This window comes from Pinus tabuliformis, chromosome 9, assembly GCF_031772625.1.
Source record: "Pinus tabuliformis cultivar Carrire ecotype Pingquan chromosome 9, CPIR1, whole genome shotgun sequence".
In the NCBI taxonomy this organism is placed as follows: Eukaryota; Viridiplantae; Streptophyta; class Pinopsida; order Pinales; family Pinaceae; genus Pinus; species Pinus tabuliformis.
In genome coordinates this window covers 1,120,850,355-1,120,994,533 of record NC_142307.1, presented here as the reverse complement: position 1 = coordinate 1,120,994,533, position 144,179 = coordinate 1,120,850,355, and positions in this window count along the sequence as shown.

Below are 144,179 nucleotides of genomic sequence, written 5' to 3'. Positions count from 1 at the left end.
GGTAGGTAGGTGTTTTGGCACTTGGAATTGAGTGAGATGGTAGGTATAAGACTGGTGAGGAGCTGAGGAGGGCATGCAAAGCTCATGAGTCCTCTTCAAACAACTGAAAACATCAAAAACTAAATGTATTCCCAAGGCAGAGCATTGTTACCAATGTATTCTACCTATATATCTTGATTTCATTTATTTAAGAAGAATGAAATAGATTTTGGCACATATAACACATGAGAAAAACTGATGACAGAAGGAGAAACAATGCAAAAACACATTAGCACAAGAATCCCACAAAAATAGCTACAAATCCTGGTTTATTTCCTTGCCAAATTGCTGTAGAGATGTACAATGTAGCTCAAAGCATCCACAAGAGAGTCCAACCTTTGCTAATGACTGAAATAATACATAATATAGACAACAAAACCACCTATGCTAGCCATCAGGGGTCGAATCCAAGAGATAAGGGACTGTTACAACCATGTCTAAACTAGGAACAAGAATATAGGCAGTGGAACAGCTTGCCTCTAAAACCATGGAAACTTATTTATTCACCCCCAAACCACCTCAGAATGATGAATCTACCCTTTAAGGTCATTTTAAAATTACATTTACATAGCATAACATCATTTACAATCATAAATTCATCCAATATGAGAGAAAAAGTCATCTTGTAGAAAAACTAGGCGAAATTTGGATTTTTTAGCAAACTGGTTCTATGTGTAGCGCCGCGTGCTAGGTGCATAGTGCCACTTCTCATATGATTTCGGAGGCATTCCCCTTAGCCAAATTGAGTACAAGATATCTCATTGGAAAGGTCTTCCTATCTAGTTTCTGGAAGATCTTGAATTTTTTCATTTGGAGGTCATTTGCCCCCTCAAAAGTGGAATCTCCCAAGGCTGCTTCCTATGTGTTCAAAAAGAGGCAGAGAGGGCATTTGTTGATGGTTTTTTGACCTTTAGGTGACCAAGATTTGCTCCAAAATTGCTGAAACTTTCAAGGATTGATGTTCTCATCATGATGAATCCAAATATGAAAACCATTTCTCCAAAAAGTAATCCAGTCAAAAGCGTAGCGCCGGTGGTGCTACGCACCTTATGAAATTTTTTGTGTTGGAAAATTTCAAAATTTCAAAATGACCAAAAACTCACCAAAACTTGCCCAAATTTGGCACAAGGCACTCTCACTAATTGATTTGATGGGCTAGTGAGGCCTCAGCTAAGATTTTTAGCTTGTCATGCTCCTTTTTGATCCTTAAGGCCTTCCTCAACCTTGCCTTAAGTTTCCTCATTCTTATATTGCATATTTTTTTCCGGGTTATGTAGTGGTAGGCCATGCGACGAAGCATCTTCTTGTCTCTATTGGCCTTCTCAAGTAGCTATTCAAGGTGTATGTTGACCGTTTCAAGCCAAGTTCCTGGTAATTCTCAATCTCTTGCTCAATGGAGGAGATCTTGACCTTTGCCTTCTTTGCCTTTTGCCGGTTCTCCTTGATCATTTGCAACTCCATGAGGACTTGCTTGTCGGTCAATTGTTTGTGTTCTTGCTCTAGATAATTGATGACCCATTTAGCCCTCTCTAAATTGACTAACAAGTCTCGTATCTCAGCCTCTTGTTCCTTAATGATCATGTCTTTAACAGTCCTTGGATTTTGAGCATCCAAGTCATTGACATCCACTCCTTGTGCCTCCTCATGATCAACAAGGACAAAATCTCTCTCTTGCCCATCACTAGGATCCTTCTCATGCATATTTTTCTTGCCTTTACCTTTGCCCTTGCTGTGTTGACCAACCTATACCTGTTTAGTTAAAGATGAAGGAAAAGCCCCTTCCACTCTTTGTGGTGATAGCATTTTCCTGTGGCCTAAAGATGAAGGCGAGACCCCTTCCACACCTTGTGGAGATAATACTCGCCTGGCAGCTGCAAAAATTTTCCTAGTGCCCCTTTCATATGTCACAAACACTGGCACTCCCATAGTTTCAGTCTCTTGGACCTTTTGCTATCCTAAAGGTCCACCTTCTTCTTGAGGCACTGATGAAAAGACTTGAGGGCTTTTGAACATTTCATGAGAAATGAAGGTCTCCCATGGTATGTTAAGTAGGTTCAGCTGATGTAAAACAATGATTTTAATCACAGAGAAGTGGTAGATGCTGGTTAGCTGCTGGGGGTATGATTTCCTCTTTACAATGAGTGCCATGTTCTCAATGTTTCTGAATATGAAGTAGGGGATATTCATCATTCTCACCCTAGTGAATTGCATCAACATTCTAGTGTGGTAGACATACAGTCTGGAGAACCTACCTTCACAAGTAAAGTACTTGATGATGATCTTCATCAATGGAGCAAACCCGTCCTCCAAGAATTTAAAGGGGAATACTCTCCTGAGTTTGTTATGATATTTAGCCTTAATGTAAGGCTCATAGTACTCCCTGTCAATGTACTAACCTTTATTCCACTTTTCTCCCACATTTGGAATACCTGTAGCTTATGAAATGACATCTGGTGACAAAGTGAATGTGACTCCAGCAAGGTGTACCTCATTGTTATCCAAATGTGTCACAAAAAATCTTGCTAATTTATGATGAGATTTAACCCTTTCAACCATGTTATCAGGAAAACTAGTGTCCATTCAGAGCTGCTAGTCCCACTAAGACGGGTAGCTATCTTAGAAACAAACAAACTAAAGTTACTTGTGTTTTCCTTTATGAGAGATAGATGAGAGAGAAGCAGAGAGTACTAACCTCAGTCTTTTGCTAGTATCCTTGCTCGTTTCCTCTCACCCTTGATAGACCTTTCGCCACTCCTTTCTCACTTGTCCTGCTTCAAAGAACATCTGTAGAGTCAAAGAAGCAAAGTACATCAAAGCATATAGATCTATAACCATAAATAATGTAGGATCAGATGTACATTAACCATATAAATGCATACACAAATACAAGATTCAGAGATATACAAGCATATGGAGGAAAACTCAAATAGCTTTATTGATAGAAGTAGTAGAAGAGAGGATTACAGCCAAGCTATCTGATCCAGAATCATCTTCCCAGCATGAAAGCCCTCTTCACCTCATACAAAGAAAGATCACCCAACAATGTCTTCAAAGAGAAACCAACAACACTTCCTTGAAAATTACAAAACTCCAGCATCTGGATCTCTAGGATGAGGGATCCATATATAGATGTTTGCAGGAGAGTGAGTCAGCTTCTAGGATTTTGATTAGTGTCATTTCACTAATAGTTCTTGGTTCCACTTGGATATTTCATGATCTCTTACTCATCCCTGGGCGAAATCAGAGAGGCAAGTGTCATATGAGTAGTTTCTAGAATATTCTTTGAGTTTCCACCTAGCAAACTGCTTCTGCCATTTGTCTGCTCTCGCTCATCACACCCAACAGAAGGGATTTTCAGTATGCATCGCAGCCCCCGTGTGTAACAGGTGAGATGCATCGCACCCTCAGCATGGAGTAGTCTGTATAGCCCAATTTTGACCAGTTCTAAGTAGTTTTTCAGGGATAACTTCTGGGAAATGATGTAATCAGCTGACCTTGTTCCTTTAGGGTATGAAACAAAACTTTTAGGGGTTTAGAAGCCCTTGGTTTATGGACATATGTGATTGGGGTTGCTGCCCAAATATGTCTATAACACACCATTTCACAAAAACTGAAACATGACTGATGTCTAAAATAGGAAAGGGCAAATGGGCAGGCTTGCATCTCCCTCAAACTGGTGGGCTCCTCTCTGATATTTTTTCCTCCCTTATGAGGCCTTCTACCCTAAGTGTCTCTCTCCCTGGAACTGTCACTATGTGTTTCTTCCTCCATTTCATACTCACTGAGATTTTAAATAGGAAAATAGGTGAGGGTGAACAATAATGGGAAAGGGGATGTAGGGAGTAAGTAGGATTAGTGAATGATGTAGAGTTTGGGAGTGTTGTAGGGTTTGGGATGTATGGGTATAGGTTTTGGGAATTAGGGAAAGGTTTTTAGGTAATGATGTCCAGGGAATTATGGATGGGAGGATGGGATTTAAGGAAACTTTAAAAATGATATAGGATAGCAGCGATGAGTGTATTTTTACAACATATGAGATAATTTAGTGACAATTAGGGTTTGATGTTTTGAGAGACAATACCACCCAAAAACTTATGCAACAATTCTTGTCTGCAAGAAAAGTGATGTTACTTACTTGAAAATGGAGAAATTTGGGAGTTTTGATGCGATTTGATGCAATTTGTTTGTAGCTCAAATTCCAGGTACATAGCACACTTCCCATGTGCATAGCTCAGCTCCTGTGTGTAGTGCCAGTTCAAAATAACATAGGAGAAAAAGCCCAGGTGCGTAGCGCCAAACTTTGGTGCATAGTGTCGTTTTTCATACCACTTTTGGAGGCCTTCCTTGTGTCCAAATTAGGTGTGTGATAGCTCGTTGGAAAGCTTATCAAGTCTAATTTCCATAACATCTTGAATGTTTTCATTTGGAGTTCATTTGTCCTGTCAAAAGTCCAATCTCCCAAGACTGGTAAAAATGTGTAGAATGAGGTTTCCTAAATGTAGAGTGTTGTTGCATTCAACTTTTGAAGGCCTTCCTCAACTCCAAATTGAGTTCATGATAGCTTAGGGGAAAGCTCTTTGTGTCTAGTTATCATTTGAATCATCAAGAAAGTCATTTGGTTATTCTACCCAGGAGAAAAATTGATTTTACCGAGGTCACTCTAGAGGTGCAGCAACCCTCTTGAGGCAAATGATGTTTTCGACATTTCTCCCAAACCATGAAACCTGTGTAAAAAATGAAAGAGGTTTTTCTTCTTGGGTAAATTATGGACAAAAAAATCTCTCACTTTTGTCAAATTCATCTTCTATTTCTTAGAAACATCATTTGAGTAAAACCTATCCCGATGTGTGGAACAGGGGATTTGTAGAAATGAAGGGAAATGAATGGGATAAGGGGCTTCTAAATTCTTGAGAAAAATTTGAGAAGTAGGGAGGGATGTTAGGAAGCAGGGGAAAGTGGAATTTCAAATATTGAGTGACGGGAAGGGGTCGAAAAGGGCAAAACATAGGCCTAGACTAGAAAATTGTCAAATTGTAGCAATAAGCTAGGTTTTGTGGGAAAATGATGAATTTTAGGGATATTAGTCATGGGAAGTGCTTAAGAAGGTATATTAAGGACATGGGAAGGTGTATGAGTATCAGGATACAAGTTTTGTTGATGATTTGACTATCCAAGAAAATTACCTTCAAAACCCTAGGAGAGGGAAATGAGCCTTACCTAAGCACAACTGAAGCACAAACAAGGTGTAAAATGACCCATTGGAACATGAAATGATGATGAAAACTCTTTGAATGATGGTACACTCAGCCAAATGGTGACATGGACCAATACTTGGAAGACTTTGGAAGGAGTGAAAACAAATCCTAGACCTAATACCCAGTGACCAAATTTTACTTGAAGACTCACTGAAATGACAAAATTTGACTTTGACACCCTAAGACTACTTTGTAAGAGCATGTTTGATCACTGGTGGAAGGCTTCAAATACTGACACTCATAGGATGTATCCTTGATTCTTCCGGATGCATCATCTTCCATGAATTGTCTCTACAGAACAAAGTACATCTTATTCTCTAATTCTTCGTCTGAGCCAATATAACCAGTTCCATTCAACCCCTCCCCCGCGATTGGTGAGGGAGGAATCCTATCCCCTTATGAGCTTCCCTCTATTACATTCATCTCTATCCATTTCAATGAGTTCTCCTCCATCCTGCCTTCCTCTTCTGTGCTCATCAACACCACTCTTGCTTGGTGTAGTTCCTTCAACTTCCTTCCAATTGTTTGCATGGCCCTTTCCTGTTATTTATCCACTATTCATGCTCTTCTTTGCGCTCTCACTTACCTGGCCCTCTGTGAATCCTTTGTGTCCATTCTTCTAATAACCTCATAATCCCCTGCTAGGTAGCATTCCTCCCCTTGTATCCTCCCCCCATTACTGGAGATTTACATTGCCATGCACGGTCCTTGGAATATAAGCAGGCCTTCTTCCACCATTAAAACTTTAATCCAGAGGGTTACTTCTTTCAACAACTTCCCCTTCAACCTCGCTTAGAACACAATGTTGAATTTTGGAAAGGACTCATGGCTTTCTTTTGCAAACTCAACAACATGCCCTTCTAGCATAGTCTGCACCCAGAAATCTACTGCTCTCATCAGATCCGTGTCAAGATGGTAGAGCATCGCGAGATCCGTTGGAGTCCAGTCATGATGAGATAATGTCTATCCTCCCAACCTACCCTTCACCTGCAATATCTGCAACCAATTATATAGTTATTTTGGAAACTTGCACCAGAATATCTCGTACTGATCGCTCACAGCCTCCGATTACAGAATTTTGTCTTTCAATTTCACAATAGCTTGGCGACGAAGTAGAGCTTGCTAAGAAATAAACTGATCGACTTGTTCATCCCACAAGTTTGGTATTTCCTTCTTAAAAATCCTTGATACCATATTTCTAACCCTCCTTTTGAATTTCAGGTACCGACAATGAAACCATTTGTTGGCATGAAAATGACAGCAGTGTTGAGACCCTGGGTTCGAGCATAAGGGGCCAATAAGGCTCCTTTGTAATCTAGAGCAACACTAGAATTTTCACCTTAGCTAGAGAGGGTAAGGAGTCTCAAGTGAGGCATGCCGCGACAAAAGTTAGATGAGGGTGGAATTAGGTACTAGGGGATTCATATCAAATGGAAGAGACCAAAATATAGTATCCTAGCATACAAACTAACCATATCACAATGATCTGCTCATGCTATATCAGGAAAATATCTAACCATATAAATTCATTAAAAAAATTAAAGAGTTAACTCAATGCTTAAAGACACAAGGTGGTTCTAAATAGTCTTCTCCATTAACATAACATAAAGTGGTACATAAGGCTCAAGGCCTGATCATTAACAACAGGAATAACACAAACAACATAAACTGACACAAATAGGACCATGGAGTCGTTCACACTACTCTGCAACACAGGAAGACTCGAACTACCACAGACTCGCTCTACTGACTAAAAAAAACCCTCCTTCACTCTTTCTTCTTCTTTTTATCCCCTGTCATCTGCCGAACTTCCAGTTATGCTTTCCCTTTGCTCGACTACCTTCATTCTCAGCTGCCTCTACTCTTCCCTCACTCAGTTGTCCCTTCTTCTTCCTGCCACCTTTTCGTGACTACCCGTCATACTTCAGCTTCTAATCTTCCCTTAGTTGTCAACTCCCCAACCCCAATGGTCATCTTCGCCACTTGTCATCAACTCCTTTCTTCGCAAAATCTCAAAACAAAGGCCCCAACACAAAACACATTTGACACATAGTTCTTCATATTTGATATACTGTCGTGTATTTTTGGGCTTATGTTGGATAGTGTTGAAGCTCGAGGCAAGTTTCCTTATTTATTGTTCTAAATAATATTTTGTCCCATGTGTAGTGGTCAATCATTAAATTGACTTTCCATATGATGACTACCCCTCACCTTAGATTTAACTACTAAATGATTTTCCTTCCTTTAAGTAAGAAAGAGACTAAGTCAATGCCTTCCCTGCATTCCTTAAAACCACTCCTTTCTAGTCAAGAAATCTCAATAGACCTTTCTCCAGGTTCTATTATAGATACATATAGGGAACTTCCACCACACACTATAATCACCATCTTGGAGAATCATTCAGTGTATAAGGATATGGTGAAGGAGGAAGCACAAGTAGATATGGAGCTTTACAACTTCTCAGAAGAGTCTTGATTGTAATGTTCTTTTTTAATAACTTTTACAAAGAGAATAGGATTCTCTACTACTTATATGAAGTTGTTCACACTGTCATATTTCAGGTATGTCTTAACATGGGAAACACAAGGACAAACAACACTTTTCATAATGCTTGATTGAGTAAGCGAGTTTCAGAGTATATGTTGCATTTTTGAAGAAGTATTTGTGGGTACTTTGTATTCATCTCGATCATATTTTGAACATGTATTAATTTCCATCCATGCAACTCAATGCACATAAAATATCTCCTTTCTGTTCTTAATTGTTTAATAATATTGATGATAAGTGCTACAAAATGACTTCACTTTCGTTGAGAATATCAATCAGAATTGTTTGCATTGAGATTAAGAAATTTTCAGGATGATTCTCTCATTATCACAAATGAGAACCCCACATTATCACACAATATGAACATATGTTTATGCTGTAGGAATACATCCAATCTTCCTTTCTTTCTCGGTGATTGAAAACTAAAGTCTAATCTATGGATGATGTGAAACATGCTACTCAATTTGTTTTCTCTACAACATTAGGCTTTTCTCCATCTGTGGACTATGGCCTCATCAATATCAACTTTATCTCTTGGTTTCTTTGGAAATATTATGCTCTTAGACTCCTATAGGTAACCATTGATACATATTCAATTGTAGGATGACAGCGACAAAGAAATCATAAAGCATTTATCCAAGCCCTAAACAAAGGATGCACCAATAGATCTAGAACCAAACTTGTACCCTTGATCAATTTCAAATTTCATATTAATACATTGGATATAACCAAGCCCTAGCCAGAGGATGCACCAACATATCTGGAACCAAACTTGTACCCTTGATCTCCACAATTTCAAATATTGAGACCTTGGATAAAATTTCATTGTCTTTTCTTCAAGCCCCGCAATCTGGTCAAGGTAGGGACTTGCTGCGTGGTAGCTTCCCTTGTTTTCCAAGCAGCTGAATGCAAGATAAAGTGGACTTTTCAATGGGCATGGTAAAGATATTTGACTGAGCATATATGCATGACTTTTTAGTGGGATGGTAAAGATATTTGAGAAAGTGTGTAATGTATGGAAATGCATAAATTGAGAAACTTTCAAGATAAATATTTTTTTAATTAATTAATTATTTTTAAATATATATTAATATTAATTTATATATTAAACTACTAAATTATTTAAATGAAATGTTATTATTTAAATAGTTTGAAATTTAATCCAGTTTAAATATTCTTTAGAACAATATATTTTTTTACTTGATTGTTAGTTATTATAAAATTTAAATTTGATTGTTATTCTCAACTACTTATAAAATTTAAATTTGATGAATATTAAACTTCACATAAATTAACTAATTTACATTTTATAAGTTTTTAAATGTTGTGAACTATATCTATATTCTCGTTATTTATTAGTTTAATTTTAATAAATCTTCCTTATCATAATATATGTCTTTAAAAATTCTTTTTATTAAATTAATAAAAAAACAAATTATAAATAAGTAGGGGCACTACTACTATATGCATATGATCATATTGTGGACATTTTTCCATACGGCATTCTATGGAATACATACATAGGTCGCAAGGCTATGATGACGAAGTGGCACTAGAATTTACCATGAATTTTAGAGAAAATAGGTTTCAAGTGGGGGGACAACTGTATAGGTGATAGAAGAGGCTATAGTTGAAGTAAAAGGGTTGGATCAAACAAGAGAGCAATGGTATTGATGAAGGAGGCCAAAGCTTGCGATAATAGTATAGTTCTTCAAGCAAGGAGAAGCCCTATCCAAGAAAAGAATATCGCTTAACAGAGATCACTGTCAACTCCATGGGGAAATTTTTCTCTGGCAGAATAAAGGTACATCACTTATGAAGGTCACAATGGGGTTTTCTACATATAACACCTTTGGTTATTTTATCACCTAAATCATGGAACATTGGTTAAGACGCCATTATTTCTTATGAGTATTCTCTAAACCATGATCGCACTTGTGCACAAATCTGTGGAACCTTAGGAGACCCTTTCACATCAAGGGCTCATAAAACTCCTGGTTTATCACATGTTACAAAAGGAAGTCAGGGTATGGATCAAAGTGGCAAGAGAGATAGTAGAAATAGTAGTTTCTCCAAATCCACCAGGAGAAGCCACAATTGATGCAACTCCACCACGAGATAAAATTTTTGAAACTCCACCATGAGAGAATGTTATTGCAACTCCTAGAGTTTTAGCCATAGAGTATATTGCTGCAAATCACGGAATACCCTAGTGTTCCAATTGAAGAAGAAATCCTTAAGGGTTTTTTCTACAACTATGTAGAGATATGGAGACAACCACGATAGTGAACTGGAGATTATAGGGAGCAAACCTTCAACCAAAACACTAATAAGAATGAGATAAACGTTGGAATATGTGCCTATTCCAAACAAGAAAAGGATCAGGTATACCCCCACTGCTGTAACTCAACAAACACAAGAAGAAACCCCTAATTCTACACAAGGAACAACAAGGGTGGAAAAATAAAAAAGAGTTGTAGCACAAAGATAACCCCTTGATACTCCATAAGAACCAGCAGGGGTAATGGAGGAAAGACACTCTGTTGATACATATGAACTAGCAGAAGTGATGGGTTATGGTCCAAATATTTTTGGGCCTACACTTGATGAAGAAATGGACACAAAGGAATTTTCTCTAACACAATAACTAGCAAGGAAAACTCTAGGAGAAGGCCTTGCTACAATTCTAGAGATATACCAAGAAGAGGAAGAAGTTGTGACTCCTTAAGAAAAAGAAAAAATTGTTTCCGCAAAGTTAGAAAAGACATCCAAGGTTGGGAGATACAAAATATTAATTACTACTCTACTTATTCCTTTGTATGCATATTTTTAAGGAAGAATCATGGTGGCTAAAAATAACAAGAAGAAGCTTCAGACCACTATCAAGTTGTTGAGAGATTAACTCAAGAAGGGGAGATATTTTAAGAAACTAAACTTCCTCGCCTAGATAGTAGGTTCCCTTGTTGCAGAGGAACCTCTCCCTGAAGCATGGGAAGCCTCCCAAACCTACAAAATAAAAACCCAAGAAGTCTTTTTCTAAATAGAAGATAGAAAAACTACCTTGATTGAGATATTTACACAGACATAGGATAAGACACCGGAAGAAAATTCCATACAAGTAGATGTCCCTAATGTTTGGATGAGAGAGAAACAAGACTATGGAATCACCAAATAACATCTTACGAGGAAGGTGCAATGCATGTTGGGTAATTTAATTGTTGGTTAAATTACTTGCATTAAATTATCAAGCTAGGGTTCATGAACTTTCAAAGTATACTTTCAATATATATGCTACGCTATCAAGTTTTAAATGGAGATAAAACTATTCTAATTGCAAGATGAAAATAAAACCTATTTATGAAAATATCTTGGTGAGCACACACACTTGTTCTTTCTCAAAGACTACATCTAAGAAGACATAAAATGAAAGACTTGAAATATAAAGGAATTCAAAGAAAATTATGCTAATTATGAATTATGAAAGCTTTTGAAATTATATGCTATTAAACATACAAGCAAATTATAATCTACAAGACTATGAAATTAAATATAGTCTTAATCTATGAACATCGAAATTAAATTTAATCTATTGTGCTTGAAACCAAATCTAATATATTGAATTCAAAGACAATTTTAATCTATTGATTTTGAAAAGAAAATTTAATCTATGAATTAAAGACAATTTTAATTAACAAGGCTTTGAAAGTAAATCTAGATTATTACACTTGTGAAAGAAAAACTATCCTAGAAAGCAAGGGTGATGAAATTTATACTAAAACAAAAAGCGGGAAAATGGATTGAAATCCTAAGAGATTACTAGTGTGTTCGTACTTGAACCAAAGCTAATCATAACTTATCAAACATAAATATGAGACTAAGCTAGAAAATAAAATAAAAGTAAATCTTTTCTGTTGTTTTCGATCTTTTGTCAAGAAAAGAAAAGGAAAATGAGTTAAAGGAAAGACAAATTCTAACTAAGAACAAAGAATCTAAATGAAACAGAGTTTTAATCTAAACGCAAACCATAAATAAATTAAATGGAAAGAAAGAAAAACATCTACACTGTTGTCACATGTCTTCAGGGGGGCTCTTAAGGAGTGCAAGGTATTAAAAACCCAGATCACATGAATAAAATCACCAACAACAATTACGAGAATTCCATGAACAAAGTTTATATTATTCGCAATGTGAAAACAAAGTCTTCACAACAATAAACTTCAATAATAATAATAATCTATACATTGTGTTTTGCTTACAGTTGAAGCATTTTATAATGTTTCAAAATTAAACAACTTGAGAAGTTGTTGTCTAGAAACTAGATTTGAAATTGATATCTAAGTCTCTGAAATGAAATATGATTTTTTCTTCTCATGATTCGCTACTAAAGGAGTGATTCATGAGAAGACACTTCTTGACACCATCAGGTTCAATTTTGTCTTTATAACTCACTTGTTTGCCAATAATCCTTGCTCGCTTGACTATAGAGACGGTCAATTGATATTTGGCATATTACAGGTGTGTCATAGCCATGTTGACCATCAGTTTGAATAATGAGACACGCCCATCCTGTGAACTTCCATTTGTAACCATTAGGTGGACCTCAATATTGACAACATTTGGTAGCTACTCATATGCTTTGGCTCATCTCTAGCACATGCACACCTATAGAAATTTGGATCCAATTGCAGAATATTAGATTAGCTGCAGAAAATGCACATGTTGGTAGCTATTGTCAATTTAAACCAATTTCACAAAGAAAAATATAGATTTGAGCAAATGATGGAAATTTACCTTTTCAATGTAAATGTATGACGAATGACTCTTAATCCATGGAGAAGATTAAATGAAATGAAAACATATGACAAAATAAGTGTTGAAGGGGACAATAAGCTATCAAAAAGAGGACAAATTGGAGGTTCAACAATTATTATTAACGAACACCAACATATTATTATAGTATTGTGAGAGAATTGGGAAGAGTACTTTGAAACTCACATAAACATATGGGGCAAAGTAATAGCATAAGAAAATAAATTATTTGAGCTAGAGAAACAAGTGAATAAATTGGAGAGTGAAAAAAATCAACTTGGGTTATTGATTGAGTCAACTATTAGTTGTAGGGATATCTCACCTCACTATAATATCTTCTTGCAGGAAAAATAGATAATGTTTCAAATAAAATCCACAATGACTAGGAAACCCTTTGAGGTCACACCCCTTATTACCTTTCCAGAGGAATATTATAAATGTACTAGTGAAGAGAAGAACCTCTAATGTGAGTTGTAACAAGATAACATTTTATTGTTTCATGAACCAGTGTGTAATCCCAACCACTTTATGGGGATTTCCAACTAAGAGAACTTGTGTCTCATATGAACAACCATGTTAGTTGGGCATCTACTCATAAGGTTGTAGAAAACAATTTCAGCAGTAACCTATGGGTTAGAGGAGAGTTTCATAGGTATTTAAAAGACATTAGTATGCACAAACAATGGAATTTCTCTCCACTACAAGCAAATTTCATGACCAAGAATAGGGAAGAAGCCATTATACATTGTAAGGCACAAATTTAAGTATTTGAAAAGTCAAAAATAGAAGGATGCATTGAAAGATGGAAACAAGTCAGGGAGCACATTCAACAAAAGTACCCATGTAATCCAAACAATATGAAGGTAACAGTAGAGAGAGTGAAAATATATATTAATTGCATGGAAATATATGCAGATAGATTGATAGTTCTAAATTTTCACTATCCAAAGATCTAGCTTCCTACAAAGGTGTTGTTGTCGCTACAACACCCTCCAAAACTTCACTATCATTCAAATTTTGGAGCCTGCCAAACTATCGTATCAAGTGTCATTTTGGTCGTCAACGGTCTCTTCAAGTAATTCCACATGTTTGAAGTGTTCTTTATCATTCCTAAGTGTCGCCACCTTATTTAGAACATCTCTAGTGCACTTCGTGGTTATAATATTGTTGTTGTTGTAAAACAACACTTTTGGTCATAGTCACTAAAACTTTGTCTAATGTGCTTGGAGAGTGTTTGTAAACTTGCATCTTCATGTGCATTTCTTATTGTTCGATCATGTATAAGTCTTACTGATGAGATGGTATGTGTCACACTTGATTTTACATCTAAACGCATTTTGTTTTCCCCTTGTTTTATCATTCATACTTAGACAAATTTTAGTTGCACAAGTTAGCACATTAAGGAAAGGAAAGCACATAGGGAACTCTTAAGGCTTAGTCGGGACCCCTTCAACCTTCAACCTTATGCCCTATTCCCTTATTAGCTTCTATTAAGTGTAAAATGCACTTGGGAAGGACCAAGCCTGACCCCTTAATATTTTGGACTTATTCCTTGCACCTTCATTGGCTCCCTTGAGTGCATATCACACTTCCAAGCCTTAGTGGCCTTCCTTAACCCTTTAGAACTATGCCCAGAAATCTCCTTGTTCTTCCCAAGCACACTGATAAGTCAAGAACAAAAGGTTTACGTGAAACATGTTAGAATAGGAGATTTTTCATACTGATGTTTGCTTTCCATGATTGATCTCAGTTACAGGTATTCTAAAACATAATGGAAAAGATGCATGAATATATATGAAAAAGGGGACAATTAAATGAAGAATTCAAGAATGAAGAACATGTGATGTGATAAAATGAAGAACATTGAAATCATGATGATAGAAGTAGCCTAAAAGACTCCATATGATCAAAGACCCTTTGGAGGGTGAAGACATTAACAACATGGAAGCTTGCATGCAAGATCAAAGATACAAGTGGAAGCATTGTCACCTATCAAGAAATTCCATTTCATCAGTCACTATGAGTCAAATTCATCAATATTAGTGACTTTCCATGTTCACATCACATTATGGTGTGGAAATCATGATGTAATTATGTAATTATTTAAAGACAAAGAAATGGAATTCCAAGAGTCATGTATGGAAAAAAGAGCCATGTGAAGAAGTACAAAAGACATGTAAAAACTACCTTCTCTCGTATTCAGGGGTCGAACCCCTAAGTTAAGGAAGAGATCCACAAAAATCCGAACTGATACCTAGAGTATAGGGAGCTCCAAGTGACTCCTCCCTAATTACATTGAAACATATTCATTTGACTTGATGATAACTTTTACCTGATGAATCTACCCCTAGGTAACTTATCCACATCATTATTACATTTAACATCCTCAATTACATAGGTGAAAACATCATTTTCTGATATGAAGTCAAAATTACAGTGAAAATTCAAAAATATCAGCAAATGGTCAAGTGCATCATTTTTCTGCCAAGTGCGCCCTCCCTATTGCAGGCTAATTTTGATTGAATTGTAGGTGTCCAAATTAAGCTCAATATGGCTCGATGGAAAGCCCTTCAAGTATAATTTCTAAATATGCCTCCAGTTTTCAAAATGAAGGTCATTTGACCCCTCAAAACTTAATTCTCCCAAGACTGCTCTTTACGCAGCACCTAGGCCAAAATTGAGGCAGAAACATGATTTTTTGCTTGTTTTTTGCCCTTTTCACCTACTAGTTTTGCAAACTAAGGCTGGAAAAGTGGTTTTATTAGATGTATTTTTCATTTGGCATCCGCTGGTGGTCTCCATTTACTCAAAATGTGCCCCAAAAAAGTGTGCAACCCCTAGGGAACTACACATTTGACCATGTTGTTGATACAACATTGTCCAAGAACACACAAAAAAAGACATAAATTGCAAAAATGAGCCAAAATGATTCAAAATTGGTGAAGTGGTTGATGTTGGTGTGGCTAGGCTTGGAGTGAAGCCTTTGCAAGTATATCAAGTTTCTTTTTCTCTTCTTGGTGAGTTAGGGCTTCAAACTTTCCATTTGTTGCCTTAAGCTTTGCCCTTGCATTTCTTTCTCTTTTGGCATAGTGTTTTGCGATTTTTCTCTGTATGTCATTTTCTTGACTGGCCTTGATGAGGAGCTTCTCTAAATTTTGGTTTACCTTGTCAAGCCAATGCTCCCGGTTTTCATTAATCATGATGGAAAAATGCTCATTCCATGTGAGCTGATTTGCAAGCTCAGCCTCCTTTTGTCTCTCTAGTTCTAGAGATATTTTCAGCCCTCTAGTCCTAGGTCTGCTTTTTGTTTCTTTCTCTTGTTCAAGTTCACCATACCTATCATAGGCCTCATCAAGAAATGCCTTGGCTTTCATTTCTTCTCTTTTTGCCTTGATGAGCTGAATCTCCATGACATCATGTTTGGCTTGAAGCTGCTAGTTTTCTTTCTCATAATATGAAATAATATATTTTGACCTCTCTAGGTTGGTTTGGAGCTCCCTGATGAATGTATATTTTTCCTTGATGACAATGCTAGTGTCATCATTGACATCATGCTCACCTAGGTCAACCAAGTTAAAATCCTACTCTGTCTCATGGAGGTTCTCCTCCTCATGCTGAATCTCTATCTTTGTCATCTTTTCTTTGCCTTTGTCTACATGTTTTGTTGGTGAATAAGGCAGGGTCCCTCCCACAATATGTGGGGAAACACTTGCCTATAACCTCTCTGATAAGTATGTGCCAATGTGCCCAAATCTATCCTTTAGGTTTGATGACCTTAACCTATTTAGTCTGCTCTGACAAACCGATCTCATCTCTACTAGGTGGCTCAATGTGCTCATGAAATGGTGATGGTGGAGGTGATGGTGAAGGAGACTGATCTGATGATGATGCATGATCTGTGGGCTGAGATGGAGGAATGGATGTGGAATGGTAAGATGATGAAGGTACATTTTGAACATTCTGAATAGATGGATTAGTGAAATGGGATTGGATATGAAGGTACTCCATGCAATGTTCAGTTCATTGAGATGATAGAAGACTATGATTTTGATGAGGGAATGATGGAAAAGAATTCTCATTTTATGTTCATAGTTTCTTTTCTGGAAAATAAATTCCATCTTATCAATGCTCTTGGAAAGGTAGTAGGGTATGTTGAGCATCTTTACCCTAGTAAAATACATTAAGAGCCGGATGTGATAGATATAAAGTCTAGAAAATCTACCTTCGCATGAAAAGTATTTCATGATAATCTTCATCATTGGGGCATATTTGTCCAAGAGGTAAGAAAAATGAAAAAACCTATTTTTCTCATTCTTGTACCTTGGTTTTATGAAAGGCTCATAGTAATGTTTCTCCAATTCACTTTGCTTGAACCATTTCTCCCCAACATTTGGGATCCCGGTGGTAGCTGATATAATGGAAGTGGATATAGTAAAAGTGACACCAGCTAGAGTAACTTGGTTGTCATGGAGGTTAGATATGAAAAGTCTGGTCAACATGGCATGGTGTTGGACTTTTTTAATTTGCTCACAGAATTCATAACAACCAACATTTTTGAAACATGTCATAGCCATAGGAGATGCCAAGAGTTCCTTGATATTTATTGGCTCAAATTTGAGTACTCTCCCCCCTTTGTGTGGTCTCTTCACCTCTATTTCTTCTCCTTCCCTGTATGGTCTGTTTTCTTCTTCTGCCATGGTGTTTTAATGTCAAAACCCTAGGGAGGTATGATGTTGGTGGAATGTTGTTTTTAGGAAAAAGGAATGGGAAAGGAAATTGAAGGAGGTGGGGTTATGGATTTATGAAATGGGGGAGGGGCAGGGAGTAATAATATGATGGAATTTAGGATGGGAAAATTATTTACAGGTTGGGGGTTGGGAGCCTAGGTAGTTGTAGCACCTAGGGCTTAGGGTATTGGGATAAAGGGTTTAGGGAAAGGGAATTGTAATGATGGAAGGGTATGCAAGTGTAGGGGAATGCAATTCGGGAATTAAGAGTGCAATGGTGATTTGAGGGAGATAATAGGGTTTGAAATGAGTAAAACACAAAATCTTTAATGAAACCTCAAAATACCATAAGAAATGACTGCAGGAGGAAGAAGAATGCTATATTTATCTGTCACTCACTTGCTGGAGGTTGAAGAAAATGTTGTTGAACCTTTGGAGGCAATTTGGTGAAGTCTGGAAGCGTTTCTGGCTTTTCTGGGCAAGTGAGGAATGCCACAAGGAAGTGCCCCCTCTCTTTGTGTTGGCTTGATGAGGCCTAATCCAAGTTCGTAGTTAATTAGCCAAACAAATCCTTGTACTACTGGCCCTTTTAGCAATAGTCCGCAGAGCGCGGACTGAGGTCTCACCCGAAGTAGTGTGGGGGGGTGCTGGAACCAAGTTTCCGCACCCTTGAGATGTCTGAGGGGTTGATTTGGTCCAACTGCTAGTCCCTCCGCGCAGGTTGCTTCGCGCACTTCCCTGGATTTCGCGCCCTGATAGATTCGCCTTCGTACAACCCTAACTAGGGCCTGTGGGGCTTCTGCGCTGCTAGAGTATCATTCTATACTATTTCCCTAAATCACACCCGAGATCTTACTTACCTTTTTACACCAGTTAGTTATCTTCGTGTAAGTAGAAGCCTTGTGTTATATTTATTTATACAACACATACATATAAGTTCGTGCAACAAATAAACAATAAACTTGCAAATTATACCCAATAATACATAAAGCAGGAAAAGATACACATAAATATGGTAAACTTCTCTTTATTAATTCTTCCCACAATTACAAACTCTACTGCCCTGCGCACTCAGCTACAAGGGTCTCTGCACTCAGTGGAAAGGGTCTATGCACTCAACTGCAGACTACTAGGCCTCTGCGCACTTAGCTGCAGAGCCTTCTCCTACTCTATGACCCAAAGACACACTTTACCCTTTGACTCAATCTCTTAGACTCATCATGATTCTATTCTATTCATTTCTTCGCTATCTTCTACGCTTAGAGCCTCGCTTTATTTATACAATCCCATGGTCTTCAGACCATGGGTAGGTCTATCAAGCAGACATTACATTACAAAAACAAGGGCAGACAACCTTGTGACTCTATTATGACTTTGTGCTCTGCGCCCACAAATCACGGAGCCTTTACAATGGACTTGGTCAAAACTTGGGCTTTAAGCCCCAAAACATGCCTTGGGGGGGATTCCATGCCCAACAGGCTCCCAACACAAACATCATGACTCACACTCGAGTCACTCTGTTGGTGTGGAGATCTTCGTGCGAAGTCCCTCCAATTATGTTTGAATTGCTGCAAGGTCGGTAGCGCACTGAGTGACTGCCTGGTGAATCTCCTGGACCCATTGTTCTGAGACCGCGGTGTCAGAACTACTTCCCTGGACCTGTTCCTATGTCCCCTGCAATTGTGCAAGCTTTCCTTCAATTTTTGATGTGATGGTAAAGGCCTTGTCGATCCAAGGTTGAACATGCGCCTTTAGGACTGCTGCTTTGTCCCATGCTGTGTCCACCTGTTATTTCAACGCTTTGGCCTGTTGCATTTGCACGAGCGTCTGAGTGAGATCCACCGTCTGTGTGGTCCCTTTGATGTTGTCGTACTGCTGTTAGAGTCACATGCCTCATGTCTCTAAGTGCTAGATGTTGGGGTCCTCCTACATATTTGTGAGGACCTCAAATGACTCCTCCAACATTCTGGTGCAGTCCCTTACTACAATGCCGATTTCTTCCAACCTTGATGTAATAGTGCTAGCACTCTGTTCTCTGACTTTCGGGTAGGTGGATGGCTACGCCTTCAACTGCAGCTCTGTGATCCGAAGGTTCAACTCCAGTTGAACCTTAGTCATTTATTCTCACGCCTCGTGCACCCCTGCTACTCGCCTGTGGATGCGCGCTTCTGCTGGTGTGTCTACTGGGATGGCCAACTCAGGGATCATCTGATAGGCTTCTTCCAATACCTGTACCATATTCTTGTTCTGTGACACCACTTCGTCGTGCTGCAAGCTCAAATGCTCCATGTTGATCTTTTGCTCGCTTAGTACTTGCGTACGACTCTCCCTAGCCTGCAGTTCTACAGTAATCCCATCCTATAGAATATATAGTGTCTCCGGTGGGAGTGAAACCATGTTGATCTTGATACCTTTCAGTGCACTAATTGTCTACCTATCGACCTCATTTGTCGTCACCAGTGCTCCTTCTAGCAGCACTATTGTATTTATTGTCCGAGCATGCAAAATCTTCTCTGCTGCAGTTGTCCCTACTTTGAGGCTAGTTGAAAGGGTATCAGCCTAAGGAGTGTGCACCTACAACTCCTGCAGCTATGCTCTGAGGGCCCCCAACACAATCTGATTCTCTTGCGTGAAGTTCTGGAGGTCTCGAAGGTGACATCATGCACCGTCTCACCGATGTTGTGCATATCACCCTCAGTAAGGGTTATCGGCTCAATAGATAACTTTGATGCCTTAACCTTCTTGTGCAGCCCCATCCACTCGCTCAGGTGCTGGTGCTTCAGTTGCGTTGATGCGGTTTATGGGTCCACGTCACCCTCCTCTTCCTCTATTTACTATCCATGTGAAGGCGACTTTTGGTCCTCACACGCCTTCTCAGCTGCCTCCTGTGTTGTGGTTGCTGCTACCTTTTTCTGTTCTGCTATTATCTGCGTAGCATCGCGCACCTCCTGCGCTTTTGCTACCACTGCTTCTTTCCTTCTCTTTTCTGCCAACTGCGCCATGTGCAATTTGGCCTCCTCTTTATTCCTCTGCGCCGTAGACTTCTCCATTGCCATGATGTCTGGGGCGCGCCACGCCGCCGGCCATGTCTCTAGTACATAAAAAATTACGTCATCTGTGGCTACAAGGGGTAGCTCTCTCCATTGCTTGTCCAGGTCCTTACGTGCTCTGATATAGATGTTGTGGAGATCCACTTTAAATTCTAAAAAATTTTGTAGGTTATTGTAGATAGTGGGTGATAACCGTGGCTTGTGGTTAATCCCCATTCCGATGTTCATTTCCATAAACACCAGAATATCTTACTATCGCAGATTTGGTTCATGTCCTTTGTGGCCCAGAGCGAAGCGTACTTCACGGCCTCTGGCAAATCTCTGTCAATTATGGGGAACTGATTGTCCTCCAGAACTTCTCCTGCCACGAGCACTATGGACAACAGAAGCCATGCATAGTGGAACATTTTTCCTTGTTCCTGGGCCTCGCAACAATTTTTCAGGAACTCCTTGCATAGGAACTCAAACCAGTTGAACCGCACTACTCAGCAAGTGCCACCATCGGCGCTGGTACCTTGTTCGTGCGACACTTGCACATAAATTTACTTTCCAGTATCTGGGTCACCACCTTTACTGCTTTGTTGTTGATGTTAGATATGGTGTATCCCCTTTTCTTCTTCTCCAGTTTGTATTTCTACTTCATGGCCTCCGCGATGGCCAAGTCACTGCTTTTCCCCTCCGAGATGTTTGTGGGGTCCTCTGCTTCACATGGGAGCTGACTAATGCAGTGAATCAAGTGGTTTGTGATGGGGATGGGATCCTCTAGCCACAAATACCCACCATGCACCAGGCAGAGTAGTTGCTTAATGAAAAAAATTGTTATTGTGGTGAGGTGGAAATGCAGCACCCAGAGCAGGTTTAGTAACCCTACCTTTTCCAGTCCACGTAACCACTTTCACAGCTCCAACTTAGTAACCCCCGCCATGGTGTTCTGTTTGGGCTTCATGAGCTGCACAGTCTCTAGGTGAGGGAACTTCTCATGGTCAGTGAGATCCTAATCTTAAAATTTGAAGCTAGGCACCCATCCCAGGTGCGTGCCCTCAAAAATGATGTTATCCGGGACGAGCGAGGTTTGGAGAGAGCTCTTGCTCTCGTCGAGATCCTTGGACACTTTTGCCTTCCCCTTCCATGGTTGGATATAGGTGGGCAGCTTTGTTGGAGGGTGCGCAGGCTCAGTTTCTTCCTCCATGCCTTCATCCTCGTCTTCTTCAATGATAAGGTCCTCCAGGTCTTCCTCCTCCTTGGTTTCCAAGTTAACGGATTTCCCTTTCTCCCCCATCGTTAACCTGGTGTGAAACGGGTTTTTTGGGAACATACAACAGGAATCATCGACTATTTGCCTTTCTTCGGCCTCAGTGTGCGCGGTGATTTAGGGATTTTCGCTACAATCCCGGCACCTTCAGGGGCATCCCCCACAGTTAGGGCCTACGCGGCCTCTTCGACAATCATCTCTGCAATTTCCATGACTTCCTCAGATGTTGCCATCGTGTCCGTCTAGAAATCTATCACTCGCATAATCAGGGGCTCAATCAACCCTCTTCATAGGTCAAACAGGGCTCTGCTCAGAATACATAGGGTATACAACAATTCAATTTGAAAATGATCAAGTGTTGTTTGTTAGGCAACCCTTTGTGATTTATAACACCTTTTGAATTTGAATTCGACCATTCCCCCCAAATCCGGTTCATTAATTCTCCCTTAGTGGCAGATTTTCCCAAATCTTACCCATAAATCACATCTTAAATGCCTATTTCCCGCTCCATTTAGTCTCAAGTTGAGCATCACATCGTGAATAGTGACTCCAACAGTCACTTTCCAGCCAACCCACGTGGTAGCGCAACCCCCCGTGCATGGTCGCAGATCTTGTGACACTTTACTTCTGCGCACAACTCCCAGGCAGAGTATTTTATAGTCCCACACCTCCTTTCAACTACCTAGAGCACTAAGACTGTGCTTCCCCCGGCTAGTCAAGTGGTCGCGCCACCTGTATATGGTTTCCTTCAATTATCCATCACTTTTCCTACAAAGTAACCACCTTTTATTGTTACTGGTAGCGTCGCGCACTTTATCATCTACAGCATGCCACCCTGGCTGATTCATTTAGTAATATGCAGTCCAAGCCAAGGCATCAAATTGATCAATTCACGGCGATAGTCCAAAAATTTGTCAACTTTATCGGGCACACCCTGTTTTATCACCCTGGTCTTCTTATCGAGAAAATATTCCTTTATCTCGTCCTCAAGCTTCTTGACTTCCGCTTCCACCAAAGTGCTTTTCTCCCTTAATCTTACCCTATCTTTCATAAGTTCTCGGAGCCTAAGGTCACCCTATCAGATTTCCTCGGCAGGTCCCAAGTATTCTACTTCGTTCAGCTACGCTACCCCTTCTTCCAAGGTTCTGTGAATCGTTGTATCTACTGGTGCTGTGATGCGCGGACTATGCATTTTATGCTCTATGGGGATTATGGCATTGGCTCCATACTCCAGCCTTGGAGGCACCTGCACTATCAATTTCTTACACGTGGTCCTATAAGCCCATAGAACCATTGGTACACGCAGGTCTAATTAGTCTGCTGCACATTGTGGACATTGTTCAGCGCTTCCCATACTTCGTTAAAGGCTTTTGTATGGATAATTGTTTGCGCACTAGGTCTTTCCACACTCCATGGTTCCAATCGGAGGGGTCGTTCGTGCCATTGCCTCGCCCACACATGCTTACTGACTATGTATCCTAACGCAAAGACTGTGTGCATCCACGCAGGTTTCAAACCATATACATGTATCCATCTAGATAGGTGGGCGTGCGGACTGTTTCGTTCGACAATCTTGTCTATTAATTGCATCTGAGGCTTCCCAAATTGTATGCGCATCATTCTCCTACATTCGCGCCAGTCCCCAAAGCTCCCTTGGTGCGTACCCAACCACCTCACGGGCGTATCGCACAATACCCATTTCAAAGCTTCGAAATGTTGCTATTCCGGCACCTCGCTTTCAAATCCATTTAGGAAGTCATCTACCTTCCTTAACCCATCATGTGTAGGAAGATCCCTTACCTCCGTTGATACGCAACACAGCATTCTCGTCATCATGTTACAGTTCAGCGTGGTTACCTCATGTAACTGGTTCTGCCATCATTCTATCTCCTTATCAAAATCCGAGGTGCAAGAGCTTTCACGCTCCCATGAGATTCGTCCATCCGCATTTGGATTCACCTAGTCTTGTTCTCATGTGTTTATCTTGTAGATTCAGTCCAAATTGTCGTCGTTGTCGTAGTCACGCACTGGCTCCGTGTAGTGCAATCCTTCTGCAGGGTCCAAAGGTACAACTACGTGCATAGACTTTTTCTCAAAAATCATCTTGCGCTTCTTCAGATTTATCACCCCAATCATGTCAGTGGCCCAGTCTATTCCTAATAGCATGGGGTAGGGATTGTTTTCATCAACAATCTCTATCACTTCGAAGTCTGCTAGCGTGCTTTCTCCTTCAATTTCCATTGTGATTCCTTGCAATCTCCCCATAGGTAGGATCTTTTTCTAGTTCGCCATTCGTAGTTGGATAGGAGACCATTGCAGCATAGGCCTTCCCATGTGCTCCCATGTTTGCTTCGGCAGAACATTCGTGTCTGATCCTAGGTCCAAAATCACTTGGTCCATCTCATATTCTCCAATCTGCGCGGTCAATCTCATCTCCCTTCCCATCCTTGTCGTGTGTTTTCCGAGCTTTCGGACTATGCGCGATTCTCTCGGCACTGTCCCAATGCATCTATTTATGAGTTCCTGCTACCCCTTTACAACCTTGCTATCACGTAACAGCTTCATGCATGTTTCTAGGAAGATTATGAGCATCGATGGGTCCATTTCCGACTCTGGTCTATCTTTGCTTCATGAAGTTGAGGCATCATTGAAGCTCTTCTTGGCTTCCATGAAGGTTTCCTTAGTGCGCTCCAAATCAAACTCTGGTTCCTTCATTGGAGCCGTGCGAACCCAAATAATTTTTTTGGGCTGCTTGCCTTTGTCATCCCCTGTCGTAATTCCACTTCAGAGCACAATATTCACATTAAGGTCTTCCTCGTGTGGCTCGGACCTCATCATTTGCAGGTTCTGAGTCGGGGGAGGTTGGAGTGCTCCCTTGTCGCGCAGCCTCGCTATTAGTGTGGGACAATCCTCTGTCTCATGATTAAACAATGTACAATACAAGCATGATGGATGCTTCAGATTCGTACAATCACGGGCATAATGTCCTAGCCCTCTATAATTGTAACATATTAGTTGTCTATGACCTCTTCCAAGTCGTCTTCCACCTTAGCCTCGTCGCACCCCTAAAATTTGGTTCACGCCATCCCCGCGTTCTAGTCAAGGGGCCGCACTTCGGCCTAAACTCTGTCGGTAGGAGTATGATCCATCATCATCTCATAACTTCTACAGTTGTGCTCATCATGTCCCACTGATCTATAGAAATTACAGAACAACTGTTGTGAAATCTGTGTGTAATTTTGTAATAAATGCAATTATCTATAGCGTGCTTTCCTCCTATATGACAAATCACGCACCATAATGCAGGCGCCGCACTCGGTCCTGCTTGTGCCTCCAGTCTCAATGGCATTGGTCCTCCTCCCATGAGGTAATTTGTGAACACCGGCTAGTGTTCCTTGTCATGTCCCTGACCCTTGCACTTTACGCACCATACCTCATCGCACGCTTCTGGGTGAGCTGTCCTATCTTGTCTCAAACTTTGCATCTCTAGGCACAAGTTTTTCAACTGCACATGAATCTGCTGAACTCCCAGGTTGGGATCCTGTATTGGGTTCTTGTACAGTCTCATCACGACCTCCAAGTCCTCAGTATGAGTTGTTACCCTTTGTTGTGATAGTGTGGTCCTTAGATGCGACGTTAACAATGCTGCAAACCATTCACGGTGTTGTCCATCTGTCAACGTCATGTTAGCTTTGCATATTGTGCATTTCAGTCTCTGATCCAACTCCCAAGGGGTCTTGCCTAGTAGCATTGTGATTTCCTTGAACCTAATGATCGACTGCACCTCTGAATTCAGCCTGCTAAATTCCTTGTTCAACACAGTTTGAATATCCATGATACCCGCATTCAGATTTTCATTGGAATGCTTAATGTACCAGGTCAGCGCGTGATCCTACAGAGTGCTGACCAACATTTCTTTCTTTATATTATCATTTGTGACTCCCTGCGCTTCCCATATAGCCTTTATCATGAACCAAAACTTGTCTGGATCTTCACTTCCTACTCCCTTGAACACTAGCAACTTTATCGTGCTTATCATATTGACTTGCGGTAGTGGCGGAGGTGGTATGGGCGAAGATGGGGATGAAGACAATGAAACTGGCGGCGGTGTCGGTCAGGGTGGTATGCACGGAATCCTCTGCCTTATCAAATTGATCACACTTCTTGGTGAGACCTTTGCGAGCTCTTATTCGCCCCCTCGTGGAGGTGAAATCAAGGGGCTAGTTTCTAGCTCCGTACTACCTTTGCTTCTATAGTTTCTCCCACTTTGCGTAGCCCCAAACATCAATTTTTTCACATAACCTGCTTTTCACACAATAACATTTTAATCCAAGTGTTCAAAGACTTAACGTACTTACCTCGTGGTCCTTTAAGGAAGCATGGTTCTGCCTCGCTATATCTAACTGAAGTATCTACCGCAAACTCGATGATGGACCCTCCTATAATTTGATCGAACCAGTGATCAACAATGCACACGATCTTATCCTCCGATGCTTCCAATCTGTGCACCAATTCTAGAGTCCACACAATAGGTCTGTCCAGCTTACACCTTCCTTGGCTATCTGCTAGCTTCACGATCCACTTGTATAGCTCAGTAGGGAAAGATGCGAAGAAAATTTCATGGATCTCTATGTATAAGTAGCAGCATAACCACTCTTCCTTTGATAGTCGCGAATTCCTATTTTCCTATGCTGCGAACTCGTGAATATTTCTATCCAACCAATCCTTAATTCCTTTCTTGTTGGATTCTAGTGATATGACATTAGACATCTCTATGCAGATCCATGTCCCGACAACGGAACCATTTGTTGGCTTGTGGGGTCCTGACCCACATTCAGAGTTAATTAGCCAAACAAATCCCTATACTACTGGCCCTTTTGGCAACAGTCAACAGAGCACGGACTGAGGTCTCACCCAAAGTAGTATGGTGGGGGGGTGCTAGAACCAGGTTTCCGCACCCTTGAGATGTCTGAGGGGTTGATTTGGTCCAACTGCTAGTCCCTGTGCGTAGTTTGCTTCATGCACTTCCCTCGCCTTCGTGCCCTGATAGATTCACCTTCACACAGCCCTAACCAAGGGTTGTGGGGCTTCTGTACTGCTGGAGCAGCGTTATACACTATTTACCTAAATCACACCTGAGATTTTACTTACCTTTTTACACCAGTTATTTATCTTCGCGTAAGTGGAAGCCTTGTTTTATATTTATTTATATAGCACATACGTATAAGTTCGCACAACAAATAAATAGTAAACTTGCAAATTATACCCAATAATATATAAAGTAGGAAAAGATACACAAAAATATGGTAAAATTCTCTTTATTAATTCTTCCCATAGTTACAAACTCGACCTGCCCTGCGCACTCAGCTGCAGGGGTCCGCGCACTCAGCTGCAGACTACTAAGCCTCTGTGCACTTAGCTGCAAAGCCTTCTCCTACTCTACAACCCAAAGACACACTTTACCCTTTAACTCCATCTCTTAGACTCATCATGCTTATGTTCTATTCATTTATTCGCTATCTTCTACACTTAGAGCCTCGCTTTATTTATACAATCCCATGGCCCGCGGACCATGGGTAGGTCTATCAAGCTGACATTACGTTACAAAAACAAGGGTGAACAACCCTGTGATTGTATTATGACTTCGCACTCCATGCCCACAAATCGCGGAGCCTTTACAATGCACTTGGTAAAAACTTTGGCTTTAAGCCCCAAAACGTGCCTTGGGGGGGATTCCATGCCCAACACTTTGGCAAGTGCGTAGCGCCTGCTCTGTTTTTGCAATTTCATCCAAGATCTTGAGAAATTCTCTCTTGTGGTTTTCTCAATCGATGGTAGGAGACAAATGAAGTTGAATTTGATATTATGAAGGCTCCTATACTTGAGTGAATTTGATTTTTTATTTTAAAACCCACCTTCTAATGTTTCAATTCACCTTTGAAAACTTTGCTAATTACCATTTGCACTTTGATTTTCTTCTTTTCAGGTTGATGATGTTGGATTTTGGCACTCTTTACATTTGACTATTCTTCGATGAAGTTGGAATATATAGTTTGAGTTGGAAGCTTAGGAACAATACTTATTACATATAGTGAACATAAAATTACATAAAAAATAAAAATAAATTACATCTCTTTTTTGAATGAAATTACACTTTGGTATGAAAATCATATTTTGAAACCAAAATTACAACTTTCGAAAACATGCTTACATGTTTTGAAATACTCTTTAAATGAAAAAGGAATAATAGTGGTGTTCACTCTCATAGTTTTGCTGGCCATATGCTGTGAAATGGTGTTTTATTGGACCTTGGAACAATCAAACCTAGTGACCTAATGGGACCTTGAATGACCAGACTCCATGTTGACTTGACCAACATAAAGACATGATGAAATGAGATTTTATGATTGATGTATGCTTAGTAAGACATGAAGGTGGGCCAGCAAGTATTTATATTTGAAGGAGAGTGAGGTTTTTTGTCTAGGGCTACCATCAGTGAGTAAAGTTTTGAATGAGGACCTAGGTGGAATGACAAAATTTCTGAGTGAGACCCTAATATGAATATGAAAAGAGGAGTTTTGATCACTGATGGTAGTATGAAAATACTAACACTAACATCAGCCTTATTGGGTATGGAAGCTCCTTGGAGGTGTTAAGAACATCGTAGACCAAGTGCCTAACCATGTGGGCCAATATAGTCAAAAACTTAAACTGAAATGCATGACTAAACACTGGCAACTCAAATAACATAAACTAACTCAAAACTGACCTGAAATTGACTAAAACAATGACTCAAGACTTACTTAACTGAAACAAGTACTCAAAAAACTTATTAATGGCAGCAAACCATCAAGATTTGAGCGCTTAAAATCCTTATGACAACCACCTGCCTACTGAATAAATATGTACAGTCATGTGAAGTGATCCTTCCAGTGTAACGAATCTAGCAGATGGCTACCTACTGAAATTATGCTCTCACTTTCCTCGAGCAGGAAAAATGATGTATATGTAGGCAACTGACAATAACAACTGAAACCAAGGTTGTTGCTAACAAACCAGACAACATTCATCTTCTCCAATTCTTGAAAAAGACTGCCGAAGGGATCTTGAAAATCCTAAAGCATTACCTTGTTTTGAGATCCAGTAGCAAAAATACAAGTACTCCCTTCATTCTGATCTGAAAGAACAGTTGGTTTCTAATTGATAGGAAGGCATAGGGAAGTATAACCTTCTGCTATCTAAGTGTTGGCTGTAAATTCCTCAAGCATGAGAAATTTTGACTCACTTTCTGGCATATTGTCTCTCTCAGGCTCACACTCCTCAAGTTGTACTCAGTTGGATGTTGTAGTATGGATCAGAGACACTATTGTATCAAAATTTGGACAGTTTTAATAGACGAGTTGCAGCTATTTATTTGGGATACATGTGGCAGGAATGTTTAGAATTGTTTCTTCTCTGTTATCATTTGTATGAAAGTTTTGTAAGTTCCTAAACCATTTCATGTCTATTATATGATAATTTTCAAGTTGATAGGCAGAATACATGTTTGCTCATGCTCTGTTTTGGGAAACTTATCATAATTATTCCGTTTTTCTTTAGGAAGAATACATCTCCTATGCTCTTCCTAACTCCTCATCAGTCTTAAACCATCTCACCAAATCATCTTTTAAGTGTTAAGCCCTCTGCCTATCTTCCCCCTTTGAATGTTTGCAATCATATCTTATTTTCCCTGACCTAGCTTCGTTGACCTAATCCTCATCCAGCAACCCCATCAAATCAAATCAAAACAACCATTGCACTTTATACCTAGCCTAAAACCCTAATTCATCCTGCCCTCTTGGCTTTTATTCTTTGGAGAGATCCCTCTCTGCTTGGTAGGGCTAGCTACCAAGTCAAAAGGTTGTTCTATGGTTACCTCAGCTAGACTCTTCCTCAGCCTTGGAGATACGGAGGAGTGATAACATACTGTCAGTATTTGCATACTGCCATCAGTGATCAAAACTCCTCTTTTCATATTCATATTAGGGTCCACTCAAAAAAAATTGTCATTCCACCTAGGTCCTCATTCAAAAATTTACTCACTGATGGTAGCCCTAGTCAAAAACCTCACTCTCCCTCAAAAATCTATACTTGCTGGCCCACCTTCATGTCTTACTAAGCATACTTCAATCATGAAAGCTCATTTCATCATGTCTTTATGTCAGTCAAGTCACCATGAAGTCTACTTGCTCAAGGTTTTCATTAGGTCTCTAGGTTTCATTCTTTCAAGGTCCAATAAAACACCATTTCACTGCATAAGGCCAGCAAAAGTATGAGAGTGAACAAAATAATATCCATTTTTCATTTAAAGAGGATTCGGAAACATGTGAAGATGCTTGCCAAAGTTGTAATTTTGGTTTCAAAGTATGATTTTCATACCAAATTGTAATTTCATTTAAAAAAGAGATGTAATTCTATCTTAATTATATTTATGTAATTTTATGTTCACTATATGTAATAAGTATTGTTCCTCAGATTCCAACTCAAAATATATATGCCAACTTCATCAAACCAAAGTCAAATATAAAGAGTGCTAAAATCTAGCATTATCAATCTGCAAAAAAGAAAATCAATGTGTAAAAGGTAATTAGCAAAGTTTTCAAAGGTGAATTGAAACATTAAAAAGTGGGTTTTAAAATCAAAAAATAAAATTCACTCAAGTACAAGAGCCTTCATAGCATCAAATTCAACTTCATTTGTCTCCTACCATCATTGAGCAAACTCCAAGAGTGAATTTTTCAAGTTCTTGGGTGAAAATTCCAAAAAACAGAGCAGGTGCTGCGCGTTTTCCAAAGAGAGGGCACACTTCCTTTTGGCACTGTGCACTTCCTTCTGGCACTACTGACTTCCTTCTAGCACTGTGCACTTTCTTCTGGTGCTACGCTCTTTCCAAAGAGAGGGCACACATCCTTCTGGCGCTGCTCACTTGCCCAGAAAAACTAGAAATGCTTCCAGAGTTCGCCAAATTGCCTCCAAAGCTTCAACAACATTGTCTTCAACCTCCAGCAAGTGAGTGATAGATAAATATTGCATTATCCTTCCTCCTACAGTCATTCCTTAAGGTGTTTTGAAAGTTTCATTAAATATTTGGTGTTTTTCTCATTTCAAAACCCTAGTATCTCCCTCAAACCACCATTGCACTCTCAATTCCCAAATTTCATTCCACTACACTTTCATACCCTTCCCTCATTACAATTCCCTTCCCCCTAAACTATTTATCCCAATACCCTAAGCCCTAGGTGCTATAAATACCTAGGCTCCCAACCCCCAACTTGTAACTAATTTCTTCATCCTAAATTCCATCATATTACTACTCCCTGTCACCTCCCCCATTTCATAAATCCCTAACACCATCTCACTCAATTTCCCTTTCCCATTCCTTATTCCTAAAAACCACATTTCGCCGAGATCATAACTCCCTAGGGTTTTGACATTAAAACACCATGGCAGAAGAAGAAAACATACCGTATATTGAGGGAGAAGAAACAGAGGCGAAGAGACCACACAAATGGGGGAGAGTACTCAGATTTGAACCAATAAATATCAAGGAACTCTTGGCATCTCATATGGATGTGACATGTTTAAAAAATATTTGCTATTATGAATTTTGTGAGAAAATTCAAAATGTCCAACACCATACCATGTTGACTAGACTTTTCATATCTAACCTCCATGACAACCAAGTTACTCTAGTTGGTGTCACTTTTACCATATCCATTGCCATTATATCAGCTACCACCGGGATCCCAAATGTTGGGGAGAAATAGTTCAAGCAAAGTGAAATGGAGAAACATTAATATGAGCCTTTCATAAAACCAAGGTACAAGAATTAGCAAAAGATGTTTTTTCCTTTTTCTTACCTCCTAGACATATATGCCCCAATGATGAAGATTATCATGAAATACTTTTCATGCAAAGGTAGATTTTCTAGACTTTATTCCTATCACATCTGACTCTTAATGCATTTTACAAGGGTAAAGATGCTAAACATACCCTACTACCTTTCCCAAGCATTGATAAGATGCCATTTATTGTCCATAAGAGAGACTATGAACATCAAATGAGAAGTCTTTTCCATCATTCCCTCATCAAAATCATAGTTCTCTATCATCTCAATGAACTGAACATTGCATGGAGTACCGTCCTAGCCAATCCCATATTCACTGATCCATCTATTCATAATGTTCAAAATGTGCCTTCATAATCTTATCCTTCCACATCCATTCCTCCATCTCAGCCCACAGATCATGCATCATCATCATATTAGTCTCCTTCACCATCACCTCCACCATCATCATTTCATGAGCACATTGAGTCACCCAGCAGAGATGAGATCGGTGAGTCGAAGCAGACTAAATAAGTTGAGGTCATCAAACCTAAAAGGACAAATTTGGGCACATTGGCACATACTTATCAGAGAGGTCATAGGCAGGTGTTTGCCCCACTGATTGTGGGAGGGACCCTGCCTTTTTCACCAACAAAGCAGGTACAATGAGGCAAAGAAAAGATGACAGAGACAGAGATTCGGCATGAGGAGGAGGACCTCCATGAAACAAAGCAGGATTTTGACCTGGTTGACCTAGATGAGCATCATGACAATGAGGATACTAGCATCATCATCAAGGAAAAAGATGCACTCATTAGGGAGCTCCGGACCAACTTAGAGAGGTCCAAATATATTATTTCATATTATGAGCAAGAAAACCAGCAACTTCAAGACAAGCATGATGTCATGGAGATTCAGCTCATCAAGGAAAATAGAGAAGAAATGAAAGCCACGTCATTTCTTGATGAGGCCTATGTAATATATGGTGAACCTAAACAAGATCAAGAACCAAAAAGTAGACCTAGGACTAGAGGGATGAAAAGAGCTCTAGAACTAGAGAGACAAAAGGAGGCTGAGCTTGCAAATCAGCTAACATGGAATGAACAGTTTTCCATCATGATTAATGAGAACTAGGAGCATTGGCTTGATAAGGTAAACTGACATTTACAGAAGATCCTGGACAAGGCCAATAAAGAAAATGACATTCATAGAAAAATGGCAAAACATTATGCCAAAATAGAAAGAAATGCAATGGCAAAGCTCAAGGAAATTTGATATACTTGTAGAGGCTTCAATCCAAGTCTATCCACACCATCATCAACCACTTCACCAATTTTGAATCATTTTGGCTCATTTTTGCAATTTTTGTCTTTTTCTTTCTGTTCTTGGACATTGTTATATCAACAACATGGTCAACTAGGGCGCTACACACTTTTTTGAGCCACTTTTTGAGAAAATGAAGACTGCTAGTGGATGCCAAATGACTAATACATCTAAGAAAACCACTTTTCTAACCTTATCATGCAAAAATAACAGGTAAAAAGAGAAAAAAAAAAAAAAAAATCATGTTTCTACCTTTATTTTGGCCTAGGCGCTGCACACAAAGAAGTCTCGGGAGAATGAAGTTTTGAGGGATCAAATCACCTTCATTTTGCAAACTAGGGGCATATTCAGAAAGTAGACTTGAAGGGCTTTCCAAAAATCCATATTGAAGCTGATTTGGACACCTACAACTCAGTCAAAATCAGCCTGCAATAGGGAGGGTGCACTTGACAGAAAAATGGTGCACTTGACCATTTGCTGATATTTTTGAATTTTCACTGTAATTTTGAATTTTATTTCAGAAAATGATGTTTTCACCTATGTAATTAAGGATGGTAAATGTAATAATGATGTGGATAAGTTACCTAGGGGTAGATTCATCAGGTAAAAGTTATCATTAAGTCAAATGAATCAGTTTCAATGTAATTAGGGAGGAGTCACTTAGACCTCCCTACACTCTATGTATCAGTTCAGATTTTTGTGGATCTCTTATAAACTTAGGGATTCGACCCCTGAGGATGAGAGAAGGTTGTTTTGATGTCTATATATTCCCTTTCTTCACGATTTTCAGAGGTGGGACTCAGTTGGATGTTGTAGTATTGATCAGAGACACTATTGTATCAGAATTTGGCCCGTTTTAATAGATGAGTTGCAGCTATTTCTTCGGGATACATGTAGTATGAATGTTTAGCATTGTTTCTTCTTTGTTATCATTTCTATGAAAGTTTTGTAAGTTCATAAACCATTTCATGTATGTTATAAGATAATTTTCAAGTTGATAGGAAGAATACATGTTTGCTCATGCTCGTTTTTGGGAAAGTTATCATAATTTGTCCATTCTTTCTTCAGTTTATGAATAATACATCTCCTATGCTCTTCCTAACTCCTCATCAGTCTTAAACCATCTCACCAAATCACCTTTTAAGTGTTAAGCCTTATGCCTATCTTGCCGCTTTGAATGTCTGCATTCATATCTTATTTGCCCTGAGCTAGCTTCTTTGACCAAATCCTCATCCAACAACCCCATCAAATAAAATCAAAACAACCTCTACACTTTATACCTAGCCTAAAACCCTAATCCATCCAACCCTCTTGGTTGTGATTCTTTAGAGACAGCCCTCTATATCTTGGTAGTGCTAGCTACCAAGTCAAAAGGTTGGTATGTGGTTACCTCAGCTGGACTCTTCCTCGGCCTTGGAGATCCAGAGGAGTGATAATAGTTAGGACCCCTTCAACCTTACGCCTTGTGCCCTTATTAGCTTCCATTAAGTGTAAAATGTACTTGGGAAGGACCAAGCCCGAACCCTTAATATTTTGGACTTATTCCTTGCACCCTCATTGGCTCCCTTGAGTGCATAGCACACCTCCAACCCTTAGTGGCCTTCCTTAACCCTTTATACCTGTGCCCAGAAGCCTCCTTTTTCTTCCCAAGCACACTGATAAGTCAAGAACAAAAGGTTTACATGAAACATGTTAGAATAAGATATTTTTCAGACTGATTTTTGCTTTCCATGAGTGATCTCAGTTACAGGTATTCTAAAACATAATGGAAAAGATGAATGAAGACATCTAACAAAGAGGATAGTAGAGGAAGCATTCAAGAATGAAGAACATGTGATGTGATAAAATGAAGAACATTGAAATCTAGATGATATAAGCAGCCTAAAAGACTCCATATGATCAAAGACCCCTTGGAGGGTGAAGACATTAACAACTTGGAAGCTTGCATGCAAGATCAAATATACAAGTGGAAGAATTGTCACCTATCAAGAAAGTCCATGTTATTAGTCATTATGAGTCCAATTCATCAATATTAGTGACTTTCCATGTTCACATCACATTATGGTGTGGAAATCATGATGTAATTATGTAATTATTTAAAGAAAAAGAAATGGAATTCCAAGAGTCATGCATGGATAAAAGAGCCATGCATGGATAAAAGAGCCATGTGAATAATTCCAAAAGACATGTAATTCTAAAAGTCATATGTAATTCCAAAAATCATTTAGAATTCCAAGAGTTATATAGAAGTCCAAAGGTCATTAGAAGTTGAAAATTCATAAGAGAAACTCAAGAGTGATGGGGATATGAAAGGTCATGCCTCATGTTATAAAAGGAGCCTCATTACTTAAGAAAAATTCTTTTCACCTTGGCTTCTCCCACAAGGAATTAGAGAGATAGAGATAATATGTTTGGGGAGCAAGTAGTGGCTCTAATGCTCCACTATTGGAGCTAGTGATGTTAATTGTACTCATGTATCTTGGAGCTTTTTCTTAATACTGAAGCCATTCGGCTAACACATTTTCATGCATGGAAATTGGATGTTTCAAGACTGTTCTTCTATTGCTTGTAGTTTATGTTGCCTTTCATTTGTACTAAAGTAATTAAACTTTTATAGTGACTTTGGTGCTAAACTTGTTGGAAATGTGTTGTGATGATTTTAATAATAGTTGCATCTATGTGAACTATTTTGTTTGATGTCTAATGATTCTTCCTTGTTTATGTGAGTGTGTCGTTACTAGATTAGTACTATTAATTTTCTTTTAGAGACTCACTTTTCTTCATTGCAGTCAAAGAACCTTGATACATTTTATAATCAAACATTCCACAAGGCACACTCCCTCGCTCATTTAAAAGCACATGTGCGCTACTCTCTCATGCTAATTGCTTAACCTAAGGAAAATCTATAAGTTAATGGTATTTAGGCCATATTAGAAAAAGGAGTAGGAAAAAGGAGACAAAGACATGGTTGATCAAGACCTAGATTGGATGGACAAAGGGCTACTTGCTCTTCTGGATAATCTTCATAGAATGCTTAAACATCCAGAGAAGTTGCTATCAAAGTTTCATCCTAAAATGAAGACTAAGTTAGAGGACCATATTGATGATTTCTACATGTATCTACAAATTCTAGAGGTATGATTTGATGATGTTGCCTGTAGGCTCTTTCCTTTCACTTTAGAAGGTAGAGAAGTAGTATGGTATCATAGTCTTCTTGTTAATTCAATTCATGGTTAGAGGTAATTTAATAAAAAAAATTGAAGTTTTTCAATGATAAAACTCCCACCATGCTATTAAAAGAACTCAAAAATATTAAGATGGGGGAAAATGAGAAAGTCAAATATTTCAATCAAAAGTGTAATCGTATATTGAACAAGTTCCCCCCAAACTTGCAACCTCATGATTATATTACTATAGATTATTATATAGTTGCCTTGCCAATAAACAATTTTGTTTTTGTTAAGAGAGTTGCAAAGGGGACACTGGATTTAAACTTTGCAGAAGAAATTGTCATGGATAAAGACTTTCATTCTATTGGAGCCATTACTGATGATGAAGAATCTAAAGACTTCAAGGAAACTGGTAAGAAGTATCAAGCCTATTCAAATAATGTTAAAGAAAAGGATTGTTTTGATATTTAAAGCTTGACTAAATATTTAAAGTCACTCACTAATTAAGCCTCATAATTAAAGAGAATGTCAAGCGAGGCCTCTACTAGTAGAAAGCCCCCTAAGTATTTCCTATTCAGAAGGAATAAAAATAATCATCCGACTAAATCTGCATAAAGCTCAAATGTTATGTTGAATATTGAAAGTATAGGCATGGACATTTATTGCTCCTTCCATCAGGAATGGAATTTAGAAAAGAAATCCCCATAATGGAACAACAACTTGACTACTCTAATAGCCCACATTGTTGATAATTTACTAGAAAATGAGTAGTCTGAGAAGTAAGAAGAAACAAATGAGCCTGCTACAGCTGAAGAAAGTACATGTATTGGAAATTCAGTTAATACATTTGATTGCATTCTCAATATTGACAAGAAAAGTGTTGAAGTACCACCTGAAAGTGAAGCCACCCAAGAAATAATATAGTCGTTATAATTTAAGGAGAAAAGGACTTGTTTCTGAATAGGAAGTGATGGACGAGAGTTGAAGAAGAAATTGTTAAGAAGGATCTCACCACCAACCAATCCTTCTCGGAATGCACAAAGAAATTCTGGAAATTCTACTTCTTTTAAGAACACTTCCACTAGTATCAAAAGTAATTCTATGACTCTTGAAGTTTCAAACATAGCTACACCTCCAGACACTACAAAAATGCCTTCTAGAAATGAAACTATTGATTATAATATCATTGAGGACTTTAAAAGAGATCATGCCAACATTTCCATCTTTGAGCTTGCAAATATATCAAGCCATCATGAGCTTCTTGTCCAAGCCTTCTCACAACCTTCATCAAGTGACAAAGATTCTACTTCTCAAACGATGTCCAATAAGTCTCTTGGAATCTCAAATATGTGGTTAATGTTGTAACTTCAGATGCTAACACTCTTTTTGCCTCACTTTTGCTAACTTTTGAAATCTTTAATTACAATGTCCATAATTGTTTGGTTGATTTAGGTGCATCTGTGAATGTAATGTCGTTATATGTCGCTAAAACAATTAATGCTAAATGGGATAAAACTGATGCACAAATTATTCAATTGGATAGATCACTTGTCTAGGCCATTGTGAACTCAAGATTGTTATTATCCATTTTTCATCAGACCAAAGGGTACAACAATGCATAAACATTGTAATTATGGACATCCATGAAGCCTATGTCTTACTCTTGAGTAGAGATTGGTCTATTAAGTTACAAGGGTATTTTGCAATAGATTGGTGACATTTATGGCTTCCATACAAGGGATAAAAAATCATATTTAAGTGGAAAGTGAATCATACATAAAATATATCATGACACCACTTGAGGGTCATAATGATCTTGTCAGATTTGTAGACATAATATTTGGAAATTATTTCTTGTAAATTGATCATAAATATTATCAAGCATATCCATCACCCATCCCACCAAATACACAGTTAGATCTCCTTCCTTGTACTCCAACTAGTGCTATAAATCTTATAATATAGATGTACATAATAATAATAGTATAGGAACTAGTTTAATGGATTTAAGAGATCTGTGGTTTGTATCTTTTGACTTAGTTACCGGCGAATCCACAGTATGAACCATTTTTATGTCAACGTTTCAAATCCCAACTGGGATCCATCATCAGGGCTTATGAATGATGATAAAAGAAGAGCTTATTAGAAGGAAATAAATAATAATGAGGATAATAAATTTAAGGATCAGCAGAATGTCGGCTTGAATATTTATTTTTATTAATTAATTAATTTATTTATTAATTTTATTATTTATTTATTTATTTATTTATTTATTTATTTTATTTATTTATTTATTTATTTATTTATCTATCTTTTTGAATAAATTATTTTTATTTTTATTGTTTTACTGATGAGTTAATATATTAATTTAAATTATTAAAATTCATAACCTTAATGGTAAAAATATCATCATTAAATATTTAATATATGTTAATATAATATTATTCTTTATTTTGTATGAGAAATGTTTATTTATTTTTATATATATTAATATTTATAGAATAGAAAAATAAGTATACTGTATTAATATTTAAAATTGTTTAATTTTTTTTTTAATTTTTTTGAAATAATATTAATATTAATAATAATTAATATATTAATTAATTGCTATATGAATTAATTAATATATTAAACTAATTAATATTAATAAATGTTAATAATGTTAATAAATTAATATTAATAATGTTAATAGATATTAATAGAGTTAAAAATATTAATAATACTTAATTAATAATCACTTAATAATTAATTAACAGTAATTAATATTAATAATAATTAATATATTAATTAATTGCTATATAAATTAATTAATATATTAAACTAATTAATATTAATAAATGTTAATAAATCAATATTGATAATGTTAATAGATATTAATAGTGTTAAAAATATTAATAATACTTTATTAATAATGTCAATAAATATTAATAATTCTTAATTAATAGTCATTTAATAATTAATTAACAGTAATTAATATTAATAATAATTAATATATTAATTAATTGCTATATAAATTAATTAATATATTAAACTAATTAATATTAATAAATGTTAATAATGTTAATAAATCAATATTATTAATGTTAATAGATATTAATAGCGATAATAAATATTAATAATACTTAATTAATAATCACTTAATAATTAATAAACAATAGTTAATATTAATACTTGATAATTAATATTAATTAATATTACGACATCATAATTAATAATTAATATTAAAAATTAAAATAGTACCTTTTATTATGATTTATTTATTCATTTATTATGATTTATTTATTTATTATATATTTATTTATTTATTTTATTTATTATTATTATTATTATTATTTATTTTTTTCTAGTTAAGAATAAAAAAATTTAATAGTAGTTAATGATAAAGGTAGTAGATATTACTGTAATTATTGTATTTAAATGTTAATTATTATTATTGTTATTATTATTATTAAAATACGGTTACTAACTCTTAAATATTAGAATAGGAGAGGGATATCTTACCTACTAAATGCTATACCTGGGACGTGTTGGCGATTTCTCTGATCAAGGGAAGCCAGCTCTCGCTAATCTCCATACCATTGTCTCTGTTCAGATTATGAGGATGTTTGATAATTTCAAGTGCTTCTCTGATCTTCCGTCTATGATGCTGCTCTTCCCTTACGACAATTGAGGCGCTTTCCAAGCGGATATGGTGTTTAGTTTTTGAGGAGTGCTCTGCCAAGGCTGAAGTATGAGATCTTCCATTCCTAATATCAACGCCATGTTCCTTGAGCCTTGTCTATAGGGAGCGACCTGTTTCACCAATGTAGCTTTTTACACATGAACAATCTATTTTATAGACTCCTTTAAGCTGATGTTTATCAATATCATCTTTTACAGACCTCATACCTTGCCTAATAGTTCCAGTTGCTGAGGATTGCGTGATTATGTTTTTCTTCCTTAGGATTTTAGCGATTTTGTCTGTAACTCCATGGATATAAGGTAGAAAAACCTTACCACATTGGGGTTGGTCTTGAGCCTTAGGTTCATGAGATAACAACCTTCTTTCAGCTTTCTCTATGGCTCTTTTAATCTCTTGTTCTTTGTAGCCTATAATCTTAAAGGTTGAAACTAAATGCTTCTTTTCTTCATTCAGATGCTCAGAGTCAGAAATTCGAAGGGCTCTGATAGCAAGAGTGTTTAGAACACCAAACTTCTGGGCAGGGTGATGGTGGGAATGAGCATGGAGGTAACTTTCTGTGTGGGTTGACTTCCTGAAAACCTTATGCCCTAAAGAGCCATCCTCTTTTCTTAATATATTAATTATTATTAATATTAATTACTGTTAATTAATTATTAAGTGATTATTAATTAAGTATTATTAATATTTTTAACTCTATTAATATCTATTAACATTATTAACATTTATTAATATTAATTAGTTTAATATATTAATTAATTTATATAGCAATTAATTAATATATTAATTATTATTAATATTAATATTATTTCAAAAAAATTTTAAATAAATAAAATAAATAAATAATTTTAAATATTAATACAATATACTTATTTTTCTATTCTTTAAATACTAATATATATAAAAATAAATAAACATTTCTCATACAAAATAAAGAATAATATTATATTAACATATATTAAATATTTAATGATTATATTTTTACCATTAAGGTTATGAATTTTAATAATTTAAATTAATATATTAACTCATCAGTAAAAATTAATATATAAAACTCAACAGTAAAAATAAAAATAATTTATTCAAAAAGATAAATAAATAAATAATAATATAATTAATTAATTAATTAATAAAAATAAATATTCAAGCCGACATTCTGCTGATCCTTAAATTTATTATCCTCATTATTATTTATTCCCTTCTAATCAGCTCTTCTTTTATCATCATTCATAAGTCTTGATGATGGATCCGAGTTGGGATTTGAAACGTTAACATAAAACTGGTTCATACTGTGGATTCTCCGGTAACTAAGTCAAAAAAAACTAGTTTAATAGTCGACAATATTTATACTTTGTACTTTGATGGTTCAAAAACTCGGGATGGTTCTAGAGTTGGTTACATTCTCATAGACCCACATAACAAGAAGTACATCCTATCATTATGTTTGGAGTCCGAGTGCACAAACAATATTTATGAATACGAAGCACTTGTCCTTGGATTAAAGAAAGCCATTGACCTGAAGGTAGAGATGCTTAAGGTAATTGGTGACTCAGAAGTGGTTACTCGACAGGTATGGAACACTATCCACTATGTTTCACCAAGTTTAAAAAAATACCAACAGGAGGTATGGCGACTTATTACTTATTTTAAAGATTTTAATATTATTTTTGTTCCTAGAATTAGAAATGTCACAACAGACACATTAGCTAATGCAACTGCTAGAATGTCACCTTTGAAAAATGGTTTTTCTATAGAGATTATATATAAACCATTTGTTCTTGATAACATAACTAATTTTCATGTTTTTAATGACGACCAACATATATTGCATTTTATGAATAATGCAGATGTATCCAAAGATGCGACCATAGAAGAAAATGAACATGACAAGGCTTTGCAGGAAGCAACTGATGGAAAGAAAGGAAATAATATGCCTAAAGGTGTAGTGTCTATGGAAAATATATATGACCTGCAAAATCGGTTCAGAGGACCAATTAATGCCAAGACTTATAGCTCAAAGTTGTCATTTGAAAAAGTCAACATAGGAACTCAAGATGATCCAAAATATGTAAACCTCGGTACATGTTGTTCTTCGCAAGAATGAAAAGCATTTCCTTGTCAAGGTTATTAGGACATGATCAAGGTTATTGGAGTATATTTCCTTGTCTTGTGTCAAGCTCCTTATAAAATGAAACAAGGTGTCAGAGAAGAGTTCCTTGTCTTGTGTCAAGCTCCTTAAAAAATGAAAGAAGGTGTCAGAGCAGAGTCCCTTTACTTGTGTCAAGCTCGTTAAAAAATGAAACAAGGTGTTATGATAATGGTTCCTTTCCTCTGTCAAGATCATTAAAAAATGAAAAAAATCCCCTTCCAATTGAGTCTTTGAATAGTTCTCGTAAATTCCCAGTCGATTCTTTCACTTGATCTTGTAAGTGAACCTTCATTCCATTCACCTATTAGTAACCAGTAGTCGACTTAGGTGAATGAATGAAGCTTGGGGGGCATGTTCCTCGAATTGAGTCATTACGCTGGGGGAATGAAAACTTATCTCAATCATAGTTTATCTTTGTTTCAAGATTGTGTAAAAATGAAACCAAAATCAAGCATAGTTTATCTTTGTTTCAAGCTTATGTAAAAATCAAAAGCAAATCCAAGAATATTTTTTTCTCATGTTTCAAGATTTTGAAAAAATGAAGCCATCTTCAAGTATCCTCAAGCAGAGTTTCCCATGTTTCAAGCTTATGTAAAAATGAAACCATTTCCACTTTACCTCTTGTGATTACCATTTTTATCAGCCTGTTTTTGCCATATGAGCCTTAGTTTTTTCATTCCATCGTCACCATCTCCTTGGCCGATCATACACTTTCACTTGGTTGTTCTACCCTCGCTTAAGGAACATTTATGATGAGTGGTCTTATTAGCCAGCCTCTTGAAATTTACATGTTTTGAGCAATTCCATCATGATCAAAACCAATTTCTATCCTTTTATACCACTCGTTCCTTGTTATATACCTAGGGGGGATAATATGGGGTACCAAGGGAGGTACCCAAGGTAATAATGTAATAATGGGATGGGCCATAGTAATAAATAAGGTGGTTAACCCATGTCATGTAAGGGACCACAAGTAGTTAATAATAATGTAATGGGCCCATGGTACTAGTTGATGGTATGAGGGAACCATGGTAATGACCCATGGTATTGTATGTATGAGGCCTATATAGAGGTTAGAGACTCCATGTGGAGATATAGTGAAGTAATATTGTATGAACAAGCATATGGCTTGTGGAGTGTTCTCCTTCCTTAAGGAGTGAATGTATGGTGTTGCCCTACCTTAAGGGTTTTGATCAATAAAGAAGAATTTCATATTATTTCTGGGTTTATTTCTATTCTCATATATTCTTGGATTAGATCTACAAAAGTGGAGATTAGTATCAGAGCTACAACAAACAAAAGCTGAAAAGGTAACAGGTGCTGACACATCTGATGAGGATTCAGTGGTTGAAGTCATATTAGAAACAAAGACACCACAACATGCACCACAGCAGGGTGAATTAAAGAAAAAGGCACTCTGGGTTAAAACTTCAACATATCATCACCCACATCACCCCGCAAGACAACAACCAACAAGATGGCAACCAATTAGCCACAAGGACAACAACCCCCGTATGACGGATAGCGAGGAGAGAAGATCCACCTACTACACATCAACACAGAAGAGCTGCCACGGTCAACTTCCATCTCAAGCGAGCGAGGCACCAGTGAGATCGAGGGTTCACCTTTCTCTTGGATGGCTAGATGCACGTGCATGGTATCAGTGAACTACTCTTTTGAGTAGATCTTATTATTTATGTTCTTCCCATGTTTCGGGGACGAAACATGCTTAGGGGGGTGGAATGTTATATACCTAGGGGGGATAATATGGGGTACCAAGGGAGGTACCCAAGGTAATAATGTAATAATGGGATGGGCCATAGTAATAAATAAAGTGGTTAACCCATGTCATGTAAGGGACCACAAGTAGTTAATAATAATGTAATGGGCCCATGGTATTAGTTGATGGTATGAGGGAACCATGATAATGACCCCTGGTATTGTATGTATGAGGCCTATATAGAGGCTAGAGACTCCATGTGGAGATATAGTGAAGAATTATTGTATGAACAGGCATATGGCTTGTGGAGTGTTCTCCTTCCTTAAGGAGTGAATGTATGGTGTTGCCCTACCTTAAGGATTTGATATCAATAAAGAATAATTTCATATCATTTCTGGGTTTATTTTCATTGTCTTATATTTTTATATCAGATCTATAATATTTCTGGGTTAGATCTATACCAAGTGGTATCAGAGCTCTTTCTGGGGCACAAAAGTGGAGAATTTTATTTTTTTTTTTCATTTTTGCAGGGTTTTTGGGGCGGCGAGTTTGCAGATCAGATCTGGATGTCCTAGCACAAGATCTGAAAAATCCAATTGTAGATCTGTATTCTTTGGTAAAAAACACCCGATTTCAAAAAACAAATCGGTCGAATCGGAGTCCGGATGGAGGAGATATCGCTGATTTAAAAATCAGTGGGGTTGCAGACAATTTTCAGGGCAGCGAGTTTGCGGCGCAGATCTAGAAGTCTTGTTGCAATATCTGCAATATCTAATTGTAGACCTGGAATCTTTGTGAAAAAACACCTAATTTCAAAAAAAAAATCAGTTGAATCAGAGTCCGGATGAGGGAGATATCGCTGATTTAAAATCAGCTCTTTTTGCAGAAATTTTGGATGACGGCGGGAGAGTAGCAGCGCAGATCTGAAATTCCAGTGTCTGAATCAGGAATTCTATCACATGGGCAGATGCAGAATTATTGTTCCATTTCCAAAAACAGGTTATAATAGAGATTCTGAGCAATATTGACGAAACTGTGACATTTTCAAATTTTCGCCAAGTAAGTGTTTTTTTCAAAACTCTCTTCATGGCTCTATTATTTACAGGAAAAGATAATGGTCTTACTATTGAAGAATACATAAAAAGAATGAAGTGGTTATGGGACAACAATTGGAAATGGTGGCTAGTGCAGAACTTTAGAGATGAGGCAACCACATGGTGGGGATTACTTAACCAAAAGAAGTGTTCCAACCTGCCCGATGAAGAATTTGAAAAATTACTTTTAGACAGATGGTCTCATGCTAGAACACAAGATAAGGAGAAACATGTGGGGTTATTTCCTACTGGTATATCCTTATTGCAGGTTCATGGATTGATCAGAAGGAGAAAATCATTGTGTCTATAAATCCGAGTTGCAAGAATAATTTTATCAATGTTAATTTGGCAAAAAAATTGCAAGTCCCAGCAAAACAAATTGAACATACACAGGTTGATGATAAAGATGTTCAAATCTATAAAGATTTGAAGCTTTCTATGGATAAGTATGTGCTTTATGGTGATTTTTATGCTTCAGATATGAATAACATGGATGTCGTTTTGGGATATCCTTGGATGGAATCTATGGGTACTATCAATATTAATGTGCAGAAGAAATTCTTGAAGCTCTGGTATAAAAAGAAGAAAATTACATTACAGGATATTTCCATCAATAAACAGGTAGAGTCCACGGAGGTTGACGCAGAAGATGTTTCAGGGACTGACATATCAGATGATGAGCATATGATGGTCGACAATCAAACACAAACAGAGGCTGAAAAGGTAACAGGTGCTGACACATCTGATGAGGATTCAGTGGTTGAAGTCATATTAGAAACAAAGACACCACAACAGGCACCACAGCAGGGTGAATTAAAGAAAAAGGCATCGTGGGTTAAAACTTCAACATATCATCACCCACATCACCCCGCAAGACAACAACCAACAAGATGGCAACCAATTAGCCACAAGGACAACAACCCCCGTATGACGGATAGTGAGGAGAGAAGATCCACCTACTACACATCAACACAGAAGAGCTGCCACAGTCAACTTCCATCTCAAGCGAGCGAGGCACCAGTGAGATCGAGGGTTCACCTTTCTCTTGGATGGCTAGATGCACGTGCATGGTATCAGTGGACTACTCTTTTGAGTAGATCTTATTATTTATGTTCTTCCCATGTTTCGGGGACGAAACATGCTTAGGGGGGTGGAATGTTATATACCTAAGGGGGATAACATGGGTACCAAGGGAGGTACCCAAGGTAATAATGTAATAATGGGATGGGCCATAGTAATAAATAAGTTGGTTAACCCATGTCATGTAAGGGACCACAAGTAGTTAATAATAATGTAATGGGCCCATGGTATTAGTTGATGGTATGAGGGAACCATGGTAATGACCCATGGTATTGTATGTATGAGGCCTATATAGAGGCTAGAGACTCCACATGGGATAGTGAAGGAATATTGTATGAACAGGCATATGGCTTGTGGAGTGTTCTCCTTCCTTAAGGAGTGAATATATGGTGTTGCCCTACCATAAGGGTTTTGATAATAAAGAAGAATTTCTATCTATTTTGATCTTATTATTCTTGGGTTATTTCTATTCTCATATATCTTTTGGATCAGATCTACAACAATTGGTATCAGAGCTACAACAATCTTGGTGTAGATCTAACCCAGAAATATTATAGATCTGATATAAAAATATAAGACAATGCAAATAAACCCAGAAATGATATGAAATGATTCTTTATTGATATCAAACCCTTAAGGTAGGGCAACACCATACATTCACTCCTTAAGGAAGGAGAACACTCCACAAGCCATATGCCTGTTCATACAATAATTCTTCACTATATCTCCACATGTAGTCTCTAGCCTCTATATAGGCCTCATACATACAAATACCATGGGTCATTACCATGGTTCCCTCATACCATCAACTAATACCATGGGCCCATTACATTATTATTAACTACTTGTGGTCCCTTACATGACATGGGTTAACCACCTTATTTATTAATATGGCCCATCCCATTATTACATTATTACCTTGGGTACCTCCCTTGGTACCCCATATTATCCCCCCTAGGTATATAACATTCCACCCCCCTAAGCATGTTTCGTCCCCGAAACATGGGAAGAACACAAATAATAAGATCTACTCAAAAGAGTAGTCCACTGATACCATGCACGTGCATCTAGCCATCCAAGAGAAAGGTGAACCCTCGATCTCGCTGGTGCCTCGCTCGCTTGAGATGGAAGTCGACTGTGGTAGCGCTTCTGTGTGGATGTGTAGTAGGTGGATCTTCGTTCCTCTCGATCTGTCATGCGGGGGTTGGTGTCCATGTGGCTAATTGGTTGCCATCTTGATGGTTGTCTTGTGGGGTGATGTGGGTGATGATATGTTGAAGTTTTAACTCACGATGGCTTTTTCTTTACTTCACCCTGCTGTGGTGCTTGTTGTGGTGTCTTCTTTTTCAATATGACTTCAACCACTGAGCCCTCCTCTGATGTATCATCACCTGTAATCTTTTCTTCTTCAGCCTCTGTTTGTGTTTGATTATTGATCATCAAAGGCTCATCATCTGATATGTCAGTCCCTGAAACATCTTTCGCTTCAGCCTCCATGTGCTCTACCTGCTTATTGATGGAAATATCCTGTAATGTAATTTTCTTCTTTTTATACCAGAGCTTCAGGAATTTCTTCTGCACATTAATATTGATAGTACCCACGAATTCCATCCAAGGATATCCCAAAACAACATCCATATTGTCCATCTCTGAAGCATAAAAATCACCATGCAACACATATTTATCCATAGAAATCTTCAAATCCTTGTACACGTGAACATCCTCATTATCAACTTGTGCAGTTTCAATGTGTTTTGCTGGAACTTGCAATCTTTTTGCCAAATTAACACTTATAAGATTTTGCTTGCAACTAGGATTTATAGTCACAATGATTTTCTCCTTCTGAATCAATCCATGAACCTGCAATAAGAAAGCATTAGTAGAAAATAACCACTTACGTGGCTCATTCTCCTTTTTTCTAGCACGAGACCATTTGTCTAAAAGGACTTTTTCAAATTCTGCCTCTGAGAGTTTGGTCAACTGTTTGTTATCAAGTGAGAACTTCCATTCTTGAGCCTCACCTCTCATATTACACAGCATTTGAAACTTCCAAAATGTCCCATATGTGGACTTGTATCTTTGTATGCATTCTTCAATAGTAGGACCATCATCTTTTCCTGTAAAATGTAGAGTCGCCAAGAAGAAAAAATTCACTTACTTGGAGAAAATTTGTAATTGTCACAGTTTCACAGTTTCATCAATATTGCTCAGAATCTCTATTATAACCTGTTTTTGGAAATGGAGAAACCATTCTGCATCTGGCCATGTGATAGAAATCTTGATTCAGACATTGGAATTACATATCTGCGCTGCTACTTTCCCGCCGTCACCCAAAAATTCTGCAAAAAAGAGCTGATTTTAAATCAGCGATATCTCCCTCATCCGGACTCTGATTCAACTGATTTTTTTTTTTGAAATTGGATATTTTTTCCCAACGAATCCAGATCTGCAATTAGATTTTGCAGATCTTGTACCAGGACGTCTAGATCTGCGCCGCAAAATCGCTGCCCTGAAAATTGTCTGCAACCCCACTGATTTTTAGATCAGTGATATCTCCTTCATCCGGACTCCGATTCAACCGATTTTTTTTTGAAATCGGCTATTTTTTCACAAGGAATATAGATCTGCAATTAGATTTTTCAAATCTTGCACCAAAATATATAGATCTGATCTGCAAATTCGCCACCCAAAATCCCTGCAGAAAAAAAATAAATAAATAAATAAAATTCTCCACTTTGGTGCCCAAGAAAGTGCTCTGATACCAATTTTTGTAGCTCTGATACCAATTTTTGTAGATCTGATCCAAAAGATATATGAGAATAGAAATAACCCAAGAATAACAAGATCAAAATAGATAGAAATTCTTCTTTATTATCAAAACCCTTATGGTAGGGCAACACCATACATTCACTCCTTAAGGAAGGAGAACACTCCACAAGCCATATGCCTGTTCATACAATATTACTTCACTATATCTCCACATGGAGTCTCTAGCCTCTATATAGGCCTCATACATACAATACCATGGGTCATTACCATGGTTCCCTCATACCATCAACTAATACCATGGGCCCATTACATTATTATTAACTACTTGTGGTCCCTTACATGACATGGGTTAACCACCTTATTTATTACTATGGCCCATCCCATTATTACATTATTACCTTGGGTACCTCCCTTGGTACCCCATATTATCCCCCCTAGGTATATAACATCCTAGGGGGATAATATGGGGTACCAAGGGAGGTACCCAAGGTAATAATATAATAATGGGATGGGCCATAGTAATAAATAAGGTGGTTAACCCATGTCATGTAAGGGACCACAAGTAGTTAATAATAATGTAATGGGCCCATGGTATTAGTTGATGGTATGAGGGAACCATGGTAATGACCCATGGTATTGTATGTATGAGGCCTATATAGAGGCTAGAGACTCTATGTGGAGATATAGTGAAATAATATTGTATGAACAAGCATATGGCTTGTGGAGTGTTCTCCTTCCTTAATGACTGAATGTATGGTGTTGCCCTACCTTAAGGGTTTGATTAATAAAGTGAATCATTTCTATATTTGGATCATATTATTTTTGGGTTTATTTGCATTATCTTATATTTTCGTATCTGATCTATAATATTCTTGGGTTAGATCTACAACAATTGGTATCAGATGGTGTTGCCCTACCTTAAGGGTTTTGATCAATAAAGAAGCATTTCTATCTATTTCTATCTTGTTATTCTTGGGTTATTCTCTATTCTCATATATTTTTGGATTAGATCTACAACAAGTGGTATCAGAGCTCTTTCTTGGGCACAAAAGTGGAGAAATTTTTTTTTTTTTCATTTTTGCAGGGTTTCTGGGGCGGCGAGTTTGCAGATCAGATCTGGACGTCCTGGCACAAGATCTACAAAATCTAATTGTATATCTGTATTCTTTGGTAAAAAACACCCGATTTCAAAAAAAAAAATGGTCGAATCGGAGTCCGGATGGAGGAGATATCACTGATTTAAAAATCAGTGGGGTTGCAGACAATTTTCAGGGCAGCGAATTTGCGGCGCAGATCTAGAAGTCCTGGTGCAAGATCTACAAGCTCTAATTGTAGATCTAGAATCTTTGTGAAAAAACACCTAATTTCAAAAAAAAAATCAATTGAATTGGAGTCCGGATGAGGGAGATATCGCTGATTTAAAATCAGCTCTTTTTGCAGAAATTTTGGATGACGGCGGGAGAGTAGCAGCGCAGATCTGAAATTCCATTGTCTGAATCAGGAATTCTATCACATGGGCAGATGCAGAATGGTTGTTCCATTTCCAAAAACAGGTTATAATAGAGATTCTGAGCAATATTGACGAAACTGTGACATTTTCAAATTTTCGCCAAGTAAGTGTTTTTTTCAAACTCTCTTCATGGCTCTATTATTTACAGGAAAAGATAATGGTCTTACTATTGAAGAATACATAAAAAGAACGAAGTGGTTATGGGACAAAAATTGGAAATGGTGGGTAGTGCAGAACTTTAGAGATGAGGCAACCACATGGTGGGGATTACTTAACCAAAAGAAGTGTTCCAACCTGCCCGATGAAGAATTTGAAAAATTCCTTTTAGACAAATGGTCTCATGCTAGAACACAAGATAAAGAGAAACATGTGGGGTTATTTCCTACTGGTATATCCTTATTGCAGGTTCATGGATTGATTCAGAAGGAGAAAATCATTGTGTCTATAAATCCGAGTTGCAAGCATAATTTTATCAATGTTAATTTGGCAAAAAGATTGCAAGTCCCAGCAAAACAAATTGAACATACACAGGTTGATGATAAGGATGTTCAAATCTATAAGGATTTGAAGCTTTCTATGGATAAGTATGTGTTTCATGGTGATTTTTATGCTTCAGATATGAATAACATGGATGTTGTTTTGGGATACCCTTGGATGGAATTAGTGGGTACTACCAATATTAATGTGCAGAAGAAATTCCTGAAGCTCTGGTATAAAACGAAGAAAATTACATTACAGGATATTTCCATTAATAAGCAGGTAGAGTCCAAGGAGGTTGAAGCAGAAGATGTTCAAGGGACTGACACATCAGAGGATGAGCCTCTGATGATCAACAATCAAACACAAACAGAGGTTGAAGAAGAAAAGGTTACAGGTGATGATACATCAGAGGAGGGATCAGTGGTTGAAGTCATATTGAAAAAGAAGACACCACAACAGGCACCACAGCAGGGTGAAGTAAAGAAAAAGCCATCGTGGGTTAAAACTTCAACATATCATCACCCCGCAAGACAACCATCAAGATGGAAACCAAGTAGTCACATGACGGATAGCGAGGAGAGAAGATCCACCTACTACACATCAACACAGAAGAGCTGCCACGGTCAACTTCCATCTCAAGCGAGCGAGACACCAGCGAGATCGAGGGTTCACATTTCTCTTGGATGGCTAGATGCACGTGCATGGTATCAGTGGACTACTCTTTTGAGTAGATCTTATTATTTGTGTTCTTCCCATGTTTCGGGGACGAAACATGCTTAGGGGGGTGGAATGTTATATACCTAGGGGGGATAATATGGGGTACCAAGGGAGGTACCCAAGGTAATAATGTAATAATGGGATGGGCCATAGTAATAAATAAGGTGGTTAACCCATGTCATGTAAGGGACCACAAGTAGTTAATAATAATGTAATGGGCCCATGGTATTAGTTGATGGTATGAGGGAACCATGGTAATGACCCATGGTATTGTATGTATGAGGCCTATATAGAGGCTAGAGACTCCATGTGGAGATATAGTGAAGTAATATTGTATGAACAGGCATATGGCTTGTGGAGTGTTCTCCTTCCTTAAGGAGTGAATGTATGGTGTTGACCTACCTTAAGGGTTTTTATCAATAAAGAAGCATTTCTATCTATTTCTATCTTGTTATTCTTGGGTTATTCTCTATTCTCATATATTTTTGGATTAGATCTACAACATTCCTCCTGGAGGATTCCTCTTTTAGCTCTTTTTAGACTTTCAAAATATGAAAATATTGTTAAGAAGTTGTCTTTTCTAACACGTAAAAGTAAATGAAAAGTCTTCTACTCAGTATAATTTTAACCCTTTTTTGGCCTAAGATAGACTAATGTACGAAAAAGAAATACCTTAGTCACACATGGCTAAGAGGTTCTCTTGAATATTTTTTTCTACATTTTCAGATTCGAGAGACTATCTATGAAAATGAACCTCTTGAGTTTCCTTTTTGCCTACTTTTGAAACTCTCTAAATGTTGGCTTGAGGGGGCCTGACCCAGGTTCGAAGTTAATTAGCCAAACAAATCCCTACACTACTAGCCCTTTCGTCATCATCCCGCGGTGCGTGGACTAAAGCCTCACCTGAAGGAGTATGGGGGGATGCTGGAACCAAGTTTCTGCACCCTCGAGATGTCTGAGGGGTCAATTTTGTCCAACTATGAATACCTTCGTGCAGGTCACTTTTCACACTGTCCTGACCTGTGAGACCTTCGTGATCTGTTATAAATGCCTTCGCGCAACCCTCACTAGGGGCTGAGGTGCTTTCGCGCTACTATGGTAGTGATCTGCGCTATTTCCCCAAATTACACTGTGTATCTTACTCATCTTCTTACATATGTGTTGGAAATAATACTGAGACGGGGGGTGAATCAGTCTTATTAAATCAATAAAACTTTTTCATTTCCATATTAAGATTCATATACGCTACTTCAGTTAAGGCAAACTGCATGTATACGCAACTGTGTGTAATGCAACAAGCATATATCCAATAAACTTATGATTCAGTTAGTTGATCCTTAATGAGTGCATCAGAACATTATTGACCATATGAATAGTAAACAGGAGCTGTAAAATAGAATAGATCATCACACACAAGAAGCACACATGAACGCCATGATGTAAGGTGGAAACCCAATGTGGGTGAAAACCACCTGCTGCAAGTCGTCTCAATCTTCATTTTAATAAGAAACTTCTTTATACAATAGTTCTGTATTGGTGCAGTCTTATACCAGTACACAGGATTCTACCTGCAGAAGGCTACAACCTTCTCTCGTTTTCCAGCTTCTCCTGGAAGGGAGCTGCAACCCCCTTTGCTCTTGTACTAGCCGATCCTTTTACTAATATGTAGGTGCCGACCTACTGAATGCTCCAACCTTCACTCATTTTCCAGCTGATACTGGAAGGGAGCTATCACCCCCTTAGCTCTTGTACTAGCTGATGTACTAGTACGTAGGTTCCGACCTACAGAAGGCTACAACCTTCTCTTTCTTCCTCCAAGTACCACGTTTCATAAATTTTCAGACTGGATACTCCTGAAGCACAACACCATAATCTGAAGGCCATGTTTCATCCAATTTTCATATTGGACCCATCAACAACATTGAAGCACAAAATCAATCACCACTGCAAAACACTCATCAACTACACCTGCATCATCAATCTCTGGATCACCCAATACTGAAACACTGAAACCCTGTCAACTACACAATCACCAGAACACAGAACAGATAACAGAACTCTGCAACAATAACCAGATCCAACTGCAACTTCAAATATCATGTCTCATAATGTATACGCTACTATGATGAATCAAACCAGCATACATACGCACTTTCACCAAATCCAACCCACGTACAGATCTGCAAATATTTACTCATAACTTTGCAGCTGTTCTAGACATCAGTCATACCCAGATCATACAATAAAACATGCATCAATAATTCAGATCTAGTCTATCCATAATCAAACCATATAATGATAAAACATTCCAAGCCTTAAGATCTCGATCCATCGTTCATCATCATTCACATGGGTGCATCCTTGGTTCAGATCAATCACAGCATCACAAACCCATAACCAGCATACTAGATCTCACACTTCATCAGATATTCATCACTTCTCAAAATTGCATTTGCCTAATGATCTTCTTCTCCTTTTATAGTCTTAGGCCTTACTCAATACCATGGTCCAAAACCATTTAGAACCAATACTAGGGACCCAATACCTGGGTTCAACACTTCGGACGCAATACCAAGGACCAAAACCATAGGTCTAAATACCACAGACCGAAAAATAAGATTTCCCACATGTACGCACTTTTCCGTGCATGAAATTGCATGCATACGCATATGCGACATTTGATCAGCAATCCCACGTGTATACGCGCCTTTGTATATAGTGAACCTGCGTGTATAACCTGCGTGTATACCCTACTTGGTATATATCAAACCTGCATATATACGCAACTTGGTACATAGTGAACCGGCGTATAACATGCATATGTACGCAACTTGGTATATAGTGAACCTGCGTATATACTCTTCTTTCTTAATTTTTGTAGTCTAATCATCAATTCTTTGCTACTGACCTGCTGCACTATAATCTGTCATCTTGCCATCAAGGACAACACTTGTATCATAATGGCAACAATATGTTAGTTAACTTCGCATAAACAAATAAATTATCTCACATTTACTTAATCAACACAATCATATATGTTCGCGCATCATATAAACAATGAAAATGCAATTCATACCCAATATACTCAAAGAATAAAATAGGAAATAGATACACAGAATTGATGCAAAACTTCTCTTTATTAATACTTCAATGGTTACAGACTCAACCTACCCTACACACTCAGCTTCGAGGGTCCGTGCACTCAGCTGCATACTACTAGGCCTTTGCCCACTCAGCTGCAGAGCCTTCTCGTACTCTACGACCCAAGACTCAAATCTACAATTAGATAAGACTCAATTCTTCATCCATGACTTCCTTCTGTCTTCTTTACAACTTAGAGCCTCACTCTATTTATACAATTGCATGGTCTGTGGACCATGGGTAGATCTCTAAAGCTAACATTACATTACAAAAATGAGGGCGGACAACCCTATGACTCATTTACAAGCTTGCGCTTTGCGCCCATAAAATGCAGATTCTTTACATCGGATTTAGAAAAAATCTGGACTTTAAGCTCAAAACTTCCCTTGGAGGATCCCGTGCCCAACAGGACCCCAACACAAACATCGTGACTTGCCCTCGAGTCACTTTGTCGGTGTGGATATCTTCACGCAGAGACCTCCCAACTCTACTTGGACTACTGCAAGATCAGCAGCGCATTGAGCGGTTACCTGTTGTACCTCCTAGACGCGTTGTTCAGAGACTGCGGTACCTAAATTACTTCCCTGCATCTGCTCCTGTGTTCCCTACATCTGCGCGAGCTTGGCTTCAATCAAGGCTATAATGATGAATGCCTCATCGATCCAAAGTTGTACACACACCTTCAAAACCGCTTCCTTATGTTGCGCCGCATCTACCTACTCTTTGAGCACTTTTTCCTGTTACATCCATGCAAGCCTCTATGTAAGGGCCACCATCTGCGCGGTCCCTTGTATGTCATCGTACATTTGCTGCAACTCATGCACCTCTATTTCTAAGCGATGTATGTTCGGTTCCTCCTACAAAGTGATGAGGACCTCAAATGAATCTTAAAATAATTTGGTGTAGTCCTTCACTGCATTGTTGATCTCCTCTATTCCGTTGTAATGGCGCTGGCGTGTTGTTCCCTCACCTCTGGTGGAGTTGAAGGTTACGCCTTTAACTGCAGCTCAGCTATCTAAAGGTTCATCTCTAGTTGAACCTTAGCCATCTCTTCCTTCGCCTCGCACACCCCTGCTACTAGCCTTCGAATGCGCACCTCTACTGGTGCCTCTACTGGGATGGCCAACTCAGGGACCATCTAGTAGGCTTCTTTAACCACCTGCACAATCTGCCGGTTTTATGCCTCTACCTCATCGCACTGCAGGCTCAGTTGTTCCATGTTAATTCATTGTTCGCTCATCACCTGGAGCATGCAACCCTCCTTAGCTCGTAGTTCTGCAGTCACTCCGTCTAGCAGAACATAGAGTGTCTCCCGAGGGAGTGCAGCCATGTTTATCCAAACTCCCTTCAGTTCAATGACCGTAGGCCTGTCAGCCTCATTTTCTGTAACCAATGCCCCCTCTAGCAGCATTATAGTGTTTGTTATACGGGCGTGTAGCATTTCCTCAACTGCGGCTGTGCCTACTGTGAGGCTGGTCAATAAAGTACCATCCTAAGGAGTGTGCAACTGCAACTCATGTATATGTGCCCAGTGGGCCCCCAACACCATCTGATTTTCCTCTGTGAACTGCTGGAGGGCCTCCCCAGTTATGTTTTGCACCGTCTCCCCTATATCATGTAGATCTGCCTCAGTGAGGGTGATCAAGTCAAAAGAAGTCTTAAAGGCTTTCGACTTCTTCTGTGGCCCCACCAACTCTCTTAAGCACTGCCGCTTCAGCTGTGTGGACACTTTCTATGGATTTGCACCACCTTCCTTTGTTTTGGGCTCCTACTCAAGCGAGGGTGACTTCTGGCCCTCGCGCTCCTTCTCTGTTGCCTGTTGTTGTTCTGCCGCTGCCTTCGCGGCGTCGCGCGCCTCCTGCGCCTTGGCTACTGTCGCTTCATTTCTTCTCTTCTCTACCAACTGCACCATCTGTAGTTTTGCTGCCTCCTTTTTCCTTTGTGCAGAGTAATTCTCCGATTCCACTGGAGAACTGGCTGGAGCATGCCACTTCGGTGGCCACGACTCAAGCACGGAAAATATGACATCATTTGTGGCCAGGTAGGGGAGCTTGTTCCATTTCTTCGTGGGGTCCTTTTGCGCCCAGATATATACGTGATGGAAGTCCGCCTTGAACTCCACAAAGCTCTACAGACTGTTATAGGTAGTGGGCAATAACAGCGACTTGCGGTTAATCCCCATTCTGATGTTCATCTCAATGAACACCCAGAATATTTTATTGTCTTTGATCCTCTGTGCCTCTTTAGTTGCCCACAACGAAGCGTACTTTTCTACCTCCGGAAGATCCTTCACAATCGTGTGGAACTGGCTATCCTCAGGCAATTCCCAAGCCACCAGCACTATGGATAGTAGAAGCCACACATAGTGGAAAGTCTTCCCCTGTTCTTGTGCCTCACGGAAATTCTACAAGAACTCCTTGCACAAGTACTCCGACCAGTTAAACTGGACCCCCTCTGCGCACTGCGCAACAAGTAATACCACCAACACGGGAACCTCATCCGTGCGACACTTCTGCATAACCTTTCCAGCCAGTATTTGTGTCACGACTCTGACCACATTGTTATTGATACTGGAGATTATGTACCCCCTCTTCTTCTTCTCCAGCTTGAATTTTTATTCATGGCCTCCACGATGACCAGATCGTTACTCTTACCCTCCAAAATATCTGCTGGGTCCTCTCCCTTGCAAGGGAGTTGGGTAATTCTATGGATCAGGTGGTCCATGATGGGGATGGGCTCCTCCAGCCACAAACACCCATCATGCACTAGACAGAGCAGCTACTTGATGACAAATATAGTCACTGGGGTGCAATGGTAATGCGGCACCCAGAGTAGGTTTAACAACCATGCTATTTCTACTCCGTGCAACCACTTGTGTGGCTCCAACTCTATGAATCCCACGGCTGCATTTTTTTTCAACTGAATTAGCTGTGTGGTTGCCAGATGTGGGAATTTCTCGTGGTCCATGAGATCCCAGTCTTCAAATTTTAGAGCTGGCACCTGTCTCAAGTGCACTCCATCAGAAACGATATCATCGCATAGCAGTGGAGTCTGTAGAGAGCTCTTGCTCTCATCTAGGTCCTTGCGCACTCTTGCTTTCCCCTTCCATGGAGGAACATACGCGGGCAACCTGGCCAGAGGGTCCGCACACTGGGCAATGGTCCTTATCATGAACCCGACCCTTTCATTTTACGCACCACACCTCTTCGCGTACTTCTAGTTGAGCTGTCTTGTCCTCTTTCAGACTCTGCATCTCAAGGCATAAGTTTTTCAACTATGTGTGGATCTACTGAACTCCCAAATTAGGATCCTACATCAAGGTCTCATGAAGCCTCATCATGATTACTAAGGCCTCTGCCTGAGTCGTTAACTTTTGCTGCGACAGCGCGCTCCTCAGATGTGGCATTATCGATGCTACAAACCATTCACGATGTTGTCCATCCGTCAGATTCATATTAGCTTCGCAAATCATGCACTTCAGCCTCTAATCCAACTCCCAAGGAGTCTTGCCTAGTATCATCATGATTTCTTTGAACCCAATGATCTACTATGCTTCAGACTTCGGCCTGCTAAATTCTCTGTTTAGTGCTGCTTGGATATCCGTGATCCCCACATTTGGATTATCATTATAATGCTTAATATACCAGGTCAGCGCGCAGTCCTGGAGGGCGCTGACCAATGAAGATTTCTTTATATTATCATCTATAGCTCCCTGCACTTCCCATATGGCTTTTATGACTAGCCAAAATTGGTCTGGATCCTCATTTCCCACTCCCTTAAACACAGGGAACTTTATCGTGCTTGCCATATTGACTCGTGGTGGTGGCGGAGGTGGTACGAGTGAAGATGGAGGTGATGGTGGTGAAGTTGGTGGTAGTGTGGCTGGGGGTGGTATGCATGGAATCCTCTACCTTATCAAATGGATCACACTTCACAGAGAGACCTTCGTGAGCTCTTCCAAGCCCCCTCCCAGAGGTGAAATCAAAGGGCTATTCTCTGGTCCCTTACTTCCTTCGTTTCTGTAGTTTTTTCCACTTTGCGTAGCTCTAAAAATCAAGGTAATTGCATAACCCTCTTTTCACACAATAGCATTTTAATCCAAGTATTAAAAGACTTTACGTACTTACCTCACAGTCCTTTGAGAAAGTGTCGCTCTGCCTTGCTGTAGCTAACTGAAGTGTCTACCGCAAACTCAGAAAATGAATCCTCCTATAATCTGATCAAGCTAGTGATCAACAACGCGTACGATCTGATCCTTCGATGCTTCCAGTATGTACACCAACTCTGGGGTCCACACAATAGGACCAGCGAGTTTCCACCTTCCTTAGCTATCTGCTAGCTTCACGATCCACTCATACAGCTCAGTAGGGAATGATACGAAGAAGATTCTGTGTATATCTGTGTATAGGTAGTAGTCTAACCGCTCTTCTTTTGTCAGTCGTGAATTCATGATCTCCTATGCCGTGAACTCGTGAATTCTCCTGTCCAACCAAGATTCAATTTTGTTCTTAGTTGGATTCCAATGATACGACATCAAGCATATCTATGCAGATTCTGGTCCCAGCAACGGAACCATTTGTTGGCTTGAGGGGGCTTGACCCAGGTTCAGAGTTAATTAGCCAAACAAATCCCTACACTACTGGCCCTTTCGGCATCAACCTATGGTGCGCAGACTGAAGTCTCACCCAAAGCAGTATGGGGGGATGCTGGAACCAAGTTTCCACACCCTCGAGATGTCTGAGGGGTCAATTTAGTCCAACTGTGAATACCTTTGCGCAGGTCACTTCGTAGACTGTCCTGATTTGAGAGAGCTTTGCAATCTGTTATAACCGCCTTTACGCAGCCCTCACTAGGAGCTAAGGTGATTTCACGCTGCTATGGCAGCGATCTGCTCTATTTCCCCTAATTACATTGTGTATCTTACTTATCTTCTTATAGATGTTAACTTCATGTAAACAGATACTTTATCTCACATTTATTTAATCAACACAATCATATATGTTCACGCACCATATAAACAGTGAAAATGAAATTCATACCCAATATACTCAAAGCATAAAACATGAAATAGATACACAGGATTGATGTGAAACTTCTCTTTATTAATACTTCAACGGTTACAGACTCAACCTTCCCTGCGCACTCAGCTGCAGGGGTCCGCGCACTCAGCTGCGAACTACTAGGCCTCTGCGCACTTAGCTGCAGAGCCTTCTCCTACTCTACAACCCAAGACTCGACTCTACACTTAGATAAGACTCAATTCTTCATCCTTCATCCATGACTTTATTTTGTCTTCTTTACAACTTAGAGCCTCGCTTTATTTATACAATCCCATGGTCCACGGGCCATGGGTACATCTCTAAAGCCAACATTACATTACAAAAATGATGGCGGACAACCTTATGACTTATTTATAAGCTCGTGCTCCACGCCCATAAAACACATAGTATTTACATCAGATTTAGTCAAAATCTGGGCTTTAAGCCCCAAAACTTCCCTTGGGGGATCCCGCGCCCAACACTAAACATGAAAAAGATGTTGAGTTACCCCTCCGTTGGAGTCAGACTCATAAAATTGAAATGACAAAGGACTTGTCACCATGATGATACCGAGCTACTCCTTTCGAGGGATCGTTAAAAATACTATGATGGATTCATCCAAAGGATGAAATTATACGACGATCATATGGTATCCTCTTCAAGCTTGGGATTAAAAATAAAGAGGTACTCGCTAGAAATAGTGGGGGGAAATGGAGGTAAAAATATATCCTGTATTTTGTATTTTGTATAAAGGAAGCATGTCACTCTTGAACATGTCACTTATTTATATCTCATTTCAGGAAATCCATTTACCTCTCATCTAATTATATCCTATTATCATCATGACCTCTGATCTTATGTTGAGTCAATTGCTACCAAATTTTGGAGTCGTGTCGCTGATATGTTCAAGAGAAGTCCTATCTACAATTCAAACCACTTACACTCAATTTTATGTTTCTACAACAATACTGAATCACTCTTTCCAACTCTGAAAAATTCTATGTTTCACGTCGATGATTTGGGAAACATTATGGCCCTCCTTTGATGGATCACTTCCCATTGACTCTAGCTCATTATCCAAGAAAATTATCTAGAAACTCCCTTTCTGTACCTTGGAGCTTGCATGCCTCAATGGAAGGTTCTTCATATCCAACGATAAGTTCACATCACTCGCCTTCGATCGAATGATTCTGTCAATGTTCAACTTCAACCTCATTGTTCACACTCATAGATTGTGTTGTTGTACCTTGAGAGCCATTGTCATCATTGGTGGTTTCCGTCGTACCCGGTAACGGTTTACATCATTGACAAGTAGTCAGGTGGTTTCTACCATGTTCAAATTCAACCCATTTATTCACATGGTTAGATTCGTACTTCGGTTGGATTGGGATGAAGATGAAGACCCTGGGTTTCATTTGATAAATATAGGTTGTGTGGAGTTATTAAGTATTCATTATTTTACACATGATCCCTTTTATTCATATGGTTGCGCCCATGTTGTGGATTCATACACATGATCCCTTCTATTTGGATGGTTGCGTCCATGTTGTGGATCCATACACATGATCCTTTCTAGTCGAATGGTTGCATCCATTCCGTGGATGTATGTATTGTTAGATTCTTACACTTTGATCATACTTACATTAGAGATGTTAGATATATTGTATTATGTTTTATTTGCAAGTCTCCTAACAGTGGTTCTCCAAAGTATTTGGCTTGATTTGTAAATCATTTCAGCCATCATTTCCCATTCTAACTTCATGCTTTAGGGGGCATTTGTTATACAATATTTTGCCTCACTCCTAGTCTCATATCCTAAGTGTCACACTTTGTGTTGCCAATGTCGCAAGTGTTGCAAAGTGACGAAAGCTATCAAAAACAATGTATTCACCATGAAACATGTTCATAAGCATCCATGAAGGAAGAAGAATACTTGCCTTGAAGAATTTCTGAAGAACTTTTCCAAAACCTTCTTTTTCAAGCCCAACGCTACTTTTAGTAAAAAAACGTGTGCTGGTAACCTTTTGTCTAACTAGTGACTAGTGTTGGCAACGTGCCTTTTGATAGGAAAATCTACACTGGCCCTCTTTAGACAATTTTTCTTAAAATGGACGAGAAGCTTCTTCTACTAGAAGTCTCAAGAATGGCAAGCCGGTTGCAGTTGAATGAGGATTAGGGCAAGACCTCCCATTCCTAGTTCCTGATCCTACTTTCATGGATCTTCCCCTTGAAATGTGGAACCTCTCCCTCCTTTTATGGATCCTCAGCTCCCTCTCCTTCCCTATAAATCAAACCACTACCATTTAATTTTTGTGAGTTGTTGATTTATCATTGTTTGGCTGCATTCTTATGCTGAAACTATGCATAAATGATGCTCATTTTGCTAAGGAGAAGGAGTTCTTGAAGGTCTCAACTAGGACTTAGAAACTCATCCAAAGGAGGCTTCCAACATCAAGGCTTAAGTGGTTGAATGCTTCCCTCATTTTCTATTAATAAATACATCATGTGTTTACTTTTCATAAGTGTGTAAATCATTACTCATTTAGTATGATACTCCTTGATTTGTCATATAGTTTATGTTAGAATGAATTATGCCATGTATGCCTTTGTCGTTTCAATTTGATCTTCCTTGCAGGTACTCATCCACAACAACGAAAAGAGGATTGAACTTGGAAGCAAGAATATTGAGGATGAAATCAACGGGTGTTAGCATCAAAGTGAGGTAGGTCATGTATCTTACTTTGTATTTTCTAATATAAACTAGGAAAGTTTTCACATGTTTGTCTGGTTTGTTCCTAAATCCTCTTATAAGACTAAAGAGATTGCTTATGTTCACAATAGGGATTGTCTGCACAACATACTATTAAGGGTCATGGCCTCTATCAACTTCTAGTAGAAGCAAGAGATGCTCCAAAGTAAGGCCTTTCAAGATGGGAGCAGGAATTAGAGATGTATAATTTTGAACAATTTTTTTAGACAAGCTCGCCAATACCATGGTATTTAGATATACAACAATACTTAGAGCACGACACATTTTCCACACATTTATCGAATGAAAAAAAGATGGAATTCACCTTAAAGATCTATCTTATCAACTTTTTCATGGAGTTCTTTTCAAAAAGCACCATAGTGGTGTCTTTGATAAGATGCTTAGAGCCCAAGGACACAGAGAAGGTATTAAGATATTTTCACAACGAACCAACAGGTGGACATTATGCGGGTGGTACAACAGCACATAAAGTAATGATGTTTTGTTATTATTGCACCACCTTATTCAAAGATTCTCATGCTTATGCTTGTAAGGTCCAAACTTATCAAATATGTGTTGGTCAAGACCCAAATTCAACCACCCCACTGCTACCAGTAGTAGCTGAGGAAACTTTCCAGTAATAGGGACTAGATTTTATTAGAGAAATCTTCCCACACTCATCAAAGAAACACTGATACATCCTAATAGTGACAGATCATTTCACTCCATGGACCAAAGCAGTTCCTTTAAGACAAGTCAAAGACCAAGAATTTATCCAATTCCTAAAGCAGAACATTATAAATAGGTTTGGTGTTCCAACGTCTCTTGTCTTTGATAATGCAACTTATTTGTCTTTATTGAAACTTTATGATTTTTCATTAGATAATGGTATTTTATTAAAGAATGCATCAAACTATTACCCATAGGGAAATGGTTTAGCAGAATAAACAAAAAAAATTCCCATTCACATAATTAGGAAAATTATTTTCTCTGAGAAAAGGAACTAGAATAATGCTTTGGTAAGTTCATTATGAGTTGATCGTCTAAATCCTAAACCTCCACTCAAAACCTCACCATACTTCCTGGTATACGATAAATAAGTTATCTTTCCTCCTAAATTGTATCTCCCAATCTTCGAACTCCCCCAAGAGTCCCAAGGAAGACCATTCCTTATGGTTTAAAGAAAGATAAATACTTTGCTTAAACTTGGGGAAGAAAGGCTGAAAGCTAAGTAAATAATTTGCATACACCAAAACCGTATTAAGTATTGGTTCGATAAGAAATCTGAAGGGACTAAGAGTTTTGATGTGGGTGGCTTAGTATTGAAGTGGGATAAATCCCATCAAGGGAAAGGAAAACATACAAAGCCCAGTCTCTATGGATAGGCCCTTATACCGTCGAAGAAAAATTTGGCCATAATGCTTTCAAGCTTAAATCTTTAGATGGGAGGACTGACCCTCTTCCCATTAATGGAAAAGATTTGAAGCATTATTTTCAATAACATCTCTAAGTGTGTTCCCTTGTAAAAAAAAAATCTTTATCGTTCGTTTTCGGTCTCATGTTTTTCATGTCCCATATTGTTTTGTGTCTTGGTCATTATACAAGAATAAAGCCTTGTGCGAAAGAGTGCACAACTTAGAAGGGATTTGTGGTGGAGAAAAGAGGAAATGAGGCAACCACAAAAATTAGCTATTTGTTAGTTCTTCTTCTTTATTTGGGAGGATTCCATAGTTTGATCTGACTATGGATAGGAAATATGATACATCCAATAATAAAACATTGAGAGAACCTATAAGATCTGCATCTATTCTAGTATCCCAAAATCCTCAACTTGGTGATGGATCTACTTAGTTTTTTACATGGTTATCCAATCGAGTAGAGAAAGGATAAGGGGAACACCTAAAGTGAGAAAAATAATATCATAGGTTATATTCATACTTATCTGAAGGGGCTACCTCTTCTTCTCTCAATAAGTCGGGATCCCTCTTCCGCCCATTGAAATAATAAGTGTTGAAGCATGGTTCTATTAAACAAATAAATAAAGTGTGAAAGAAGAGAAAGGCTTCCTCCATAGGGAGGTGAAGCAAGTGACTTCGCCAGGGTACTATTCAGGCTCATTGGCAACAAAGCAATGCTTGTGCTCCTGTAGTGACTCCATCAGGGTACTGTCCAGGCCAGCTTGGAGTGAAGCAACACCAGAGAGGAAACTCGTACTTTGAATATTTTAAACATGCCATGTACATATTACCCTTTCCTAAATTGAAACTATTGTGATATGAGATATACGTTGTGTGTTTGAACTAAGGAAATGGAAGTAAGGTGTTATGTATATAATTGGTGGATCAATACTTCCTGAAGGAATAACACTTTAATTGATAATATATTCCTAGGCAGAGAAGCTGAAGTTCATTTCATGTGTCGCCAAGTGTTTTCACTGCTACAACATCCTCCAAAACTTCATTATCATTCAAATGTTGGAGCCTACCAAATTTTCATATCAAGCGTCGTTTTGGTCATCAGGTGTCGCTTCAAGTCATTCCACATATTTCAAGTGCTTTTTATCATTCCTAAGTGTCATCACATTGTTATAACATATCTAGTGCACTTCATGGTTATAATAGCGTCCTTGTTGTAAAACAACAATTTTGGTCATAGTCACACAAACATTGTCTATTGTGCTTGGAGAGTGTTTGTAAATTGGCGTCTTGATGTGAATTTCTCAATTTTTGATCATGTCTAAGTCTTATTTATGATTTGGTATGTGTCGCATTTGATTTTATGTCTAAACTCATTGTGTTTTCCCCTTGTTTGATCTTTTAGACTTAGACAAATTTTGGTTGCACAAGTTAGCCCACTAAGTTTGGGAGAGTGCATAGTGCACTTTTAATTCTTAATCAGGACCCCTTCTCTATTTGGAGTGCACCCTACACCCTCCAAGAGAGCATAACACACTCCCAAGTATCATCCTCTCCTTCCCTTTCCGAAATGTGCCCTTAAAGTAAGCCTTCCTCCTTATTGAGTGCATGACACATCACTAAGCAACATAATGGTCCCTTCAGCCTTCAACCTTGTACCTTGAGCCCTTATTGGATTCTCTTGAGTGAAAAATGCACTTGGGAAGGCCCAATTATGGCCCCTTCAGCCTTTGGAATTGTGCCCAATGCACTTCTTGGCTTCCTTGAGGGCATAACGCACTTCCAAGCCTTAGTGCCCTTCCTTCACCCTTCAAACATATGCTTAGAAGCCTCCTTGTTCTTCTCGACCACACTGATAAGTTATGAACACAATTTTTAAATGAAAAATGTTAGAATAGGATATTTTTCAGACTGATGCTTACTTTCCATGAGTCATCTCAGTTGCAGGTATTCCAGAACAACATGTCAAATATGCATGAAGAGATCTAACAAAAAGGACAGTCAAAGGAAGCATTCAAGAAAAAAGAACATGTGATGTCACAAAAGGAAGAACATTAAAATCATGATGATTGATGTAGCCCAAAAGACTCCATATGATCAAATACCCTTTAGAGGGTGAAGAAATCAACAACATGGTATCTCGCATGCAAGATCACAGATACAAGTGGCAACATTGTCACATATCAAGAAAGTCCATTTCATTAGTCACTATGAGTCCAGTTTATCAATATTAGTGAATTTCCATGTTCACATTACATGATGGTGTGGAAATAATGATGTAAATATCTAATTATTTTAAAGACAAAGAAGTGGAAATCCAAAAGTCATGTCTAGACAAAAGATCCATGTGGAAAGTCCAAAAGACATGTAATTCCAAAAGTCATATGTAATTCCAAAATTCATTTAGAATTCCAAGAGTTATATATAATTCCAAAGGTCTTTAGAAGTTTAAAAGTCATAATAGAAACTCAAGAGTCATGGGGATGTGAAAGTTCATGCCTCAAGTTATAAAAGGAGCCTCATTACTCAAGCAAAAGACTTATCACCTTGGCTTCTCCCACAAGGCATTAAAGAGATAGAGATAATACTTTTGGGGAGAAAGTAGTGGTTTTAACACTCCACTATTGGAGCTATTGATGCTCATTGTACTCATGTATCTTGCATCTTTTGCTTAATACTTGAAGCCATTTGGAAACCACATTTTCATGCATGGATTGTGGATGTTTTGAGACTATTCTTCTAATGTTTGTGGTTTATGTTGGATTTCATTTGTACTAAAGTAATTTCGATGAATTTGGTTCTAAACTTGTTAGAAATGTGTTTTGATGATTTTAATGACTGTTCCATCTATGTGAATTATTTCACTTGATGTCTAGTGATTCTTCCTTATTTATGTGTGTGCATCCTTACTAGATTATCATCATTACTTCTCTTTTAGAGACTCACTTTTCTTCCTTGCAGTGAAAAAACCTTCATACATTTACAATCAAACATTCCATAAGGAACACTCTCTTGCACATTCAAAAGCACATGCAAGTTACTCTCTCATGACAATTACTTAAGCCAAGGACAATCTCTAAGTTAATGGCAGTTAGGCCATATTCCTGGATGGGCGATCCACTGTATGTTGGTGGGATACAGCACCATCAACAGAGGGAATACAAGAAAGAGTATTTGTTGTCAAGGAAGGAGGAAATAACTTAATGGAAAGAAATTTAGGCAAGAGGATGTTACTTCCATACTAATGAAGTAGGGAAAATTGACTACAATCTCAACAATCTCCAAGGGAGCTTGACCTACTCAGATTTAGAATAATTTTTTGGATGCATAGGGACATGAAATGAATTCAAAATATGGGAGGAGATGATAGATGCCAATATTGACATATTTTTAGCACCCATCAAATACCTGTTATAGACATTTTTGGGCACTACAACCCCAATCATATATGTCCATAAACCAAGGATTCCTAAGTCCCTAAAAGTGTTGTTCCAACCCCTAAAAGAACAAGGTCAACTAATTACATCACCTGCCAGAAGTTCTCCATGAAAAACTACTCAGAACTGGACAAAACTGGACCATCTCACCTGCTCCATGGTCAAAGTGCGCTGCATCCCACCTAAATGCACACGGGAGGTGCGATGCATACTGAAAATCCCTTATATGGGGTGCGATGGGCAAGAGTGGACAAATGGCAGAGTCAATTTTCGAGGTGGAGGATCATGGAATCTTCCAGAAACTTCTCCTATGACACTTGCCTCTCTGCATTCGCCCAGGGATGAGTAAGAGATCATCAATCTCCAAGTGGAATCAAGAACTATCAGAGAGAGGACACTAATCAAATTTCAGAATCTGACTCACCTCCCTGCAATCATCTATATATGGATCCCTCATCCCAGAGATCCAGGGGCTAGAATTTTGTATCTTGTAAGGAAGTTCTGCTGGTTTCTTGGTGTAACATCATAGTGTTGGGTGATCTAAGCTTTTCATGAGGTGAAGAAGGGCTTTCTTGCTAAGAGGATGACGCTGGGTCAGAACAATTGGTTGTAATCCTCTTTGCTATTCTTGATATTAATAAAGCTATTCAAGTTTTCCTCCACATTCTCGTATGATTGATGATATATTCTTTTGTGTGGTCAATATATATCTGGTCCTATATTGTTTATGATAGTAGATCTTTGTTCTTGGATAGTGCTATGCTGCTTTGATTCTACAGGTGCTCTTTGAAGCTGGGTAGACAAGGAATCGAGTGACAAAGATCTATCAGAAGGGAGAGGAATCAAGCAAGGAACCAAGTGCAAGACAGAGGTTGGTCTCCTTTGTTCCCCTCTTATCTACTTCTCATAAAGGAAAATGAAAGTAGTTTTAGTTTTTTTGTTTCTAAGATAGCTACCAGTCTTAGTGGGACTAGCAGCTCTGCATAGATACTAGATTTCCTGATAACAAAATTGCGACTCCGCTGGGGAGCGAATATATTGTTTGTTTGTCTATATTTGTTTGCTTTATAAACTTACAGACGGAGCCTGAAGTCAAGCCAGCTAGCCTTCGAACTTCATTTGTTATGTGAGTGCAAAGTAGATCAATGCTGCTTCAGTCTATCTCCGGGTTTTGTTTATGAACTGAACAATTGATTTACAAACTCTCTAATTTCCCTTGTGGTGGCTCTAGTAACCTCCTTATATCTACCCCTGTGATTTATTTACTGATTATCACTTGCTCAGCCTAAATCCCTGAACTGTACTGCAAACTGTGATCAAGAACTGGATCAAAAGTCTCGCACTGTACCATCGCATCCTCTCTTCAAGGATATCAATATGCATCACACTTCCCGTTTGCTGTAGGTGGGATGCGTACTGGAATCCCTGTGTAATAGGTGCGTTGATCAGAAAAGGCTAATTTTGCCTCCAGACTTTGGTTTTTCTTCACTCTTTTCAGCCCTATTCAGGAGTTTTGCTGTCTGTAGTCAGTATACCTCTGTTGGAAACCCCCTTCCTTGCCATTATTCCACCTCCATTGTGCAAAGAACTGTAAATGTTTTTATGTATTGTGAGCCATTTTCAGTTCTCTTTTACAAAGAAGTAGCGTAATTGAACTGTCGTTTCTTGATTTGGAAGTGTTGCAAGTGTCGTTTTCAGTCATAGAAGAGAATCCGATTATTCTTGATAGTCTATTACACTGTTACTCTTGTATTTGATTTGAATTAGTAGTTTTTCAAGTGTCGAAAGCAAGTTTTCAATTCCAAATCGCAAAGTGTCGCCATTGTCTTCATTTTGTCTTGAAAAGAAGCTTGTTAGTAATGTCGCTTTGAAAAATAATTCATATTTGCGCTTAGCTTTCTTTTTATCATTCACACATTAAGAAGGCTGAAAACAAATACATGCATGTGCATTTTCATTTAGACTGTTTGTTGGTTTGATTTACGACAGTGCATATAGTGTGTGCTCTCTGCTCTATGTTGAAATAATATCATCTCTCTTTCTTTAGTAGCTAGGATTTTCATTGCAAAAAGAAGATTAAACGATTGTTTATCATCTTAGATTGCATTTTAGGAATTGTATATCTACATCACGCGGTGAACCTGAAAGGCAAATTTCTTAAACAAGATCAACTGTAAAATAAATTTAATGAATCTAAAAATGCTTTGGAACCTAACGCACAACATTTAGAAGTCTAGGCTAGAGACTATTCCGGCGTCGTAAAGCCTGGTAACTGTTGTTTCATTGCTGGTTGGGTGATTCCTCCACTTTGAGACGACAAGTGCCAGTATGGACTTGTGCTCCCATGTACCGTCGAGTATATATTGGGAGACCACAATAGGCTATATCCTTTATCCATAGGAAGCCGTGTCTGCCGCCCTATCGATCGCAATGCACTGAACACAGCATTCGGGAAGATTGACTGTCGTACCGTAAAAAGTATTCTGCAGTTTTGCGATTGGTTTGGTAATCCCTCTGTCTAGATTTCCAGAGTAGTCTCTTTCGTTCCTTTTCAGACTCCTTAAAGTAAAATTTCCATCTGAGCACTTGTCACTTCAAGCTCATTAAAAAGCGAAGGCGACTAGAGTCATCTTTTGTTTTTTCTCAACTCTTAAAAATTGAAAAAACAAGTTGTGTCAAAGCGTCTAAAGTTTATTTTAATTGGAATAACAACACCTTTCCTACGTTGGTCTTAGGTTGAGAAAGATGGAGTCCACCAACCAAGGAGTTCCCCTTGGGGGAAATCCTAGTCCTTTCTCCTCTTGACGAGATGTCGGTGCACCTCATATGGCCACATTGTTGCTTCCAGGATTGACAATCGGCCTGCCCGTATGGCTCTTCTCGACCTCTGTCATTCAGAGCACCGTGATTCCTGAACAATCAAATAAGTAACTAGACGATACCAAAGCTACCGTCCAACCTTCTACTTCGTCCGATTCTCCCTCTCCTCCTTCCCCTTCGCTTGATGGAGCTGGTAAAGCCCAAAGTCAAGTAACTAAGAAGAAGAAGGAGAAGAAGAAGAAAGAGAAGAAGAAGAAGGAGCCAAAGACGACAGGGGGCAACCAGGAATCATCTAGTGAAATCCACACACTGCGCTGTCAAAGGCTAAATCTCCATGTGTCATTTGCAAAGTAGATCACTATCATCGAGATTGTCCCTGCATCCCTCAGATCCTAAGGGACTGGTCTCCTAGTTTGCACAATCCGGTGTCAACAACCTCTGATGATCATGTTGAAAGTACACCGTCAACTAGTGAAAGCGAAATGTCGGGAGAGAAAAGGAAAACTAAATTCCCTTGTAAACTGTGTGAAGACGATCACGCCGTCCACTGTTGTCCCTTCCTAGACGAGGCTAAAAGAGTTTTGGACAACCGTCCGATTTCACCGTTACGGCTTCCTCCTGGATATAAGAAACTCTTGCCAAGTCCATCACTAGTTGAAAATCCGACTGACACGCCATTGTGGTCGGTCGAAGTGTCTATCATTGAAGATAAACCATCTGAATCCACACCAGACGAAAGTCAAAAGGTCGAGGCGGCAGTTGACTCGGTCTTGCCTTCAGAAGGTCCATCTTCAGATGATACAGTCACCGGAGAGAACAAGAACGACACCGTTCAAATTCTCTTCGTAAACACAGACTCCGATGAACATGGGGGCAGTCTACCCGTTCCTTTACCGCAGGAAGGAAGTTCGTCAGAGTCATATCCGGCTGTCTATTTGGTCCCACCTCCAAGCAACCTAGTTGTTTCCTTCGATTGGAATCTACTAGGCAGACCCCGTTTACCGGCTAGTGTACCATTTCGAATCATTGCACAAATATACAGAATGGTCATAGCTGGTACCATCATAGATGAAGGGGCTTCTGTGAGTATCCTTTCCTCAACTGCTTGGAAAGCGCTTGCTTCGCCATCGCTTTTGCCTGAAATGAGAAATCTAACAGGCTTTGACAAAGGAACCAGTCGACCGTTAGGGATCCTTCCCAATGTGTCGATAACATTGAGAAGGAAAACTGTTCAAATGAACGTAATGGTAGTCCAAGGACCCCTAGATTATAATCTACTCCTTGGACGCGACTATATTTATTGCATGGGAGCCATTGTCTCCTCGCTCTTTAGAGTAATGTGTTTTCCACATGAAGGAAGAGTGGTCAAGCTCGTAGACCAGCTTTCATTCCCCGGCACACACATAGAAAATAGTCAAATACCATCCCTGAATGGTCTTTTCACGCAAGGAATGTCTCATCAATCCCCAGTCCGTCCACCTAATGAGCACGAGTGATTCGGGAGGAACATGACTGAAACCTAGGGGGAATGCACCCTGGTCTGTTTCGGTAGAAAAACCTTGGACATATGGTAGGTTTCCGCGAAGGATATATCACTGGTTTATGATATTAGACTGGAATAAGATACCTCTATCAGAAGGTAGGCCTTTCCCGATAGAACAAATGTTTTGTCTGCAAATTGATGGGTAACCTGTAAAAGGTAGGCCTTTCCCAATAAAACAAATGTTTTGTCTACAAATTGAGGGGTAACCTGGAAACTCTACTTCACTATACCTGAGGGCATGCAAACCTTTCGGCATGCAAGTGAAGAGCGACCATTTATTTTTTAAAATTTGTAGGTCCTCTAACCCTTTAAACTTGTAGGATTGGTCGTTTCCTAACTTGCATAAAGAAAGGATGTGGGGCAAAGCTTTGAAAAAAATGCCATCTTAGACGAGACATCCTTATTATACAATTGGATCGAGTAGTTTTTATGTGGAGTTCAAGCTCGTTAAAAATTAAACATAAGCAGTGAGCAAATGTTTCCCCCAGAGTTTAAGCTCATTCATTAAAAAATGAACCAATTTCCGGTAAATAACCATCGTGAATGCATTATCATCAGCCTTTGAAGCCTTGGTCGTGTTCTTCTCATCACCTCCACTCTAAATTGGCTGATCATTCACCTCCATTTGATTGTTTACCCTTTTTGAGGAACAGCTGCGAAGAGTGATCCTGTTAACCATCCTTGTGACACTGCCGTCATTGGAAAATTCCAAACCTTACCTGGAATTAGTTGCTACCCGAATTTATCACTCGTTCCTCGAAAAATGAGTCTCCTTTAAGCTCTTTTCATCTGACTCATAAAATATGAAAAGATTGCCGAGTAATTAGCCTCTCCAGCTCGTTAAAGTGACCGGAAGTGCTATCTCTCCTTTAGATTTTAATCTTTTTGGACCTGAGGGATTATTACACAAAAAGATCGAGCGCTTGTTTGTTTGGCTCGTTAAAATTACCTAAAATTCATCCCTTTTGCATTATTTTATACTTTTTCGGACTTAAGGGATTATATGACGAAAAAGAATTGTTGGAGTTTTCTTTACATCCCTTTCAGACTCTCTAAAATTGAAAAGGACTGAGTTATCTTTGTTGTTAAACTCTTTAAAACCGAATAGCGACAAACTTGTCCATACCGACAAGAACGAGTTTCACTATCGCTAGGCTCGTTAAAACATAGCGATGGGTTTGCCCGAAGGGAAAATTATAGAACAAGCATATGTTATCCTCCTCAAGCTTGACAAAAATAAAGAGGTACTAGTCAGCAATGACTGGGGAAAAATTGGGAAGAAAACTTGAAGAAACTTTATTGGTAGCAAGTCGCTCTTGAACATGACACTTTCACTCTGCATCCGAGTCGGGTTGGATTGTTCTGTTCACTGGTCATATCACCATTGGTCCATCACACCATCCATATTTGGGGTTAACGCTACCAATCCGTCATGTCAGTGTCACTGGTATGTTCAAGAGAAGTCGCTCAGAGAATTCACCTGTGTCTCATCCACTGCAATACATTCACGCTCCATTCTTTCATGACCGCCACCCTGAACCCTGTATCATCAGACCATTTTCACCTCCAAAATAATTTACTCCATTCCATGCTGTAGATGTGGGATTCATTAAGGCCCTCCTACGGCGGGTTGCTTCTTGTCAACATCAGCTCATTATCCAAGAAGTCAACTTAGGGACAACCCCTTCAGTACTTTGAAGCTTGCATGCCTCAATGGCAAGTTTCTCACTTCTGGCGATAGGTTTACATCAATGGCCTTCGACCGAAATATTTTGCGTGGTGTTCGATGCCAAGTCCCTTATTCACACCACGTGAATTGTACTGTAGTACCTTGAGGGTCATCATCATTATCAGTGATTCCTCTCGCGCCTGTTAACAACTTACATCATTGGCTGGTAATCAGGCGATGTCTTTCCATGTTCGACTCCAGAACATCTCTCACATGGATCGACTTGTACTTTGAGTGAAGATCGAACAAGATTGAAGACCCCAGATCTAGTTTCATCCATCCAGGCTATGATATATATTCAGGAAAATAAAGACATCAAATGTACATCATTTCTGCACAGATAATCATCCAATCTAAGGGATGATGGCTCTACCAGAATCATCAGTCTGCACTCATACGATTGTCTGTCTTATGTACATGAAAATGAATTTATAAAGCTAAGCATGGGAATGCCCGCCTCAGCTAGATCATGAAAATATTATGAAGATAATGTATTGTATTGTATCTTATTACAGGTCACCTTCCAGCTCGAAAAAACTTTGGATCCTCATGATAAAGCATTTCACCCGACATCAAAAGATTAACGACCTCATGCTTTAGGGGGCAACTGTTATAGACATTTTTGGGCACTAAAAACCCCAACCATATATGTCCATAAACCAAGGGCTCCTAAGTCCCTAAAAGTGTTGTTCCAACCCCTAAAAGAACAAGGTCAACTGATTACATCACTCCCAGAAGTTCTCCATGAAAAACTACTCAGAACTAGTCAAAACTAGACCATCTCACCTGCTCCATGGTCAAAGTGCATTGCATCCCACCTAAATGCACATGGGAGGTGTGATGCATACTGAAAAGCCCTTCTATGGGGTGCGATGGGCGAGAGTGGACAAATGGCAGAGTCAATTTGCGAGGTGGAGGATCATGGAATCTTCCAGAAACTTCTCCTGTGACACTTGCCTCTCTGCATTAGCCCAGGGATGAGTAAGAGATCATCAATCTCCAAGTGGAATCAAGAACTATCAGAGAGAGGACACTAATCAAATTTCAGAAGCTGACTCACCTCCTTGCAATCATCTATATATGGATCCGTCATCCTAGAGATCCAGGGGCTGGAATTTTGTATCTTGTAAGGAAGTGCTGCTGGTTTCTTGGTGTAACATCATATTGTTGGGTGATCTAAGCTTTTCATGAGGTGAAGAAGGGCTTTATTGCTGAGAGGATGACGTTGGGTCAGAACAATTGGTTGTAATCCTCTTTGATATTCTTGATATTAATAAAGCTATTCAAGTTTTCCTCCACATTCTTGTATGATTGCTGATATGCTTTTGTGTGGTCAATATATATCTGGTCCTATATTGTTTATGATAGTAGATCTTTGTTCTTGGATAGTGTTATGCTGCTTTGATTCTACAGGTGCTCTTTGAAGCTGGGTAGACAAGGAAGCGAGTGGCAAAGATCTATCAGAAGGGAGAGGAATCAAGCAAGGAACCAAGCGCAAGACAGAGGTTGGTCTCCTTCGTTCCCCTCTTATCTACTTCTCATAAAGGAAAACGAAAGTAATTTTAGTTTGTTTGTTTCTAAGATAGCTACCAGTCTTAGTGGGACTAGCAGCTCTGCATAGACACTAGATTTCCCGATAACAATACCCTTTTGCACATATTCTTCCCAATAATGCATTTTTTTCAAGGTATAATTATCCTATTAACATGCCATTTCAATACTTATTCTTATGTATTTTTAGGAGATTTCTACCTTTATGCGCTAATAATGGTATATAAGAAACAAGTCCTTCAAATACATAATAAAAATACACATAATTTAAAAGCACAAAAATCAAAATCCACATCCACATACATGGGATGAAAGCCTTCCATATGTTCAAAATAGCTACAACAGAGCCCTCCACAACTATATTTGTAACAATCCTCTGCAAGTGTGCTTTGGGATCCAACCATTGGCCCCAGTTAATGTAATTATTCACATTGCATCTTTACCAACAGAGTCCTCCCATGCTTAGGTTAAGATAGATAGAGAAACCAAATTTGTTGAACATATCCATCACCTCTAACAACCAGTTCATGATATCATGTAGAAAGTCAATGCTAAGTAAAAGAAGTGACATGAATAGCACAAGGTTCTACACAAGTTTCAAGTTGGTGATAAGGTGTGGTTGCATTTATAAAAAGAGTGCCTCATAGACCCTCATAGGAATATTATACCACTCAGGTATGGACCTTACATAATCATAAGGTTGTGGGTGAAAATGATTTTGAATTGAGCATTCAATCTTTCCCTTACTTGCACCTAGTATTTAATGTGGAGTTGGTTCAACCATAATTTCCACCTCTATTGGACACCTCAGAGGCAAACAAGAAATTTTCCCCCACAAAACTCAATTATGACTGCATTGAACAAGATACAATGGATTGGATCAAGGACACGAAGATAAAGGATACTCACTAATAGTGAATACAATTATATCAAGTTGTCAAAGTAGGGTAGCTTCTTCATTAAGGTAAGTGGCTCACCATGATCCAAATTCAATAAATTTTTCTCCATCTAATGAGAGAACTTGATGCAATGGAGATCATTACTCACTAAGAGGTAAGGATTGATCTAGGTCAATATTGGTGGTCACACATCTCTTCCATTAAGTCAATGGTTCTTTATCTTCTTGGAAATGTTTCTATGGTTTTTAAGGTCCCAAACTTCTAGGGCCATTTTTAAGCACTAAATGATGTTTTTTGGTAGTTCAGGGGGGCCAAGAGTTACCATGGAATTATTCCCTCCTGGTTAAAAATTGTATTCCTTGGGTAGTTATTTTCAATGAGCTATTGTGCACCCCAAATTCTTATTGTATGAAAAAATTGTGTCCCTAGGAAGTTTATGTACCAATTGTCCACCTCAAGGACCACAAATATTTTGGGGGCTTCATATTCCAGGGTTAGGGTTCTAGACATTGACAGTTCTTTATTTATGTTAAAAGGTCATTATTTTGCCTCTTATAATATATTTTGTGAATATATGTATTTTTCATCTCTCTCTCTCGTCAGAGATAGATACCACCATTCTAGATCATTTTTGTTCTACATTATTTTTCTATTTCATTTATTGATAGAACTTGGATTTTCACCATATTGTTGTGCTTTCTATTATATTTGTGTGTGTGTGTGTTTCATTTCCGTTTTGACCACTCATTTATTTCCTTGTATAGCTCAGATCATGACTCCACGAATTCCTTACTTGCAAGTATTTGTCTATACTCCACCAATTCTCCACCAATTTCAAACAAATACTCCAATTCTCATGCTTATCTTTTTTCAAAGGAATATTTAAAACAAATAACGAGAAATGTAACTATGAATTTCTCTTAATTCAATATAAGTACCAATAGGTTGATTGGTAAACTTACCTTCAACTTCAATCATGTTGGATTGATGGTTTTATTATTGATTTTCCAGGGTGGCATATTTTCTTGGGATATTCCTACCCACATATTTCATTATAGATTTCTCCTATATTTTTTTCATGTTCCTCATTCTACGTTCCTTTTGAGGGAAATATCTATACAAATGATTTCATCCACATCTCAATTTTGTATTGGTTTCCTTTCCCTTTTCCAAAGGAATTTGTTGCTAGGAATATAAACTTGGAACAATTACAATTGAAAGGAATGGAAAAATAAAACATAGAAGAATACAATACACAAGAGACACAAACATGTTTCACCCAAGATGATCTATGTCCATCAATAAATATCCACTCCTTCCTTTATTTCATCTAGTGAAATGAATGGATACAACCTATAACAGATCTACTTCAACATCCTATTCACATTCTTACAATCTCCTCTCATTTTTACTATGCTTTCTCATAATACACAACCATAAAATAATGAAGTATATTAACCATTTTGAATTCTCCATTACATGCAAGCCACAAGCATAATACCATGACCTACCAATTCCTTGGGTCACCAATATCATGGGCATAAAAACCACTTGTTTACCTAAAATGGAATTGACTCTTCCATCGACTCAAGTTTAACCTAACATTCCCCACTTTAAAATTTAATTGATGTAATTATCTCCTAAACTCCCCCCCCCCCCCAACAAACAAAGTTCATTACCAAGTTATAAGGAAATCTCACATGCTCCTCACTATCACCCGGGTCTACATCTAGACTTTATTGGTAATTTGCCAATGGTACACATTCCTAACTAGGTTTGATAGTTGTATGCCCATTTACAAGTAATGTTTTATTTTATTTTATTATTTTTTAACTACATTTAATCAATAAGATAATTGGGCTCCACAACCAACAAACTCCCACTTGGAGACTAATTATAGCAACTCCAGTGCTACTACGCCTACTAGACTATGCTTCAAATTTGGACTTGGAAAGTTTATCATCTTCATCATGATGTTTGATGACCAATTGAAACTAAGAAGGAATTGTGTGTTTCCCTAGTTACTACCTTCATTAACATTTCTAAAGGAATCTGGCTTGTGTGTATGTTTTCTATCTTCAACTATCCATCGTCCAAAACTAATCATATGAAATGGTACTTGAGTTGTATAATTTTTGTCTTAGAATGGAAGGTTGGGTTCGTTATGAGATGAATGGAAATCTAACTATCATTTAACAACCTACTATTTTCATTCTCCTTTCCCAATTCCTCTATAAACCTATATAACCAAATCATCTCTTTACTAGCCTATGTAGTAACAACATACTTTGCTTCCATTGTTGAAAGTAAAACAACCTTTTGCAAATCTGAAATTCAACTTGCTAGTGTTCCACTATAGTAAAAAGATACCTTATGGTGCTCCTCCTACTATCTATAGCACCTCTAATATCTTATTCAACATACCCCTATAGAAAAATGTTTGAACCCCTAAAACATAATGCCTGAGTAGCGATACCTCTCAAATACACAAGAATCCACTTTACTTCCGGCCAATATTATTTACTTAGATTGTTCATATACATGCTCATAACTCACACTATATGTGTAATATCTAGCCTTGTGCACACCATCTCATACATAAAGCTACCAAATTCTAATGAGTATAAAACCTTCCGAACATGTAGTCTATCTCTTCCTATGTCTTGGGACACATCTCCTTATTTAATTTGAAATGGCTAGCCAAAGGTGTACTAATTGGTTTTGAATGTTGCATTTTAAATCTTTCCAAGACCTTCTCTATATACTCACTATAAGACAATGTTAATTTACAATTTTTCTATCTCTTATTACTCTCATATCAAGGACTTGATTTAAAGCATCAAAATCCTTCATTGTAAACGAAATATCCAATTTTATTTTGAGAACATTTACAGTCTGCATGTTAGACCTTGTGACAAGCATATCATCTATATACAATAACAAAATAATATGGATACCATAATCTAATATCTTAAAATGAACACATTGGTTGGAATGAAATCTATTATAACCTTATTTTTTCATAAACATGTTTAATTTCAAATACCATACAATCTCTTATTCAATATACATATTAATTTATCCTTGCCTTTGGCCTCATATCACTATGGTTGTTGCATATAAATATCTTCTTCCAAATATTCATGGAGAAAAGTTATCTTGACATATAACTATTTAAGATGCATTTTTTCTACTACTACTAGACTTAAAATAGTTTGAATTGAATTCATTTTAATAACAAGAGAAAATATTTCATTAGAATCTATTTATTTCTTCCCCTTTACAACAAGTATGGCCTTGTACCTCTTTTTCCCTACATCTTCTTCCTTCAACCTATAAACCCATTTATTCTTCAATGCTATTTTACCTATAGGCAATGGAACCAAATACCAAGATTGGTTATGCACCAAATATTCCATCTCTTCCCTCATGCCTTACTCTCACTTGTCTTTGGTTTCTATCAACATTACTTCATATCTTTCTAGTTCACCAAAATTAGTCGACAAGACATAGTAGAGTAAAGGAAAGTATCATTGAGTGTGTCTACTTATCTTAATATATATTATGACAACACTTATAGGAGCTTGCGGTACCTGCCACTATTGTTGAATTTTTTATTTTTGGGCACCTTAGGAATTTCATTTATGTTATTTTATCAATATCTATGTATTATTTTTTTATGTTTCCCTTTCCCTTTACCTGTAATTTATTTATGTGCATGACTTTCTCATTTAACACCACAACTCTAATATTATCAATTTTGTGATTTTTCATAATCCCCTAAGCGATAACTAAAATCATTAATTCCATAGTAAATAAAGGTACACTTCTTGGGTTTTTCCTCAATCTTTTTTCTATTTTATCTATCAATATGCACAAATTCTTCATAACCAAAAGTATTCATAAATAGGTAGTTTATATTTCTACCTATCGATGCCTGCTCTAGAATGCCACCATCTAATGAACTTGAACTTCCTCTATTTATTAAGTAGATAGAAATATCCACATCTTCCCAAAACTATAAAGGAAATCCTACATGCAATCTCATACTCCTCGCATTCTCCATGATTGTCTTTTTCATCTTTTCTATCACACCATTTTCTTGTGGTGTCCTTGGAACCATGCTCTCTCTATGAGTCCCATGGTATGAATAGTAACTATCAAACTCATTTTTGCAATATTCACCTCCATTATCTGATATGAGACCGTTCAACGTATTTCGTGTCTCATTCTCAATAAGATCTTTGCATTTCTCAAACGCATCAAAGAAATTATTTTTTAATGAAATAAACCCAAGTTTTTTTAGTTGCGTCATCAACGAAAGTAACATAATAATAAGAGACACCAAGAGATGATACATAATTTGGTCCCTATACATTTGTATGCACAAGCTCTAACTTTTCAGTCGTATTTTCCTTCCAAACTCTGAGAAATTTGACTCTTTTCTGTTTCACATAAACACAGTTCTCACATACATCCAAATCAACTTGTTTCAAACCTAGAAATAATTTACTTTAGTGGAGAATTTGTATCCCCTTCTCACTCATGTTCCCAAGCCTATGATGCCACAATGTTGTATCTACTCCTATAGAAAGCAAATCAATAGAAAGGTAAGCATTACCAACACATAAATACAATGTACCTATATTTTATCCTTTTGTTATTACCAATGATCCTTGATTGGTTCCATCAATAGGTATATTTTAAGGTCCATATTGTTATCCTCCAACCAATAAATTCTTTCTTTCTTCACATTAATTTACATTTTTTGCTATAATGTGCTTAGTAGGAAGACTGAAGTGTGTTTTTCATACTTCATGGCCTAATGTGGTTTAAGTGTAGGAAAGAGAGAATTTTTTAGTACATTAATGCCATAGAGACACGTTGGAGCTACCTAGAGGAAGTGTAGGAGGCCTGTCCCCTACATTTACTCTCCTTTGAATTGAAGTGATCCCTAGAATCACTCATTTTCACTCACTTAAAGCTCGAGGTCCACTAGCAGTCGATGAACTCAAGTGCATGAGAGGATCTAAGGGAACTATACCCACTGCTTTCGATGTTTTGGAGGGAAGCAATCTTCCTTCCAAGGGAGCTGCCCCTCAATCATATTTTGTATAAATAAACATGGCTAAGGGCTCATTATGATATGAACTTTTGGGAGCTACGAAGATTTATTGAGATCCAAGTACTTGACATTGTTATTTCCATTTTGTTATGATGTATTTGAACTCCATTTTCTGTTAATGAAAGGTTCACTATTAGTCCATATCTATGTTAACTTTGGAGGGATGAGACCCTTGGGTTAGGGCCCAACCCAGAGGCTCTAGTCTCTCTTATGTATTTTATTTTTTCATTGATTGAGTAGTGGTACTTCTTTCCTTGTTTAAACAGAAGTTAGATTTCAAAAATTGTGGTTGCAGGCCTTATTACCACCTCTATTGTCGGGAGTGTGGGTGAGGAGTCTACAACAACAAGCCAAAATATTTCTTTGGTTTCCTTTGAAATTTGTTACGATTTAGTTTATATTTCTTTTACATACTTTGCTTTTTCATCCTAGAAGTTAAGATCATGGCTTTTCATATGGATTAGATGCATGTTGTAGGATAAAGTAGCTCTTGATAAAATAATATTCAACTCATCCTTTCCATCTGTTAAAGCCTCAAAAATTTGCTACTCCAACATGGGGGATAACCACGTGGTCCGGACCTTAAAGGAAGCTCCTTTTCCGTTTGATGTGGTGGCTCCGACTAGGGATGATGGGACCAGCTTTCTTGAGTGGGATTGAAAATGAGAATGGGTGGTTTTCAAGCAATTGCAATAAGAATAATGATAACTAAATGACTTATTCTAGCATTCAAATCTCTGGCTAACTTAATCTAATATAAACCCAGGGTATTTTGTGTGATATGCAATCTAAAAAAGATATATGTTTGACATGTGATAATCATTCACGCATTAAACAGAGATGATAACATGTAAAGATAATTTCCTTGACTAAATAGTTATTTAAGGAAATGTATAAACTATATTGCATATATTAATGATCATATATGAAAATAAATTCTTTCAGCTAGGCATCATACAGTAGTGCAATTAACACATAACATAAAGAACATACTCCATATATAATTCACGAAAATGAAATGTTATCACTAATTAAACAAAACAAAACTGCTCATACAAGATAAAAGTACCATACATGTGAGTTTCTGCTCATTTGACTAATGACATAGATCAACTCATTTCTTCAAATCAAATTATTCTCCAAGCATACAATATTGCATCAACAAAGGAAAATAGTTTGATAATCAAAATTAATGACCATGTTCCATAGTTTCATCAAGGTATTCACAAACTTACAGAAGTGCATTGTTTGCAAATTTTTTTGATAAAATTATGGACCCTTCTCAAAATGCATGAGAAGGGTATAAATACTCTCTAACTAAAGTTCAAAAATACATTATATAAAATATCTTGAGGAGGTTTCAAACAACCTTCCTCTTAACTAGCAAATAACTCTAAAAATAAAAGTGATTTGATGACCAGAGGTTATAAAGATGTATTTTTGTATACTGGCTTTTCCTTTAGATCTCATATATTGGCCATTGGTTTCACTTGAAAAGGTGGCTCGAATTGCGACCTAACCTGTCCCGCGAAAATGGAATATGTGAGAGGTGGCAACATCCTTTGTGTTGAATTGAGTGAACAATTCAATGTTATAATTTGGCTATGAGGTTTGAAAAGGAATTTCCAATATGCCTCCCAGCCAGCCTTCGATAATTTTGTGATCACCTCGCTTTGGTTTTTCACCTTTTCCTTCCAGCTTTTATCCAAGTCCTTCAAATTTTACAGTGACTTTGGGTTACCTTCTTTTATCAAGTTGGTAGTGTGAAAAGTGTGGTTGACTGCTTTTATTATATTTTTAGCCACTCCTGCTGCTCTCGCTACTGCCAACTCTTCCTACTTGATCCACGCATCCTAATCTGTGAACAATATATCTTTATGTGTTTCTTTTATTTCTCGCACATTAGCATTTCTTCCTTCTTCAAATTCTTGCCATTCAATGTAGTCAGAGGTCTTAGTATTTAAATCATTAAAATTAGTTCTCTGATCAATTGCCTTATCTGTTAATTGGTCACTGGTAATCAGATAAGGGGTGATATGCGACATTCTTTGGCAGAATAGATTTTGTTGTTTTGAAAAAATGGAGATTAACTCCAATGCTTCTTTAATGAATTCATCGATAGTAGGGACATCTTTATACTTTTCTATGGCCTCTTTCAATTCTTGGATTTGCATGTTCTTCATAGAGATGTCTGCTTCAAGGATTATCCTTAATACTTCCATACTCTACTGCAAATGGACTATTTGTTCGGCGGCCTGTTTGTTCACATTTTCTTTCTCTATCACCATCTGTTGCTCAAGATGCACTATCCTATCTTCCATTTCCCTTAACAAAATGGATACCTTTGTGGCTTTATCCATGGTTGCAGTAGCATATGCCCCTGTAAATTGCGATAGCCTGGTTAAATTTTCAGCTGGGTTCGAAGGAATATCCCTCCAGACTATGTCCATTAGTTCATTCCCAGGTGGGATTTCGAGTGTTTCTACTCTCCTTATTTTCCTTTGTCTTCTTACTATAGCCTTATGTAGTGGGATGTAGAATACATCTAAGGTTTTTATCTCTGTAACCTTTAGAATAATTTAAGATGTCAGAAACATAGGGATGATTTCTGTATTCTGCGAACTTGTCCCTTGCTCATCCATTGGCTCCGACTCTAAAATTTTCTGAGTTTGCTATGGAGTATGATATTCTGTGGTTTCCAGGACATATGTTGCCTTGGGATCATATTGGATATTTTTATTAAATTAGTCCCATTCTTGCTCCAAATCGCTTCTTTTACCTTCAGGACCAGTATCTTTAGTTCGGTCAGTTATGACCTATTTTTCGGCTGACCTTCTGCTGGATTCCACTGTAGTCTTTGTCTTTGATGTCTTCCCTGTATCATGGCTTGTGTTCACCTGAGATTCTACATGAGAATTTGGCACTTCGTTGTTAATAGTTACACTGGGAGTAGGCTTGTCATCAACTCTTAACAAATGCAATGGGATTGTCTCGAGCCTTTGATTTCTAAATTCCTAAAACTTTACAAAATCATCAGGATTCAAATTTGACTTTGCCCAATCGAATGCCTGTTCAAATTTTTCAGTTGATTGTAAAAGATCTTCGAATTTATGGGATTCATGGACTTAGGGTTTGAGCTTTAGTGTTGTAGTAACATCTTTTGCTACTTTTTCCGGGTCGAATTGCCTCTTTGGCAGAGTATGGAGCTCGAGGCTCTCTAAGCTTAGTAACTCCTTGTTTGCATGGTTGAATTTTGCCAATGAAAAAGAACCACACCAAATGGGAAAGGGTGGCCATAATTATTTTTTATTATCTTTCAAGGTCTTGGTCAAGCCCTTCCCAACAGTTTGGTGAGCTATTTCTCTGGCTAAGAGCTTGTCAGAGACATACAAAGGGAGTACATGTGGGTCTGTTGTACTACCATAAACTCTAATATATGTAAACCATTGTTCAACAAAATACTTGCCTACTACGAGAAGGTTTGTAGTGGCTTCTTTAGAAAATCTAGGGGCTTTCTTATCAAAAATCAATTGGTGTAATGGTAAAATAACACCATGGCATATTTTGTAAAAATGGGGAATAAAATGGGATTCCCACATCTATTTGTGACTGATATGAATGGGGTAGGGGTCTTGCAGAGTCCATTTCCAACCCATGATTGGAAACTTAGTACAGAAATAGATGGCATCCATGATATAGGCACTGAAATAAAATGGAGGAAGGTTCTCTGTGGAGGTGGATCTCTTTTGGCGATATTCGGAAATAGCAGTAGCTAGGTTATCAGATAGGATAGTGGCCCAATTCATTATATGGGAATTGACACAAGCATCAATTAAAGGGACCCATTCTATAGAGAACTTGGTATTATTAGGTAATCCATATAATCTACATAACATAGAAGCTGCATAGTTATGGGGATTTTTTAAAGAAGTAATGGGGTACATACCTGTCTTATCATATTTAAACTTGTTCTCTGGGACTCTCTAGCCCTGAATCATTTTGAAGGGTTCTTCATTCTTCTTTGTGAAGTTGGTCAGAAATGGTTTGTCATATATATCCTGAGGGTCAGGAAGATGATACATTTGTTTCAAATCTTTAGCTTTGAATGATCCCATTAGCTCCCTCTTTGAGTTCCTGAATTGTCTATCTTCTATAATTAGATTTTCCATGACCCATCTAAGCATATCAGTGTATGGGAGTATTTTAGCTCTTGCTCCTATTTTGTGAAGAAAGGAGCAAGCAGCATCTTTGAATTGAACTCCAGAGGGTTTTATTGAGTCTTATGTCACCTTGGTGACAGTAATTTTAGGTCGCTCATCTTCAAGCCTGTTGTAGATGACTTCCCATGTCATTGCTCCTCCATCGGCACTGCAAACTGTATCAGCAAATACGGGCGACATTTCTGAAACCTCAGACTGTGAAATGCTATGTTGCTTCTGCTTTTGCATTACCTTCCACAATGACATCTCTTTTGAAGCTTGTCTAAAACAAAAGAGATATATCAATGCACACAATAGAGGGAAATTAAGGTTGAGATCTCTTTGAAATGAATTTGAATCGTGGGAAAATTTTGAATATGATTTTTATTTTAACTATCAATTCCTTTCCTTGAGCTACTAAACATTAATTACTCTGTCAAACCACTTAATATTTCATTAAAACTTAGTAACTTCCCACGCTTCATGCCTTATTTTCTGCATTGCAGTTTTCAAACATTTCCATATAATGTTTCTGGAAGATAATGTGAAATGTGATTGCGAATATCACAATATCACATTTCGCAAATTTTTAAGGGGTTACATAATGGCATGCTGTATTAATTTGCGACTTTCGAAGTGCGACCACATGTTCTTAGTGTTGTGATTAGAAAATTGCAGCGGGAGCTTTATCGCATATCGCATTTCGGGGTTTTCTTCAAGATGTTTATAATTATCACATGGAAAACTACGAAATGCGATTTGCGATAAAATTTCTAAGTATGGGTTGTATTCTAAGGTTTTAAGGAAATTTGTAGAGTTATGATTTATTTTCAAAGCCTAAAAATTTAAAAGGATCCCCATTTATATGTCAAATATTAACTATTATCCCATATAAATGGGAGGGTTGTTACATAGTACAAAAATTGGCGATTCACTTGGGAGAACCAGCTATCTCTGATTGGTCTTTTGAAATTTCTAAAATTTTCAAAATTAGAAGAGTTATAGGAATAATAATTACATGAATTATAAACTAAACAATGTTTCTTTGACATCATAATCACTCATTCAATACATTTACTCAACTATTTTACTCTTATAGTGATAAAAATACAAATGTTTGCATCAGTCAATACTAAGATTTAAAGAGATATAGCTCGTGTCTTCTACAAATTAGTTTTTTGATTTTTACTCATTTATCACAGATAAAGCCTTCGCTACTAGCAAACTTTCATAACCTTGGTAGGGTTATATTTTAACCAACAATGATTCATTGTCCCATTCGAAGCAATTTTCAGAATTCAAAATGATATTATTTTGCTTTCTTTCTCGTTTAGATCTTGTTTTTTCCTTTCACGTAATTTTCTTTTCAAATTTCTAAAAGATATTGTCTAGGCTTGGTAACCCAATAATGGCAACGCCATTCACTAGTTGTAACTAAACTGAACAAGCTAGCCCTTGATGAAACCCCTTGTCCTTTGATTGATTAGATCATTGGCTATTACCCTGTTTTGATATGCAGTTTTGGTAATATGAGTTTAACCCCTATGATCATGGTAAACAAGCTCATAATGAGACTTATTATCCTTTAAGTTTTGCATATTTTAGAATTACACTCTGAAAAAAGAAAATTTTATTAGATGGTGTGAATAATTGGCCCTTTTTAAGAATTTTGGATGATAATAATAGAGTTTTGAGATACTCATCTATAGAAAGTCCTTACTAGGTTAAATATTCTTTTCATGACTGATAACAAAACATCTATACCTTATAAAGATAAGATCTTGTTCATAGAATAAGTGTTTTTAGCGAGGTCAAGTTTTTCCAAAGAAATAAGGTTCACTTTGATACTCAAATGCAATAATTATTTCTTTAACTTTTCCTACTTATAGAAGTGAAAAATAAAAATATTATCAGAGACTTTATTTTGAGAAGCCAAAAGTAAATACTACTTAAGCTTTATTTTCCTAAGAATGCTAAAGACAATATGATACAAAATTAGAAAAGATTGTCTTTTAGGAAACATATTTTTTCAAAATTTGCCCATTAACGGGCAAGGAATCAATTCTACCTAAGAGATCTTGTAAAAGAAATGTTGATGGACCAATTTTCTCAATGATTTGGAACGGTCCAAGCCACGACCTTTGGAATTTGCTATGTTTTCCCTTTCCTCATGTGCTTTGTCCCATTTCAAAACCAAATCACCTACTTCAAAGGTTTTATGACTAGCAGAGGTTGTATCAAAAGAGGCTTTGACCAATTGCTGATGATGGGAATGGGTAGCTTTGGCTTTTTCTCTTTCTTCTTCAAGCTTAAGAATTTTAAATTGTCTTTCTTAAAGAGAAGAGGAAGTATTTTCATTAATAAATTGCACTAGGGCAAGAGATGGGATTGATATGTTTGTGGGGAGAACTGCTTCTTTTCCATAAACTAAAGCAAAAGGAGAAGAATCGATTGAGGCCTTCTATGTTATTTTATCTGCTCAAAGAGTAAATGTCAATGCTTTGTGCCAATTCCTATGATTTTGGTCTATAGTACGCTTGATGATTTTGATAAGGTTTTTGTTCGTTGATTCAGCTAATCCATTACCTTGTGGATAATAGTTGGCTAAATACTTCAATTTAAAACCTCATTTTAAGGAAAATTCTACCATAGTATTTCTAGAAAAATAAGATGCATTCTCAAACATTAAAGTTGTGGGTAAGGCAAGCTTGGTAATTATGTACCGATCAATAAAGCCTATAATACTTTCTATATTAGCTACCTTTAGTGGGATAGCTTCTACCCATTTCATGAAATAATCAGTAGTTGTAAGGATGTACTTGTGCTGCTTGGAAGCGTTAGGAACAATCTCACCAATTATATCTAATCCCCATTGTTCAAATGGTTGTTTGATATTCACTGACTGTAAAGGGAATGATGGTTTCTTTTCTCTTCTAGCTGCAGTTTGACAAGTTTTTCATTTTATTGCATAGTCATGTGCATCCTTAAATAGTGTTGGCCAATAATAACATGCATGTAGGATTTTGTGAGCTATGGTGTTTCCTCCGAAATGACCTCCAGCTGGTCCATCATGTAGCTCCTGCATAATCTTTCCAGCTTCAGGTTTTTCTAGGCATCTTAATAATATTGAATCATAAATTTTTCTAAATAATACATAATCAATTAATTCATACTGATTTGATTTCAACCTTAAAGCACACTTTGTTTTGTAATTGAGATGCATAGGAGCATATACATTATTTAAATAAAACTTCAAATCAGTATACTGTGATTATGCATCGTTGAGGCTTACTTCTAATATTTGCACTTCATTACCTTGGTCTTCTTCTGTTGATAAGTGGGAAGTTCCAGTTAGCATCCTGCAAAAACCTTGGCCCCTAACAATTTTACCTAGCCAGATTTCTACATTGTACTCTTGAAGTGTAGTGACCCAATTAGCTCTTTTCTCCCCCACTTCTCTTTGAATCAACAATTGCCTTACTACAGGGTAAGGTACTACTATTTTTGTATTATTCTTGAGGAGAAAAGGTTTGAAATTTTTCAAGGTTTTAAAGATGGAAAAAGCTTGCTTCTCAATAGCTGAGTAGTTTAGCTCGGCACCCTGTAAATTGGAACTAAAAAAATAGATAGGTGCCTCGATGTTTTGATTGTTCAGCTGTGTTAAAACTGTTGCATATGATGTATCAGATAAAAATGTGTACAATACAAAAGGTTTAAGAAAGTATGGAGTTGTTAAAGAAGGAGCATTGATAATGGATTTTTTGATTAAATCAAATGAAGCTCTTTCATCTTTCCCCCATTTGAAGACTGCATTATTTCTTATCATTGATTGAAGGGGTAGAACAATCTATGAAAAATCTGAAACAAATATTTTTACAAAATTAATCTGGCCTAGGAATGATTGCATGGTCTTTTTATTATGTGGGAGAGGAATCTTTTCAATTTCTTGGATTCGATCAGGATCAATATAAATTCCTTTCTTGGACACTATGAATCCATGAAGCTTGCCTTCTATTAAAGCAAAGTATGACTTTTTTGGGATTTAAAGAAATGTCATATTTCTTGCATCTTTAAAAGATATGCTTTAGGTCATTCAAATGATTGTTTCTATTCCTAGAGTAGACTGTGATGTCATCTAGCTAAATAAAAATTGATTTATTAATCAACCTTTAAAATCAATATCCATGGCGCATTGAGATGTAGCACCTGCATTGATGAGTCCGAAAGGCATCTTCTGATAAGCATATGTCCCCCACTTGGTGTTGAATGTTATCTTCAATATGTCATCTGGATGTACAAGAATATGATTGTATCCTGAAAATCCATCTAGAAAAGACATTAACTCAGAACTTGCAACTGATTGCAATATTTGCTCCATGGTAGGCAAAGGAAAGTTATCCTTTTGAAAAGCTTTGTTTAAGTTCCTAAAATCAATACAAATCCTAATATCTCCATTCTTTTTCCTGACAAGAACCATGTTTGATACCCATTTTGAGTGTTTAACATGAATGATTATCTTTGCTTTCAGAAGTTTGTTTAATTTAGATTTTATTTGACTTTCAATATTTGGATAAATCTTTCTAAACTTCTGTTGAACTAGTTTCTCATTAGAGGTCATTGGTATAGTATGTTGAATTACAGAGGTATCATAGGTCTTGATCTCTGAATAATCCGAGGCAAATACACCTTTATATGTTTTCAACAACTTGATGAATGATATCCTTTCTTCGGATGATAAACCAAGACTTAGGTTGACATTTTGAGGTTTTTCAGTTGTGCCTAGGTTTACCACTTCAAATCTCAAAGTAGAACTTTGAGTCTTGGAGTTGGTAATCTTTTTAAATCTGTCTTTCAAATCATAGAGATCTTCCATTTTGACTACAGACTTTGGAATTGGATTTTGATCTTATTTATGGTTGATTTGCAAATCATGTTTATGTTCTAAATGATTTATTCCTCATAAGATCTTTTTGATGTAAGGAAATTGATTATATCAACATCATTATTAAACACTCTCCAATTTGTTACATTATCAGGGATGGATGGTCTAAAAATTAACTCTATGGAAAACCTATCTGGACTAAATTCCTCTAAAGGTATAAGCTTAGATGCTACATTGGCAAGTAAATCAGCACTTGCATTTTGTAATCTGGGGACTGAAGAAATGTTAAAAGTAATAAAATGTGAAGTAAGATTCTGGGCTAAGGATTGATAATGTTTGAGATGCCCAGAGACACAATGGATTGTGTTTCTTACTTGTTTAATAACTATTTCAGAGTCTCCATATACTTGCAAATACTTGACATCAAGGCCAATGGCTTTGTACAACCCTTGAATCAATGCTTCATATTCTGCAGTATTGTTAGTGCATTGAAATTCAAGCCTGTAGGCTAACATGGTTTTCTCTCCTTACGGGCCGATTAAGATACATCAGGCATCTGCACTGTCTTCAGATTTGGAACCATCAAAATAAAGAGTCCAGAATAATGAATTATCTACAAGCTTATCAACTACATCTATACACTTGGAAGCATTTGTTTGCGAATTTTTTTCTATCTAAGATACTACAACATTATCCAGAAAGGGAGATATTTGTGCATTAAAGGATCCCAAGAATGACTTAGCCGAGTAATTTCCAATGATATTATTGGTGAAAGCTACAGGTTCATTGCTTCCCTCAAGATCAATGACTGTGTACTTCATGAATTTCTCACAGTGCACTCTGATTTGGGTCGTCTTACCATTGTATGGTAACCATATATGAGACCAATCAGTTACAAAGTATTCATGTAATTTTTTGGACCAATCCCTACATAGAATTAAACCATAAAATTCGGGGATATCAGCCACTAGAATATCAATTATCTGTGAAACCTTTGGATTAGAGAAAACCCTGATTGGAACTGATATCATTTCTCCAAGTACTTCTACTTTGGTCCTATCCAGTTGAACTATCTGTACAACATATTATTGAGGTGTAATATCTAATTTGGTGCACACAGTTTTTGGCATGATGTTTGAAGAGGCCCCTGAATCAACAAGGCGATTGTGGACGTTTGAGTTGAAAATCTCATAAGTAAGAAGAAATGGAGGAGTATGAGAAATAGATCTATCACCTATTAGAACTACGTCTATGGGATTTACTTTGTTTGAATATGAAGGAGGCTTTCCCATATCATTAGCAGCTTGAGTAACTACAGTGGATGGTAAAGGAGCTATAGGAACTACTTTTAATTCTCTAAGTAAGATTTTTTTGTTGTTTGATTTTAGTCAATTCATGTAATGAAATATTTTCTCTCGTCTTTTTCATATCTTAGATTATATTATATTCCAATATATCTGAGATTACTAAAGTTTTAGAAGCAATTGGAGGATCTAATGGAATAGAATCAGTTTGAGTAGTCTTTGATTTCTTACTTACTGTCTTCTCCTTTACAGGAGTAGCAGCTTTTTGTTTCTGATTTGTTTTAGATGTATTAGTAGAGCTTTTAATTCTTGTGGTTACTGGCATAGCTTGTGCTTCCTCTTTGGTTGGAAGAATGAAGTCCCACATTCCATTTAATTTAACTTCTTCTTTAGTTTCTGCTTCTTCTTCAGTTGCTGAGTCCTCCTCTGGTTCTTGATCGGATTCAACATTTGAAATAGTATTTTGTGGTTGGGATGTAGAAGAAGGATTTCTCTTGAATGGGCGAAAATCTTTCTTGGGGGCGGATGATTCTGCAACTTGTTTCTTGATTTCAACCATTTCATTTGACATGGTCTTTAACACCTTTTGAAGGCCTTCAAGGTTGAAAGGGTCCTTTGGAGCTTTCTTTTTTGAATCTTCTTTGAATGTCACTTTCTTTGATTTCCTTTCTTCTATTTGTGACCTCTTTTCTAAGGAAATAATTCTTCTTTCCACAAACATTGCTTCTTTCATGTTTTCTACGAGAGTAACCTTATTGGCTCTATCTACAAAAATTGTGATATTAGAGGGAAGGGAGGATATGTACCATTCAATTTGCACATCTACTGTAGGTCTAGAGGCAGCTGGGATTTTGTTTAGAAACTTGTTAAACCTAGAGTTGAAGTCTTTGATCCTTTCGTCTAAACTTTTTTTTAGGTTGGAAAGATCATTGATTAAAGATGCCACAGTTCTATCATCACCAAATTTTGCGAGAAATATTTCTTCGAAAGTGTCCTTGTTTCTTATTAAGCCTGCTGGAAGGGAAAAATACCACAATCCTGCAGATCCCTGGAAAGTATAAGGAAACAATTTGATGATAACATCTTCATGTGCAACTCCATTAAGATTCATGGCTAACGTAAAGTTATTTAGATGTTCTTCAGCAGGAATACCATCAATAGGATTATACTTAGGTAACCACTTTTCTAGGTTTGTTGGGAGAGAATTTGGATTAGCAACCAATACAGCACCAGGGTTTGCCCAAGGTTGAGCAGGTTGGTTGGCCATAACTTGTGTTGAAGGTTGTGAAGATGAGGAAGCAGATCCAGAAGTAGATGGTGATGGTGAAGAACTTACTACTGGACTAGTACTACTGGTAGTAGTATTAATTGTCTAAGTCGAAAAAATGGATTGTTGAGAAGAGGCGTATTGAGTGTTAGGATATTCCGACACATAGGAAATAGTTAAGTACAACTTGGTCTAGTATAGAGTTAGGTAAAGTGTGTTTCTTTACTATGTACATTTTGTAACTTACAATCCGAAGGTCACGATATGTAGTGATCCAACGGTTCATTCTCTCCTCGGTATTATCGACACTTGATCCATGGCTTAACACCCGATTGGTCCATGATCTCTATTTAAAGAGCATGGAGGGTCATTTGTAGGGTAATCCGTCTATGAGAGAAGCATATGTAAATTTTCATTCTTTTATTAATAAATTGCCTGAAGTGGCCGCGTTGGCTCAGGCCATGGACTGTTTCCCTCTTTGAGGGTTTTAACCACGTCAAAATACTGGTGTATTGATCTGTGATTTGTTTGTGATCAGTGTCCTTTTGGTGTTCTGTCTGAGGAACTTACCCTATAAATTCCTACATGGTATCAGAGCTATTTGAGGGCCGCGTCCATTGGTGATCCAAATCTGAAGCCGGTAGAACTGCATCCGACTGCCGTTTCCTAGATCTACTGTTTCTGACTGCTTTCGGGCCGAGAGGACTACTATGTTGTGTTGGGAGCATCTGTTCCAGTGAGGAACCCCTTTCGTTTCACACGAAAAGGTTTTCGGTAGCCCTAGCTGCGTCATTTTTAAGATCTGGAGGTATACAGTGTTTATTTGCAGTTTACAGTTATTTTCTCTCTGTTTATTTCGGTTTCGGTTTATTTAGCCTTTTTTATTACCGGATCTATACCTTTCATTTCTACGTATGCTCTTTGCCCTACGACTCTATGTGATCTGGGCAAATCAGAAATAGAAAGGAAGGATTTTTCTCATGTGTATGCTCTTTTCCGCTGCGCCTTAGTGCGATCTCAGAAAATTAGAAACAGTGAGGAAAATATTTAGTTTCCGGCTAAAGCTAACTTCGAGCCGCAAGGTTCGTTTTTGAAAATATTTAGTTTCCGGCTGAAGCTAACTTCGAGCCACAAGGTTCGTTTTTTTTTGTATGTCCATGTTGGGTTTTGTGTTTTTTTGTTTTGTAGGGAAAAAGAGCTTTCTCAAAGCAAGCACGCAACCCAAAGCATCAACCCCCCCCCCCTCTCTCTCTCAAAATTTTTGTATAGCTCACTTGGTGCAAAGCTAATTTATGAGAGTAGAGGTCTTGGGTTCAAGTCTCCATTTTGTGGGGGTGGATTTTTTCATTTCCGCACATTCCCGCACTTCGTCGGCAACTTCATCAATTTTTTTTCAAAAAGCCATAACTTCTTCATCCGGAAGCCGTTTTCAGAACCGTTTTTTTTTTAAACGGCCTAATTTTTCGAGATATTTCCATTGGTACACTTAGTTTCAGCATCTACAGCTTCAGTTTCTGTAAAAATGGAAAGTCCATGCCAAGTCATTCTTGATAGCACTAACTACTTCCAATGGTGGTCCTACATTGTGGATTTACTTAGAAGTAAAGGTCTTTACAGAATAGCCATAGGCCAAGAGACCAAACCGAAAGATGAAGATAAGGCAGCTAAATGGGAAAATAGGCAAGACCAAGCATGTGGGTTGATAGGGATGTCTATTTCTCCAGATCTTAGATTCCATATTGCAGAACTTGATACTCTTGATGAAGCACTGCAACAAATTACTAAAGTCTTTGGAATTAAAAATGAACTTAAAGCCCATCAACTTGAAAATGAATTGCTTACATTGGACCCCAATAATTTTTCTTGCATTGAATATTTTTTGTCCAAGATCAAGACCCTTAGACTTCTCTTGGAAGGTGTTAAGGTTAAGAAAGAAGATAGTAGCCTTATCTACTCCATTCTTACTAAGTTGGGACCAGCCTATTTTGTGTTTGTTTCCACCTTCCATTCTACAAGAGAAACCTTCATTTCTCAAGGACAAACCTACAAGTCCCCTTCCTTTGATTCCTTTTGTGATTCTTTAATAAGAGAACAAGAAAAACTCTTACACCTTGGTCTTCTTCATCTTGGAAACTCTTCTAAGAAAGCGTTAGCCGCCCAGCAGCAACCAAATCCAAAGAATCCTAAGAAGTTGTATCCTAAAAAGAATGGTCCTAAACCAAACAAGGGTCCTAAGCAATTTCAGCCTCAAAATGAAAAATCATTTCAACAAAATGATAAGACAAATAAAAACAAAGGGAAGAAGACTGATAGACATTGTAACTTTTGTAATCGAGATGGCCACTTAGAATCCAAATGCTTTAAGAAGATGGAAGCCTTGGAAGCAACAATGAAGAAGCATAACATCCATTTGGAGCAATCTTCAACTTCAACTTCATCTTCAGGAATGGCACTTTCTGCATGTGGTTGTCAAGCATCTCGGTCTGGCTATGCACTAAATGTATCTTCTTCTTCTCATTCTCATGAGTGGCTCATTGATTCTGGAGCTTCTTATCACATGGCCAAAAACAAAGCCATGTTTTCTTCTTTAAATGATTGTAACACCAAAAATATATATGTTGGTGATGATAGATCTCTTAGTGTTGTAGGGACTGGAACTGTTCATCTAGACAATGGTCAGTTTAATGATGTATTATGTGTTCCAACCTTATCCTGCAACCTTCTATCTGTATATCAGATAACCCATTCAGGTGAAGGTAAAATCGTTGAATTTTCACCGCACGATGTTGTAATTAAGGACCTAAGAGATCCTAGACAGATTTTAGCTACTGGCATTGCTGATGATTCTACAAGGTTGTATAAGTTTCACAACTTTGGGTCATCAAATCTTCCCTTAGTATTTGTTGCTCATAATGATGAAGTGAGCAAACTTTGGCATGAGCGATTTGGTCACTTAAACTATCGCTCTCTTCAGAATCTATGTAAAGAAAATATGGTGACAGGTCTTCCAATGGTATCTTGCAGAGATGGTGTTTGTTCCGGATGTGTACTCGGAAAACATCATCGGGACAGTTTTGAAAAACGTGCCTCTTGGCACGCCTCAGCCCCTTTATAGCTCGTGCATAGTGATTTATGTGGTCCACTTCCAGTTGCTTCATTCTCTGGCTACAAGTATTTCTTAACTTTCATTGATGATTTCTCCAGACGCACTTGGGTATACTTCTTAAAACTCAAGAGTGAAGTATTTAACATGTTCTTGGCCTTTAAGGCCTTTGTTGAAAAACAATCTGGACATCAAATTCTTAAGCTAAGATCTGATAATGGCAGAGAATATGTTAAAAACACATTCATCAACTTTTGCACTGAGAATGGAATTCAAATGCAACATACTGTTCCATATACTCCACAACAAAATGGTGTAGCTGAAAGAAAGAATCGCACCTTAAAGGAAATGGCTAATTGTATGCTTCAATCTAAAGGACTTAGTCTTAATTATTGGGCAGAATCAATTAACTGTGCAAATTACATAATAAATCGCACTCCTACTAAGGTTTTAAAGAATATCACTCCAGAAGAAGCATGGAGCTCAATCAAACCAGATGTAAGTCACTTTCGTGTTTTTGGAAGTGAAGCATGGGCCCATATTCCAGATGAGAAACATAAAGCTTTAGAACCTAAGAGTGAAAAATGTATTTTTTTTGGATATTCTGAAGATGTCAAAGGATATAGACTTATTCCACTTAAGTCCAAAAATGTTATCATTAGAAGAGATGTAAAGTTTGCTGAAAATGTATCGGCCTGCGAGCCTAGTTCGGCGGATGTGCCACCTCTCCCTATCTCTTCTACTTTTGAAAATATTCTTCTTCAGATGATGAAAGCGAGGATGAAAATCCTCCCCCACCTTCTCAGGATCCTCCTTCAGCTCCTCAGCTTCCAAAATGGGTCCGTGCTACTTGGGATGCAGCAGGTGATCTTGCCAGTGATCCTACAGATCAGCGACGTACACGTTCTCAGTTCGAGAGAGCCTCTTCTTTACTGGCTCAAGCTTCAGTGAATTATGATCCTGACACTTTGCAGAAGCTTCAAGCCATCCAGATTGGGAAGCAACAATGAATGAAGAATATCATTCATTATTGGCAAATGATACATGGGATCTTGTTCCTCTACCAAAGGGATGAAAACTTGTTAGATGCAAATGGGTTTACAGAACCAAGTATGGACCAGATGGGAAAGTTGATAAACATAAAGCTCGTCTTGTTGCTAAGGGTTTTTCACAAGTTGAAGGCATTGACTACACTGAAACCTTCTCCCCTGTTGCCAAAATGATCTCTATCCGCCTTGTTTTTTCCCTTGCTGCTTCTTTCAAATGGGAAGTCCATCAGATGGATGTTAAATCCGCCTTCTTGCATGGGGACTTGCATGAAGAAATCTATATGGAACAACCTATTGGCTTTATACAAACAGACTCTAGCCTTGTATGTCGGCTTAAGAAATCCCTTTATGGTCTCAAGCAAGCTCCTCGAGCTTGGTATGCCAAAATGGATAACTTTCTTTTAGAATCTAGCTTCTCTAGGTGTCATTCTGACAATACTGTCTACACCAAGAAAGTGGGCAAGTCTCTTATCATTCTTGTTCTTTATGTTGATGATCTTATCCTGACTGGTAGTGATCCCAACCTTATAAACCATGTGAAGTCTAGCCTTAAAAGGAAGTTTGAAATGACAGACTTAGGACACTTACATTATTTTCTCGGTCTTCAAGTCTTGCAATCCAAGGAAGGTATTTCCCTTTCTCAGTCCAAGTATGCCTGTGATATTCTACGCCATTTTCACATGGAAGACTATAAGCCAGCCCCTTCTCCCTTTTAGTCTGGAGTCAAACTTTCAGTCACTTGTACTTCTCCTGAAGTTGATGCTACCTTATACCGTCAACTTGTAGGAAAACTTTTGTATCTAACCCATACTCGTCCTGACCTTTCCTTTGCCGTTGGCCTTGTTGCTCGGTTTGTGCAAAACCCACATGAAAGTCATTGGAAAGAAGCTAAAATAATACTTCGTTATGTTTGAGGTACAGTTCAGTTTGGGATTCATTACAGTGTCGAAGCAGCTCCTCTATTGGTTGGTTTCACTGATTCCGATTGGGCTGGTGACCCTGATGATCAGAAGGCTACTGCAGGTTATGTGTTCACTCTTGGTTCAGGACCTATTACATGGGCTTGCAAGAAACAAGGTGCCATTTCTCTTTCTTCAGCAAAAGCAGAATATCGTGGTGCCGTAGAAGCTAGTAAGAAAGCCTTGTGGCTTCGTCAGATCCTGTCAGATTTTGGCTTTCAGCAGCAGCATCCGACTACACTTTGGTGTGATAATCAAAGTGCCATTCAGCTATGCAAAGATCCAGTCAATCATCAGCGCAACAAACACATTGAACTGCACATGCACTTCATCAGAAAGATCATTCACGACCATGTTCTTGAAGTGCAATATTGTCAACAGATGATCAAGTTGCAGACATCTTTACAAAGGCTCTCACAGAGGCGAAGTTCACTAAACTTTGATTTATGGTTGGAGTTCAGGAAGTTGTCACTAAGGGGGGATAGGCTCTAGTGCCTCCTTCCTTCTCCTATTGTGTCATATTTGTAAATCCTTCAATCCTATCCCAAGTTGTTCTTAACGGGGGATGTTAGGATATTCCGACACATAGGAAATAGTTAAGTACAACTTGGTCTAGTATAGAGTTAGGTATAGAGTTAGGTAAAGTGTGTTTCTTTACTATGTACATTTTGTAACTTACAATCCGACGGTCACGATATGTAGTGATCCGACGGTTCATTCTCTCCTCGGTATTATCGACACTTGATCCGTGGCTTAACACCCGATTGGTCCATGATCTCTATTTAAAGAGCATGGAGGGTCATTTGTAGGGTAATCCGTCTATGAGAGAATCATATGTAAATTTTCATTCTTTTATTAATAAATTGCCTGAAGTGGCCACGTTGGCTCAGGCCGTGGACTGTTTCCCTCTTTGAGGGTTTTAACCACGTCAAAATACTGGTGTATTGATCTGTGATCTGTTTGTGATCGGTGTCCTTTTGGTGTTATGTCTGAGGAACTTACCCTGTAAATTCCTACATTGAGTAGAGGTGAATGAGGAAGTGAATGGAGGGAAAGGTGATGTAATATCGTTGGTATCTGATTCAAATTTTGATGTGGCAACTTTCTTATGTCATGAATAAATGGGAAACTCAAAAGGGGTTACTACAATATTTTCACTTTGTAATCGAGTTAATACACCAGTATCTTGTAATAAGGAAGTGACACTTTCTTTTGAAGCTTCAGGCTTTTCCGGTTTCTCCACAGAAATGGATATCTATTCCAATTTATGTATTAAGGAGTGAACTTCGGGAGAATCGGGAGTGTAATATGAAGAAGGTGTTTGTCTTAATACTTCAGGAGATGAGGGAGATGTTTCTACAACTTTAGATTTTTGATCCGTAGATTTTGAATGAGATCTAGAAGAAGTAGAAGCTGTGGAGGGGTTTTGACTCTTATGAACATTTTTTAATTGATCTTTAGATTTATATGCCATTCATAGTCAGATGGCCCTCCTTCTATTGCCAAAATGTTGAAGCCTCAGAATTTTTCTTCTCCAACATGGGGGATAACCACACGGTCCAGACCTTAAAGTTAGCTCCTTTTCCGTTTGATGTGGTGGCTCTGACTAGGGATGATGGGACCAGTTTCCCAAAGTGGGTTTGAAAATGAGAATGGGTGGTTTTGAAGCAATTGCAATAAGAATAATGGTAAATAAATGACCTATTCTAGCATTCAAATCTCTAGCTAACTTAATCTAATATAAACTCGAGGTATTCTGTGCGATATGCGATCTACAAAAGATATATGTTTGACATGTGATAATAAAGGTCATTCACACATTAAACAAAGATGATGACATGTAAAGATAATTTCTTTGACTAAATAGTTATTCAAAGAAATGTATAAACTATATCGCATATATTAATGATCATATATGAAAATAAATACTTTCAGCGAGGCATCATATAGTAGTGCAATTAACACATAACATAAAGAACATACTCCATATATAATTCATGAAAATGAAATGTTATCACTAATTAAACAAAATAGAACTAATCATACAAGATAAGAGTACCATATGTGTGAGGTTTTGCTCAGCTGACTAATGGCATAGATCAGCTCCTTTCTTCAAATCAAATTATTCTCCAAGCATACAATATTTAATCAACAAAGGAAAATAGTTTGATAATCAAAATTAATGACCATGTTCCATAGTTTCATCAAGGCATTCACAAACTTACAGAAGTGAATTCTTTGCAAATGTTTTTGATAAAATTCTGGACTCTTCTCTAAATGCATGAGAAGGGTATAAATACTATCTAACTAAAGTTCAAAAATAGATTATACAAAATATCTTTAGGAGGTTTCAAACAACCCTCCTCTTAACTAGTAACTAACTCTAAAAATAAAAATGATTTGATGGCCAGAGGTAATATAAAGATGTCTTTCTGTCTGCCATCTTTTCCTTTAGATTGCATATATCTGCCATTGGTTTCACTTGAGGAGGTGCCCCGAATTGCGTCCTAACATGTCCTGTGAAAATGGCATCTATGAGAGGTGGCAACATCCTTTGTGTTGAATTGAATGAACAATTCAATGTCATAATTTGGTTGTGAGGTTTGACAAGGAATTGCCAATATGCCTCCCAGTCAGTCTTCGATAATTTTGTGATCACCTCCCTTTGTTTTTTCATCTTTGCCTTCCAGCTTTTATCTAAGTCATTCAAATCTAGTAGTGACTTTGGGTTACCTTCCTTTATCAATTTGGTAGTGTGCAAAGTGTGGTTGACTTCTTTTATTATATTTTTAGCCACTCCTATTTCTCTCGGTACTGCCAACTCTACCTACTTGATCTGCGCATCTTAAACTATGAACAATATATCCTTATGTGTTTCTTCTATTTCTGGCATATTAGCGTTTCTTCCTTCTTCAAATTCTTGTCATTCAATGTAGTTAGAGATCCTAGTATTTAAATCATTAAATTCAGTTCTCTGGTCAATTTCCTTATCTGTTAATTGGTCACTGGTAATCAAATAAGGGGTGATATCGAACATTCTTGGCATAATATATTTTGTTGTTTTGACAAAATGGAATTTAACTCCAATGCTTCTTTAATGAATTCATCGATAGTAGGGACATCTTTATACTTTTCTATGGCCTCTTGCAATTCTTGGATTTGCGTGTTCTTCATAGAGATGTCTACTTCATGGCTTATCCTTAATACTTCCATACTCTGCTGCAAATGGACTATTTGTTCAGTGACCTGCTTGTTCACATTTTCTTTCTCTATCTCCAGCTGTTGCTCGAGCTGCACTATCCTCTCTTCCCTTTCCCTTAACAAAATAGATACCTTTGTGGCTTTATCCATGGTTGTAGTAGCATATGCCCTTGTAAATTGCGATAGCCTGGTTAAATTTTCAGTTGGGTTTGAAGGAATATCCCTCCAGACTATGTCCATCGGTTCATTCCCAGGTGGGATTTCGGGTGTTTCTACTCTCCTTCTTTTCCTCTATCTTCTTACTACAGCCTTATGTAGTGGGTTGTAGAATACATCTAAGGGAGGTATCTCTATAACCTTTAGAATAATTTTAGATGTCAGAAACATAGGGATGATTTTTGTATTCTACGAACTTGTCCCTTGCTCATCCATTGGCTCCGACTCTGAAATTTTCTGAGTTTGTTGCAACGTATGATATTCTGTGGTTTTTGGGACATCTGTTGTCTTGGGAGTATCTTGGAGATTTTTATTAAATTGGTCCCATTCCTACTCCAAATCATTGCTTTTGCCTTCGGGACTGATATCTTTAGTTAGGTCAGTTATGACCTGTTTTTCAGTTGACCTTCTACTGGATTCTGTTGTAGTCTCTGTCTCTAGTGTCTTCCCTATATCCTGGGTTGTGTTCACCTGAGATTCTACATGAGAATTTTGTCCTTCAATGTTAATAGTTACACTGGGCGTAGGCTTTTCATTAGCTCTTAACAAATGCAATGGGATTGTCTCAAACCTTTGATTTCTAAATTCCTGAAACTTTAAAAAATCATCAGGATTCAAATTTTCCTTTGCCGAATCGAATGCATGTTCGAATGTTTCAGATGATTGTAAAATATCTTCAAATTCCTGGGATTCATGGACATATGGTTTGAGCTTTAGTGTTGTAGTAACATTTTGTGCTACTTTTTTCCGGGTCGAATTGCCTCTTTGGCAGAGTATGGAGCTTGAGGCTCTCTAAGCTTAGCAACTCCTTGTTTGCATGGTTGAAGTTTTCCTACGAAAAATAACCACACTGGATGGGAAAGTGTGGCCATAACGATTTTTTATTATCTTTCAAGGTCTTTTTCAAGCCCTTCCCAACAGTTTGGTGAGTTATTGCTCTGGCTAAGAGCTTGTCAGAGACATACAAAGGGAGTACATGCAGGTATGTTGTATTTCCATAAACTCTGATATATGTAAACCATTGTTTAGCAAAATACTTGCCTACTACGAGAAGGTTTATAGTGGCTTCTTTAGAAAATATGGGGGCTTTCTTATCAAAAATCAATTGGTCTAATGGTAAAGTAACACTATGGCATATTTTGTAAAAATGGGGAATAAAATGGGATTCCCACATATGTTTGTGACTGAGATGAATGGGGTAGGCGTCTTGTAGAGTCCATTTCCAACCCATGATTGGAAACTTAGTACAGAAACAGATGGCATCCATGATATAGGCACTAAAATAAAATGGAGGAAGGTTCTCTGTGGAGGTGGATCTCTTTTGGTGATATTCAGAAATAGCAGTAGCTAGGTTATCAGATAGGATAGTGGCCCAATTCATTATATGGGAATTGACACAAGCATCAATTAAAGGGACCCATTCTATAGAGAACTTGGTATTATTAGGTAATCCATATAATCTACATAACATAGAAGCTGCATAGTTATGGGGATTTGCTAAAGAAGCAATGGGGTACATACCCGTCTTATCATATTTGAACTTGTTCTCTAGGACTCTCTAGCCCTGAATCATTTTGAAGGGTTCTTCATTCTGCTTTGCGAAGTTGGCCAGAAATGATTTGTCATATATATCCTGAGGGTTAGGAAGATGATACATTTGTTTCAAATCTTCAGCTTTGAATGATCCCATTAGCTCCCTCTTTGAGTTCCTGAATTGTCTATCTTCTATACTGAGATTTTCCACCACCCATCTAATCATATCAGTGTATGGGAGTATTTTAGCTCTTGCTCCTATTATATGAAGAAAGGAGCAAGCAACATCTTTGATTAAACTCTGAAAGGTTTTATTGAGTCTGATGTCGCCTTGGTGACAGTAATTTTAGGACGCTCATCTTCAAGCCTGTTGTAGATGACTTCCCATGCCATTGCTCCTCCATCGGCACTGCAAACTGTATTAGCAAATACGGGCGACATTTCTAAAACCTCATATTGTGAAATGCTCTGTTGCTTCTGCTTTCGCATTACCTTCCGCAATGACATCTCTTTTGAAGCTTGCCTAAAATGAAAGAGATATATCAACACACACAATAGAGGGAAGTTAAGGCTGAGAGCTCTTTGAAATGACTTTGAATCGTGGGAAGATTTTGAATGCGATTTCTGTTTTAACTAGCCATAACTTGAAAACATCAATTCCTCTCCTCGAGCTACTAAACATTAATTACTCTATCAAACCACTTAATATTTCATTAAAACTCAGCAACTTCCCATGTTCCATGCCTTATTTTCGACATCGTAGTTTTCAAATGTTGCCATGTATTGTTTTTCAGAGAAAATACGAAATGCGATTGCAAATATCGCAATATCGCATTTCACAAATTTTTAAGGGGTGACACAATGGCATGCTGTATTAATTTATGACTTGCGAAGTGAGATCATATGTTCTTAAAATGTTGTGATCAAAAAATTGTAGCGGGGTCTTTATCAAATATCGCATTTCGGGGTTTTCTTCAAGATGTTTATAATTTTCACATGAAAAACTGCGAAATGCGATTTGTGACAAAATTTCTAAGTATGGGTTGTATTCTAAGGTTTTTAGGAAATTTGTAGAGTTAGGATTTATTTTCAAAGCCTAAAAATTTAAAAGGGTCCCCATTTATATATCAAATATTAACTATTAGTCCGTATAAATGGAAGGGTTGTTACATAGTACAACACCATCTTGATTTTTTGTAATTTGATCATTAGATTTATGTACTTTCCAAGAGTAAAAAGGGGTTGATTGTTAGTACGCAGGTACTACCAACGACTTGTATGGATTGGTACACTTATTCTACATCCATTTTTTCATCACCATCTTCCTTCTTGACACTTCATACTGCTCTCAGATTCTACCATCGAGATCATCTTTTTAGGGTTATTGGGGAACACTTTGAGCATGTACTTTTGTGCAAGATGGGTCTTTGAGGGGTGCTAAGCTTGGAAAAAAGCCTCAGACATTCTTCATACACCATCATCTACCTTCTCTCGCCTTCAAAACATATTTCTTACCCTCAAGATGCTCTTGGATCCAATCCCGTAGAAAATCAGGGAATTGTAGCAAAACAAGGTATCATGTAGCATCATGTAGTATTCTTGTCGCATTGTCTAAACTGGGCCGTAATTTCTATAATATCTGGATTTTTACATTGTGGGATTGAATAATGACCTCCAATATTTTAGTCCATGATTGGGGAGATCCAAGAACCACTCTAGACCCATCCTTCCTTCATGCAAGTAATGAACAACAATTAGAATTGGTAGAAATATTTCAACATTTGAATCACAAAGATTGTTCTTTTATGCAATGTGTAAAGACTCTGTTAATGAAGCTAAACTATCTTGAACTCAGTGATAAGGTGGAAACTCTTCAATTCAAATAGATTAGACCTATTTTTTTTAAGTTGTGTCCTTAGATTTTCTAGTCATACTCTTTAGATCAAGTTTCCTCTTTCAACTAATTTTTCACATTCTCTAAGTAGAGTCATGATTTACATTTTTCAAGTAGAGTACTGATTTATTTTTTGCAAGTAGAATAACATGGTTCATTTCTACAATTAAGTACATTCTTTCTCTTACTGCAATTTTAGTTAGCCTTTACATTTGACGAATGACACTTTCATTTATGAAATTAGGATGATGTTTACCTTCCTCCATTTAGATTAGACTCTTGTATTTGCATCCAAGTTATCTTTGTAAGCTAGTTGGAGTGTTCTTTACATGCCTTGATCTTATTCGATGACTGAAGGCGACATGAGTAGAGCTTAACCTACTATGCATATAACATTGTCACCTCTATGTTTGTATGAACCCCGGGTTGATAGTTTAAGTTGGTAGCCTTGGGAGTTGTAGCATTATTGTTGCAATATTAAGGCTCATCACCTTTTGGTTCCATTTCTAGGGAGGTGTCCAAGTAGGTATTGTTTCTACTTTGAATTTTCTTATATTTTTTTTTATGTTTTTCATAAGGACTATTGATTTGAAAAAATTCAAACAAAAAAAAAATACAAGACCTAGTTCTTTCATGCCTTGTAGGAGTATGGATAATCAAGGGAAATTCCTACCAAAAACCCCCACCCCTTCAAGCAGCCAACCATCATTCTTCTTTGGTGGTTGTGAACTTCCTTTGGGTGAGCAACCTGAAACCTTTGAAAAACCCCTAGGGGAGGAGAAGCTTATATCACCTATCCAAGACATGGTTTAAAATAGACAAAATGAGTACTTTCCCATCCGACAGACTAATGGGGAGGCCAGGATGACGAATATCATCCCTACTGCCATTTCATACTTCCATGGCCTAAGTTTTGAGGACCCTCATACGTTGATGTTTGAGTTTGTTTTTTTCTCTAGGAGCTATGACTATACCTCTAATGAATAGAAGTTGAAGTTATTTCCATCCATCCTCAAAGATGCATCCTTGTGATGGTTTATGGGCTTACCCAGAGGAAACATCACTACTTGGGCACAAAAGCAGCAAGCCTCTAATGATAAGTATAGGGAATATTGTAGGTCTAAAGAGACAAAAGAGGAAATCTTTAGGATGGTCCTAGGGCCAGATGAATCCTTAGAGGACTATGAAGAAATATTCCAACTCAACTATAGGAAGGCTAACTACACCCTTGATCCTGAGTCACTCAAATTGGTACTTCTTCTAGGGATCAAGGAGGATGTAATGGATACCCTCAATATGTGGTCTAGAGGAGAAATCTACTAGTTGACCTATGATGACATCAAGACAGTATTCAAGAACCATACTAGGGCTACTAGGAAAAAGGGAAGGTCCATCCAAAGCTTGACTAACTCCTCTTCCTCAACCTCAACCATCAAACATGAGATAGGGAACATGTTGGAGGACTTCAAAAGTGAAATGTTGCATATTTTTTCCCTGCATATAGACACTATGAATATTAAAAGGAAGAAATATGAAGTAGAAAGGGCACTAGCTATCTTTTTCCCTAGTTGCAGTAAGAGGAATCCCTAAAATGAATGCCCATTAAACACCATAAACATTTTCTCTATTTATGAGGAAAAAAATGCAATAGATAAATGTACCTTTCCTCCAGACCTAAACGTTGTATACCAAGGGGTAGAAAATGGGTTGGTGTGACTCTTCTTCATCAACCAGAGGAGGCCCCAAGGCTCTAGGCCATATTAACAAGTCATGCAATGTGCACAATATCCTCCTTGGCCTATCAACCCTCCTTTCTAGCCATATACACCTCAACCTCGTCCATGGGGTAACCCTTCACAAGGATGGAGGCCACAGGTAACCCAACCTCTTGCCTTAATTCCTTCTCCTCTACCTAAACCGTTATTACCTCACAGCAATCCACCGAAGAAGCCTCATATTCCTTCCCAACCCAATATGAACCTAAACAATAAGTCGACACAACAAATTTACAGTGGGGAGACATCCTGTCCTGCTTATGTTGTGTAAATCTAATAGACCAACCTTCATTTTGGGAAGGTACTTCCAAATTCTAACCCACCTTCTCCACCTGAATAAGAAAAGTAAGATAGTACACCTCAAGCTAATGCACCTCCCTATCCTAAAAGGTTGGTCCAACCTAAACAACACACCCTGGAAGACGACGAACTTCTGGGAGAACTGAAGAATTTGTGTGTAAAAATACCCCTTCTCTAGGCCATCAAGGATGTCCCCATCTACAAAAATATTATAAGATAATAATTCTTCAAGAGGCCTTGGAGAAGAAGAAGAGATAACCCCACCATAAATGTTGTTGGGAAATTGTCTGATCTAATGCTTGGGAGGGTGATCTCCCCAAAGTACTTGGATCCTAGTAGCCTAGTAGTGGATGTGCATATTGATTTCATTATGGTCCCTAATACCTTGATTGACCTGGGGGCTACAATCAATGTTATGACCAAAGAAACCATGCTCAAGTTCAACCTCCAAGGATCTCTGAGGAAAACCACCAAAGTATTGCAGCTTGTAGACAAGTCCAAAGTTTCCCCTGAAGGAGTTATTGAGGATTTGATGGTCTCCATCAACTCCTGGAAGTATCCCACATATTTCCTTGTCCTCTAGCCCAAAACCAAGCTTAATGGTTACCCTCTTATCCTAGGAAGACCTTGTTTGGACACTGTTTATGCCTACATAACCACAGGGCTCAGAACATGACCATTAAGAATGGGAATCTCTCAAAGAAGCTTGTATTGTATACCCCTGCTCAGCCTTCTAATGAGCATGAATTTCTCTTGTGGATATAGGACGAGGAAGAAGACTTTTGTCAGACATCCCTCTACCCATTTTGTACCCTAGAAATTGTTGTAGGAGGTAAGAAACTTGATGAAGATGACCTTATTAACCATATCTTACAGAATCAACCTCACACTGCCATGCCAAATAATGAATTAATGGAAAAATATTTGGAATAATCTAAGGTAAATACATGGAATGATTTGTGCTCTATCAACCCTGATCTAGATCATGCCAAGATTGTGCAAATTATCCCATCCAAAACTCTAAATATCAACCCCTTTCTCTTAGCCAAGCGAGATAAGAAATTATGCACTATGTTGAGGAAACACCTTAACGATGTTGTTGGGGACTACAAGGAAATGAAAGGTGTGCATCCCTCAATTTTTATTCACCATATGTACATCGAGGAAGGATGCAAACCTATGCACCAACCCTAGATGAGGATGAATTCCTCCCTTATGGACATTGTAAAATAAGAACTGCAAAAAATATTGGGTGCCCCTCTTGTCATAGTCCCCAAGAAGAATAGGAAGTGGAGGATTTATGTTGATTATAGAGAGCTTAACAAGTCTACAAAGAAGGACCATTTCCCTCTGCCTTTCATTGACCAAGTCCTGGATGGCCTTGTAGGGAAGATATTATTTTCCTTCCTAGATGGATTTAGTGGGTACAACCAAATGAATATGAACACCGAGGACCAAGACAAGACCACATTCACATTTCCTAGGGGTACCTTTGCTTATAGAGTCCTTCCATTCGATTTATATAATGCTCTTGCTACCTTCCAAAGGGTAGTTTTGAGTATCTTTGTTGACCTTTCTCATGACATTGTTGAGATATACATGGATGGCTTCACTCATTATGGATGTGACTTCTAGGAAGATCTTTATAATCTATGTAAAGTCTTAAAGAAATGCATTGAGATGAATCTTTCATTAAGTCCCAAGAAATTTGATTTGTTTATGAATGCAGGAACTGTCTTGGGAAATTCCATATCTAAGGGATACAAGATGACTCCAACAAAGTTGTTATCATTAAAAGGGTCCCTACCCCTAAAAAACAAAGGGGTTTCAGAAGCTTCCTTAGATTGGTTGGGTATTATAGATGGTTCATTAAGGACTTCAGTAAATTGGCTTCAACTTTGTTTGGATTACTAGCTGAAGAATATGATTTTTGTTGGGAAAATAAATATCAAGAGGCCTTTGAAGTACTAAATGAAAAATTTACCGCTACACCCATCCTTACGGGTCCCAATTGGGCATTCCTTTTCCATATCCACACAAATGCATGAGACAAAGTTGTAGGAGAAGCCTTAGGAAAATTGAAATACAAACTTCCCTGTGTTATATATTTCATTAGTAAGAACCATTATAAGGCTGAACATAACTATACATTCATTGAAAAAGAACTCCTGGTTGTGGTCTACTCTTTGAATAATTTTAGGCACTCTATCACTGGATATCAAACTTGTGTTCAACAAAACTGATTCCAATGCCAGAATCTTTAGATGGTTGTTACTATTGTAGCAATTTGCTTTAACTATTTTTGACAAGCTAGGAAAAGAGAATGTGGTTGCATATTCTTTTTCAAGACTGACCTTTGCTGCAAGAAATGAGGATATTGTTGAAAATGCAACAATAAAATATAGTTTAGACTTGTCCTTGGTCAAACTGGATTAAAATTAGAATTTCTATTTCAACAAAATACTTGGAGGTAGTTAACTGAGGTGACATGGCTCTTGTCACTCAGTAAATTTGAGTTGGAGAAACTTGAGTTATGTTTTACATTATTTATTACTAGTTTGTAGAAATATATTTAATTTAATTTGAGTTATTGCCAGTTTAACTAGTTTTAACTGTCAGAAGAACTAGTGGAGGTCAATATTGTGGAAGTGTAACTTCAACCACGCTCAATGATCAATCAACCCAAGATAATTGTTGCATGCAGAGAATTCGAGTTACCTAGTTGAGATGGATATTCCAAGGCATTGTACTATCAGTTGTATCATATTCACATGTGTACAGGTGGTGCATGCAGTCAGGGATTGACCTAAGGCTATTGCGTAATTCCTTGGTGTGAAATTCCTAAAAAATAGGGGGATTTCCTAAGGGAACAACACAAGGAAATAAGATCTTGCGAAGGCTTGAAATTGGCTAAGTGTTGGACTAGGTTCAGATAGTCAGGAAGAGGGATAAACTATACAATTGCATGGTATGGTCAGGCTTGAACAAGCATTGTATTTATTCTCTATTATTTTATTAATGCAATATAGATAGTAAGAGGTTTTGACTAGTTACTTTCCCCTAGCAAAATATTTGTGCATGTGTGATGTTTCCTTTTGCGTGTCTATGATTCTTGTTTTAGATGGTGAATTAACTTCCTCAAATGAGTAGAGCAGCTTCAAGTCTTGTGATTTAGTAAATTTCATGAGTATTATTGAATCTACACATTAATTTATACATGGTATCAGAGTTTGAATCACTGCAGAGAAGAGATTTCGAAGTTTTCATTGCAGGAGATTAGAATTTGAAGATCAATGTTGCAGGTTTTCTTTGGGACTAAGAATATGAATTTCAATGGACCTAGGCTCAAGTATTCCTTGGAAGGAACCTTAAACTTTGTTGCATGGAAGAGTGCATGGAGGAAATATTGGATGATAATGGGATCCTACAATACATCAAGATAAATGTAGCAAAATCCCAAGAATCTCATGCCCATAATCTTTCTCAGTGGAAGAAGGATGTGGCCAAAGCGAGGAGAATCATATTGGAGAGATTTCAAGATCATATTTTCTCGAATCCCCATGGAGAAGGGACTTTGTTCGCGATGTGGAAAGCACTAACATAATTGTTCGAGAACATTAGTGACCACAGGAAGCTGACACTCAAGGACAAGCTTCAAAGTATTAAGATGAAAAAGACTAACACAATTCTGCATTACCTAAGCAGGTTTACACAATGTCGTGATGAACTTGGCAGGGTGAGTGTTAATGTCCTTGAAGAAGACTAGATAGCTCTAACCCTTTTTTGATTACCTAAGAGCCGGCATAGCTATCAAGATTTGGTAAATGGTAGAGAGAAACTACTGAGTTGGGAGTGGTTATGGTCCGATCTGGTGTTGGAAGAAATAAGGTGGAACACCAGAGATGGGACCTCATCCAAGGGTGAGGATAAGGAGAACCATGCATTGGCTGGAAAGGAAAAGAAAGGGAAGCGGAATAAATACCAATCCAAAGTAGATTCGAGTCAAGGGGGAAAGGAGAAAGACTTGTCCAGAATTAAGTACTTTCATTATCATGAATTCAAGAACTATGCAACGAAGTGTCCACAGAAGAAGGTAAGCAAGAAGACCACATGAGGAGCAGTAGGTGAAGCCTTGGCTTCACATTTCAAACTTTATTTTACCCTCATTGCACACATGGCAAGCAAATTGATGGGTAGTGTGGTATCTCGACAGTGGTGCTTCGTTCTACATGAAGGGGAACAAAGAATTTTTCAATGACTTAGAGGAGAAGGATCTCCAAATTCACATCAAGATGGGAGATGATGGAAGGTATAACATGACCGATATTGGTACAGTTACGTTTTGAGGGAGTCTTGCTCCCCTCTTAGGCTCAAGGATATGATATTTGTACCAGGTCCGAAGAAGAATCTAGTTTTCGTAGATATGTTGGAAGACCATGGCTACGATGTGATATTAAGTAAAGGGAAAGATTTCCTGAGACACGTAACCACAGGAAAAGTGAATCAAATCGAGGTTTGAGTGAAGAATATATACAAATTAGATGTGAAAGATTATGGACCATTGAGCACAAAAGAAAAGAAAGTGAAGAGCCAAGATGTTAGTGAATTATGGCATAGAAGACTTGGCCATTTGCATCATGGCGCTTTGAAGATCATGCAACATATTTCTACATAGCTCCCCAAAGGAGCACTAGCACAGCAGGATACATGCAAAGGGTGTATGATGGGGAAGTACACAAAATCCACCTTCAATGATCAGGATAGTAGGGTGCATGCAATCCTTGAAAGGATCCACTTTGATGTATGTGGACCTTTCTCGTCAGCCTCCACTTCCAAGCATAGGTATTATGTTATATTTGTAGATTATTTCTCACGAAAGTGTTGGATTTGCTTCATGTAGAAGAAAGACCAAACATTCACCAAATTTGTTGAGTTTAAAGAACTCGTTGAGAAGGAAACTGGTAATAAAGTGAAGGCTCTCAAGAGCAATAATGGAGGTGAGTACATGTTGAATGAGTTTAAAACATTTTGTACAAAAGAAGGCATTCGACGAGAGTTGACAACACCCCATAACCCACAACAAAATGGGGTGGCTAAGAGGAAGAACAAAAGTATTGTGGGAGTAGCAAGGGCGATGTTACATGACCAAATTCTACCTTTTCACTTATGGGTTGAAGCATGCAACACAATGGTCTATTTCATAATAGGAGTACTCACAGGATTCTTGGCATGAGTACATGTTACACAACATTTTTCCACTATCCCTGTACTCATCGTTCCTCGATCCTGGAGGACCTCTGCAGTGACCCTGATATGTTTCCCTGCCATGAAGAACATGTCCCTATATCCCTCTTCATCTGAAGAACATTTCCCTCTTACCTCATTTCCAAAGAATATTCCTTCAAACTTAGTTTTCAATACTAACGCTAGCACTCAGTTTCTTCCCTACACCGATTTGCAGAGTCTAACACTGGGCCTAGCGCTGAATGGTTGTGGTCAGACATTCATGACCTGTGCCGAACTTCTTTTGGCAAGTTTTTAAAAATGGGGTCGAAGCTTCTAGGTCTAGAAGCTTCGTGAATGAAAGTCTAGTAAATGGTTGGGCAAGATAGAGCCAAGAGAGATTGTTTAGGCTCCTTTCCCCTATGAAAGTGGAACAAACCAAAAGGGATAAGGCCTCTACCACCATAAGAGGATCCATTTCCCCTCTATCAAAGCTATATAAACTCCTCATTTCACAACCTCAGCTAGCTAATGAAAGGGCTAAAATAATCTGAAAATCTTGATAGCCATCTTGAGAACCTTAGCCTTCTAGTTTGTGTGTGAAGGGAGAATAAGCTTGTAGTGTTTGGTTTGGAGAAAAGGGAAAGAGGCCTTGAACTTCCATTGTTTTGAGGGTGAATCATGAGATTCTTATAGTGGTGTTGGAACCTGGACATGCCAAAGGGAACCTGCAATGTCAAGGCTCCGGTTGTATTTCTCTTTGAAGTTTATATTAATACAACTAATGGTTTATTTCCTATATCGTGTGTAATATTACATTTGATAGCTTAGAACTCCTTGACCTTTTAAGTAGATTGAATTCAATTTTATGCTATCATGTTTTTTGTTGTGTCTTGCATGTTTCTTTCAGGTATTTGAACAAAAGGAGAAAAAGGAAGCTGGAGCAAGGAACCAAGATCACCATCAAGCGGATTAGCGTTATAACAGGTAGGCCCTCTTATTCGATTTTAATCTAAGGAAATTTACATTAGATTGTCTTGTTTGTGGCTAGACCCACTCTCTTGGGCTAGAGGGATCGTCTCTATCCACAAAGAGGATACTCCTACTCCACAAATTGGCGACTCCACTGGGGATCCATCCGTCTCTTTGGATTGTTTTCATTTCATGATTTGTGACAACTTTTCTTGTTTCACTCTTTCTCTTCGGTAATCTGTACTTCAAGTCATCTACTGCTTGGATTCTTGAATTTAGAATGACAGGTTTGGTTCTGGTTTGTGGAAATTTTTATTTTTTCTACGAATCCCTTGATCGGTGCTATTTATTTTCTGACAGTCGCATTGACTGGCACGAGTTCCCTTTGAACAGTCACGCCGCAGCCCCTTCGGGTGCTTGTTCCTAGTTAGGCAGTCACGCTGATGCCTGTAGGTTTAAATTAGGGTTTCCCCTAAATCATTTCCAGTGTGTCTTGTCCTCATAGGTTCTGTTTCTTAGCTTGTTTTCCTGTGTTCTCCCTAGCTAGAAAGCTTTGTTAGCTTGATTGTTTTGAGATTGCCTTACTTGATTTTTTGAGTTTTTGGTTGTTTTGTGTCCCTAGGGCATCTAGGTCAATGTCCATTCATTTGTTTGTCTGCTCATCAAGTCAAGTTGTTGGATTGTTGCTTCATGCATTTCATTTTTTGGTCCTTGCATTTATCTTGCTTTGGTTTCAATTGAACAACTAAAAAAGTTTTGTTTGATCTTCTCTTGTTGAACGTCTCTTTTCCAAGCATAGATCACATTACTTGGTTTGTTTCAGTTGAATCTTTGCATTTGATTTGAAAGGAGTTCTTCTTGTAGTGCTTTTCATTTAATTGATGTCTTGGATGTTTGGAAATATTCATTGAAATGTGTATGTTAAATATTCATTTTAGCATTCCACTGAAGAAAACACATCATTCTAGTTTGATTCATTAATATGTTGCATTGATTCGCATCATTGAAAGCTAGAATTGAATCATCATGGGCATGTGAAATCAAATGAGCTTCTTTTATTGTTAAAAGGACTAGTTGAAGTGCATCTGATAGGAAGAGTAGGAAGTGGAAATTTTTTTCATTGTTTTGTTTTGAAAAGTGAAGTAGTGAAAACTCATCTTATTTTCGATTGCTTGTTTGTTGCATTGATTGTTTTCTCTTCTCTCAATTAGTGTAAACATTCATCGAATTAAAAGGGTTTTGTCTCATATATCTGCATATAAGAGTTTTCATATGACAACCGTAGGGCCTTGGAATTGAAACCTAATTCAAGATCAACTGTTAAAATTTATTAAATTAACCTAAGGAAGCATTGAAACTTAACACTCACATTTAGAGGTCTAGGCTAGAGATGTGTTACCAGTGTCTTTAAACCTAACAGTTGTCATTTGCTTTGGCATTAGACAAAGCTAGTACGAACTTGTGCTCCTCGTACCATCGCGTATATAAAGGGAGACCCCACTAGGTTTTCAATCCTTTATCCGTAGGAAGCCGAATCTTCTGCCTTGTAAACGTGATACACCGAACATAACATTCGGGGAGATTGCCTACCCGTACTTCTTGGTTCGTCGGGAGGTATTCTAAAATTCACGCTTACCTGGTAATCCTTTTTCCTAGATTATCATGAGTAGTCATTTTGGTCTTTTTGGCTCTCAAAATTTAAAAGATCATCGATCACTTGTCCTTTCAAGCTCGTTAACTCCAAAAGTGACTAGAGTCACCTTTATCCCTTTTCTTGATACTTAAGATATGAAAAGGAAAAGTTTTGTTTCAATGTCTTAAAATTAACTACCCATGAGATATTCTTGGTTAAAAGTTGTCTTCTTTAGCGATTCTTTAAGGGTCGATCCCAATGCAACATTTCCAAAGTCCACCAGTCAAGGATTCCCCTCAGATGAGAACCCTAGTCCTTTTCCTTCTTTTGGAAACACTAGTGCTCCTTATATGGCAACATTGTCCCTCCCTGGGTTAACCATTGGTTTACCTGTCTAGTTATTTTCGACCTTGATGGCCCTGAGTGTTCCAACTTTTGTCCAACCATCGCCTTCACCTGAACAACCCCATATTGATTCTAAGGTGGACCTCTCACCTTCTTCCCCTATTTCTTCATCTTCCTCTTCTGCTTCGCCTGGTGAAAGTTTGAAATACAGTAACTGGGAAGCTAAGAAGAAGAAGAAGATGAAGAAGAAGAAGAAGTTAGATAAGCAAGAGGTTGACTGTGTAGCTATTGCCCCAAATGCATTTCCCGCCGATAAACCTTTCGATCCTTTGCGAAAAGTAAAGTTCCCTTGTAGGCTATGTAAGGGTGACCATCTCCTTCGAGACTGTCCTAGAATTCCCAAAGTCTTAGATGTATGGTCTCAAACTTTGGGTTGACCATCCCCATTGACCTCTGGAGATCATGTCGATGCTATAACTTTGGCTAATCATGGTAAGAAGAAGGGAAAGATTAGATTCCCCTGTAGGTTATGTGAAGGAGAGCATCTTCTTCACCTTTTCCCTCTTATGGATAAAGCTTCCAAAGTTTTGGAAAACCTTACAGCTCCTCAAACCCAACTTCCTGTTGGTTATCAGAGGCTTTCTTCTAACCCTCTCCTAGTTGGTAAATAGATTGACTTGGATTCATCTCTTTCCCGTCCTTCTCATCCTGAGCATGACTCTCTTGTGTTTATTCTTGACCAACCATTGGTCGAAGTGATTGTCGACTTGGCTCTGGCTTCAGTTTTTCACTCTGTTCCCTACGCAAGTAGTGATCATACTACTCATGTTATTCTCATCTCCTTAGACTCTCATGAATCAGAGAGTGACCCTCCCGTCCTAGTTGTTCAGGAGAGTCCTTCTCCTTCTCCTATAGGGCATGGGGGTATCCATATGATACCCACACCAAGTAGTTCCGTCGTTTCTTTTGATTGGAGTCCATTGACTACTTTCCACCTTCCATCTTATGTACCTTTCCAGATCACAATACATGCCTATAATATGGTAGTACATGGCACTATTATAGATGAAGGTGTGTCTATTAGCATCATGTCTTCTACCTCTTGGAAAGCTTTGGGTTCCCCGCAACTTGTGCCTGTCACCCAGAATCTGTTGGCTTTCAAAGGAGGAACGAATCGACCCTTATGGATCCTTCTGAAGTTCCCTATTACTTTGGGAGGAAAGATCATCTATATAGACATGATGGTAGTCCAAGGTCCCTTAGATTTCAATCTTCTCCTTGGACGCGACTATGTTTATGTCATGGGAGCTCTTGTTTCTTCACTCTTCCATGTGGTTTGTTTTCCACACGAACGGAGAATAGTGACCATTTATAAATTTTCATTCATTGGTCACCAAGTGCCTCTTATGAAAACATCGTCCCCTATTGGTTCTTGTTTGAAAGCAGTACCCTCCCCACCACAGGTCAATTATGTAGCTACCTGTTCCGTCTCCACATTTCTTGATGATATAGTACATTATGTGCTAGGGGCATTGGAACCCGATTTGTCATTTGTACCAATTGACATGTGTTCCTCTCAGAGTGTAGTTCTCATGTGCATTGAGGACCTCTTGGGAGCCATGTTCTCATATGGTCCATGATCAGATTATGAGGATAGTTCTTGGTCTTGTGCCAACCTCGTTAAAAAATGAAACAAGGGATCTGGAGCAGAGTTCCTTGTCTTGTGTCAAGCTCCTTAACAAATGAAACAAAGGATTTAAGCATAGTTCCTTGTCTTGTGTCAAGCTCGTTGAAAAATGAATCAAGGAAATTGAGGATCATTTTTTCTTGTATCACCCTTGTTAAAAAATGAAACAAGGAGTCTTGAGGATAGTTCTTTTACCGTGTCAACCACGTTAAAAAATGAAACAACCCTTTTTCCACATCGATTTGTTTGATTAAGATCTCATAAAATCCCAGTCGAGTCTTTTCTAGATATCGATGGGTCATGCTGGGAGCACCTTTTCCTCATCATGAGTTCAGGTTTTCCTCACCTCCTTTCATGCGCATTTTTTACCAAGTCTTTACCGTTTTACCATTCTCGTAATGGGGTTTCCATATTCTAACTCGTAACCCTCACTCACCCAAGGGGCCATGGGGAAAACCTTTTATGCATTTTACTCTATTATTTGGCCGAGTTGATGTTTACACGTCATGTCAATGGTGTAACTCCGATGCATTTTGGTTTGGTGTGTTTTTCAAGCAACTTTCCTGCTTATTATGTCTTCACCTGCTTTGCAGATGTCTGTGACTCCTTATGTCGGTTTAGCTGATGGTGCTTGTCGTAAGACCCGGAATCTATCATCCGCGGCATGTGTTATTTATGCCCCTCGTGATCAGTTGATTGTTCTTCAAGGTATTCGTTTGGGTCAAACAATTAATAGAATTCCTAAATATAGCACAATTATCGAACTCTTGTAAGAGGCCATTGCTCTTGACATTCGAGAAATGGTTATTAACCTTGATTCACAACTTTTTGTTCTTCAACTCAATGGGCAATAATTTGTTAGAAACCCTCAGATATTGAGAATGTATCTACGTATTCATCTATTGGAAAGAAACTTTGATTATATCACATATCATCACATTCCTAGGCATGTGAATACATTAATAGATGCATTGGCTAATTATGTTTTAGACAGACATTTACACAATATGTGAAGAGACATTGTATCATAATAAACAGGAAATATAGCATGTATATATGTCGATAATGTTTGAGTGTGATACATCAACATCAAAAAAATAATATATGTGTTCTGAATACATCCACGACTTGCAAACCTCATAAACTGTAAATACTAAACTATGGACTATTCTTCGTGGTGATCGTGATAACATGTTACTGCTCGTACTACATGAGTCAATAATCATCGAATTCAATCTGATACCCCCACTGTGTGCCTCTGATAGCAGCAAGGAATGTCCTCAATCTATGCGTACTTTGGGATTCTTCGTTGTCTACTTCTTCCTGATAAGGAGCGACCTCGAACTGTCAAGCCACACATCTAGCTATAGGGGACATCCCTGCTGGTCTTTTTGGTCCAACACCGACAATTAAAAAATCAAGATGTCACGAATACATGTTTGCAAAAAAACAGTAAAAAACAAAAAACCAAAATTGTTTTTCTCACCTCCATCATCAAAATCCTCTCCCTCTGGGAGCAGCATGTCAGGATCACCGCGGAAGTCAATCCTGCTATATGGCCAATCCTCCACAACAATTAGCTAACGCCTCAACCACACAAAGAAAGCGGGTTTGTATGACATGTGTTGGCCCCCGCCAGTCTTAGGTATCAACTCGCTCCAACGGACCATCTATGGATCTCATGGCATCGGGGGGTTCACCTCCGCTAACTGATAGTGGAATAGTGGGATTCATTCCAGGAAGAAAGTCACCAGAACAGAACTATATCCAAATTTCCTCAGGTTCCCTGCCTCGCATTTGGATAGTTGGTGTTTCGTGTTCACCTTCATGACTTCCACCCAGTTGAAGACAATGGATGCCGTGTAGTCTACAACATACTGGAACTTAGATTTGTTGGACTCATGTAACGCTTGATCCCCAACTACTTTGTTAATGGTCAAAAGTAGCACCTTCAATATCAAATCATTTATGATCATGATGTCGATCTTACCACTTGTGGATTTCAGAGCTCCCGAGAAATTTTCTGCGAGGAGCACGTTATACTCGCCCCAATGGGCCTGCCTCCATACAATTGGACTAGTTCCCCTCTGCGAGACAATCCAGTAATGAAGTAAATATCTGAAGTCTCTAGCTCCAGCTCTTGATCGTGGATCACAAATACCTCTCGCCCAACATCCCATAGACTGATTAGGTATTTTAGTAGCTCAGGTTGAGACCGTAGGCTCGGTTTAAGAAAGAAATTTAGGAGCCCATAGTTCCTCAATGCTTCCAAAAATTTTGGATCTTCCAATGCTAATGCATCTATTCTTTCATGCTCACATTCTTTCCACTCAATCACCATCTTTCTTGTTGTAATTTTCACGCAAAAACCACGCATTCAACTTAACATCAGTCCTTGAAAGGGAAAAATCTGATTTGAAGCAAAGAAATTGGGCAAGAAATAAAAAAATTTACTTCTCTATGCTGGCACGACTATTTTTAAAACAGGTGCACTGACTGGCGCGAATTTCGGTGTTAAAAGCCCTCGATCGGCGCAGTCCCGTGCCTGGATCCTGCGCCAACCGAGGGTGAATTTGTTTTTTCCAAAAGTCCCTTAAAATCCCAAAAAAGATGGTTAAACGCATGAAAAACAGGCATCAATACAAAGAGAAGGGCCTTAGCTCTTACTTGCAACAAACGGTTTGTTGATCGGCCTCCTGAATCCGCCGCAATCTGCTCCTAAAGATTTAGGGCACAAGTGGGTAAAAATTGCTCCAAATGAGGTAAATAAGGTAAATGGTAAAAAAAAATTAGCTTTCTCCCTTTTTATAAACTTTTCACCATGTTTTAGGGTTTTAAAAATCATTTTTTCGCCATTTTACCTAAGAAACAGATAATACATTTGCTTCTTGTGGAACAACAGGTGATGGTTTACTGATGGTGATACAAAATGAGAGTCGTATTTTAGCTCTTTTCTCAACTCATAAAAACATGAAATGAAAAGATTGCTGAGTATTTTTCCCTTTTTGACTCGTTAAAGAAAATAAAAATAGGGAGTCCGCTTTAAGTCCTTTTTTGACTCTCAAGATAAGAAAATATTTTCAAGTTCCTGTCATTTTTACCTTGTAAATGGTTTCAAAACATTGTTCACCCAGTATACGTTTACCCCTTTTTCGGGTTGGGATAAACTCTTTACGAAAAAGATACTCCTTGGCTGACATGTCAAGAGGTTGTTTTGAGTATTGTTTTGTAACTTTTCAGGCTTGAAAGACAAATTTACGAAAAGGGACCTTTCTGGAGTTTTATTTTCCTTGTCCTTTTCAAACTCTCTAAACATGGAAAATATAATGAGTTTTCCCTTTGTCGAACTTGTTAAACTTTAAATGACATTGGATTCATCACCATGACAGAAACAAGCTTATCCTTCCTAGGGCTTGTTAATCTTACTAGGTCGGATCTATCCAAAGGATGGACTTACATTACAAGCATATGTTATCCCTTTCAAGCTTGTGATAAAAAATAATTGGGGTACCTGCCAGAAATGGTGGGGGTAAAATGGGAAATTTTTACCAGTTGTGTTGGCAACTTGTCACTCTTGAACATGACACTCTTCTACTTCGTGTCGGGTTGGGATATCCCAGTTCCTCATTGACCTTCCTGGGTTTGGGCCACCACCTTTTTCCATTCCATTTGATCTCTTCCACGTCATCATGACCTCCAATCCTATGGATCCAACTCCGGAGTCGTGTTGCCGATATGTTGAAGAGTTAATCCTTTTGCATTTTACACTCATCCCTGATTCTCTGTATCATCTCATAGTCATTGCATCCCTTGTTGCATGTCGGTGATGTGGGATACACCATGGCCCTCCTTTGACAAAGTCACTTCCTGTCGACTTCAGCTCATTATCATGGAAGTTGGCTGAGAGACTCCCTTCCAGTACCTTAGAGCTTGCATGCCCTAATGGAAAGTTCTTCGCACTCAACGACAAGTTCTCATCATTGGCTTTTGATCAAGTGATTTCACAGGTGTTCGACTTCAATTCCTTATTCACACTCTGTGAATTGCGTTGTTGGTACCTTTAGAGCCATTATCATTATTTGTGGTTTCTCTTGTGCTTGTTAACGATTCACATCATTGATTGGTAATTAAGCGATTTTCTAGCATGTTCGACGTCAACAAATCTATTCACATGTTATGATTTGTACTTTGATCAAGTAGTGTTGGAGCGCAAGAACCTGGGCTCAGATTACACAAGTCCAGGTTGCAGTACACTAGAGGAAGCATTTTTAGGGAAGAAACCAGATGTGTCATACTTCAGGATATTTGGATCATCAGTTTTTAGTCGTGTTTCCAAGGAATCATGGGAAAATGTAAAGTCAACAGCAAAGTTGGGAAAATTTGTGGGGTGCACAAACACACCTCACAACTATCATGTGTACTTTCCATCTCTTAGGATGACAGTGGTCATAAGGAATGTGAAATTTGATGAGGAGAAGGCAATGAGGTGTTCTCTTGAGAGGGAGCTTCAATTACAACCTGATCACAATATTTTGGCTCCAAAGGAAGAACCTCAGGAAGTTGAGGAGAAACCACAAGAAGAGGATAAGAGAGCGGAGACATCCATTCAAGCAGAGACATCCAAATAAGGAAGGAATCGAACTAGGGAAGTTGACATATTATTGCAGGATGCTAGAGATAATGTGGGAGCATCCACATTGTTGGCCTTCAATTTTGGTCTATTTTTTCTTGAGGAAACTTACTTAATCCATATATTTTCCATCTATTTTCTACTATATTTATCCCATTTTGATGTATTTCATGTATATTCAGGTATTTAATTTTAATTTTCTAAATTCTAAAGTTTTTATGGAAATTTGATTTCAAGTGCAAATTTTGACAGATTCAGAAATTCTCGTAATAGCTATGTGGATGACATGTTTGCAGGACACTTGGACTCAAGTTAGATGCATGGATGGACAACTTGGGAACTAGGACTGAACTAAATCCACTTGGTTCAGTGAGAACAAGCTTTATTAAGCCCAGTCAAGGTTGGTCAAACATGACTAGTCACCTAGAAAATCCCTAGGAAATAGGGTAGTTTTGAGATTTTATGGGATGGACCATATTTCTTTGGATGGATTGGATGAGTTCGACTTAGATAGGTGGATATGAGTAGATGTGATTGTTAGAGAGACTATAGATTAGTTTGTTTCATAAACTTCTATTTAAGCCAAGACTTTGATGGCTTATGATATGTAACTTTTATATGATTTGCTCATTGATGTGGATGAGTGACTGAAGCTTCAGCTTTTGATATCAACTTCAAGTTTTCAAAGCAAGGGTGCAGGGCCCCCAATCCAAGCTAAGTACACTTCATTACTAGACTAGCTTCATTTTCCATAAACTAGTTATCTTAGAACTTGTTTATATGCTTTGTTTTAGATTTGCTTATGAATTGATGTGTGATGATTTATATTATTGGATCTTAGTTTGTTTATCACTTTAGTAAGATGGTATAACAAAGTGTTCAATTTGAATTATCTTTCTTTTAAATTGATAGATCGAAACTAGGCTTCTCCTTTGTTACATGCAAGCAGTTTTTCTTATGTATTTTCAGTTTTCAAATGATAGCATAATGATGAATGAATTGTGATGGAAATTACCCAAAGATCTCTTAAGTTAAGAGTCGCCTTCATTGTTGATTTATGCATCTTAAGCTATTGTTAATTCATGGTTTATTATTTCTATTCATCAATTAATAATTGAGAGAGAAGAATACAATTGGACCTCTTAAGTTAAGAGCCACTTCAGCTTTCTTTCATTGCAAAAGTGAATTAGAAATTACTAATGTAGGCTTATATTTGTAATATGCACTTCTTTAGTTTTTGAAAACTCATCTTTTAAGCTTGGCTATACCTGATATCCATATATTGTGGACTTGCCTCCAAGTTTTACAAATCTGGATTGATAAAGAATACTTGTGTTAATTTGTGTGAATAAATTAGCTCAACATTTTGGTGTCGCTGCCGGGTATCAAACCCGGGTCACCCGCGTGACAGGCGGGAATACCCGCCACTATACTACAATGACAGCAATTACAGCTACCTTCAAACCATCCCAGACCAACTCAATTTCCAGCCCAACCAGTGGCAAATCCAAGCAATAAAATGGATAAACCTGCATACAATGTAGAAGACGCAACATATTCTATTCTTCCCATAAATGATGTCCATTTAAGGTCTGGAAAGGTGCTTAAAAATGATTCTCCTCCAATCATAGAAGAGCCAAATGAGCAAGGAGAACAACCTGAAACATCACAATCCGAAAAAACAAATTTAGAAAGGAAAAACTATTATAAGTCAAACACCACCTTATCCTGAGAGGTTAGTAGAGCAACAAATTGAAATGAACCTTCCTGAATTTGACATTTTGGATGAATTAAAAAATGCTTATGTAAAAATTCCTTTATTGAAAGCAATCAAAGAGATACCAATATATGCTAAAACAATAAAGGAATTATGCATTAAGAAAACTAGTAAAAAGAAGAACAATCCTACTACAATTCAAGTCATTGGCAAATTAGCAAGCGTCATGTCAACAAAAACAGCAATAGAAAAATATATTAATCCTGGTATCCCTATGGTTACTATTTCAATAAATAATTTCTCAATTCCAAACACATTGATAGATTTGGGAGCTGCTATAAACGTAATGACTATGGATACAATGAAGTATCTGCATTTAAACAACATTAGATCAACTTCTATAATCCTAGAGTTAGGGAATAGATCTAAAGTTGTACCAGAAGGAATACTAGAAGATATTATAGTCTCTTTGGATTCATGGGAGTATCCTGTTGACCTCCTCATCTTGCAGCCAAAAACAAATTTGGGAGGACATCCTCTAATCTTAGGCAGACCACGGTTAGCCACGGCTGATGCCTTTATAGGATGCAGATCTGGAAGTATGATTATTGCACATGGAGATGAACAGAAACACATTACACTTTATTCACCTGCACATCACCTTCTTTAGAATCAATACTTGGAGAGCAAGAATAGCAACAAACTAAATCAGTTATAAGTATAAATCAAGTCTTTGACCTTAGAGAAGAAGAAGAGAATGAGGATTTAATGGATCTTTTCATCTCAGAACCAAACATTTCAGAGCAGCTTAGAGAGATTCAATATGAAGTTGCAAGTAATCTTTTGAATCAATGTTTTCAGGAAACTTGTACAATCCAATCCTTGTGAAGCTCCTTTACAAACATTTTTCTTGTAAACACAATTACCAATTCAACGGCAAAAACAATTGAGATATATCCTAGAAAACATTTGAACATTGGAAACCATTTGCAATCATCACAAGAACAAAAGCTTTTGCCTAGGATTATATAGATATGCAAGGAATTCATCCCAACACATGTATCCACCACATCTATACAAATGATCAGATTAAACCAGTAAGACAACCTCAAAGACGAATGAATCCGATGATAAAAGAAATAGTGAAGGAAGAACTACAGAAATTTCTTAAAGTTGGGTTCATATATCCTATTTCAGAAATTCAATGGGTTTCTCCATTGGTAATTGTACCAAATAAAAACGAGAAGTGGAGGATATGTGTAGATTACCGGGAATTAAACAAAGCAACATTAAAAGATCATTGTCCACTACCATTCATTGACTAGGTTCTAGACTCATTAGCTGGAAAGAAATTTTTCTCCTTCCTAGATGGGTTTAGTGGGTATAATCAGATTAGAATAGCAACAGAAAATCAAGACAAAACAACATTCACCTGCCCATGGGGAACCTATGCATATAATGTCTTGCCATTTAGATTATGTAATGCACCTGCAACTTTCCAAAGAGCAGTGCTTACAATATTTGCTGATCTAATCCATGAATGTGTAGAAGTCTATATGGATGACTTCACGGTATATGGAAACACATATGACGATTGCTTAAACAATCTAGAGAAAGTTTTAAAACGATGCATAGAAACAAATTTGTCCTTGAGTAATGAAAAATTCTACATGATGTTAACAGAAGGCATAGTTTTGGGACACCATATTTCCTCCTCAGGAATTAAGGTGGATTCGGCTAAAATACAAGTCATTGTGAATTTAATGCCACCTACGACTCAAAAGGAGGTAAGGATTTTCCTGAGTTATGTAGGTTAATATAGACGATTCATAGGAAACTTTAGTAAAATAGCCCAACCTCTATTCAAGTTGTTAGTAAAGGATGTTGAATTCCAATAGACAAATCATTGTCAAAATACATTTCAGATATTGAAAGAAAAACTATCAATTGCACCCATTCTTCGAGGACCAAACTGGTCTCTTCCATTTCATATTTCAACTGATGCATATGATACTGCTATAGGTGCATCACTTGGACAGAAGGAAAACCTATTCAATTATCCAATATGTTACATAAGAAAAAACTTGACACCTGCAAAATTGAACTACACAGTCACAGAAAAAGAAATGCTAGCGGTAGTACATGCAGTAAATAAATTCAGGCATTATATAATAGGATACCAAGTGTTCATTCATATAGACCATTTAGCAATCAAATACTTAATGAACAAATCAATCACAAATGGAAGAATAACAAGATGGTTACTATTAATGCAAGAATTTAACATTATAATTCAAGATCGACCAGGAAAAGACAATCAAGTGGTTGATTTTCTTTCGAGATTACATTCACCCAATGATCCAAATCTAGTTGCAGATAACTTTCCAGATGAACATGTGTTTGCAATAACAGTAAAAACACCATGGTTTGCAGACATAGAAAACTATCTATCTTCTGGAAAGTTTCCAACTCAGTTTTCAAAGAAACAAAAACGAAAAATCATTAAAGAAAGCTCTAGATATAGTTGGGTAAATGGCAATCTGTTTTATACTAGTCCATATTTAATAATAAGAAAATGTGTGAGAGAAGACGAGATATTAGAAATATTGAAAGCATGTCATGATGAACCGTGTGGTGGTCATTTTGCAGACAAATGAACAGCCTACAAGGTGCTGCAATTGGGCTACTACTGGCCAGCAATCTTCAAAGACTCCAAGGCTTATGTTAAGCGGTGTGACAGTTGCCAAAGAGTAGGGAGACCAATAGTATCAGATGAGATGCCACTCAAACCACAAGTTCTTATAGAACCATTTGAGCAATGGGCTCTAGATTTTGTGGGACCAATAAATCCACCATCAAATGGAAAGAAGTACATCTTGGTATGTACAGATTATGTAACTAAATGGGTGGAAGCAAAAGCAGTCACAAAGGCAACAGAAAACACAGTGGTCACCTTCCTCTTTGAGGAAATATTTGTGAGATATGGTGTGCCTAGACAGATTGTAACTGATCAGGGAGCACAGTTTACTTCAAAACTTGTTTGAGATCTTACAAAAAAGTATAAGATAAAGCACCAGAAATCCACTCTGTATCATCCTCAGGCAAACGGACAAGTGGAAGCAACAAATAAAGTCCTAGAAAATATAATGTCCAAAACAGTACAACTAAATAGGAAGGACTGGTCAAAAAAGTTAAGAGATGAACTATGGGCATACAAAATAAGATGGAAAAACACAACTTGGTTTAGTCCATACCAGTTAGTGTATGGAAAAGAAATCTTACTGCCCATAGAGTTTCAGATACATACATATAAATTGGCAGCAGAACTAGGACTAGAATTTTCTGACCCACAGCAGCCGCGGATAATGGAATTAAACCAACTAGATGAACATTGCTAGCAAGCAATAGAACACACAACATTGGTCCAGCGACAACGAATGAAATGGCACGACAGATTCATCAAGAACAAAACATTCAACAAAGGAGACTAGGCATTACTATTTGACTCCAAATTCAAATATTTCAAGGCCAAGTTCACAACACACTAGTTAGGGCCATATGAGATAAAGGAAATATTTGATAATGGAGTAGCTCAAATCAAAACAATTGACCAGGAATCTACATCATTTTTGGTAAATGGACATAGGCTCAAAGTTTACAACAGGCCTATCAACAAAGAAGAATTCATGAAACAATTGATACAAGAAAAAAAACTGGAAGTAATGGCATAGCAGAGCCATGTATCTTCCAGTACTCCAGAAGAATAAAAAACAAATAAATAAATAAATAAACAAAAAGTTTGCTAGTGAAAACCAGGAAACTGGAACCAAGCAAACAAGAATTCATAGAGGAAAACCAACTCGTTTTGGACTGTATGAATTCACACTTTCTTGTTCTACATTTATAACAACTTTGTTTTTCATAAAATCCTCCAAAGAAGCATGACTTGAGGAAAAGTCATTGGATAAGCAAGGGGGAAGGTCACACAAGAAAGTTAGTTGTGCAGTTGAATTGACGACGAAATTTGTATTGTTCACAATTGGGACCTAAAATATTTTTGCAACCAATGTCAGTTGGGACCTGAAATATTTTTGCAACCAATGTCAGTTGGGACCTAAAATATTTTTGCAACCAATGTTAGTTGGGACCTGAAATATTTTTGAAATTGATGACAGTTAGGGACCTGAAATGTTAGAAAACAACATGTATATATTGCATGAACCTGAAATGTTAAAAAAAACATGTATACATCGCATGACAGTAGGGACCTGAGTTATTATGAAATAATTGCAGAGGGACCTGAACAACAACCGACAATCCAAGAACCAGAATCAATGAAGAATGTTAAAACAGGAAGCAGAAATAAACTCTATATTTCAATCTATCTAAGACATTTGATCAGAAGACCTCATCCAATATTGTCAAAGAACAGCAGACATCATCCAATATTGTCAAGGAAGTACACGTATAGTAAGTACACAATTTTTCTCTTGCGAATTCAAATTTTTTTAGAAATTTTTAGTCTTTGTTAAAATTGAGATTAGTACCTGAGTGTATATTTTCCATTCATTTCATTACCTCCAACCATTATCCTAAGTATCATCTTACATTTATTTATGCACATCTTACATTATTTATGTACATCTTATAACCCTCATATTCCATAACCTATTTACATCCTATATTCATTTCATAACCTTAACCCTAAGTCTATAACCCTAAGTATTTTTCCTCAAAGCAAAAGGAACTAAAAAGAATGTAATGAGATGAAACCTGCACAAACAAATCAAACATTAGTGCCATGGAGATAATTTAAACATGACCTAGGTGGTCATTTTAAAATTATAAGATATATTGTATAACAAAAAGATATGCGCATTATGAAATATGTTGCAAGAAATACAAAATTGAAATGATCTAAGTAAAAACTTATCATAGCGCATAAAGAAATGATATTAGTACTACATGCATGGTGTAAGTTATAATGGAAAATATGAAATGATAGCAAGCATATGGTAGTACGATGAGGGTAAGGTTATTATCATTTCAATCAATAGCAAACATGCGCGTTATGGAAGCCATTAAATCGAAATGATTTATGGGTGTATGGTTCATATATATAATCAAAAGTGAAGAATGATGAATATAAGCAGCTGTGGGCAGTGGCAAAGGTGTAAAGCGAAGTCATGAATCATGCAACCGATGGTGCAAGGTTATTATTGGTGTGGCTGCAAATATACCAAGCCGTATGGCCGATGGTAATGTATTGAACACCTAACGCAAACTTTAATGAACTCATGCAGGCGAAGGTAGCAGTGCATAATACATTCAACAGATAGAGGAATGGTGTGTTGGCATGTGAGAGGACAGCCACGACCAAACTGAAAAACATGACTGCAATAAAACGAAGGAAAGAGGAATTTGAATGATGAAACATATAGCCTGGAAAATATCATTGCAAATGACTCCATAAGTGGCGACTGGTTAAAGGGAAGGCCACGATGGCATCATCCAATAAAACATTTACAGCTTATCAATCAAAGCACGGTAAACAACTGGAAACAGTAAAAAAAAAAACTCTTTCAAACAATAAACCTCTGAGCGCTCATTAGACCATTCTTAGAACCACTCTGCCATTACCATTATGTATTTGTCTGCCATCACAGCCATTGAAGGCTCAGGAGAATAGTAGCAAGAGGTTGAGAGCATTAAAATGTTTTGACATATGAGGTAAGGGTAGAAATAGAATGCTAAGGTCGTGGAGAGATAAGCAGGGTAAATCGACAGAGGAAGTGCAAGTTAGTTGCCAAAAATCTCATGGAAAACTTAAGGTAAGCCAAGATTTGATTTGTTTCTATTTGGATGAGGATTGCAGAGGAAATGTCGGGATCCCTGTCATCGAATCTTTTGCTAAGACTGCCTGTCATTTAATGAATTTTTCTATTTATGCCACCAATCATTAAACTGAGGCATTCAAAATGCAGATTGAATGAGTTAAGGATAACATGGAGCGCAGCTAAGAGGTCCACGAGTCAAGCATTCACAACCATTCCACAAGCAGCCAGGTATACTCAGAAAAATCGCCAAGTCTTCAGTCAAAACAGAGGTTTATAAATGAAGTTCAAATGAAAAAACAGTGGGTTAATAAAACTGTAACATAGCTAAAGATAAACATTTTGTTACTGTAGGAGGTAGCAAAATGAAATGAACTCAATTGTGCATGATAAATTTTCCACGAGAATTCAATAGAGAGTCTGTTCATAAATGTTGATTGCACAAAATAAGGATTTTGTGTAGGACTGAAACGTGTAGTCTTTGTGAAACGAATAGCCAACTCATTTTACAACCACACCTGTACATATGTATTTATGATCAAATAGTGTGATAAATAACCAAGTTTTAGTTCGATCCATGAAGGAATGGGTCAATAAAAATAGAGCATTGGGTTTAAGTTTGAAGATTTGGGTCCATATTTGAGCGCATTGACTATCATGTGTTGATTTTGTCAATAGTGCAATGGTTTATATGAGTCATTTGAACAGTGAACAGAGAAGTTTTATATGTTGATTATATAGTTGATGCATTGTTGTATATTGACCATTAATCAATGAAGAATCTCGATTGTATAGACGATGAAGTGCTGGAGATTGGTTATTGAGCAGTATTGTATTCTAGTTATTGAACAGAAAAGTATTGCATGATAAGATTTACACAGAGAGCCTTAATTCAAACTCAATGAAAACATTATTCTGAGATTATATTAAGAAAAACAAAAATTATAGCATGATTTTTGTTTTCTTATATATTTCTATTTCAAAACAGAGTACAGTTTCTTTTCAGAGATGTATAAGGGAGAATGTTTGATTGCTTGAATAGAATGGAGTATTGAAACAGAGACAGTGTTGCTTCAAAGAAAGAGATAGAGGTAGAAATAAATTGATTTAATTGTTGAAGAAAGCAGGTAAGCTTCTATGAACTAAACCAAGAAAGATTTGTTTTATGAATCAGTACTTGTTAATTGTCATTATAGATGATGAAGTTAATGACAGCAGAAGCTTATATTCAATGGTTTACAAAGACAATGACAACAAGGATAGAGCCAAGATTCCAAATAGAAAACTGGAGGAAAGAAACAATAGAGAAACTATATCAGGCAGGGCTCGTAGGTTTCTTGCAAAGATTTAGTGGCCACAGTGAAGAAGTAACAAGGGAATTTATAAACAATTACACTCAGGAACAAACAAGAGTAGGAAACATAATAATTCCTATGATTCAGGAATTCCTTTCAGAAGCACTAAACCTCCCGATGATAGGAGATAATTACCATAAGGATTTTCATTTCAAGGAGAAAGCGTGGACTTTCTTCCTTGAGAAAAATAGAAAGGGAACCTTTGACAGAGCCAAAGGTATACCCAGGGAGTGGTTCAATGAACCATGGGGAGAACTGGTTTTAATTATACAAAAATTCCTCACATGTGATAGGGGATATAGTGTTTCACATCTATATCACATCAGACTCCTACAACACATTAAAGGAGAAGTTAAGATTAACCTGCCATATTTCGTCTTTATAAGCCTCCTAAAGATGATAGAGTTAGTCAAACATGAACATAAGCCAAGAGAAGCACAAATTTATCACCAGGGGTTGATAAAAATCTTGGTAGAATATCAAGTAAGATCATAGGGGATGATTTGAAGGGAGTTCTTGAGAATAAATCAGTATAATGAACAAGTCATTGAGGAACAAAAGAAGGCAAAGCATGAAACCAGGGGGATGATGAGCTCACCTTTTATCCCAGAACTAGAGCCAAAAAGCAAAACAATACAGTCATGCATGAAAATGAAATATCCATCATGTCCATTCCTAGGAGGTTTAGGAACAAGAGTCCAGCTGAGATAAATAGCAGGGATAAAGAAGTACAGGTAGTAGACACATGTTCAACAAAAAAATAGGTAGAGGATAATATTGAGAAAGAAGCATTATAGAAATATTCCTACTATGATGATGTAGCAACGACATCATTTGTGAAAAACACACAAGAGCTTGAAAAGGAATTACATTTGAGCAAGATTAGAGAGTTAACAGACCAACTTGAAATAAACAAAATTTTGGAAAAGAATTTGAAAGAAGAAAACAAAGCAAGTAAAAAGAATAATGCTAAGTTGGTTAAAGAAAATGAATAGTTAATTGAAGAAATAGAAAGGTTAAAAAGAAATAATGATCTAATCTACAAGTAGGCATTCAAATGGCTCAAGGAGAAGAACATGTGGAAAGCTAAATATGAGAAAGCAGAAAGTTAAGACCACTTTATATAGAGAATAACATGATACAGGTATGGACTATTTGATAAAAGTAGCACAGCAAGAAGCATCAGGGTCTGGAACTGCATCCACAGCAGGGGTTAGGAGATCAAAAATGAAGCAGCAAGCATGAGGACATGCTTGATGATTAGTAAGGGGGAGATGTTGGCCCTCAATTTTAGTCTATTTTTTCCTGAGGAATCTTACTTAATCCATATATTTTCCATCTATTTTCCACTATATCTATCCCATTTTGATGTATTTCATGTATATTCAGGTGTTTAATTCTAATTTTGCAAATTATAAAGTTTTTATGGAAATTTGATTTCAAGTGCAAATTTTGATAGATTCAGAAATTTCCGTAATAGCTATGTGGATGACATGTTTTCAGGACACTTGGGCTCGATTTAGATGCATGGATGGATAGCTTTGGAACTAGGACTGAACTAATTCCACTTGGTTCGGTCAGAACAAGCTTTATTAAACCCGGTCAAGGCTGGTCAAACATGACTAGTCACCGAGAAAATCCCTAGGAAATAGGGCAGTTTTGAGATTTTATGGGATTGACCATATTTCTTTGGATGGATTGGATGAGTTCGACTTAGATAGGTGGATATGAGTAGATATGATTGCTAGAGAGACTATAGATCAGTTTGTTTCATAAACATATATTTAAGCGAAGACTTTGATGACTTATGATATGTAACTTTTATATAATTTTATGCTGAGACATTTGGATTTTTAAGATTAATTTGAAGAACCTATTCTACTTTCACTTTGTTGTTCATTGATGTGGATGAGTGACTGAAGCTTCAACTTTTGATATCAACTTCAAGTGTGCAAAGCAAGGGTGGAGGGCCCCCACTCCAAGCTAAGAACACTTCATTGCTAGACTAGCTTCATTTTCCATAAACTGGTTATCTTAGAACTTGTTTATATGCTTTGTTTCAGATTTGTTTATGAATTGATGTGTGATGATTTATATTATTGGATCTTAGTTTGTTTATCACTTTAGTAAGGTGGGATAACAAAGTGTTCAAGTTGAACTCTCCTTCTATTAAATTGATAGATCAAAACTAGGCTTCTCCTTTGTTTCATGCAAGCAGTTTTTCTTATGTATTTTTAGTTTTCAAATGATAGCATAATTATAAATGAATTGTGATGGAAATTACCCAAAGATCTCTTAAGTTAAGAGTCCCCTTCATTTTTTGTTTATGCATCTTAAGCTATTGTTAATTCATGGTTTCTAATTTCTATTCATCAAATAATAATTGAGAGAGAAGAATACAATTGGAGCTCTTAAGTTAAGAGCCACTTCATCTTTCTTTCATTGCAAAAGTGAATTAGAAATTATTAACGTAGGCTTATATTTGTAATATGCACTTCTTTAGTTTTTGAAAACTCATCTTTTAAGCTTGACTATACCTGATATCCATATAATGTGGACTTGCCTCCAAGTTTTACAAACCTGGATTGATAAAGAATACTTGTGTTAATTTGTGTGAATAAATTAGCTCAACACACATCACAACGTAGGAAAAGGAGGTCACTCCATCGGTACACAGGCTACATGGCTCTGATGAGTGAGCTTGTAGAGACTAAACCATCCTCATTCTAGGAAGTTGTAGATAAACCAGTATGGCTTGATGCTATGGTAGAAGAATATGATTCCATTGTCAGAAATAGTGTTTGGGAAGTGGTCCCAAGACTAGAAGACAAATCAATGGTTGGTTCAGGATGGCTTTACAAGGTAACGCATGCAACAGACAAAAGCATAGATAACCACAAGGAAATATTTATGGCCAATGGGTTCTCTAAAGTTGAAGGAATTTACTATGAAGAGTCCTTTTCTCCAGGAGCAAGGTACTCATCCATCAAGTCAATTCTAGCATTGTCAGCGAGATGGGGTGGAAGATCTACCATATGGATGTGAAGACATCATTCCTCAATGGAGATATTGAGGAGGAGGTGTATATTGAGCAACTAGAGGGGTTTGAGACATTTGATAGAGAGTCACATGTGTGCTGACTCAAGCGAGCTTTGTGTGGACTAAAGCAAGAAATCATGTGCTTGGTATAGAGGATTGATAGCTATCTCACTAGTTTAGGATTCACCAAAAGTGAAGCAGATACAAACCTTTATCACATTGTTGTAGAAGGTAAATTATTTATTATTTTGTTATATGTTGATGACTTGATCCTTACTAGTGATGAGCAACTGATCAGATCATGCAAGGAGGACCTTGCAAGAAAGTTTGACATGAAGAACATAGGCCTCATGCACTACTTCCTTGGTTTGGAAGTATGGCAAGGAGATGGGGAATTGTTTGCCTCTCGAGGAAAGTATGCCAATGAGATACTTCAGAGGTTATGCATGGATAGGTGCAAACCCATGTAGATTCCTCTAGCAGGAAACTGGAGGAAAGAGGATGATACTTCAGGTGAAGTAGTGGAGGCTACCATTTACTAGAAGCTTTTGGATTCACTTATGTATTTGGTGAACACACAACTAGACATGTGAAATGCAGATAACTAGCTTAGTCAACTCAGTTTGGTCTTTGGTACAGATGCACAAAGCGAGCTAAGTTGCAAGGCTTCACAGATGCATATTGGGGGGAAATTCCATCAAACCAGAAGAGTACGTCAGGTGGAATCTTTAATGTTGCGGACTTTAATGTTGGGTCCGCAACAGTTTCTTTGTGTAACAAGAAGCAGAGACCAGTGGCACTTAGCTCAGCAGAAGCTGAATACATGGTTGTAAGTCAATCAACATGTGAGGTGATCTGGATGAAGAGGATACGTGTTGGCTTGTTTGGTCAGGTGATGAATCCTATTGTGAGTTACTGTGATAATCAGAGTTGTATCAAACTCCATGAGAATCCTTTTTTTCACTTTCAATTAAAGCACATTGATATCTAGTATCACCATCTACAAGCTTATGTATAGAGGTAGATTACGTTGTTGCAGTACATTCTAACAGAGGAACGAGATGTTGATATTTTGTAAACGGCTTTGTCAAGAGGAAATTCAAGTTCCACAAGTGCAAGATAGGAGTGGTTGATAATGCATTTCTTTCTAAGAGGGTGTTGGAAAATATTGGGGGGGGGGGGGGGGGGGGGGGGGGGGGCTGCGGTGGGGGGGGCGATGGGGGGTGAATTAGTATTCCTTAGCAATTAGCACTCTTAAATCTTTTCAGAGAATTAGTTAATATTCAATTATTATCAATGTTATGCAATAATAATAGTAAATAAAAGAACATAGGTGGCACAAAAAATTTAGGTGGAAAAACCCCTCTGGGTCAAAAACCACCGAACGCATTTCTAATAAATTCTTTAATCTTCAGCCCCAACTAAAATGAAAGCAACAACTTCCTAGAATTCTAGAAAATCATTCTTCTCCATCTTCCTCTAGAAGGACGCCCCAATGCCCTGGTTTCTTTAGTAATCAACTGAACGGATGCCCTAACAACTTAGACCAACCTACCACCCTAAAGTTTTCATAGACTCCAACTTGTAGGTGACTTCATGCACCTGCCTAACACCTCCCTACCACCCTATAATGACTGAAATGAGACAAGAGTGTGGATTCCCATACCAGGGACAATGATCCATGATACAATATGATTTACAATGATTTTGACTGAACAACCAATCACACTATCACCTGCAACCCAACCATGACATCATCCCAATAGAGACTCCTATACCTCCCAACAATGAATTTTTGACTCTAGGCAGATTGATTCTTTTACAATAATGACTCTTCCAATGATGACACTTTTACAAATGACTCTTTTACAACTTTACAATGATGACTCTTGGCCTTGACACTTCTTCACAATATACAAATGGATGTCATGTCTTTAAAGGATGTCCCACTGCAATGCTTCCTTTGATTTGATACTTCAGCTCTTGAATGCTTGCTTGATGTTGTCCTTGAATATTCTTCTACCTGCATGCAAATTTGCCCAACGAACCCAATCTCAAAAGGAAAAATAAAATACCCTTCAACTTACCTCTACCTGCAAAACACATGTAAGTGCACAATAATGAATAAATACAAATTAAAATTACAATGCGTACCTGAAATGTTCTTGTCACTTTTGTTGTTGAATTTTTGCAGCAATAAACAAAGACTCCCACTCTTGATATAGGCCTGGACTCTATGCAAGACTATATCCAAAACTAACCTAAAGATATATACAATAGAAACTGATGATAGACCCTAGACTTGTAATTAACCAAGTTCTAAGTACAACAACAAAGACCATCCTATCAACTATGAAAAGATAAGTAACATGAACTTACAACATCATATAGATTTAGCAGACTTGGTGTAGCATCAAATGTGTAGTATCAAGAATAGGACATCCGAAATGTGATATCAAAACTAACTGTGACATATAGAGACATAGAGATACACCGATACCCTGTATATACTTACGTTGTCATGAAAAAACATATGTTGATACTCAAAATTCAAATGTAAACACTTAATCATACATACCTTGTTGTAGGAGACTTATCCTTGATTGTTGATGTGTGGTCCTTACTACAGTGATCCTTGAATGCATGCTTTTTCTTGCCTTTTAGGAGCTTGATATTGAATATGTTTTATCTATGTCATTTCGGATCTCGAGGGTCTGAAATTTCATCCTGTGGTAGCCCTCGGAATCCTCTTTAAAACCCCACAGTTCTGATCAATATTGTATTCTTCAAGAAGGCGTTATGCCCAATCTCCCATGATTACCTGATTATAGCCTTGTTTCGTAGAGTGAAATTGTACGAAGTTCCACGTGTCACTATTGTGACCGTCAGCCCTGAAACTTATACTCAACAAACTATATTGCGTTTTCTATGAATATTTACGAAATTTGAATCCAATGCTCAAATAGAAAGTTATGACAATTTTCCCTAAGCTACCTGTTTGACATGGAATTTGGGGGCATACCAAAACCCTAACTTCCTCAGATCATATATCCGCAAATATAGCGAAACAAGATCTGAAATTGGGTCACAAGGTTCAACAGGATTTCAGCTAAAATGGGTTTTAATTTTCTCTTCTTACGCTTCGCAGAAAAAATTTTATAGCGAAAATTCCATGGTTACCTGTTTGAAGCCACAAAATCCCTACAACAGGAGGATATGAGGGTCATTATTTATATGAATGTCTTGAGTTGAGAGGGTCCTCAACAAGTGAACATTGGAAGGATCTTAGGAGAAAAAAAAACATTATTAATTATTGACTATTCAATGACCACAACCAATTATGAGTTCCATGCCACAACCCCATAGGGTTTTAGCCCACTAATCGGGGTTACTAACTTTAAATGCAAATAACTCTCAAACCATGAAGACCTGGGAGGCGTACCATATATCAACGGAAACATCACAACGAGTAGAATCCATAAAGAAGATATTTTATGCAAAATAATATTTTTTGTCAAGTCAAAATGGCCTTGCAAGATCAAGGTAGCCCCTAGTGCTCCTTGGGTGGACATTAATGACAACCACTAATCAATAATCTCCCCCTTTGGCAATGATGGAAACACAAGTATTCCCCTTGCGATCATGACACCTCTTCCTACTATCTTCTCTCCCCCTTTGTCATCAATGGCAAAGGGTAACTCCCACTGAAAAACAGCGATCCTTTGGACCTGTACACACCTCCACTCTGCCTTTCTACTCGAGTATATAAGAGAAAGAGTCTAATGAAAACCTACTCTCTAACAAAATTATCTTTAATCAGAATGTGCTCCGTCTTGGAATGCGTAGAATGATTCTTGGAGATACTGATGGCGCTAGTGTTATCACAAAATATGGGAATAGGCTCATCAAACTTGAATTGAAGATCTTGCAAAGTTTTCTTCATCCAGAGAACTTGTGTACAACAAGCTGTTGCCGCGATATATTTTTCTTCTGCTATGGATAATGAGATTGAAGACTGCTTTTTACTTAACCATGAAACAAGACAACCACCTAGATAGAATGTTGCTCCACTGGTACTCTTACGATCATCAACACTTCCTGCCCAATCTGCATCTGTATAAGTTTGGATAACCAGATCATTTCCTTTGGGATACCATATACCATATTTTGTTGTGCCCTTAAGATATCAAAGAATTCTTTTGATGACAATAATATGAGATTCTTTTGGTGTTGCTTGGAATCTTGCTACTTGTCCAACTGCATGCATCACATCAGCCAGAGAGGCTATCACATATAGGATAATATCAATCATGTATCTATACAACCTTTGGTCCACATCCTTTGACGAATATTCTAAGGTTAACTTGCATCCTATTATCATGGGGGTAAGGACTGGCTTGCAATCTTCCATCTGGAATTTTTTGAGAATTTCATTGATGTACTTAGTTTGATATATGAATATTCCTTTATCCTATTGAGAAATTTGAAGCCCCAAAAAGTATGTCATCTTGCCAAGCATACACATTTCAAACTCACTTTGCATTTTTGTGTCAAATTCTTTACTTAATCTGTCATCGTTGCTTCTAAAGATTATATCATCCACATATACCATGATAATCATTAGGTTATCTTGATCCACTTTCACATAGAGATTGTTGTCAGCACTTCCTTTCTTGAATCCTTGTTGATGTAGATACCTATCAAGACGATCATACCAAGCCATAGGAGCTTGCTTGAGATCATATAGTGCCTTCTTTAATATGAAAATGTAGTTTTCTTTATCAGTGAGCAAAAAACCTTCGGGTTGTTCAATTTAAAATTCTTCTTCCAATTCACCATTTAGAAAGGCTGACGTAACATCCATTTGGTAGAACTTCATTTTTATCAAGCATGCATAAGCGAGAAACATCCCTATAGCTTCCATTCTGGCAACGGTAGCAATTTTTTCTTCAAAATCGGTTCCTTCAACTTGTGCATATCCTTTGGAGACTATTCTTGCTTTATTCCTGGTAACCTGTACATCCTCATTCAATTTGTTTCTGAAGACCCATTTAGTTCCAATAACATTTTTATCCTTTGGTCATGGAACCAATTCCCAAGTGTCTTTCTTCTCAATTTGATCCAGTTCTTCATTCATAGCTGCTACCCAGTGTTCATTTTGACTAGCTTCCTCAAAATTGTTAGGCTCAAAAGTCGCTAAAAGGGCAAGATGGGCTTGTTGTGATGAACGAAGTTGTCGACTTCTTCTGGTTCCAATTCCTTCATTTATGTTGCCGATGATCTGATTTGATGGATGATTCTTTTGATACCATTATTTTGAACCTTTTGGAGAAACTTCTTGTACATCCTACTGATCATTTCTTATTTCTTCTTGGTTGACTGGAGTTTCCTTATGTGATTGGTTTTGTTTTGGAGCTTCTTCTTCATCCTTCATAGATTCTACCTCAAGCCCCTCAGATTTTCTTGAAGAGACGATCTCATTGTTATCCTTTAGAACACAGTCTTTGTCAAAAGTAACATTTATACTTTCAACTATTTTTTTTTGCCTTAGATTGTAACATCTATAAACCTTTCTTTTGTGCGAATAACCAACAAAAATACCTTCGTCAACACGGGAATCAAGCTTGCCCAATTTTTGGCCTTCTCTTTTGATGTAGCATTTACTTCCAAATATTTTGAAGTATTTGACATTATATGGTCTTCTTCCCGTAGTTCATACGGAGTCATGTTACAATTGTTCCTGAGCAAACCTTTGTTTATAATGAATACGACAGTATCAATTTCTTGAACCTAGAATTTGTTGTCTAATTTTGAGTATTTTAACATGGTTCTAGCCATTTCCTGTACGGTTCTCTTTTTTCTTTCAACTACTCCATTTTGTTGTGGTGTTCTAGCTATTGAGAATTTCCTTTTTATTCCATGCTCGTCACAGTATTGTTGAAATGCTTTGGACATGAATTCTCCGCCATTATCTGATCTTAGGCATTTGATCTTCAAATCGGTTTCATTTTCGACCAATTCCTTGTATATTTTGAAACATTCGAATGCCTCAATTTTTTTCTTCAGAAAACTGATGGTTGTCATTCTGGTGTAATCATCTATCATTAACATAAAGTATAATTCACCGTCTAAACCTTTTGTTCTCATAGGACCACATAGATCAGTATGTATTAATTCTAATGGTCGTGACACAAAATGTTACTTTGTCTTGAACTCGACTTTTGTCTAGTTTCCATGCCGAAAAGATTCACTTATCGTATTGGTAGGTTTTGATATTTTCGGCATTTATCTAACTACCTCTTTGTTTATCTTGACCAAATTATCGAAATTTATATGTCCCATTCGTTTGTGCCATAACCAACTCTCGTCTTCTTTTTCCAAGAAACACCCTTTAGGTGTTTCATCCAAAATATATATGTCGTTTGGAGCTCTACTTGATGTAGCCACAATTTTACCAAACTAGCCTTTCCTAAATTCACATTTCTTTGAGTTGAATAACATCGTGTGTCCTTGACCACACATTTGTCCAACACTGAGCAGATTGTGATTCATATTTTCAACCAGAAACACATCCTTTGCTAATGCATCCTTACTTCCAAGAGTGATCGTACCTACTCCTGTGACATTTAAAGACCGTCATTTCCAAAATACAATGTTCCATCCTTCTTTTCTTTCAAGGATATGAACTTATTTCTATCTCTAATCATATGCATTGAGCAACCACTGTAAACATACCATAAGTTTTGTTGCTTTGAGTCTTGAGAGCGAGAGCACACCTTTCAGACTTCCTTTTCCATACTTCTTCATTCTGATTTTGCGAGAATTCATTTGAAGAACTTCCAAGTCTACAATCTTTGGTCAAGTGTCCAAAATTATTACACTTGTAACATTCGACATCATCTCTCAAATGATAAAATCTGTTGATATTATACTGAGTTTTAGAATATCCATTTCTAAGAGATCTCCTATAATTATATTCATTCCAAACATACATGCGACATTCTGAAGCTCTATGTCCAAACCTTCCACATGAATAACAATGACCATAAAAGATAGGTTGATACCTTGGAGGAAATATTCTTTGAGGAATTGTCTTCCAAGGTGCTTCTTGCAAGTCTTGACCTCTCGATCTAGATGGGAGATCTACCTACTTGGTATATTTTGCAATCAATCTTCTTTAGTTTTCATAGAAGGACCTGACTCCTTTTTGAATTTTTCTTTGTAACTGAGACCAATCCTGTCAATGCATGATCACTGGTTGCTAATGATTTCGTCCAAAGTCTTTGAGCTATTGGCGTAGTTTTGAAGATTTTTTCCATTTTTTACTTCCTTTCATAAAGAAATGATTTCAGCTTCCAATGCTTCTCTTTCCTTGTTCCTTTTCTTTAATTATTTCTTGAGCGATTCTTCAATTAATTTGTATCCTTCAACCTTGATTTTAAGATTTAGGACCTATTCCCTTTTTGTCTTTAATTCATCTTCAAGAGTGTTGACGTGCTTCTTCTCGGCCTTGAGCTCTTTGATAACCCTGATCACTTCATTTTGAAATTCAACCTCAATAATTTCTTCTTCTTCATCTCCTTCTTCATCAGGTGCCTCTTGCTTATTGTGCTTGGCCCTAAACGATACTATTTCATTGAATTCTTCTTCATTATCACTGTCTTCTTTGGTGAGGAGCTATCTTCTTTGGAGAAGAAAATTTTCTTAAACCATTTCTTCCTGCCTTACTTGTTGAACATCCTGGGACTTTTATTTCCTTTCGTAACAACCTCATTTTTGTGAGGACATTTGGTTGCAAAATGCCCAACATCACCACAATCAAAACATATTAATGGAAGTTTGCTTTAAATTTTCCTGTACCTATTCTCATTTTCCGCGAGAAATAGGCAAACTCTTTATATGAGAATTCTTCTTCATCTTCTTCCTTTTCCTCATCCTTACAATTGCAATTTTTTGCTTTCGGGGTCTACTTGTCCTTACTATTTTTCTTGGATGCGGAAAATGTTGTTTCTAAGTGAGATGTGCCATCCTCTTCTTCAATCCTCATTTCATATGCCGTAAGAATTCCATGCAATTCATCTACGCTTGATTGGTCAGATTTGATCTATCTTCCAAGACAGATACCATAGGGTTAAATCTTGCTGGCAAGGTTCTGAGGATCTTTCTGACAACAATTTTTGTTTCAACAGGTTCTCTAAAAACTTCTAATGTATTTGTTGTTTCATCAACACACTGAAATGCACAAATAACTTCTTCTTCCCTCATTTTGAGTTGCTCAAATTTTTCCCTGAAAATTTGAAGTTTTTCTTCTTTCACCTTTGAGTCACCTACATATATATTTTCAAGCTTGCCCCATACCTCTTTAGCAGTTTTCCAACTCAATACCTTAATATAAATAGATTCAATAATCCCACTGATAATAAAATTTTAAGCCTTTGAATCATATACCATATTTTTCTTACCTTGTTCATCCTGGATCGGTGTGAAGCCTTTGTCAACAATTTCCCATACTTTGTATCCCTGCACTAGCAAATGAACCTGCATTCTTCCACTCCAAAGTGCATAGTTGTTTCCATTGAACAAAGGAACTCTATTCTTAGTATACTCCACGATCTCCTTCCAATTTTTAGACCACTATTGAAGGAACCAAGCTCTGATACCAATTATTGGAAACTGCTAAGAGGGCGGGTTGAATTAGTATTCCTTAGCAATTAGCACATTTAAATATTTTTAGAGCATTAGTTAATATTCAATTATCATTAATGTTTATGCAGTAATAACAGTAAATAAAAGAACACATGAGGCACAAAAAATTTAGGTGGAAAACCCCCTCCAGGTCAAAAACCACCGAACGCTTTTCTAATAAATTCTTTAATCTTCAGCCCCAACTGAAATGAAATCAACAACTTCCTATAATTCTAGAAAATAATTCTTCTGCAGCTCCCACTGGAAGGACGCCCCAACACCCTGGTTTCTTCAGTAATCAACTAAATGGATGCCCCAACACACTACACCAACCTACCACCCTGAATTGTTCACAGGCTCCAACCTGTAGGCGACTTCATGCACCTTCCTAGCACCTCCCTGCCACCCTATAATGGCTGAAATGAGACAAGAGTGTGGACTTCCGTACAGGGACAATGATCCATGATACAATATGATTTACAATGATTTTGACCGAACACCCAATCACACTATGACCTGCAACCCAACCATGACATCATCCCAGCATAGACTCCTATACCTGCCAACAATACCTTTTCTATTCTAGGGAGATTCATTCTTTTACAATAATGAATCTTCCAATGATGACACTTTTACAAATGACTCTTTTACAAATTTACAATGATGACTCTTGGCCTTGACACTTCTTCACAATATATAGATGGATTTCATGTCTTTAAAGGATGTCCCGCTGCAATGCTTCCTTTGATTTGATACTTCAGCTCTTGAATCCTCTCTTGATGCTATCCTTGAATCTTCTTCTACCTGCATGCAAGTTTTCCAGTGAAACCTAATCTCAAAAGGAAAAACAAAATACCCTTCAACTTACCTCTGCCTGCAAAACACATGTAAGTGCATAATAATGAATAAATACAAATTAAAATTAAAATGCATCCCTGAAATGTTCTTTTCACTTTTGTTGTTGAGCTTTTGTAGTAGTAGACATAGAGTCTCACTCTTTGTATAGGCATGGACTCTATGCAAGACTATATCCAAAACTCACCTAAAGAGATATACAATAGAAATTGATGATATACCCTAGACTTGTGATGAACCAAGCTCTAAGTACAACAACAAAGACCATTCTATCAATTGTGACAAGACAAGTAACATGAACTTACCACATCATATAGATTTATCAGACTTTTGATGTGTAGTATCAAGAATAGGACATCTGAAATGTGGTATCAAAACTAACTGTGACATATAGAGACATAGAGATATAACCAAGACCCTATATATACTTACGTTGTCCTACAAAAACATATGTTAGAGATGATACTCAAAATTCAAATGTAAACACTTAATCATACATACCTTGTTGTAGGAGACTTACCCTTGACTGTTGATGTGTGGTCCTTACTGCAATGATCCTTGAATGCATGCTTGTTCTTTCCTTCTAGGAGATTGATATTGAATATATGGTATCTATGTCATTTCGGATCTCCAGGGTCTAAAATTTTGTCTTGTGGTAGTCCTCAGAGTCCTATTTGCAACCCCATAGGTTTGATGAATATTGGATTCTTCAAGAAAGAGTTATGCCCAATTGCCCATGTTGGCCTGATTATAGACTGGTTCAGTAGAGAGAAATTGTACGAAGTGCCATGTGTCACTGTTGTGAACTTTGGCCCTTAAAATTCTACTCAAAAAACTAAATTTCGTCTTTTTTCTGTGACTATTAATGAAATTTTAATCCAATGCTCAGAGAGAATGTTACGACTATTTTCCCAACGTCACCTGCTTGACATGGAATTCGGGATCCTACCAAAACCCTAAGTTCTCAAATCATATCTCCGAAAATATAGAGAACCAAGTTACGAAATTTGTTGACAAGGTTCATCAAGATTTTGGCTCAAATGGGTTTTCATTTAAGCTTTTGAAGCTTCGCATTGAAAAAGTTATAGCAAAAATTCCATGATGACTTGTTTTAAGCCACAAAATCCCTACGAGAGGAGGATATGTGGGTCATTATTTATATGAATGTTTTGAGTTGAGAGGGTCCTCAACAAGTGAATTCTGGAGGGATCTTAGGAGAAAAAAAATATTATTAATTATTGACTATTCAATAATCACAACAATTATGAGTGCCATGCCACAACCCCACAGGGTTTTAGCCCACTAACCGGGGTTACTAACTTCAAACGCAAATAACTCTCAAACCATGAAGAACTGGGAGGCGTCCCATATATCAACAAAACATCTTGACACGTAGAATCCATTGAGAATACATTTTACCCAAAATCATATGATTTTTCAAGTCAAAATTCGCTTGCAAGATCTGGGTAGCCCCTGGTGTTGCTTCGGTTGACATTAATGAGAACCACTAATCAATAATCTCCCCCTTTGGCACTGATGGACACACAAGGATTCCCCTTGCGATCATGCCACCTCTTCCTACTACCTTCTCTCCCCCTTTGTCATTAATGGCAAAGGGTAACTCCACCTGAAAACCATCCATCCTGCGACCTATACACACCTCCACTCCGACTCTCTACTTGATGAAAACTTGGGAGAATCCCAAGCTTTTAGCAAAGATACTCAAATTATTCACAAGGTAATGGTTTGGTAAAGATATCAGTAATTTGTTCCTTTGTGCCAACATATTCAAGCTTGATATTCCTTTCGGCGACCTACTCTCTAACAAAATGATATTTA